Raw genomic sequence first — 144,179 nt, 5'->3', positions numbered from 1 at the left:
ACCAGGATTATTTGAAATTTTTACTTGCATCACAAACAGAGTTACTTCAGTAAGTTCACATCATAGGTAGAAGAGGGTTGTACTAGGGCTATGATAGTGACAAAATAAAAGACAACGCGACGTTACAATGGCTGTGTGTATTTATTACGATAAACGGGAGGGTTGAAATTACGTGCAGCCGCGGTGCCGGGAATTCGTGCCATAATCTAGAATCTGTGAGAATTGATATAGATTACAGACACCATTGAAGAAAAAAAAAAGAACATCTAAAAAAAGCTTATTTCAACAGAGCTTGAGGATATTATTATGTTCATAATCAATTACAGTTTAAGTTTTTATGTTGAAAGAAGAAGCTGAACCATTCAAGATCTTAACGTAATAAGTACGCGAGAAACCAACCAATCGTTCTCTGTAAAAAGAGCATTGTAAACTGAAAGGAAGTAGAATGACAAATGAAGTTGATTTCCTGCAGTATACACGTGTAAGTTGATATAATTCCGATGAAAATTTTCTGAAGCCATTGCCTAGTTTTGGTAAAGTTGGGCACAAAAAGGATAACGAAAGATTTTGCCCTTGATGATTTGCATATCAACAGACTCATGTCTAACGATTTGCAGAAGAGAAAAGAGGACAAAAAAAAATCTTGTTTCTTGAATCAGTCGTGTCGAATATCCTGTGGAAATTTTCAAAGATGTCATGAATTAGTTAAGTGAGCTGAATCAGCTATGATGTTTACCATGTGATTTTCCTCTTCTCTCTCTCTCTTCTATTCTCTTTCTCTCTTCGTTGGGCCGTGTCACACCTTTCCGGGCAAGCTACGCGTGCTTGTTGCGAGGAGGGATTTTCCAGCACGCAGGAAAATTTTCCGCGGGCGGACAAGAATGTTTGCGAGTTTCGCACTTGTTTCTTACCTGCTAGACGCGTGCTACTCACCTTCTACTTGCGTGTATTCCGTGTGACCTGCGTGAGAGCTTTGAAACCGATCCGTTTTCTGTTACGAGCGACTTACGGGTACTGAGAAGTACCTGCGTTGGAGTTGCCTGCAAGGTGCTGCCGGTAAGGGTCTCCTACTTTTTTTCTGCTTGTACCTTTGCGAGCAAACCCCCACGACTCACTCGGAGCAAGTTTTGAGCATGCTCAAGGCCTTGTCATACCGTGTCTGGGGAAGTTTTGTGGCTTGACTTGCGGGGAAACATATTTACTACTCGGAGCTCTCCGCAGTTGGTCCGCACCCGACAGTACCTAGCGCGTATCTCGCCTGTAGTTGCCCGGAGGTGCGCACGCAAGTCTGATTTAACCGCAGCCAAGTTTTGAGCATGACCAAAACTTTTTTCCGCGTGAGTCGCGGGGATGCCCGGAGAGGTTCACGTAGGATGCCGGTAGGAGGCCTTGAGCGGAAGCACCTCGCAGGTAACTCCCACGCAGGTATTTCGCAGTCCCTGTATGCAGCCAAGATAATGACATTCTGTGGGACTTCTGCCATTCCTTCAGAGGAACTCCTTCACTGAGTTGTCAGCCCCCACGCGCCTGGCATACAGGTCACACAGTATATCCGCAAGTAGAATTTAAGTAGAACGCGTCCAGCAAGAAGCCTCTCTTCGATCCAGTCGTGCGTGTTTAGAGATCGTGCGGACTCGCCTGTCAGGCGTGGAGTTGTCGCAGGGTGAAAATTAAATCGGAGGGGAAGTATGTAGTAAGCACTTAATGAGTTGGTGTGTCTTGCTCAAAAAGTGAGGCCCGCAAGTGGTCTGTACGCCTTTTTTGGAAATATGAAGAAGTAAGGAGCACGTAAGATCTCTACTTCTGTCTAACACAATGAGTGGGATAATTGTACGTGAATTGCAAGTGAAGCGTACGTTTTCAGAAATCGTACTTACGAAGTAAGAGAAACGTAAGAGAAACGTAAGGAGCACGGAAGTGTTAAGCAAGACAATCGTGCGTCAAATTGGAAGAACGCACGGATAATCACAATAATATAAAAGGGTGCACTGAGTCTCTTCATCATTCACTGTTTCAGCATCCAATATGGCACTACCAAGAAGGATGCGCCATCGTCTTTACAGCTGTTGTTGCAAGAGGAAGCGGAAGACCGTGATGCAGTGCTGGCAGAAGTTGCTGGTGTGTTGTTGGGGGTCCAGCGGCCGGCTGGAGAGGGGCACAAAGCGCAACAGAGTGGGCGGTGATGGTGGAGGTGGGTGTGGTGGTGGTGTACTTTCGGAGCATCTGGTTGGCCTCCTCTGAGAACCTGTCCCATTTCTCCTCGGACACGCGATGTAGTCTGGACCCAAACCATTGCAGAAATGCTTCCCTCTCAGCCGACAGCCCTAGCTCTCGCTCTTGCATCTGAAATCACACAATGTACAAAAATTCATGTTATGGGGAATAATTGATAATCAGTCTTATTTTTCATATCATCATTATTATTATTATTATTATTATTATTATTATTATTATTATTATTATTATTATATTCCACTGACAATATCTACTAAAAGTCAGAGAAATAGAGTGTTTAAAATAATACCTTTTGAGCCACGATTTCGGATTCCCTAGGTCTCTCCAGAAACTTTAGCAGTGCCTCGTCCATCCGTGTCTGTGTCCTTGGCCGCTTGCGCTTCTTCCCTTCTGACACACCGGACACGCTGCTGCTGGCTGAGGTCACATTGTCACCATCGTCCGCCCCATCTCCACTCTCTGGCTCTGCCGAGGTTGCCGGTATCTCTGGTGGCTGTAAAATGACACAGAAAATGACATTTCACAATACAGTCACAAATACACAATACACAAATACACTTTCATTCTGCAGTTGTATCATTTATACTGATGTTTTATACTGGTGTTATGATTTAATGCACATTGTGGTACTCCAAACTTTTGATATTCAAGTTTTGAGTTCAATAAAGGCTTTCTTTGATCATTTACCTCTGTGTCATGAGTGTAGGACCTCGGAACGATGTATGTGCAGAGGAACTTGAAACTGCTCAGCTGCCACTTCTTCCGGACTGTCAGAACCTCTTGCCCTGAGCCAGACTTCTTCTTGTGGGGGTTCATCATCTTTCCAACTTGTGTGCGCTGGTTCTTGAACCAACCTTGAATCTTAGATGCTGAAACATAACATGAAAACACCACTAAATAAAGGTCTGGGAATTACAAAGTATAATTAATGTTTTTACTACTGCAACATGGCTGAAACTATTTCTTATATTTCCTTCTTTTCCCAATATATGCTATTTTAGTAGAAATGTTGGGGAATATTTATACATATTTGTTAGCCAAAAATTTCACTCACCATGACAGTTCAGTTGGGCGGCCATTTGGTCCAGAACCTTCCTCTTGTACTGAGTGTTGCTGTACTCAGAGTTGCCCTTGTTGTAGAACTCGTCATGCTGCTCAAAAAACTCCACAAGTCTGGCCTCCTCCTCACTGTTGAAGTCATAGCGAGACAAGTTCTGCTTGCCTGTGGCACTTGTGGTGCTCTCTGCATTGGACTCCACACCTGAGACTTCTTCTTCTCCTTCAGCCCTTTCCCCTTCTCTCTCCTCGGCAGCTAATTTTCTTTCCCTCTCTTTCCTTCTCCTCCTTTCTTCTGATTCCTCTTCCCTGCTCTTCTTCCCCTTCCTGCCACCTGATTTTCCCTTGGGAGCCATTGTGCACAAAATGTGGACTCACTGCAGAAAATGTCGACGGGGAACTGAAAGCACGCTGTCCGTATCAGCTTTTATATAGGAGCAGGATGCACCTGAGCATGTCTCAACATGTACTTCTGACGCACTTTTTATCGTGCTGATCACGTTCGTCGTCTGAGTGTGACGTACTTCAAAAGTACGGTAGTAGTAGTACTCACCACGCATTTTGGAAGTAGGTAATACGCACGGAGGAAGTGCGCTCACCCCCCCCCCCCCCTTTTTTTTTTTTTTTTTTTTTTTTTTTTTTTGTTAACACGTACATTGAAAGCAAGTGGAAAGTAAGAGCCTCTTGCGTGGTAAGTACGCCTTCGTGGGAAAATACCCCGGAATTTATTGTTGCATGTTTTGCCTGCGTTACACGCACGCCTATCGAACTTACTCAGTACTTTTGTCTTGCGTACTCCGAGCGTGCCCCACGCGTGCTAATTGTTACAGCCAGTATAGCGAAAAAACTGGCCGGCCAGTTTTCAGGCTGCGTGCTATGCGTCGTGTTTGCGACCACCAAAAAAAAAGTACTTTCCACTTGCGTGCATCTCACTACTTGGCCCATTTTTGGCACGCAAACCACTCGTAGTACCACGCACGACCGGAAGTAAGAGAGCCTTAAACACATGCAATGACTCGTCCAAATTGTCCGGTATGCTGGAAAATCCCTACACGCAACAAGCCCGCGTAGCTTGCCCGGAAAGGTGTGACAGGGCCTAAACATGGTTGCGGGTAAAAAGATTTGAGTACGCACCCCCGGGCGACTACGGGTGAGATACATGCTAGGTACTGTCATGTGCGGGTCATCTGCGGGGACCTCCGGGTAGTAAAAATTCTTCTTCGCATGTCGCACGCAAGCCCGCTGAAGCAATGACAAGTTTAAACTTCCCAAGTAGCCATGCATTTCTCCTAGGAATTAATTTTTTCACGTAATGTGTAACTATCGTGTCCGATTTTCACCGGTGGAATTCGCTTGTGTGTATTTCACAATAAGTACAGAAGTATAGGGCGTGTTCTTTTTTCTTTTCTTTTTTTTTTGGGGGGGGGGGTCACAAGCTTTCAATGCGTGGCTGATAAGGCCTAGCAGATCCCGCAAATCAATGAAATCTAAGAAGAGGTAATATTTTGTTATCTTTGATTGCAGCATTCAAATGAACAGCCATATTTTTACGAATCCAATACACCCGATTATAAAATTCGGTCTCTGTTGCTTTGAAAAGAAAAAAAAAGTGGGAATGTTAAATCGGATCTCACTTATTTTTGAACCCTCTTCAGAGAGTGTTCAGGGCAACGTTTCATGAAAGTTGTCAGCCCTTTCTAAGTTGTCAGTCTCTGACAACTTCAGTAAAATCTTATTTTATTTATTTTTTATTGGCTGAGAAGCTCTGGTCACTGACTGTTACTATGGCAAATATTAGAGACTGACAACTTTCATGAAATGGTTTCTCGTTTTATAAGGTGATTGTGTTTATGAAATTTAATTTTCATTGTAGGCAAATGTTTATGAGCAGCCAACATGATTTGATACGATATATATGTCTTTAGGCATAGAAGGTATCCAGAACCACAAACTTCATCATGGGTGCGATTCATATCGGAGTTCGAGTAACGTAATTTTCGCTTATGTTGTCACAAAATAAATCATTTTAAAAGGACACTTACTGCTGTCAAACATTCTGAAAGGTTGGTTATTACTCTTGGATTGTTTATCAGCAGTGACAGAAATCAAGCGCTAGGCTTTATGCGAGTGTCATCTACAAGGTGAAAGGCAGCGCATTCAACTGACATGGATCAAACAGCGCTGATGTGGATGGCGACGTGTTGTTTATAAGCAGTGCTATACGGCTGGCAAGATTTTCGCACAAGCTTGATTACCGTCGTAGGCAAGGCATGGAGACCGTCTTTTGACGGCAAGGTGACGAGTATTCGAACAATGCTACTTGAGGTTTTTCCCTAGTAGCATCAAGCATTAATGCGATGTACGCTTTTACTCTCTACCTTGAGATTGACTGCGAGCCGGCCTTTGAGGTCTTCATCCCGCATGAATACATGAACACTTCAAACGACTATCGCTGCTCATTACCCGCTAATGGCAAGACCCCTTTTTGCAGGCGGTGGACTGCATACACCTTTCTTCCATTGCCGCGGGAAAACATAAGTGGCGCTTAATTCACGCAGGTGTGTGTGTGTGGGGGGGAGGTCGAATATATTACAATGCGCGCATTGCATGTCGAAGTCTGCAAGTACTTTTCCAGTATAGGTCTCCTTCAACTTGTTTGTGTTCTACGTCCCTAATTTTGATATCTTTCTTTCTCTGAAGAAGTGTAATGACCTGCTGTATGTGCCACGTCGCTCAAGTTTCACCACTGTGAACGTAAGCTACTTTACCATCAATCTTCTGAAACCCAGAAAAGACAGAACGGGAGTCTGAGACTAATTCTAGGAGGTTATAGTTAAAGTCATATATAGCGTTTGTCAGGTTGCCTGCAGATGTATAGTGACAGAAACGAAAACGATGCAAGAAAAAGCAAACTAAAATTAATCACATGGACCCCCCCCCTCCAAAAAAAGAAAAAAAAATCGGAGAGTTCTTGGAAAGTCTGACTCTGAAAATGCCATCAAGCTGTTTAAAGGTGTGGTCAGTTTTCACAACTTCAGTTCGCTGTGTACATATTTTGATCCACACGACTTGAAGTAATAGAAGTCTTTTGGAAAGTGTATTTCAAAAAGTGACAGTGAATCCTCAAATATTCTAATGGCCGATGCTTTCTTGCAGACTTTCTGCAGTGCAGCAGAAGTCACCTCTCCAAATTTCTTTCGTTCATTGTCAGTGAAATCATAATATTATATCTCTAATCGTAACTTTAAATGTAAAGTAGCTGGTAGATTTTCAACTGTTCCTTCTGTTGGATGTGGAGTCCCTCAAGGGTCTGTGTTATGGTCTGCATTGTTTTCCTGCTACTTCGACAAAGTGTCACATTTATTCGATTTCATTTGACTTGTAACTGACTCTGTATCCCTCCCTCCCCCTGAACAGTCAGTAAAGATTCCACATTCTACAGATGTATAATATTCATTTATCGTGTGATATTGGATGTGATATTGCGAAGATGTTATGTGTTAGTGGGTAGAAATTATGTTTGGCTTAGCGTGCAGATATTCCATGGGAGCAATCTTGTCGCAGGAGCAAAAATGTCGTGGAACCGTGATAATGAAATACATGGAAGAAAATTGAATAGAGCAATGCGAGTTGATGGGATGCAGGGGGGGGGGGGGGCGAGAGTCAGCGACGGTTGCTCGTCAAAACCGACATCGAACCATTCTCCCCGGTCGGTGTTCGCCGCTAGCGACCCTCATCGTCACCATACATTTCACTTTCATCAAGTGATATGGAAGGAAGTCCTCCGAAGGACTGGATGTGTCCTCGCCGGGTAGACTGCTATAATGAGAGACGGAGAGAAATTAGTCCTCGCCGACAGACGAGGGAAATCCCATCGATCATATGGTCATGTGACCCTATCATATACTATCCTCCTCTCCACCCTTCCACCCCCTCCCCCCCCCCCCGTCCTCCTATTATGTGTGAAAATCTCCCGCGCGTATAGCGCGCGACTGTTGTACACATAGGGGTTATCACTGAGCAGCGGATGCTCACGAACCTAATGATAGGTAACTTTTGGTTTCGTCAGGGTTTGTAAAAGGTTGCAAAAACAAAATTGGCAACAATTTTGAATATGTTCACAATTTTCTTTTTGCGAAACTTTCTATTTATTTCATTTTTTAAATATTTCAAACAGTAACTGTCATAAGCATTTACAAACAGTTGCCAGATGTGTCTTTACAGTACTTTTTGAATGATGGCTGTCAACGCTAGTGTCCACGTGACCATGGTTCCCCCATAAAATTGACTTATTGAAATCAATTGCCATGTCAAAGGGGAGGGCAAACATTAATGTTGCTTAAAAGCGTTAGTATATCATCTCTAAACGTCGCTGAATCCTGACACAGACAAACACCAATTTTCATTTCCTTCACATTCTTCAGAAAAGTTGGCGAATCCAAAAATCGCAACTTTAGGCAAGCATTTGCCGCTCCTGAACGGATGCTGTTTGAACAATATATTTATTGATTACGTAAGAAAATAATCACTTATACACGATATCAATGTCACTGAGTCTTCCTTGATCACCATAAAGTTTAGATTTTTAAAGTTCGATCCATCCGCTCCCTTAACCCTTTGTGTGCTTTGACTGACAATTGGCACAGAAAACCCCAGAGCAATGTACGCACTGTCCAAAGTCCTCGGCACAAAAAGGGTGGTTGATAGACGGCACTTCTCGGGAGAGCTGATAATATTATAACAGATACATGGAATTAATTTTGCAGCTGTTATGCTAAACTAAATCTGATAGATTTTTGTGGACATCCGTTGATGTATCAGTCTATTTCTTTTCCTTTTCAATAGTTACGTTCAGACGGTGATCCTTAACTTCGAGGATACGCTTGTAGTTAAGCATGGGGCGCCAAGTGTCGCATGGTCTCTTTTGTCACGAAATTGTCATTTCGTGACGAAATTATTATTATTTTTTTTGTTGTTGACAAGTGACAACGTCAATTTCGTCGACGAAATGACAATTTTGTGTCACTTGTTAACGAAAAAAAAAAACAACAACAAACAATTTCGTCACGAAATTATCATTTGGTGACGAATGAGACCATGATACACTTGGCGCCCCATACTTATATACGAGCCTATCCTCGAAGATAAGGACCACCGTCTAAACGAAACTATTCTAGCTTGTCATAGCTCCACGATTCAACGATCACATCAACACCTCGAACTCGTAATTGCTTTTAGATTTTTCCATCATGAGACATGTCGTTGAGAAAAAAACAAACAGTACCATATTCTAGCTAATGTTATTGCTTCTATGTTGTCATGTCCATTCTGCAGATGATTCATGTTTTGTATTTTACTGAATCATGAAATGTTTTTCAAATCGATATTGCGTAGAGAGAAAATGACAAGGGTGATGCAATCTTTCAAGAAAATGGCAGCCATTAAACAAGCTATTGCTGTGGGGGTCCAAAACATATCAAAAACATTCGCATCGGGTGTTACGTGAATGTCTTTGCACGGAGCATTTCATTACCCATTATCCATCTACCCAGATAGGGTGCAATTCGAAAACTTGACAATAATACCTCTTGGCAACACGACCACTACACTTTTAATGAGCCTGCGTGACAGTAGGGCAGCTCGAAAAAAAAAACAGTCACGTGGTCAAGGAATGACCAGTCATTCTACATCTACTGTAGCAATTCTGTGCGCGACTTTGCATATCGAGTGACTTGACATAATGTGATTTGTCTCCTTCTCTCCCCATCTCTCCCCCTCTGTCTGTCTGTCTTTTTCTCTCTCCACCCCCCCCCCCTCCCCACACACACACACCTCGCTCTCTCCCCCTCCCTTTGAGATAATGACATGGACATGTGAATGGTTATGCCCATGTTAAAGTCGGGCCATGCAGGAGGGGTTCCTGTTCTCGTATCTTGCCGGCCGGACGGACAGCCGCTCCACCGCGCGTAATGAAATTGCTGCGCTCCCCTCTAGTAATGAAGGCATGACGGTGATTGATAGCAGTGTACCGGTGTTCCGTTCAGCAAACTCCCCGGCAAACACGGTGAAGGAGAAAGGCACGCTGACAAACCTACACACATTCTCGCACTTTTGACGGAGACGAACAGACAAGTGCGAAACGCATGTCCTGTTTTCAATTATTGTTCTCGGTGTGTTTGATTTCTCAAGAAGGCATTCCTTCCACCCACTCCCGTGTAGAGGTCACTATCAATGTTTGACAGCATCTCTGTATAGCTATCTACTTCAAAGGCATTCAGTTTCTAACAGTATCATGATGCACATGAGCGTGTGTGTGTATGTGTGCATGTGTGTATGTATTGCTGTTGATGTTATTAGTGGCGGTGTGTATAAAGTACATCAGTCACTCTTCTTCTGCTTCTGTTTTTTCTCTCCCCCCTCCCCCCCCCCCCCCCCGAATGAGTTTGGCACAAGACGAGGGACACATCAAACAATAACTGATGTTCTCTCTCCTTATCGAGGCCACGCGCTTTTGGCCCTGTAGCTTTTATGGTAGGATTATTCGTGCAGGATGAAATGGTTGGAGTAGTTGTGTTGTTGTTGTTGGGTTGGTTTTTTTTTTTTTCAAGAAGCTGCACAGTACTGAAAAGATTAACAGATACATCTTAACGTAACAGAAACATCTAAACTTGACAAATATACCTTATACCTTAACAGATACATCTTAACTTCACAAATACATCTCAACTTGACAAATACATCTTAACTTAACAGATACATCTTAAGAGATAATCTTACGTAACAGATACACATAAACTAATTCATTATACATTAACCAATTCATTATACCAGATAAATCTTAACGTAAGAGATACATCATAACTTAACATATACAGCTTATCTTAACAGATATACCTTAACTTAACAAATACATCTCAACTTGACAGATACATCATCACTTATCAGATGCATTTTATTTTAACAGATGCATCTTAATAGATGTATCTTAACTTAACAGATACCTCATGGAATATCTATTTCACAAGAAACATCAAAAGCTGGCAAGGATGACTGGCGTATTTACACGATTTCGGTATTCATATTCCATTTCAGAAATTGAATGGAAAAAGTGAAATAAATCCTACTTGAACAAACTAAGTGAGCACCTCGAAATGAGTTTACAATTGATCAATAGATTTAACATCACCACACATGCTTTGTTCTATTAATATTTGGACGTTTTATGTTCGTTAATAATGTTCGATAATAACTTCAATATGAAACTGAATAAAAACGGTCGGACATGATACGAGTTCGAGACCTCAAAGCAGTGGTATCCTAGCCCCCCCCCCCCGAAAATAAAATAAACAAAGAGATAATGAGGTACAACAAGGACTTTCTAAGTGACAAAATATAAAAGTATTATGCATAGGTCATTTAGACGGTTTGAGATTTGTTTATTTTAGTTTGAGAAATTGCGATGAGCAGAACCAAACATGAAAAAGTGAAGGAGAAAAAAAAAGAGAAAATGCATGCATGATTAAAGTTGGTTCAAAATTGATTTCCTTGTTCTAGTTTGAATGAAAAAAAAAAACGAATATGTGGATTAGCAAACACGTACAAGTTATAAGCATACACATTAAAGCATATAGACATGATTACTCGTAAATGGTTAACTGACAAGGGGGCTATTTATACACAGGTCAGAAACGTTCGGCACCACATCCTCGTGTATACGAAATCTGCATATATCATTGGGCTTTTGTGTGTTGCTATATCACAGAAGTTCTGGAGGGTGGACAAACAGAATGGAATGGAAGCATTTTAGCATTATATTCATTGAAAGCCAGCATGAAAGAAAATTAATAGGACTATCATCGGTTATCAACATATGAGTGTTCAATAGGAGCACTGACGTGTAAATACAATAATGATGATATGGATGATGATGATGATAATAACAATAATAATAATAACGATAATAATAGGGGTCTTCGTTATCCATCAGGGTAGACTCTTAAGTGTTGCCAGAGAGCCTTGTCAATACCTTGTGTTGCCAGGTCAGGTACCCATCTATACAGCTTTATAGGTTGAGAGAAACATGGCGGGTAAAAACGGGAGATGCTCGTCATTTCGAAGATTGTTGATCAGAAAACGAAATGAGGTTCGTTATTTCGAAGCACACAAATTCTTCACGCCTACATGTTCGTTAATCCGAAAATGAAATAGAGTTCGTCAATCCGAACATTATGGCGTCGATCCAAAGGTTGGTTAGTCCGAAAGTTCGTTAATCCGAAAATTGAATTTTAAGATTCTTTGATCCGGAAATGAAAACAAGGTGCGTATCAACGAATCCGCGGAACATTGTTTCGTTTTCTCATCAACAAACCTTCGGAATGACAAACCTTCTGTCATTTCCGGATTATCGAATCTTGGGAATGACGAAGCTTTATTCAATTTCGGATTGACGAACCTTGAAAATAACAAACCTTCTGAATAATACACAGTAAAAACATATTGTCCGAGGACGCAGGCAAGTGAGGGGATACGCAATCGCGCTTCCGATTTCAGGAAAATGTCGTAATATCACTGAATATCGTGTTTGCTATACACAAAGTCGATTTTCTTTTCGTGACCCCAGAAAAGTGTGCAGATTCTACTTTGTCAAGATCTACATACCCGCACAGCACTCGATTGGCTCCAGTGACGATTTTGACCCAAAAAAAAAAAAAAAAAAAAAAGATTTCACGGCGATGTATGTAAGTTATTGTAGCAAATTACACTACCATCATGGAAAATGGTTCTTTAGGTTAAATATTGGACGTTGTTTCTCCGAAAGAGTGACCCCGAGATGTATATCATCTGTCGTTCTTTGTGAAGAAAAACGAAAAACAAAAAGGTACTCGTATTTTTGATGAGAACGGTTTTTGAAAAATGCGGAACGCATCTGCAACGCTAATGTAATGAAGTGGGAAAAGCATATATAGATCTGATGTGTCTGTGTGTGTGGGGGGGGGGGGTGGAGGGGAGGGGTGTGGTGGAGATCCTCGGTTTACACAATACAGAGCGCATGCACAGGAGGTAATTCAAGTAAACGTAATTGCAGCGTTCGATTGCCTGCCACGAAGAATCCTTAAAAGGGGGAGCCGGCGCTGATCGCCCCTGCCATTCAGTCCCCTCTCGCCTCCTTGGAGCATTGGTATAAAAGGCATATACTGTTTCGCTTCATCCTCCATCCTCCAAAGGAAATCTTACACCGTCGCCAAGAAGAAATGGTGAGTACGAATGTCATTCTTTCCGGGTGAAAAGGAGTATATCTATTCACAAAGGGCTTTTTCCAGCTTTTTTTCTTTCTTTCTCTCTCTCTCTCTCTCTCTCTCTTATGCTACAACGGAGAATGAAAGTGGTTCTATTGCGTATCAAGTTCTTCGCTTCGTAGGAATTAGGAGGGGAAAATCCGTCAAATCGTGAGATCTGACAATGAGCTCCAAGAAATGAAGGGAAATGCGTATCAAATATCAACTCGGTAGCAGCACCTCAGTGAATATAATCATAAGAAATATGAACACTGACAATTCATGAAATATATTACTTTTTATATGTTACTGCCTGTTCGTCTCGCCGCCATTACTCTTTTGAAATTGCGTAGTTTACAAGAGTCGCTGAATTATTGTTCTGCGGAAACTCGTGAGAAGTGGTGAGAAATAGTATTCTCAGCGTTAAGAAAAATATACCTGGGCATTTTCGGAGTGATGGCAATGGTATGTAATGTCGAGATTGTCCAATAAGAAGGATAACGAAATTCAATCGTATACATTGTGGGGATAGTCTTGTTTGTTTAGATGTTGCTTTCTCTTTCATGGTGTTCGTCGAAGATTGACAATTCACCTCACGCGGAGAACGTAAAGCAACATTTGATTCCTGTCGCTTATGTAGACTTGAATCAACAAACGAAACAAGATTCTTAGAGTGACATCGACAACTTAAACACAGAGATCAACTAAGGGGAATAAAGTGATTAAAAATCTAAATTCATAACCACTTTCGTTTCTTAATGGAAAAACTGCGGGTGATATTGACTCCCAGTTTGCCACATTCTACCATCATTATGAACATGATATTAACATCAAGCTAACGATACTTCAGGTATTTTGGCGGTTTGCTCATTTTCTTGAAGGTTTCAAAAAAATGATGCCACAATGCCTTACATAATATGTGAGACGCTAGGATGAAATACCACCTCTCTTCATTGCTCTTAAAGCATTGTACGTGCGTGACATTTATTACACGGTGGACGTATTGAAGGGAATGTGGTTAACATAAATTAAATTTGACAGTTGAGGACATCTCGGTCTTGATGTTGACGAATGTCGTCGTCGTGAGAATAGATTAGGCGAAACAAGATGCATGTACCTAGCAGGGGCGTCTGAAAGTCTGAACTTGATACCTCCGTTGTTCATATTGCTGTAAGATACCCCTACTGCTTAATATTGAATGAATGTCCCAGAACGTCGCACAAGAAACATCCACCTGCTGTCCGCAGTTCTATCAATTTTTCATTACCCTGTAGGATAGCCTTTGTAGAGATTTTACCATGTTAAATTCGAGCAGTTTGGAAAATGACGAACTGCCCTTGACTTTGATTTCCAGAGGTCGAAAAGTCCATGTGAGAATACTGAGAATGAACAGGATGACATTTGCTTGCTGTTTGAAGGAAATACTTAGTAAATGTTTTGAGGTCATGAAGAGGTTACACGTCACAAAGGAAGAAGGAGAACCCATCACGTTGCTTTGAAACATGGACGCAAACGATACTAGGGTCATAATAAACGTGCCGATATCGCTTCCGAACACTTCCGGGATAAATTAACTCTTCATTGAAAGCTGCAGGTTAATGATGGATGTAGGCTAGGGGCTAGAGTGAGAGCTGGAATTATATATATATATATATATATATATATATATATATATATATATATATATATATATATATATATATATATATATCCCGAGGTGGACTGCATCGATTTACCAACGTCAAACTTGGAAAATTCAAAACTTTGTGTCTATCGGCACGGACAAAGGGTATCTAAGACTTTGAAAATCATGTTGCCAACGCGATGAAGGGCTGTTTGGAGCTCTTGGGAGAGGACGCCCTCTGACAGTAGCACATTGGCCACCCACCCTTAGTTGGGATCTTGAAACAGGAATATTCTTGACCTCGGTGAAAGTACAGAATCCCTTGATATTGGCCTAAATCCCACTGGATCAGAGCTGAAGACTAGAGGACTTTCATAAAGTACTAGGATATGTACTAAGAAAAAGAAAATTGTTCAGATTTTGATCAGTTGTGATAGAGTGGTGATAAATTATCAATTACCACTCTACCATTGATTAAAGAAAAAATAAACATGACCACGTCTCAAATTAAAACAATCATTGTTCTAATTTTTGGATTAAAGACTTTTCTCGTTATGTTTCTGAAATATGCTAATTATCAATTTAGGAATAGTTGATGAGACAGAGAAAGGGGAGAAAGGAAGAGAAAAAGAAAGATGGATGGAAATAAAGAAGAGATACAGGAAGAATTATGCGAACAATTGAATTTTTAGACTGTGGCTACGGCTAACCGCAACAAAAAAGTGTTTGCTCCCCTATTCCTAAAAACATGAAATGTCCTGTCAGTGGACGATCAGAAAGAAAAAACCCTGAATCACGTGCTCAAGTTTATCCACTTGATTGTTGATTGTTATTTATCCAACCTATTGACCGATTCGGGTTCGTTGAGGGCAGCAGACATTTTACGGCACAGGGCGCAGCCATAGTGGGTGTATCAGCCGACCCCCCTGCTCTCCCCCACCCCGGGGCAACATGTTTACACGCACTTGTAACAAAGGTTCGCGCACAAAGCAAGCATTCGCGCACTCAGTACGAGACGCCTATTGGTTAAAGCAGTTTTTCATTCTGCGCGCGTGCTAATGTAGGGAGAGGGGTGGGGGAGTGCGGAGGGGGGGTCGGCTGATACACCCACTATGGCTGCGCCCATGCCAAAAATACACATAGCGCGTCACAGAATCGGTCAATTTGATCTAATGTTTAACAGTTTTATGTGCTGCATGCCATTGTAGTCACGCACTATCGCACCATTCTCCAATCGTCACCATACCCATACACTGTGCATTCATTCGTACGAATCTACGTTCGATCACAGCATTGGCTCTATACAAACAGCTGGTGCTCCTGGCCCAAACAATTGAACATTCGTCGACAGCAGTACTAAGCTGGCATTTTAGATCTCTGATTCACCTTGGAAACTACCATGGAAAACACAGCAATATCTGCTCTTCGTAGACGAAGAAGCGTGAATGCGAAGAACATCGATTGCGAGGCTATACTTTCACAGCTGCTGTTGAATTAAAAGTCTCACATTACGTATGCGAAGTCATGAAAAAAAAAAAAAAAAAAACGTCCAGAGGAAATGATTGGGGAAATAGAAATGTATGGAAAATCAAATATGATTATGAACAATAGTGATACTATCAGTCTGCGAGTGGAACCAGCTGCTTTCAAGATGTGACGTGTACTGTACGTGTACACGTGACGTGTTTTTCACAAAGACACTACTGAAATCCTCCTTCAAACAAAACAGTTTGATAATCATCGGTGAATTTTGCATTATTTGGATATGGTAAATAGATTAAATGAAATTCTTTTAGTATGTTGTGGGCAGTGTTTCCTTTTCCCACCATAGGTCAGCCTCTTTTTGCGGTGTTCAAGACTTGTTCTGTCTTTACACGTGATACATGGACCGAATGCGGCTAAGGGCTGCAGCGCCCCCCCCCCCCACACACACACACACATACACACACGCGCACACACACGTGCACGCTATTATACACACCTACTTCACAGGATAATGATGATGATGATTAACAAAAAAAGAAAGAAAAAAAACGCCTATCCACAACTCTACCCTTTTGAGCTGGCCGTCCACACATTAGAAAGGTTCTTCTGCAAAGGTTCATAGATGTCCCCTTGATGTCGTCACCTAATGTGTACGATTATTGGCATGGTCATAATGTGGCTAAGTGGATAAGTTTACTAACCCTCAATCACGAGATTCCTGATTCGAGTTCACTGACTGCAGAACTTGTGCCTCTTAGGCCCTGCCCTTTAGGCAAGGTACTGTATCATCCTCATTGCCAAGTCCATTGAAGGGAACTTCAGGCCGTCGGTCAGGTGGTTGCTTGGTTACAAGCATTGGATACTTCCTTAGCTGTCACGTAAAACAAATCAACTTAATTAATGGGATGGTTATAGTCCTGGTTGAGATGCATGAGGGCTTAGATTTTAACTTTTTGCGAAATGATTAAAAGCCACTTATGACATATTAAAGAGTATACATCGAAATGTATGTTATGTTGGTAATAACTACCTGGATAGGACTAAATCAATTATGTCCCTTACACTCAGATCTATGCTCGGTTTACCGAGCCCATCCCCTATCTGTCAACAAACAAAGAAGGGAAATGAACATCATTGCTTTACTGATTTTAAAATTAACTATGCGTTACCACAGAGATTGGATAACCAAACTGATTGAACATAAAGCAAAGGCTGCAGTGGAAAGACTGCAGTGGAAGACTGCTAAGTGGAAAGGTGGAACGCCGTGGATGGAATTACATGCACCATCGTCAACCATCGTAGAGTCGAAGCTTGAACGTATCTTGAAGCTTCACTGGATACATCAACACAGCACTGTGAAATAGAATACGCATGGTTGAACATTGCAAAGTTACACAAGGCAGCTCATTTATCTAAAATGACGCAAGAGATGATTTCTATCCCGTATACAATGATGACGTATCATTGCCGGACTGATGTTTTCCAATGTACGGATCGATCTACGGTTTGATCGTCTCTGCGCCGTTCCTTTCCCATAAATTGTTTGACACAATGCTGAAAAATATAAGCAATCTGACTTTTGTTCTAAATGCAGCCAATATTACTTCCAATAATACGAATAGCTCTCTCGGTTCCTCTTCGGGTGAGATCCATCATAATAATGCGAATTGCTCTCGGCATGAGAGGAAACAAAAGTCCGTGTCCTCACGTGGCTCGTGGGTTCCTGTCAACCTCTTTCCTCTGGCCGCCAAAATTTGCAAAATTTCGGAAAACAATGACTGCCTGCCTGCATATGTGTTCTTTTTTCCCCTTGGGTTTTGTTGTTGTTGCTGCTGCTGTTTTTGTTTTGTTTTGTGTTGTATTGTTTTGTTTTTATTTCGTTTGTTTGTTTGTTTTTGCTCTTAGGAGCTTTTTTTTTTTACGAGATCAGAAGGGGGAGAACATACGTGTTGCACATTCTGTGTTGTATTTTTCTGATAGTTTTATGTAGATCATGCCTGGACTAAATGAATAACAAAGCAAAAGGAATTCACTTGCGATGGCGCCTCTTGCAGGCGTATATTAAATGAACGAGGTTTAATATCAACAGTTCTCATCAAACACGCCATGCTCAAGTCTGTGTTTGATATTCTCACTTTGGCGATTTTAATTCAGTATTTGACATGAAGTCCATCAACATAGTCATCATGGAGAAATCTGAACCAGTAATGATGATGTCATAGATGGTCTTAGTTGAAAGCTGTGCTGAGGCGAGTTTATTTCAGCTTTGAAATTCTAGTAGTCCCTGATCGAGAATGTCAAGTGCAGTTACATTTGTTCATACAATAATTATGATGTGTTTGTCTACATCCTTCCATTATTTTATTTTGTGTATGTGTGTGTGTGTGTGTGTGTGTGTGTGTGTGTGTGTGTGTGTGTGTGTGTACGTGTACATGAATATGTGCGTGTGCGTTCTTATTTGTCATAGCTGATCAGCGAAGAAAGCTAAAGTTTCAAATAAGATGCAACCACTAATGATAACACACGCTGCGCTGTCACTGAGACATTTTGCAGCGGTAGGGTAATCTACGTCACTCAACTCTACTAATGAGCGAGGTTTGGAGAATGCTCGTCCATCACCACGTTTGTGCGTCGAAGCTCACTAAAAGTCCCAGTGTAATTAAATTATCAGCTGACATTCATTTCAAAGGCACGACGACTGTTCATGCTCACAACTATTGGGGAACATTATTATAATGATTGGTTGACGCCAAATATCAAATTTACTCGTAGATTTGAAGATTTATCAGAGATTCTTTGATAAAGATTTGATAGGAATGCATTAATCTATTCTTATTTCTTGGTGTCATTTTGTGTAGCTTGGGCACTCGTCGCTTATTTCATTTCCCTCCAATATCAGCATCATCTTCTCTATCCCAACCCTCATCATCATCATCATCCTTATCATCGACGTTGTCGTCATAATTGCCTTGATCATAATTTTCTTTGTCATTTGTGTGTGGGAGAGCTTTCTTTCTTTCCAACTCTAGAAATGATTCCATTTTCTGCACATGTGCTTTTTTCAGAATACTTTATGGTCACCGTACTAAATAAGGACTGAAAAAATGTAGCTGTGGAATTGTATGGACTTCTTCTTTTTTTGGGGGGGGGGGGGAATCTGTGACATGAAATGTGTATCTTTGTTATTGTATGGGGCACTTTTTTCAAGGAGTAACGACATACAGAATAATCATCTCCTTCTTTCTCCCTCTATTTTTCTCTTTTCTTAATTGTTCTCTCTTACTGATTTAAAGGGCAATTTCTGACCATTTAAAGTTAATATGAAAAGAAAGAGTAAAATGTTATAAGCACAACATTGAAAATTTGGTCAAAATCAGATAAAAATTAGGAAAGTTCTGAAATTGTAGAGTTTACCTAAGGGATTCGAGACTGGAGCATAAACATATCTTTAACAAAAAGTTGAAATTTTAAGTTTTTGTGTGTAATAATGAGTTTTGAATAGTCCTTTAACTGATTTTTCATTCATTTTCACGGGTAGACCTTTGTATCCTCATTGATAAACCATCATGAATACCTTTGATTGCCTCGGAAATATGGCAGTCACAAATTTCCTCCACTTTCTTGGAACTCTGAAAGCGTCACCTCGCCGCTTTCAGATTAATGTATTAACTATTCCATCGTAAATGGTGCAACATCCATGATGACGAACGGAAAGTTGTGGTATCTTGAAGGAAATTAGTCTTTTCCATACCCCCAAAAATAATGTAAGCCACTTTTCCTCCGAGATCGGCATCCAGTATCGATTGTCTGGCAAAATGAAGGCTGCCATCAGCTTTGGGAAGCTGTTCATCCAGCAATTATTGATAAATCGTTATGTTCCCTTCCGCTGCGTAGCAAAACCATGATGTGCAGCAGTCCGGCTAACCGTCGCATTTAAATCTGTGGATGTTGCTCGCCGAAATGCCTCCAGGCGGGCAATTTGCGTCATTTGAGAAGTAGAATGACGATAGTACATGGAACTTCTACGTATAGAGTGTGTAAAGGACCTTCTGCTCCTGAAATGATGTTCATTTGCATCTTTCCTTGTTGCTCTTTTCAGAGAGGGACTCTTTGTAATACGCAGCGGTTCTTTTTAGGTTACTGAATATTTACAAGTTTTATAATTAGCTTGGGGTATAAAAACATAGCAACCTCTGTGAGGAAAAGGATGTATACGAAATACACCTTCATCAATGAAAAAAAAAAAAACGTTCTCGACCAGTGCCTGTTTTTATATTTTGTTTTGTGTTGCTTTGTTATATTTGGTACACAATGTACACCTGTTTCCCTTAATTGCATCAAAATCATTGCGCAGGCAGTTAGTTGGGATGGTACACATATTTTTCTGCGGTTCTAATTGCCCCATTTAATTACATACATCCTTGAATTACCAATAAGGTAGTTGGGTTCGTCAAATAAAGCATTTATGACATTCTAGCCTTGTGCGCTGTATCACGTGGTTTGCGTTTTGACACGTGTTTAGTTGCTGCAGGTGATCGTGTTTGTATTTGGCTGTGGTAAGATATATATTTTCAATCCCATGTTGTCTCTTGTGCCTGTTAACCTTCGCTTTGTGCCTATGTATACACATGTGAACAACTGTGAAATTATCTTTGCTGAAGCACTGCCTAAGCACGGCTAACCACGTCCAGCCACGTGTATGTACGCGAAAAAATCAATTTGTCAGTGATAAGCCGCTAAACACACGCTATTTCCCGTGATACCAACGCGTAACACTCGTCCGGTGACGGTGCTCTGCCCGTGACAGACCGCTAAACTTTCGCGTCTTACCGCATCTCCCCAAGTATTAGTCACTGCCGGAACACGGATTATTACGTGTGTTTCACGTGTGTTGCACGTCTTTACCACGTGTGCCGCCCGTGGTTGTCCTAAAATTTTGAGCAGTTCAAAACTTTTTGCCGCGTCCGACGCCGTTCCGATTTTTCCCGAGTCCTGCCACGTCTATAAATCGACAGTAGCTCGTCTTAAACTCGACATCAACGCGAACAACATCGTCTGCTTCACGGGAGACCACTTTTTGACGGGTTTTGGCCGTGATTAACCCGTAAAGCGCTGTGTGACCGGGCTTTAAATGGATCGATATTTTGCAACGCCATAAGTATTAGATTTTGGCCTCTTATGGTCGTGGTAGTTATGGTTATGCACATTCTATTCCCCATCCAATAAATCTGTCTTGATTCATCATTTTACACCAATCTGCGAGAAGTCATGCAGTTTCACTCATGATTGTTTGCATAGTCGAGTGACAATGGCATTCAGTTTTGTATGAGACAACTAATGAATTTACGTTGATTGGAAGTGCACACGTAGTCGAAGGACGGAGAAGGAGAAATGAATGGCCTTGCGAATTTGAGAGTAATAGGCAAGTCAGCGGTCTCATCACGCTGCCTCGTGAAGAGCTCAAAATTGGGCGGTTATCGGCCACAGCTCGTTTGCAGTCACGTAGCGCGTCACCGACTTCGAGGAGACTCTCTCAATTTCCTCTACAGAAATCTCAGTCAGAAAGGGGGAAAAAATAGAGCCAAACCACAGAATTATTATTTGGGCTGCGAAGATTGAATATTCTGGATGCGACTTTCTTGTTTCCCACGCGCAAGAAACTGACATGATTTGGAAGAAATTAGTATTCTGTCGTGACTGTTTTCGGCGCTGTGGAATCTAATGGTGTTCTCCCTCGGTGGTGTTTCTGTAATGACTGTATTTAGGGAATCAACGCACCAAAATAGTATCGGCGCATTGGTTATGACGTAAAATGGGGCTTCTTACCAGCACGTGCTTCTAGAAGTAAACAAGAAATATGAATCTTTCTTGTTTTCATTTTGTTTATTCTTTAAGCCTATGAAATCCTGCTGCTTCTGTACAAAAAAAAATGCTTTTACATGAGAAACCAGTAACAGGACGTATCAAGACCACGCATGATTATTAAGATACCCTCGGATCATAGAAGTCAATGATACAGTGTGTTGCTCCCGGGAATGATCGTGAGCGTGAAATGGACGGGTGATGGACAAACTAAATTAGATTTAATCATGCATAATCCGTCCTTTCTGCTGTTGAATTCAGGAATTTCCTCATATATATATATATATATATATATATATATATATATATATATATATATGAAGAAAGCATTGGAGTCGTTGGATGTTTTACAAATTTCTATTGCAAACTTGGCAACATTGCGCAAGTGGTATCTCTAACGTCGATTCCCATCTTTACCATCTTCGGTTAAAAGAAAAATCTGATGAAAGTTGGAAGAGCCTGCGAACGAGGCTTAGAGATCTAGACCATATTTTGACGAGAGACCGAGAAAGGCGATCTCGACAAATGATTTGATGGAGGACGGGGGGGGGGGAGTCACATCGGAAAGGTATAGATGAGCGTAGCATTTGTTCACCTTGGCGTGTATATACAACCCGATTCTTTGTGTAACGCGGGGAGGAAGGAATTCGAGGAGCTAAGAGTGTTGTGTGACACCGACGTGATTTGATTTCGGCGCTGCGCGAGGTTCCGTCAACTCGAGATCAATGGATGATTATGTGGACGCAATTTAGTCATTTGCCCTGCCATCTTCGATCTCCGTTTCCATACCCAGGCACCGTTGCGTCATCGCCGACGCATACCCATATGTTCATGATATCGAAGCAAATTGGCAGCAGAGTAAACAACCGACAATCGTATTATGCGGGCAGGGAAGAGAAAGAAGGTCGCATGTTACTGTTCGTCCGATTTATTCCTTATGAATGAACCAGGATCGACGCTAGACAGAAATGATGTGAGAATGAAATGGTTTCAGATAATGAGAGAGAGAGAGAGAGAGAGAGAGAGATATACTAGAACAGAAGTCTTCATGTGTCGGTGACACGCAATAATGAATCTGCTGCTCACAGTTGAAAATAATGATATTGATTATAATGACAATATTAGTAGTAATAGTAGTACTAGAAGTAGTAGTAGTAGTAGTAGTAGTAGTAGTAGTAGTAGTAGTAGTAGTAGTAGTAGTAGCAGTAGTACTAGTAGTAGTAGTAGTAGTAGTAGTAGTAGTAGTAGTAGTAGTAGTAGTAAAAATAGTAGTAGTAGTAGTAGTAGTAGTAGCAGTAGTACTAGTAGTAGTAGTAGTAGTAGTAGTAGTAGTAGTAGTAGTAGTAAAAATAGTAGTAGTAGTATTAATAATAATAATAATGGTAATAATGATAATATTTATAATAATAATAACAATTATTATTATTGTTATTGTTATCATTAGTATTATTATTATCATTATTAATATTATTATTATTATTACACAGATGGATGAATAGATAAAGATTACTGTGTGCATTTATTATGTGTGTGTATCATGTTTATCTCTAAACTAAATGTCTTTGATTCACTGTTCTCTTGCTCCCAATTTGATACAGGCCGACCAGCTAACAGAAGAACAAATTGCAGGTATGTGGGAGAGGATTTGATTTTTTTTTCTTCATTATATGTTTCATATGATATAAAGTACATAAATATATATAAAGCATTTATTCTTCAGTCATGCACTTATGTTCATTTCAAGACATTTCAAAAAATAATTAGACACAACTAACAACAGGAACTGCAGGTATTTCACATTTTCCAAAAAAGGTATAAAATAACGAAAGACAGATCAGCTTATTACCATTAACCTCCAATCAGAGAAACAAAACGCTGAAGGATGTATATGACAGCAAGTGCGCACAAACAAAATAGACGATACATTTTTTTTTTGGAATATCGAGAATAAACGTCGAAAGATCTAGAAGGATGAGGTACATGTCCACCACGATATGCAGAAATCACTATAACGTAGCACGTCATTAGCAAACATTCTGAATTTTAGGGTCACAAATCCCAACACAAATCCCAACACTAAGCACAGCACGCCTCAGATTGCGTGCCTTGCTCACTGCGTTTTACTTCTAGCGAGCATCTAAAAGGTATAGATGACGAAAATAGAAGGTTGACACTAACCTTAATAAATGCCATCACACTGGGCTTTTTCAGCCACTCCTTCCATCAAAATGTTAATGACATGTCAAGCTGAATGTCAGCTAATGTCAGAGGTATACAGAGACAGAGAGGGGTGGGGTGGGGTGGTTGAAGGGAAGAGGTAGCCTTGTAGAAGTTGAACAAGAAGCACTCATTTGACGAAACCAAGCTTTAACATCGATTGAGTGACCCTATCACCTTTCCGCTCCGAAGGGAAACAACATGATGCTGTGTGCATCACTAAGCACGTCATTGGCAAGGGGCATAAACACACAACTTACACTAGAAGGTCTATATTTATCGCGTTTTCCCAGACCATGAATAATCCGAAAGAAAAGGAAAAGAAAAACAAATGTCATAAAAAATCATTCAAATGATTTGAATGAGTCCTAAACGTAATGACAATAATCAATACCCGTCATTGCATTCAGCGTATACTACAAAGACCTCATATGCATGTGTCAAGTAAAAGGGGAAAAAATGGAACAAGACCTCCATGTAAACATGGAAAGAACGATATTGGCCGTGTAAGCAATCACAAGCAAGGTTTTACGACGCTCTAAACAGTCGATCATCAATTTCCTATCGCGTAAGGGATGGAGAAAGAAAAAAAAGCATCATCTGCAATAACAACAAAATGATGCCTTGATTCATGAAGACGGAACGACGCTCGGCACAACAGAAAACATTTCGTCACACACGCACAGAGTTGATTTGAGATGGACAGGGAGCTAATAACCACAGGCTGTATATCTTTTACTTATAATACACTTGATTTTACTGGACACTATCACGAAATCTTATTAATGGTGATTGAAGCATATTATTATAATGCTTAGCAACAGGGACCAGTGAAAACAAGACAAAATCGACCAAAGAATGTCACTTTTTATGCAAATAGATCAGTTGAAATTTGGTGCTTTGACGTACGCAGACGTGGTTACGTAATGGCGAAAAACAGTGGTTTTCCACACAACCTGCGGGAGCTTTGCATGTTTTTTTTTTTTTTATAAAAGCTGCTTTTCATTACTTCGTATAGCCACAATTATGGAGAGCCTCTTCAATCCTATTATTTGATAAAATGATGTGAAATATGATAAAGCTTTGTGTGATAAAAAAACAACAACAAAATAACTCAATTTAATCGCAGGAGTCATGTTTCGTGCTTCATTTCGTGTTCGTTTTACCCAAATGACCCTAAACCGAATGTTGGGACTCCAGAGGTGCAATAGATTCATGACCATTTCCCCGAGCATGATGTCGAAAACAAGTTGATTATTTTGCGTGCCGAAATACATATGCCGAAATATGGAACGCCGGCGACAGCATTTTGACAGGTTGCGACAGAAACGGGTATTTTATGAACTGTTTTTCAAACGTCACTTTGAGCGACATCCACACGTCCTGTGAGATTGAATGAAAACAAACAGAAGAGAACAGAAGAAAGGCCTCCGCAACTCGTCTAATTCATTCATGCAGCACCAATTTCCGCTCGCTGTGATCGGGGAGGTGGGATGGGTCTGCAGCGCGCCATTTCAAGGCAGGCATGGGTTGTTTTAATGAACCTATATGAGCAAAAGTATATTGCAATACGAAAATTAAGTTTAGCATCTACCCGTTCCCTTTCTTGGTCGTCTTTGGCATGGATGAATACCCATTGCGTCATATTTGTAGAGGTTTATGATCACTCCTCATTTTGGTGGACTTTCGAACCAGTGCAACCATGCACAACTTCCGTTTTATCGTTGCTGATGATTCTCGACACGGAAGAGAAGTCTATAATTTCAAAGCTTTGTTCCAATAAAAACAGTGTCGCTATAAGCTCCCCATTAAACCAAAGTCATGTTTGCTTGAAATCTGTTATTCTCCCTAATGCTAAATAATGTTAACATTTGAAGCTACCTTTTTAAAATCAGAGGCATTGAGCGGTTTTTATTGTAATGCACATGCCAACAGGATCTTAAAATTCCTTTCCGTAGTGCACGAGAAGAAAATACTGATTTGTTGATGTACGTCATTCATCATACTGGCGGTTCGTTCTCGCCATGAACGCCCGTTTCTGGCAGACCCTGCGCACCAAATGTCAGAATTAAATGTGTGTGTGTGTGTGTGTGTGTGTGTGTGTGTGTGTGTGTGTGTGTGTGTGTGCATGTGTGTGTGTATTTTGTCACTGTATATCTGTCTATCTGCTTTTCTTTTCTTTTCTTTCAAATCTCCAGTGAAATTTCGATCAATCGCCATCGGAAGTTCATCTGGTATCCGTTATTACCTCGTGGCTAAGGGTTTATTCTAAACCACCTTATTAAGTTAGGGAGATACATATTTTCCTTCTCCTATTAATTTTTAACACACACACACACACACACACACACACACACACACACACACACACACACACACACACAGTCTCTCTCTCTCTCTCTCTCTCTCTCTCTCTCTCTTTCTCTCTCTCCATCTCTTTTTTCCCTTTTCTTCTTTCTCTCTGCCGCTTTCTCTCTATCGTTCGTGTCTCGGTTCAATGGTTTCCGTTATTGGTCGTTCTCCCGTCAGCCTCCCCAAACAGCGCCATGTTTCAAGAAAATCTGACAATTCATTGGTGCGTAACACGGTGTCTTCCAGTTCGATAGTTCGCGCATGTTTAACAAGAACCAAGGAGGTACCTCCATGCAAGAACACAGGGAACGTACGTAATGCATAGAAAAGCTTCCAAAAAAGCTGTAGTTGTTTTAACCTGGTGCATGCTGTGGCGTGACAACATCGCCGACGTCCAAAGCAAAATATAAATCAGTGGCGTTGTCTCATGGACAAACGCACCCAGCTTTCACGCTGTCAACAATCCTCGGTGAAAAGACAGCAACGAAACTTACAGGAATGGTAGTAACGATTAACGAATGAGTAAAGGTTCTCCTTATCTCCCTCTCTCCCTCTCCCTCCCCCCACCCTTTTTCCCTCTCTCTTGTCACTTAAATGGCAAACATACCAGGAACAAGATGTGATTAGATCTACCATTAACTTATTTAATTCATGATAGTGGAGATGGAAATAACAATTAAGTGACGTGCAATACTAACACTGACGGTAATAAATCTGATAAATCATTCTAATGAGATATTGTTATCTCTAAAGGTATCGATAATGGATTCGGTGATTGCGATGATTAAAGTACAATGTACAGATAACAGTGGTAAGTGTTTGAAAATCAATCAACACCAGCATGAATAAATGTCCACAAATTTCATCAGAAAACCACGGACGTTTGCTCTTGTTGTTGGTTTACTTTTTTCACACGCTGATATAGGAGCATTTAAACTCAAACGGTCTATACTTGCTCTGCTCATACTGGTATTGCCCCTGGCTCGCTCTGGGCCTTGACTAGGCCTAGACCCGGCTTATGCTCAGGCCAAGCTTTCCCGGCGCCATCAACATGAAAATGTGATTGCCTCATTCATGTTGCTACTCGGTTTGGGCTTATTCTATATGTTCTCTGTACACGGTTTCGCTCTGGGTTATGGCTCTGGGCTCATCAGGCTTTCCAACCAATATGAATGGCCCAATCTCCAGTTACTGCTACTCAATCTGGAGCTCGATCGGATCGGCGTGGGTTCCGACTAGGCCTTGTCACCAATACAATGGAGACCCCCGCCATACAGCGAGGGATCTATCTATAAATGAGATTATAGCACGATGATACAGGGATATCAAACCTGTCGATTGCCTGCTCACTTATGTGCGGCAAAGCAGAACTACTCAAACACAGTCCGATATCACCCTTTGGTAGCTAATTCCAACAGCATATTCTTATGCAGAGATAAAATAACAAACCGGTAGCGGTAATACACAATATACAAGACAAATGCACAGTGAATGCTCTTTCGGAAGAAACTGAGTACATGTATATCCAAAATGTCATTTACTTTTCTGTTCAAACAATTATCTCAGACACGTAGAGTAATACAGACAAAAACAAGGACAGTGTAATACGGAATCCGCATTGTATATGTCAGAAGTGAATACAAAACACAAATATTGAACAGAATGATATTGAGTCACATGCTGCTGTAAATAAAGAAAAGATTGATCATAGTTGTCAGTGTTGGGGTAAGGTGACATGTAATGAGACATTCCTCCTACCAGTCGGGTAGAACAACTTTCATCCAGCGAACTACCCCCTTTAAGAAAGTCTTACTATCCACACTGAGGCAACGCTAATCAACAATGTCTTCTGCATATTGGTTATCTTCCAACGCCATTTTGAAATCGTCTACAACACATTTGTTAATGCTAGTTTTGTTTGTGAGCTTTATTTGTTTGTTGTTGTTTCTTCCGTGTTTATGCCAACAAAGTAGGAAGAAAAGTTCCTTGAACCACAGTTTACCCATGATAAAGCATATCGAATGCATAGAATACCAAAGGGGAAAACTAACTGAGAGAAAAATATGAAAATATGTTGAAATATATGTGTTTCCCTTCGTTTCGGGTTTCGTTTTGTTGTTGTTTTTATATGACTCCCAAATTTTAACATTTTCATTTATTCGAATAAATCTAGACAAATTCACTGTGAAGTATTTTTTTAAAGCTGCCAATGTTTGACCAAAATTAATGATCGTCAGTCGGAATTTAGAAAGAATTAATGGAGCATGATATGTCAGAAGTTGTGTGACATTTTAATATTTAGACTCTGGCGCACCGATATTGCTCTTACATTTTCAGCGCTCAATTTTGACATTCGAGCAAAAAATCCCGGTGGGCCATATAATCTGATTGCCATTAAGATTATTGATTGCATATGGAGGATGATCCAGAAAACTTAGTATTCTGACTACCCTTTTCATTGTTTGGACACTTAAATCAGCACCCCTAACATGTCCCCCTCGCCCTCATTTTTTTAAAAAGAATTCAAGGAGGCTTTCTCCCTCTTCGACAAGGATGGTGACGGCACGATTACCACCAAGGAGCTGGGAACTGTGATGCGATCTCTGGGTCAGAACCCTACAGAAGCCGAGCTCCAGGACATGATCAACGAAGTAGATGCCGATGGTGAGAGAATGACAACCATAGATAACAGAACAAAACAGGGCCAAATAATCACTGCGAATAGTTCCAATTCCCTACAATTATTAAACCCACTATCAAACCGTTGGTAGGGATGGATAAGTATCTTCATATCTCTTGCAGTGCTGCCCATCCCTACCTATACTCCTTCCCCCTCTCCAAAAAGAAATAAATCCTGCTTTCTGCTTGCGTAGATTGTTATTACCCCTGCCTGAGCGTCAGACACTTTTGCTTATTAGTGCTCGGGGCGATTTAGCGTCATGATTCAAAACGTCACTTGCATTTTCATTTCCTTCACCTTAAACGGTCTACTTCCATCGTAATATCAACTTAAGGTAGCAGGTCGTCGTTAATCGTGACGTTACCGTTGCATAATCGAGAAATAATGTTTTCGAGGTTTCATTTGTCTCAAAAACAAAATAATCGTAATGTCATAGGAGCGGTCATTCTGCCGTATCTTTATTACTTTAGTGCATCTTCGCTCAGGTCTAAGTTATTGCTTCGATTTCGCGGGGTTTTTTTAATTTTTTTTTTTCTCCCGGGTATTTTTCTCAAGACATGTATTTTTCGTTAATCTTTGATTTGCCGTCCGTATCATAAAACTCCCGGCCAAGCAATATCTTTCAGTTTTCTGTTACCGGAAAGTTATATTAAAGTCATCAAGAGGCTTGCATCGCATCATTATACGCATGGAGTTAGCGTGTGCGAAAGGTGCAACACGGATGCAATTATGTATATCTTCTTCGAATATGCAAGATCAACTCCATCCCCTGAGCGACATAATCCTCTTATCGGTTTCTATGATGAAATTATTATGAACATAACCATGAACAGCTGCTTTTGTCCACCCCCGAAGCCGGCGAGCCATATCATTATATCTGCATCCGCCTCGTGGAACTGAATTTGTGGAATCAAGGTATTCTCGAGAATTCAGTCAATTTACTGACACTTGGTAACAGCGCTCTTTAATATATCAAGATAATGTTAGTTAGATTTTTTAGAGTAGTCCTGTAGCTCCATGATAATACTATAGACAAAACACAACATAGAGGGGCATATTATAACTTCTCGATCACCTTGAAGCGAAACACTTTCTTAAAATGTCCCTGTGGGGACAGGTATTCAACTCGATAAAGAACATCAAATAAGGGCAATATAGGCACACCTGATCATGGTACGTGGTTTTCCGTGATGATATACGTTCTATTCGGAGACTGACTACGTTGTTGTTGTTCTATATGATTATTTTAGGGCATCATTGCTTGTGGTTTTCAATTTCATGTATTTTTCTTGACGTTTTGATATTTTTCCTATCATCTCTGCCCTGTATGAAATAAGAATCGATTGAAAAAAAATGGCTGTGTCGCCATTCTATCCACTATGATATCGCATTCATCAGACCACAGAGTATAGTTTGTCTTCATGATACACAATTAATGGGCAGGTGGACAACTTGCACGAAGAAGCCTCCAGCGCTACAGAAATCGATAACCATGCTTCCACCCCTGAGCACTGTGACAATAACAAATTATCTAGGCATACAAATACAAATTTTGTTATCTGTTACCTTTCAGCACCCCCCCCCCCCCGTACTGGTTCATGTTATAAAAGTGCGTACATTGCTAAGGTCATTTATAGCATAAATAGGTGTGATCAGAATAATATGTTTATACTGCTTAGTAGCAGATACATGTACATGTATGTAATGAATGGTAGTGTCCAAATTAGCGCAACTGAAACGAGGAGGCGTTGTTTACTATCCTTTCGAAGTTTGAAAGAATAGGTCGCTAGATGATAATTACCGTGACACTTGCATGCGTGTTCAGCTCTTCTTTATGTTATTTTGTTTGCGTGATATACTTGTTGGTAGGTCTGGCAAGTGTGTAGCTTTGAGATTGTCGTTTCTCGTATAATCTTTGTGAAGGAAAATGTGTCCATGAAATATGAAAATATGTATCAGTGAATAGGTCTATTTGCAGTGTCTGCTTCAGCCTCCGATTGCATGCATTGGTTTATGGGTCCGGTGACATGGCATATTGTGAGCAATTTAAGGAGAGCGTTGCCGACCTTTAATAACTGGAAGAGTGCATCCCATTTGAATACATTAATAAGCCAGTCTAATGTAAGCAAATTAATGACCTGTGAAAACCAAGGTAACAGGTATATGATTATACAGGCTCGGTGCCGACCTATCCCTTGTAAACCCTGAGAGACAGCGAAGACGTGGTGGGGAAAAAAAAAATGACTGTTCATCTCTTATACAATATAACTTATTAACGCCCCCAGGCCAGGGGGATCTTCTCTCTGTTTGATTTCGCGGTGCCTGTAGGATTACAGCCCGTAGACAGGAGAAACCGAAGCGAGATTATAACATGTGACAGCATAATGAAATGTCAACATAGGCGCAGTGCCTCCAGTGAAAACAAGAAGAAAGTATGAAAAGGGGGAATGGATGCAGAGAGGATAATTATCAAGACAGAGGGCTTTACAATGGACTCTCCCTTTTTACAATGTTTTTTTTTTTTTTTATATGACGCAAACTTGGATCTTCTTCTGCGCAACATATCGCCGCCTCCCACTGATATTGTGGCCAAACTGATCTTCACATGTTTGGTTTTTTTTATAGTTACTATCTCTTCGCATTCCCCATCCCCGTTCTCTCTCTTTCACTCTGTGTTATCATTATTACTTATTACTTACGTTTAGAGTTCGCTGGGGTTGCAGGTCCTACACACACACACACACACACACACACACACACACACACACACACACACACACACACACACACACACACACACACACACACACACACACACACGCACACACACACACTCTTCACACATCACTTTTTCAGTACCTGTCTGCAGTAGATTGCAACAAAGCACTGACACGCAAAAGGGAACATAATGTAATGGCAGTATCACTATGGTCTTGAAGTAAAGCACAATAATATTCTAATGCGCCTGACTGAGGCAGTATATAAGAAACAGAGCATTTTCATTCGTGTTTAAACTCGTAGCCCTATGTATGTATGTATGTATGTATGTATGTATGTATATTTATGAATATATATATATTATATATGGCAGAGTTGTGAGGTGATTACATCATTGACTCACACATTGACACGTGTTACACGTGAAGTATTTAAAATCTAAAAAACTTTGTTGTTTTACATGTAACATTGGTGAAACTTCCTCCACTGTGTTGATCTAATTTTAACATTTTATGTTTGTCAGAGTCACCATATAGAAAGTGGTGCTAATTTGCGCTTTGACCTCACAAGGTTCCGTGGAGTATCTTTCTCTCGTGAACTGGAATACGCTCTCGGCAAGCTTAGGGTAAAAACAATGATAATTCATATCATGTCCATTGTATCAGGGTCCATGACCTATAACACAAGGAAGGCATTCGCAAGGAGAAAGAAAGTTTATTCGTTACAGTTGGCTTTTCCGAAAATTCGCCATTCCGAAAATGAAATAAGGTTCGTTATTCCGAAGGTTCGTTAGTTCGAAAGTACAATAAACTTTGCATTTGAAAAGGTTTGTTTAGTATGCACTTTCTTTACATTTTCGGATTACAGAACCTCATTTACTTTCGGATTAACCAACCCCTTTTTCATTTCCAGATTAACGAACATCTAGTTATAGAGAATCTGTGTTTGTTTGTTTGTTTGTTTGTTTGTTTGTTTTTTGGAATAATGAACCTTTGGAATAATGAACATCACTCATTTTGCCGGCGTAGAAGAGTGAAGTTAAAAGTACTAAGAGTGCATGAGTGATATGCCATATACGTACTGGAAGATGACAATGATTATTCCATGTACAAAATATCCATTTGTATGTATTCATGCATGTGTATGTATGCACTCTGTGAATAAATCACATCAAATCAAATCAAATCAAATCAAATCAAATCAAATCAAGTCATATCACATTAAGAAGGAATAGTAAAGGGATGGGGACTGCTTGTGTCTAACAGAGGAAGGTCAAATCAGTGTTAAAGTGCTGACTTTAGTGGGAGATTAAGATTTAACAATTGTATCTGTTAACAAGACATGATTGAATCTGTTCGACTGGACTTTATGGTGAAAATATCAGAGAGGGCATCAAGCAACTTAATAGCCTTAAGAGTGATACGGTCCACGAGCTGTACGCTAGGCAAGAAAGGCCCACGAACTCGATAATACCTCGTACGCTGAATTCATACGTAGTGTCGCGCTCGTGGACCCGTTCTTTGTTTTTGTTTTTTTTTCCTGGTATTGAGCTCGTAGACCCTGTTTGCCTAGTGACCAACTCGTGGGCCTGTTGTACTCAGGGTCCAGCTCGTGGATCTGTTTAACTTGATGTCTAGCTCATGAGCTGTATGACTCATGAGTGTATGATTCATGGGTCTTTTTTCTTCAATGTGCTACAGCTCGTGGGCCGTATGACTTGTGGTATGACCCCAGTAAACATCTTGTCCTACAGGATGTTCGCGCCGGATACAGGATTTGAGTCAAGGATCAGCCATTACAGAGTTCAAAGCGTCATCCAAAAGACCGCAAAGGTCCCACTTTATCGTAAATCCTGTATGGTTAAAATGTAGAGGGTACTGTCATGGCGAACTCACATTTTCTGTCTGAACCAAATTCCTATGCTTAACAAGATTATTCTCGGTAAGGTGTGTAATATTCGTGGTTCTCGCCGCACCATGCTGTCTCGAAAGATTTGGTATCGATTTTTCGTTTCCCATGTTGGATGCGCGTGTGTTTTCTTAACCTTCTCCGCGAGTCAAACGAGATGTCGTCCAAGTACATCTCAAATCTTCGGCAACCCTCCCCCTCCCCTCTCTCTCTTCCCTCCCCTGCCACCCCCTTCTCCCCCTCCCCCTCTCTCTCACATACTCTTTGTCTTAAATGTCTCCATCTTTTACTCATTTTCATCTCTTCCGCACTCTCTGATCGTACTTTCCTATTTGTTTTTTGTCTTACTGCCCCTATATTCACGTTTGCAAATGTTTTATGTGACGCTTTTTGTTATTGATTTTACCTGGATATTGTGCATGTATGTGTGCGTGCGTGTGCATGTATGTGTGCTTGTAAAAGTGTGTTTGTGTGTGTGTGTGTGTGTATGTGTGTGTTATTGATGTGTGTGTGTTAAAAACTCAGCTGTTTTGCTACGAAATACATTCATATCTACATAAGAAATTACCCCACCAGGTCTCCCCCCCCCCACCCGGTGTCCGTCCATACACGAAAGTCAAAACCCCAACGCACATCCCCCTCCCCACCCCCCACCCCATCCCGCGCTCCTCCGACCATCCACCATTCCTCTTCGCCCATCGGGTAAAGTTTGATTACCTGTCAACAGACTGTTTGGCCGCCATCCCGCCGGGGAAGTGTTTAAACAGCGGAACAGCATCACTGCGTCATTTCGCGTGAGAAGTCTTGCAAGATATGGGAAACATTTAACCCTCTGAGTGCTTGGAGTGCCGATCGGCACCGAAAACCCTCATAGTATTGTTTTAAAAAACCCTGGCACACACACAAAAAAAAAGTTTTAAAGCAGTCGACGGTCTAAGTGTGACAGAGTACACACAAAATAAAGGTACATAGTAAGGTTGACTTTCTTCTTCGTTTTCTTGAAACACAAATTCGAGATACAATTAATAGTTTGTAACACCTTAAAAAAATAGTTTACTTTACAACGTACATAATAAGAATTATATGATTGCGTGCGTGCGTGTGTGTGTGTGTGTGTGTGTGTGTGTTTGTGCGCGTATGTTATGTGATTCAGCAGCACAAGTGTTAGTGTTTATGAAGCAGATATTGATTACTTTGAACAGGTTGATGAAGATAGTTTTCAGAGATTTATTCAGAATTTTATATCACTTTTGTATTGTTTGAGTTGAAAAAAAATATTTGTGTTTATGTTAAAAAAAGAAGAATGTGATTCAGCAGCACAAGTGAGAAGGACAGCTGCTTGTTCTTGTTCAAGATGGGTATAATTTCATTGTGAAAAGGAGCCTGATAATGAATGAAATTCAAATAAAGAATATCATAACAAGAATGTGTGTGTGTTTAAAAAAGAAGGTGATTCTGCGACACAAGTTTTTGTGTAATGAGGCAGATATTGATTGGCTTGAGTTGATCAAGATAGCTTTTTCTGAGAGTCATGCACAATTTTACGTCATTTTTCTAACACATGGCATGATTTGCCAAAAAAAAAAACAACAACAACCCATAATGTACTCTATTTTTGAAAAAAAAAATGATTTAGAAGCACAGGAGAGATGAATACAGCTGCTTATTCATCGTTAACATGGACCTGATATCGAATGAAATTCAAATAAAGAATATCATAAAACAAAACGTGTGTGTGTGTGTGTGTGTGGAGAGAGAGAGAGAGAGAAAGAGAGAGAGAGAGAGAGAGAGGTATAGGTTTAGGTGCATGCCAATCTATACCTCTTTGAATGGTCGGTGAGGTGCACGTCATTATGCATGATGTTTTCTTTTCGACTGGAAAGTGATTGGTCACTTTTTGGTCAGCTTGAATGACCACCTCTCGTTCACACCTGATATGACCGCCTCCCTTGCCCCTGGCAGTCCCCGACAGCCAGAGTGACCAAGGAGGTACCCCTACTTGACGTGACATACCATTAACATAATAGTATTTGACAAGAGACAAAGTACACAGAAAGCTGTGTGATGTGATTCCAGCCTATCGACGCTTCGCCAAATCTTGCGCCTTCTTTCGTCATTTTATTTTTCTCCTGAATACGAGGAGCAGTGTTTTTTTTTGCGTGTGTATCTGTGTGTTCTGTTACAGCTCCATGGTATGTGTGTGTGTGTGCGGGCGTGTGTGTGTGTGTGTGTGTGTGTGTCTGTATTCGTTACTCGTATGTCTTTTTTTTTATTCCATTTCATTTGATTTCATTTATTTCCCATTTAAAAATCATAAACACAGCGTAATTGTATGAAAACAATGTTTTTTCAGATATTTGCATGAGCTCGTGAATCGTCATATTATAAGGTTACAAACTTGAAATAAAGTCATATACAATCAATTAACGTTGAACCAAACTATGTGTAATTTAGTAGGTAGTTGAAATGGAGCGGAGGGGACTGCTAAAAAGCTTGTATATTGCACTCCCCTCACAAGCGAATAAACAAAAGAACACAAAATATCATAGTCTGAGAGAAAGATTTAACTAAGGGCAAGTTTATACCCCCACTTTACTAATTCTAATTCATCCACTTTACTAATTCTAATTCATCAAATCTAGCGGGAATTTGCTACACAAAATCAATATTTTGTCATCATAATGTCATCTCGCCATCACCTTGTTGCTCTTTTGAATTTGTTTGCATTCTGTACATAATGTTCTGTACTTATTCCCTTCTCTATAGGGTTATCATTTCTTCATTTTCTACAGTGAATTTACTGTGTTATGTATACACCGTTATGTTGTATACACGGACTTGTAGAATCACATCCATGTACTGGCTGAGGAAGTTCCTTTTATCAAGAAATAAAACAAAAATTACATGAAACGCATTAGGTAAACCTCTGAGTGTCAATGCAAAACTTATATCGGAGAGAAGTTAGATGGAACTGATTATATTCAAGTCATCAAATATTTGCACAGATTCAGAAAGAAATTTACAGAAGTTTCCTATTTTCAGAGTGAAATAGAAACTTGAATTTTCCAAAATGTGTTGTAAATTTTAAGAATCAGTTGTAAACCAGCAACTGAGAGGCTTTGGAAGTTCTGCAAAAATCAATCAAACAAACAAACACGCAACCATGTAATTACCTAAATGTACAAGGGCCTAAATGACATAAGATTTTGATCTTTTGAATCTTTGTATCTTTTGTATCTTTTAAAACACAAATAGTTTATTGAATTAAATCATAATGAATACACACAGCACCATACCATAGAAGGGTATCTTTTTGGACTTGATTGGTTAAAGGCTGGTTGAGTTGCCATATTCCTCCAAAATCGCCATGTATTCAAAATGACTTGACAAACAAAGGTGTGAAAAACATCACCTCGGTGCATGATCTGAAGCGGTACCCTTTCTTTTCTACCGCGAGCTGGTTGCCATGGGAACAATGGGCGAGCGATGATGAAATTAAGGGTCTGTGTGGTATAATGGTCAGCAGGGGGCAACCACATTACGGCGTTATTACAACGCACACCGTGCATTGCGATGTGAGAGAACGAACGGTGACAGAAATGGGATGGCGATAACCCGGTGGCCTGGAGGTGCCAAGTGGAGTAGCGTTTTCTTTTAAGAAAGAGTGAAACAATGCTGCATTGGTTACATATCCACACCCTGTTTTCATATAAACTGTGTTTTTAATAGAATTCTATTTCTTTGATTGATACCATAAGTAGCTTTCCTATTTCTCCTTCCAGTCTTTCTTTCGAGTTTGCGCTTCCGTTTCTACCCGATATGCCTCTTTACTTTTCGTAAGATTTTTTTTTTTTTTAAACCAGGCTGGAATAGTTTGCAACTTTGATTTCAACATTAAATGTCTGTAATGTCATCTGAATTGAAATATAATGCAAGATAATTTGTACATTAAGTATGTAAAGTATATCTGGTGGTTTAGATAGAGATATCATGTGTTTGTTTGTGTGTGTGTTTGTGTGCGTTCAATTATTTGAACAAGAACAACAATTATATGGAAAACAATGTCTAATTGCTATGATTTGTGATTACATTGATTAGCACAGGTTATGTGTGATGAATGTATTATGGTATTTTGTGATGATCGATGGTAATCTATTGAAAAGTGGAGTTGGGATGTGTGAGCGGGTACCCCATACAGAACGGGGGAAGGGGTAGGCCAGGAGTTGGGTTTTTTTGTGTGTGTCTTTCTTTCTTTCTTTCTTTTCTGTGCGTACGAGTAAGTTTGCAGACTATATAAATCTAAAATGTATGTTATGATTCTCGGGTTATGTATTGATAGTTTGATCGTTTGATTATCATTGTTGATTGAATATTGTTACATACATTCAATAGGAGAGTTTTATTATGTAAAATTATAGAAATCAAATAAAGATTACTGAAGAACAAAAAAGTATATGTGTGTCTGGCATTTGTGTGGGAAAGAGAAAGATGTTAATATGCTATTATTCCATATCAATAGCTTGTAATTATAGATCTATAAAACTTTAATGTTCGCGATACTCATCAACTAATTCATCGCAGAAATTCTTATTGATTATAATTTATAATAATATCTCTTCTAGACACCACCGTCCATTCGAGCTTTTACAAGTAAAGCTCCAGTGAAAACCGTTATTTACTGTCTGGTCTGTCCTGCTTTTACGCATCTTGCCACATGCCATTTTTTTAACGATAGAAAGCGCCGGTATGGTATATGCTTCATGGTTGTTATCTATTATTTTTCCCCCACATTAATTCTCCACAACAGCCCTGGTGATCATCCCCTCTCCGTCATAATAGCATGTCATATTGACGCACATGAGATATGCATTATGCAGAGAGAACCTTTACGAGACCGCAAGAAAACCGACACAAGAGAGATCATAATCCCATCCCCTCCGCCCTTCCCACCCCCCCCCCAAAAAAAAACAACAACAACCAAGAGCTACCATATTCCAATCTATTCAAAATGTTCAGCATAAAATTGATGTTCATTTACTATAATTCTTGAGTCACTTGTTTCCAACTTCATAATACAAACGTGATATCATCCGCGCAAAATTTTATCACTTCCAGTTTTATTACTCGCATGATGCGTCTCTCTCGTTCTACCTTCTCTCCAACCCTCCCCCTTATTTTTTCTCTGTGGCTTTCCATAGGTAACGGAACAATCGACTTCCCAGAATTCCTCACGATGATGGCGAGAAAAATGAAGGAGACAGACAGCGAGGAGGAGATCAGGGAAGCCTTTAGGGTCTTTGACAAGGACGGCAACGGCTTCATAAGGTACAATGGGAACATCGGTGCTTTCTGGGGGGGGGGGGGGAGGGGAGGTTCTTTTCCGTTGCACGAATTGCGTTTGTTTCATTTAAAGAAAATAAGGGCATGAAAAAAAGAGACAGGAATTTGATCAAAGAGGAGATAGTAATTATGGAAGTCACACGAATGGCTGTCTATTTGACCTTTCACAATTATTCTCGACGACGAAGATTTGTCAAGGAAAGGTCCTATACGACCTTTCGCTAGAGGTTTTTAGCCTTCCTAGTTCAAAAAGTCTAGCGGAGTTCGGCAACCAGAGATGAGTATCAATTCTTTCATTAGTTTGAAGGTGAAATGCATATCACGTAGAAGTATCACGATGTCTTCGTAATTTGCTATCCATATTAAGGTATATCTGTCTACGCTAAAAAAAAAAAGAAAGAAAAAGAAAACAAAGAAAATGGGCGTTCGTTCTGGGGACAAATGAAATTGCAGTAATATGAAATAAGTGCATGTCATTGCCGACTAACGGTAATTCTCATGCGAATATTGAAGAAGAATTGCTGAGTAATTCCAGGTACTTCCTTACATGTCAGAATGTTTCCAAAAATTTCAGTGGTAGTAACTCTTTCGTTGATGCAATGTGCCAAACATGCCTTCATTGTAAGATGAGGGGAGTGGAAGGAGGAGGAGATTGGAAGATATGATATTAACAGGAAAAAGTCACTACATTTTTTTTTTTTTTTTTTACAGCGCCGCTGAACTACGTCACGTAATGACGAATCTTGGTGAGAAGTTGACGGACGAGGAGGTCGATGAAATGATCAGGGAAGCAGACATCGATGGTGACGGACAGGTCAATTACGAAGGTAATGTGAATATGTATATTATCATATATTAATAAAGGATTTAGGTGTTTTGTAATATATATAGTATTACCAATAAATAACGATTGCAATGATGATCCATACGCCTATTGGAGACCACTGTAGCATAATGGATAAGACTTTGGAATTTCATTCGGAGGTCCCGAGTTCGAATCTCGTCAAGTGCCTTCTTCTTTGAACAGGATCATTTTTGCCCACCATGTCTCTCTCGACCTAAGTGTATCCAGTGGGTACCTGGGAATGCTACGGTAATAGTAATGACAGGGCCCGGTCGGGTAGAGCAGTGACAACATTGAAGAGACTACCCTGGATAAAGAAGGCAAAAACAGTTTTGTCTTCATTATGGTATTATCCCACTAGATCGACACCCACGAGTCATACAACCCACGAGTTCGACATTGAAAACAGGTTTATGAGTCATACAGCTCACGAGTCATACAGCCCATGACTTCGACACTAGGCAAATAAAGCCCATGAGTTCGACACTAGGTAAAAACAGCCCACGAGTTCGACAGATACAACACGAGGCTTAATGTGTCGGTCTCGTGGGCCTTGTTAGCTTAGTGTCGAAATACTGGGCTGTATGACTCGTGAGCTGTATAACTCATGGGCTGTATGACTTGTGAGCTGTATGACTCGTGGGCTGTATGACTCGTGGGTGTCGGTCTCGTGACGTGCACCCTTCGTTATTAGTGCTTTTAAAGACTTTGTAACAGTTTCCAAATCATCAGGTATCCCCTTTGTCCTTCGATATATTTTGTAATTTTCTCCAGTTCATGGGCTAGTATAGGAGATGGTTTCCATAATTATGCAATAATAGTTGATGATGATCTTAAATTAAGCTGAAATCATGATGATTACAAGCGTAACTCACTCTTTAAGTCGTTTTTTTTTCTTCATTTTTGTTCTTAAACTAAAAGTCCTAATGATGCTAATTGTATTATTGCTCTCTTTTGCGCCACACAGAATTTGTCACCATGATGACGTCACGGTAAAGGCTACATACTTTCGTCAGCTGACAAGAACAAGGGCAACGATTGTGGCATTATTTGTTATTGTAATTATGATGTCTGTTTATGTTGTTTTGACTATCTGAAATGATTAGTTTGTTGTTATTGAAGTGTAGCAGTAGTCAAAGGTAGTGCAACGGAGTCTGAGCAGCAAAGATTCCATAAAATCCATGTGCTCATGATGCTTCCCTTTTAACTTTTAGATTTATTGTCTCAATAAGAAATCATTCTACCTTTGTTTAGTGCACGTCGACATTTCGACATCTTGCAAGTTTCAAATTAAGAGTCAAATATCGCCTCCCTTTCTTTGCACTCTTCCTCACTTTTCACCTTTTAAGGCTGGCCGCCTGCTTGTTTCCTTCTCTTTTTACTTTTTATTCTTATCTTTTACTTTTATCTTTATAGATAAACTAGACTCTTCTAGAGGCTAGGACACGATAGTTCTTCCCCGACTGTGTTAAATAGAAAAAAAAAAATACTGCACAGCACGCCACAAATCTTTATAGGCATCTTCAGACAGGGCACTGCGGTGCAATTCTTTGGGAAGGACGAAGATGGCGCTAAAGCCATTCACGATCTGTATCTCGCTTGCTGAGCCGTGAATAACATTAGCCCGTTTCCCTCACGTAGAATCGGCTTTTGCGCTACGCGTGTATTTCTGTACATATCGTAGGAATTTTATGTATATGTAGTAGGGTTTCTCTTCGTAGAAATATTGAATCACATGGAATGCAGCAATTAGGAGATGATGAATGATTGAGGTGTTGAAGTCTTTGTACGTGTGGCTATTTTCTTCTGTCGGGTTTGATGATACATTCATGGATAGAAAAATAATCATAATCTTTTCAGACTCTGTATCTAATCAGGGGTAAGTTTTCCATAAAAGCAAGGTCAATCGTGTATAATGTAATCACATTAACCCATTCCGTGCGAGAACCTGGTGGCCTGCGTATTGAATCTATGGGCATTTCAGAGTTCAGTATGGAACCGGTTAATGACATGCGCTCAACAATGATATTTCTGGTACACCCTATTGAGTTAAAGAATGATGATATAGTATTGTGACATTGTCTTTATATTGTTCTACCCATTCCCAGTAGCGCAGGTCTCAAGCCTGCATGTATGTATTATTTGATTTGATTTGAATTTGAATTTATTTCTGCTTAATTCCGTTACATCAGATATGATTATGTACATGTCATTTATGACAAACAGTATATCGACACATTACATTACATTACATTACATTACATTACAATTATACAAGACAAATACAAACAGCTTATGGAACAGCTTATGGAACTTAAACAGAGCGGTCTCCAAAATAAGCCGAGGCTTGACGGTATGGAGACTATATATGCTTACCTACTCTGGATAGAATAGGGAATATTTCTCTTCCAGACATTTCTAAATTATGATTATTTAATGTTAAACGACTTGTAAAATACCCAATATAGTTGAGATATTATTATCATGCCTGGCATCCAGGTTTGATTGAAGTGAATGAAGTTGTTTCACTTAATTTCTAATCTTTGTGAATGGAATTAATGGAACAAAATGCTGTGCAGGATTAAATGAAATTCAACCAGCGATGAGTACAAGTTGTGCACGAATCGAAACAACAGCAGTCTCTGGCAAATAAATAGAAATCATTATTATATATACTTAAATCTGAAGGCCGGATTAATTTTGCAGAATCACGTTTCATCGAGTAGATGGTTGTTAGGTATCAATCTTGAAACTGTCATGTTGTTTTTGTTTCGTTTTTTTTTTTATTTCAAAGTTTTTTACCCTATCTGCGGCGAGCAATTTATTTACGGTATTATTTATAGCTAATGTCTAATGACAAAAAAAGAAAAAAAAGGACATGCTTTTCATTTACTGCCGCTAGAGGGCGCTAGTCGGAAAAACTTGTCCTCATCGATACCATTCATGAGTTCTCAGAAATAAAGGCCTCACGCTCCTTTTCCGAGCTCCCATATAAACCTGTGTTAAATGCAGCATATTCCATGAATCATAAAAAATCAATCGAATCGTAGATTTTTTTTAAATTGAAGTAGATGAAGGGAAATTTTCTCTGCTTTCAAGCAAACAACATATTTTGGGATGTTGTCCAGCTCTAAAAAAAGTTAAGAGCCTCCATACGAGACTAGTCATCCAGTCACTCTCAAAAATGATAAAAATAGCAAAGTACCTCATACATCAATAAAAAATCATTAAAAATACAAAAACCCTTATTCATTCAACTTCTTTATAACCTGCAGAAGCTCCTGTCCTCAAGCAATGTCAAACACTACCAAAAGTGGCAATTTTCCACTTGACTGATTTTACATGATTTTTTTGGTAAAAAATAACATTACCTCATCTTTGTACTGCCTTCCCGGTAGGCAATGCGCGAGTTGAATTAGGAGCGTGAGGCCTAAAAGTGATCGAGCTTATCGGTACCAACTTTTGTATACACAAAGTATGAGTCACTCTCTTTCCAGGTGTGGAAAAGTAATGTTTGCCCTTGAAATCTCAGTACCGTATGTTGCAAGTCCAAAAAATGATATACATATTTCACGAACGATTGAACGAGATTTCCTTGAATGCCATCAGTAGACCATTAAACTCGTTTGAGGTGATATGAGCAGTGCATCTAAAAGATTTCTGAGTCGAAACTCAATACCTCAATAAACCATGCTGCTGTACACAATATTGTCCAGTTTGTTATAATACTTGAGTTCTGATCTGCAAGCAATGTTTGTGGTAGGGTCCATGGTGTGAGTTAGTGGTGGGTGCGAACAGGAGAGTTGTGTGGTTTTTTTTTCTTGTCATTCTTTTTGTATCTTGTCATTGTTTTTTGTATAATCGTATTATCTATTGCCTACGCCTATAAAGTTTATATATAACGTCCAGACACAGCCTGATTCACACATTTGCAGAGTTAGTGTTGTTCGAGAATTTGCGTAGCGCAATCTCGTGCATGTCTGCTGTTTGATGATGAATTGGTAATTCCACACTTGTTCAGTTTGCTTGTATACTTGGTTACAATGTGGAATACTGTTATGATTATACACGGACAACAACGTTGACAACACTAAACAGTCTTGAAATGTCACAAAGGGTGACGACCCACCGTCAATGCACTTTTATGCAAAATGATAACCAATCAAAAAAAAAAAAGTGTCAAAACAGAGAAGAAACCATTCAAACTGTTTTCTTTCTGTTATTTGGACCTTTATTTTGTACACAGGTCTCAGACATTTACATTCGTTTTTCTCACAGTAAATATAATTCCACAAAGCATTGCCTTACTTGTCATCTGTAAGAAAACAGGCAAATATCATACCTTTTATATACTCAAAGTAATTTTAAGACTCACTCATCGAATAGTTTAGGGTATCAATCCCCAAGTGCATGGTCACATGAATATAAGACCAATGTTAAAAGTTTTGTAAAGGCGCCTCCCCTTTACGAAATTCCTGGATCCGCCCCTGTAAGACTTAAGATAACTGGTAAGCTTAAGTTCGTTGCATGAGTGGTGTAGAACGTTATTCTACACAGAGATCGATGAACACCACTAACTAAATCGTTTGGGTTATCGCCAAGAGTGAGGGCGTCATCATAAATGTGGCATGCAAGTTATCATTTCGCTCTTTTATGTGTAAATAGTTTCGATAGTGAGTCATTCTTTCCTTTATGTCGACCACAACAACAACAACAACAACAACAACAACAACAAATGGCTTCTGAGTATCATTTTAGTTTTAAATCTTGTGAACCAATATATTCCTAGAAAGACATATCTGTGGTGTAATGCTGTATTGTTTTTATTAGAAGTTATATTTTGATAATTGTTAGAGAATATGAATATAACAGAGTAAACGATTCGCTCTCATTCGAAACCTTCGTAAATTCATATGACAATCGCATCTGTAGCTTGCGCAGTTTTCAAAAATCCTCGATCTTGATTGCTGATTTGTAGTTATCATCATTATAATTATTTTTTATTTTGCAGAAGACATACAGTACAAAATCACCATCATTACAATAACATAAAAATACTGAAACATTGGATGCGCCTGACAGGGCTGCCAGACATTGGACAAAAACTAGATAAAGTCCGCGGACCACCCTAACCTATATCACTGCCTGGTGCATTGCAGAGTTGCATTTCATAACCGATTTTCATTACATAATCTTTTAATCCCTCTCAGAATCGTTTATGTTATATGCTTTTTGATATCTAATGTGAGTGGTTTTAAATTATCTCTCAAAAACTTAAAACGTGCATCCCCATCTCAACCAAAACCATAGGCCTACCATTCTTACTTAAGTCAATTCGGGGGAGGGGTAGAACTAATGCGGTTGAAACACAATCATGATACAATTCTTAACTGCGAGAGCAGGTTGTCAAGACAAGAAAAACAATTTCCTTTGGTGGTAAAATGACGACTTAGGTACGACGACCTTCGTAAGTGTTCAGTAGGAGTGAAACTAATTCTATTCTTCATTGATTGGTCTTCTTGTGATCGTGACGAAACCACGTGAATTGCGATTTAGTTGTTTTTTTGTTGTTGTTTTTTTTTTATTGCTGTCGATCAAAGAACCTTGCAACATAATATTGCTACTGTCACTCATCGGGCATTGCATACAAAGCTTTTATTCCCCCAAGGATAACAGTCATTCTCCTTCACAAGAGTGTCAAGAGATCAATAATTATATATATGTATATATATATATATATATATATATATATATATATATATAGTGAAAGAAATTAGACTTGAGGCAAACGTTGCTCTCGATCTTGTTCTCCTTTTAATCAATGGAGCTTTCGGCCTGTCATCAGGCCTTCATCAGGATCTACCAGCAGAATAATAATATTATCTAAATGGCATAATGTGCCGTGATATATAATTAATGTCATATAATGCCAATCTTCTGAAGTATTACCTTTATATACACAAATCAATCATTCAATTCAATACAAAAATACAATCTAACATCATCTCATCAACAGAAATATATCATGTATCAAAAATAAAAAATATATAAGTTCTTATATCAAACTTCTGAAATGTAATAATACTTTACCATCATTTTAAGCGTAATAATTATATATATATATATATATATATATATATATATATATATATAGAGAGAGAGAGAGAGAGAGAGAGAGAGAGAGAGAGAGAGAGAGCACACTCAGATAGGACTTAATATAATTTCAAATCAATGATAAAGCAATCATAAAACAGGAGAGAAGGGAGAAGGAGAGGCTATAGCAAGCATACTATATAATAGCGACAGGAAGCGGAGAGAGGGGGAGGGGGTAGGATTGTGGTGGGATGATTATATTGATCATAGACTTTAATAGCGAGCCAGTAAGTCATAGTGTATGGTCAAATTAATGGAACACATTGCTGTCTTCTGGCTTTAGCTTAAAAACTGTTGTAACTTGAAATCCAAATTACACGCTTTGTAAGGATGCATGTATGATCACAAAATGGATGATCAGGATGAATAGCTCATTTAAGAACAAATTGCGCTAAATGACGCAATTTTTTTTCAGTTTTGACTATTCGTTTTTGGAAATGAAGAAAAAAGATCGAGTGTTTAAAGGGTGTGTACAGTTCTGGCCGAGGTGAGGATTTAGCTTTTAACGTTTTGCGAGAGTATTCAGAAACCACTCTATGAGATGTCAAAGAGCATGCAGTTCTAAGGGGTATCAAAAGTATTTTGATGAAAATCGGTTTTGAGATGGCCGAGATATCCAAAAACAAGGTGAAACTAAGAGATCCTAATAAAGTTGTGGCATCTCGCCTTTTATTGTTAGCACTTTTTGGGATATCTCAGCCTTTTGAAAAACCAATTTTCATCAAATAAACGTTGAATCCTTCTTAAAATTACATGCTCTTTCATATTTCATAAGAGGTTATTCATTATCTCACTTAGGAATGTTCAAAACATGAATCCCCACTTCAACCAGTACTGTACAGTCCCTTTAAACCATGTTTGTTCTTTATATTTTGGTTGATTTTGTGTTTGTTACTTGTTTTGTTTACCTATAAGCATACATGTATTGTGCATGTTTAATATGTATTATAAACTATGGTAAACACAATACTTGAAGCTAACACTCCTTACTTATCAGTTAGAAATGCTAATGGGTTGATGTTCAAATTCATCGTTTCAAATGAATTAGCAAAGGCACGTAATTATTCTATGAAACGAAAAGAAGCGGTGCTGGGAGTGCAATAGGGATAGAGGTTACAGGTGTACAATAACTATTACAAAACGGTCGCTGTATAGCCTGTTGGTAAGGTGCTGCTGCTAAACTCGGTCGTCCCACAGTGAACGATTATGGTATTGACACACCATGCTGATAGCGGCTTTGTCCGTAACCATGGGAGCAAGCAGTCAACGTGTTGTGCGTACGCTCGCCGTACGGGACAATAGCCGCCGAGTCACCCCGATGTGATGTGTGTGTCATGCAGCGATAACAAAACAATCCGACTGGTTTCTCCGCCGGCTGTGTATTTGGATTGATAGAAACATAAAATCTCACGGTAGGGTCTATATAGCAACATCAGCGTGGGTTTCATGCACCACGGTAGCACTGGGACATTTTAATTTTCGGGAATAAACCAGCATGACCATGAATTCGAAGACAGGTGAAGGGAATAATGGTACAGATTTGACGCTGCAAAAAGCCGACAGATCGAGGGAGAAATCGCCACCAGCTGCGGGTCGACTCGGACGGAACAGATCCCGGAGTGCGTCCACCGCAGAGAAGCGCAGCATTTACACCCGTCCCACTCCGTTCAAGGTATGTCGGCATGATCGCAGGATTGTGACATATGTACAAGTGACCACTTGAATACTGCTCGTGTCATAGCAATTTTGTCGCAGTTTAAGATAATTATGAAGTTCATCATTGAATCGACTGTATAGTATATGCACATGGAGATTCAGCATAATGGTACCTATTCGGCATAATGATTTTTTTACATTGAAAATGCGTTGTATTGATATCTTTTAGTCTTTGAATTGTACTTGTCGAGTGTAATACATATTTGCATTTTTATGCATATACTTGCTGTAAAATGATAAGTATTCGAGTGGGCAAGAATGCTGAAGACTTCATTTCTAAAGCGAGATATCTTGAAAGAAAAAAGAAACCAATCATATACGGTCAAACTGGGATGTGACGTGAGAGAAATAGATGTTAGCAGTTCCGTAAAGTCCTATTAGAGTTGACTGAACTGGACAAAGTAAAACTGAATTCAGATTCAAATTCAATTTTTGATTCCTTCGAAAACAGATCATGTAAATCGTCAAATATCGTCATATATTGACAAAAAATCGGCAAATTGTAAACTCAAGGAAGTAATGCATGTGGTTGCACTTCGTCATTCCCTAAAATGCAATGTTATCTATGATGTATATCCACAAAAGGACCACACTCCCCGTCGCTTCGTTCCCTCTCTTTATCTCACTCTTACTAGTCTTCTCACTATGTTGATAGGTTGATAATCCTGACTAATGTACACATCTGGCTTTCACAATGCATTTGATAGCAGTGTGTACAGATCGATGGCATGACAGTATATTGCCACATATTCTTTCCACATGTATACATATGCATTTGACTTGTGGCTGCGCAACAATACAAGTGGGATAGATAGTACGGCAGTCATATTGTGGTAGAAAATCCCAGTGATGGTATAGCTGGAGTGGTATGAGTTGGAGTTGTGATAATTGCAGTAAAGATAACAATTTTGGAATTATAATAATATCAAATGCACTTATGTAGCGATTAATTTCTAGCACATTGCTACAAAACATAAAGATTTAACTAAAATACATAATATTAGTGATACACGTATATCATTAGAGCAGAAGTACTGTAACAGTAGTAAATAGCAGTAGTAGTAGTAGAGTAGTAGTACTAGTAGTACAGTATTAATGATAATAATAACAGCAATAGTAGTGGTGGTGGTAGTGGAAGTAGCAGTAGTACTATGATAGCAGTACAGGTCGAAGTAGTATAGTTACTGCACGTAACAGCTATTTCTTGTATTATAATGTAAGGCGCATAAAATTATTGCTTTGAAATCATCATGCTGCATGGGCTATATACACTGTAAGTAAATTGCAAGTAATGATATAAAAATTTGAAAAGTTGTTGAAGTGGCAGTGATTGTCACAGTAATAATAGGCTACATATAGTACATTAGAAATATCATTAGCAGACCGATTAGTACACGATAAACCTGAGTTGTGTAGTAGCAATGGCGTAAAGAATTGAGGTTTACTTATTTACCTTATTAAACCCATATTCATCACACCGCCAATTCAAAAAAATTTTGTGTATCAATGTAGGGAAGGACCAGCTTGTCGGAGGGCTACGACAAGCCAGTCAGTGGTAGAGAAAGCTGGTGGCGAAAGGACATTCGGGAGACACCCGTACCTGGATCGTACGAGTCGCAATCGTTTCTCCTGGATTTCGAAACGCGTCCAGCTACCTACAGTTTCAAGGGGGAAGGAAGGCAGAAACCCGCAGCCAACCAGGGAAAAGGGGCCGTCCTTCTACCGGGGGCCTACGAAGCCAAGGACAACATGTACTTCTTGGATAGGACCAGGCACACGTACAGTTTCAGGAACACGTCACGATCGAAAGATCTTCCCGTTGTCAAGGACAAGGTAAGAATACGTTCAGACGTCAGCCCCAATCACCAACGTTACTTATGCAGCTTTAACGCAATTTTCTTTCTGTAGGGTTCCCATGGCAACACTAAAGCTTGACCAAAGTGTATCTCGTCTATTAACCAATATGTCAGTCGATTTTTGTCTTTTTTTTTTCAAGCTTACGACATGGTAGACAGAGCATTTCCAGTAACCTCACCACCTTAACCTCTGACCTCATTGTAACTATGTATAGCACGAAGAGGGGATTTTCATAATTATTTGTGTCTTTCTGTCATGCTGTTCACTCTGATGCTATGGGTGACAAAACTGTCGTGAATACCTGACAATAAAGCAACTCCAACAGTTACTCTTTTTGCAGTCCAAAAGTCTACCAAACCATGTCAGATCTCCAAACTCAAAACTTACTTGCTTCAAACCTGCTAATACTGTGGTGTAAGCAGTGCCGCAAGTCGCCAGTTCTGAACGAGATCGATGAGGCATATCTAATAGTGCATGCAAGATAACAAGCCTCTATGTTACTTGAGCACATCATGAATGACTTCAACTGTTTCATTTTGCCTGTTGATATGGATGGAGTATAAATCTTAGGAGTTGTTTCTTTGTAGCAAAATCTTAAAACTCTAAATGGAAGCACTCAAACAGCATTCCTTTCGTCACCTTATTAAAAAAAAAAAATGTTCTCTCCTAATACTGATTTGCTGGTATATATCCGAAGTGCAAACGCTGGAAAACTATCTGTAGTCAACAGAAAGCAAAAACAAACATAGCTCATGATTTATAGACATAGGTTATGAGGTCACGAAGGGAAGACACTGGCTTAGGGATGCACGATCAGAATGTGTTTCTAACACGTACAAAACTCAAGTTGACTGCAAAACAATCGTACAAGATCCTGTCTAGCAATATTCAAGATGCTCAATAGATTTCCTGAAAGCAATAGTTTACGTGTGCAAAGATTCTACTTTATAATCATGACACTGTATTACAATCATGTACCACTATAACTCTCACTTTACTCGAAAACCGCTCTGTCAAGTTTTTGGAAGCGATTATATGAGAATGTGTGTGAACCGATGCGATCTCTCATCAGGCTACAAGACAATCTCCCCTTTCCTGTCAACCGATTGTATCGCGCTCAGCGATTCACTCTGCTGCATTTATTTTTCAGCGTTCTGGCTTTTGTCAAACATGAATCGCAGTGACTTCTATTCAATGCGGCGCAGTGTCCGTATCGATCACAATCGATCCGCATGATTGTTCACACGAGCGTTGAATTATTTTTTTTTCCTCTCTCTCTCTTTTTCAGCACATCAATGTGTGTCCAACGTCGTACAAAATGGAGGAGGTTCTTTCTATGGCAGTGGAGAAAACACCTTCAAAGTAAGGACATGTGCATTATTTTGTGTGTAACAACATCCTTGATTATTGTACATGTATACCAGTATTGTGGTAAATGGAGCAGCCTACCTCTTCTTGTGCCATAACAAACAAAAAAAGCTCATATGTGACGTTAAGATACCACACAAAAATAATTACTCTTATTTTTTTTTGACATTTCAATCAGACAATGATATTCTGAATGGTAATTAGTAGTCCAGAAATATGTTGTCATAATGGTATATTCTACCTCGTATTTGACCGCTACAAATAACGTTCTCGATATTTGCCGCTGATAGGAATATGCAAAATTCCGAAAAACTTGTTATCTTTTTATCGTTATCTTAAAAGTAGGTATATTTAGATGTAGTCTATAAAACATAAAAAATTGGCAATTACTCAAATTAAAATCGAGATGGAGAATGGATCCATGATGGATGGATCTATATCTATGGAACTTAGCTCCTTGAATTAGTATAATTATGAAATAGATGAAAGTACATTGTAATAGGAAAATGTGTATGCAAACTGATTCCTGCTGCGTTGAGTTTAGTAATTTAATAGCATGTCCAGATGAGCATTTCTGTCCCTAATTATTTGATATTATACTCTAATACAGAAATCATCAAATCTGATGCTATTATATGTGAGTCGGGTAATTTGGTCCTTCTCTCATTTTGCAATCACAGGCACCATCATCTTCCGATCGTTTTCACTCTAACGCTATTATGTGGGTTCATTAATTTCGCCCTTCTCTCATTTTGCATTCACAGGCACATGGTCTTCAAATCGAATTCACAAAGGTTTCCAACGATATACTTCAAAGGGGTAAGTCTTATATTATGAAGTTTGCCAGTTTATAAATGCCACCATGAACTCTCTCTGGTCAATCCGGTCTGTATGATTACGTAATTTGTTAGATGTTCCGATATACTGATGCAAAATCCAAAGTAATCACCATCATCTTCACTAATCTCACTTTAATACATTGATTGTTGTTTGGCTTTCTAGTACATAGATACTGTATCTTGTCATAAAACACGACTGGTGTTTGGATGGCGAAGTATGCCATACGGCGTTCCTGTTAGTCAGGTCCTTATTGATTATGAATGACTTAAAGGAAGGAAGTGATTATGTATCCACGAAATCCCAAATGGAACATCTAACTAAACTGCTCAGAAGTAATGAAATCGATTGTGACAATTTGTATTTTGTATTCTGTAGATGCAATGACTTATCTAATACCACGAAAAACGGGATTCGTAAAACTGAAGACGGCCTCCTGTTCTGTGGAGAAATGAATTCAAACAATTCTGTATCTAATTCGACTTCTATCCATTTTACTTGAAATCAACTTATTTTCTCTTTTTGTTTTGGGGTTGTTTTTTTGTTTTTTTGTTTTTTTACGAAATCGTATATCAACTTGTTGTTGTTGCTGCTGCTGCTGCTGTTGTTGTTAATTGTGTGGTACGCAGTTGGGCAAAAGTTAACAAATCATTCTTTGGTTTTGCCTTCCAGACCAAAAATCCAGCGCCATGCCACTACGAATACCGTGAACCGGAAGCACTTCATAAAATCTCGTCAAGTTTCAAGTCGAGAACGCCACGTTTTTCTACATCGCACACGGTAAGTCCTATAATTCTTTCACGCTTAAGATCACTCTGCTTCGGGTCCATTTTACGCATTGAGGGGTCAGGGAGAACATGGAGAAAGTACAGAGATGATAGTTCCACACATAATACTTCTAGCAGGCCCATTCCCGAAGAAGAATTCATACATAACTTGGTGAAAAGATGCATTTTACGAGCAGCCGGGCATGCATAAGAACTTAAATATTGCCGATGTGCATTGTATTTGCGACCATTCCATTTTGTTGATATCGTTTTTACAAGTAAAGCACAAACAATTTAAGAATACCACTGACAAACAAACAAACACTTCGTATTACAATAAGAGAAAAGCTTGACATTACAGTTCAAGCTTAGAGATTGGTACGTCGCAAATATAGCCACAAAATCAATTCAAGAATGGTAGGTATTCATTGTGATCCCTATCATTACCATTGTAAGTTGTTTCAAATTTCGTTGTGGTCCTTGGATAAGCATACAGCCAGTTACTTGTTTCACTTGTATTGATTATGTTATCACCCTCCCACCTCCTTCCCTTTTTCTATTTTGTCATTCACACTTGCAGAAAGTGCCTGGTCCGGGAACGTACGAGAAGACCTACCAGTCGCCAATGCCTGCCACTATCTCGAAGATGGGCCGAAACCATGGTCTTTTCTTCACCAGCGCCTTCAGTGTTTAACCCTCCTCACACCTCCTCAAGGGGGTGGTGGAAGCAGAGTAATTATGCAATATGACGCGATAGACTCTTTCCTTGATGCATTCTAATTTCGTGCACTTGTCGACACTGATGTTCCAGCTGCAATTGTTATTCTCTTCTGAGGATATTTTCCCAAGGCTTCCAGTTGGTCAAAGCAACTGCTGATTAATGAGACATGCATTCTCAATTGTGACTGGATCATCGATTTTGTTGCGTCAACTGTCGCCTGGTGATTTGGAAGATGATCTGTGACTCTGATGTGTTTATAAGTTTGAATGCATCACGAAACCAACATTCTCTCAAAGGAAAGGCGATATAAAGTCTCTCTTTACGTGAATATAAAACGCCAAGACTCTTTGTGTGTGACTTGATTTGATGAATTGCAATATCTTTCGCTTACGTCGCTATTATTTTGTGCTTGACTGGTGTCAATATAACGCCAGCATCACCTGGCACATTGCCAGTGTCACGTGATGCTCACGTAACGGCTGCTATACGAGGGAGAAAGACGCCATGGCCTTGCAGCTGCACGGGTGATGAACATGACGTCACACTAGAGGAAAAAAAAACAGTTTTTCTTTCATATCAATCACGTGTTGCCTTTAATCGTTTAAGTATTCGTTTTGTATTGTAGTCTTGGCGACAGTTATCCCAGCGGTTTTCTGCTGAGGAATGAAGAGCACTAGTAACCGATTTGACGCCTTTAATGATTTATAATATCATATACTTTGATGGAAACTTATGCGATCTTCTCGCTCTTATTGGTATCTTTGCGAGTTAAAAAAAAAAAATGGATGACCGTCTTCAGTAACAGTTTGTGATTTGTATAGATTTGGGTCAAAAGATCAAAACGGGAACAAAGTTTTGGCGAATTCAAATCTGAAATTAATCAAAAGAACCCCGGCCGAGCGTATAAAGGTCTCGAGACATTTCAGTCTTATTCGTACAAATTATGCATAATGTATTTTTTTTTTGTGTGTGTGTAGAAAATCACTTGCCGGCAGTTGTATGACTCAATAAGGCGTTTGGTTTTGTATTTGAGTACTTGACAAATATATTATGGTTCAGGAAGATGACCAGGGCAAGCTGGTCATCTTCTGTTTCTGTGAAACTGACCAAAACCCAAATGTGCTGAAACTACTACGTGACAATTACACATCAATTCAATCCTGTATAAGGAATACGAAAGGAGACTTTCACATTTTCTTCATCTGCACTATTACGTACCATGATATTTCGGAAGTAAATAGCAACGGATGAAATAAATGATGAAGACTCTAGATTTTTTTTTCCACACCATGGTGACATGGTGTCATCAAGGTCACTGCTAATTGCCTAACTCAAACTTCTTATTATTTGATGTCTCACTTTTCATTTTAAATTTGAAACACGGATTTTTTTTTTTTTCGATGATCATTACCAGTCCCGTTCGGTCGACAGACTCATTGCCGAAATCATAATCATTGTAGCGCCTATTTATTTCTCCTCATCATGCTATTATCATTCAACATTATATCTTATTATTATATATTTATACAAAATAATTTACGGTCTACCAGAAGAAGTCATACTGCCTTCAAACAGATCGTCACTTCCGTTTCCTGTTCTAACTTCACAGCAGGAATTAGAATTCCTGATGGCGAGTTTGAATGAAAGTCGAATATTTCGCAGGTCATGACATATCAAATCAGTGTTTATCATAATTCTACATCAGTAACTCACGAATCTATCATATGTGCCATATTAATTGTTTTGAAAGCTGCACAATCCATTCAGGTGACCAAAATAATAATAATAATAATAATAATAATAATAATAATAATAATAATAATAATAATAATGATTCGCGGATTATTGCGCGGAATGGCCGTACTTTCCACTTTGTTACTTTTTATGTTACTGATTAATGTCATCGTTATGAGTCTTAGTGTTGTTTGGTTTTGAGTTTTGGAGCTAAAGAAATCGCATCGTATCTGCGAAAATTTGTGGTGCTGGCGCTGCATGCAATGTATAGAAAGTGCATTTTATTTTGTGTGTGCTTGATATTACTTCCTTGTACACTGTACGAAGCCATGCAATTTCAAAGCATTAATGGAATATCGGTGATCCACGTGACACACATGATATATCACGATGTGCTTAAAGCAGGAATACAAACACATGCCGTGTGATTACGTAAGATTTTATCAGTACGTATGTACAATCGTGAATAGAAGTTGAGGCAAGCACAAACTGATTGAAAATGGCTGAAAATGAAGGCGAGTTGGAACGAAAAGTCCCGGACTTTCCACATCTAAATACTGACACACTTTTTCCCCCAGACAGAATGCTTATTGTTTGGAGGCACATTTCAATTAGACGTATTTTATAATTATTTGAAACGTGTTTAATTTCAGTTCAGAGTTTGAGATTTATACATTTTGCATTGTCCCTTCGATCAGATACTTTCTTCTTTTTTTTTCTGCTTTTTTTTTGGGGGGGGTGGGGGTGGGGGAGGTCTCTTTCTTTCATATTATTCTTATTGATACTCACGGTAAATTCTTATGTTAATAGTTTCAGTGCACCAAAACCTATCAGAACCTTTGGCTTTGTACGTTTATAGGCTTCTCTTTAGGAACCAATCATGAGTCATGTACAACTTCCAGAACTAAATGTGCTTGGACTTAAGGATGACTGCTGATACACTTGTATTTACTTCTTCATCTAAAAACACATATGGTCACTCCAACGTGTTTGACTTAGGCTTGACACGGCGACTGGTGATGTATCAGTCATGTGGCGACCTACTGTAGTTGTCCAGTTTCAAAGTCCTTACGCTAGATGTCACTTTAGCCTTTTCCACCTTAATGACGTTAATTAAGCGCTGCATCTTGTCCAGCGCGTTGCAACAAAATTGGGTTCCTATTATGTTTCCTCAGAATCCCTATAACTTTTAAAAAGTTAGTGCAAAGCAATGACACTGAATTTCTGGTAGATGAAGAATGAAAACAAAATTATAATGTGACATGCACGGGTGATATGAAGGTCCCTTCGCACAGCACACTCAGAGGAGAGCAAAGAGAATGAGGGCCAATAAGATGTCTCTGTGTAGACATGCATTCATATGTTGCGTGAAAAATCCACAGTAATATTCTCGTATACAGATTGTAATATACTCCATCGTATTTATGCAATAAATATTACGTCTAACACTTTTTTTTTTCAGTACTGCGATGTGAAACAAAGAACGTTTCCTTTATGGAGAGTGAAGTTTAGAATTAGCAGCAATTCGTGTATGTAGAGATTAATCGCGACTCCTACATGCCAGTTCTTACAGACCTCATCTTCCTGCTCGTTTGTGTTGTTAGCAGTATCTAATCAGCGCATAATTGCTATAAAATGCAAATACCAATGTGTGTCATATCTAATAGCAAAAGCACATAAGTGCCTTGGAGTCCATTGGCCTTGACCTCTGAAATGCGTTTGCTAGACTTGAATCGAACCCAAGTTACAATCATAGATTGCGAATCCTTGCTCTCGATTCGCAGTGCCAAGATCGTGTAGTTTCTAAATTTCTGTCATTCATTCCATATAATCATTCAAACGTCCAAAGATATCGGGCATAAGTGTATCTCTGCATTGTTATATTATAATACCCTTGTACGTAACAGCAAGTGTAGATACATTACAAGTTAATTGCATTCTAGTAAATAAATAATCTTCTTCGTTGTATGACAGTCCAGTTGCAAGAATATCGTCCATTCAAAGAATTGGACTTTGCAATATGACAAACAGCTGAATATTTATGTATATATCAGGATGATGAGAGAATTGTTTTTCACTTTGAGAATACTTGTCTAAATAAAAATGTCTAATAAAGGTGGAAATAATGGTATAATTATTTTGTCTTTCTTTATGATTTCTCATTAAAATAATGAGTATGTTTATAAATGTGTATATATATATATATATGTTATATATATATATATATATATATATATATATATATATATATATATATATATATATATATATATATATATATATATATATATATATATATATATATATATATATATTATACAGGTGTATATCGATTATATACATGTATATGAAACATATGAAATGGTAAATCCAACATTTTGAGTGTTAAATTTGACATTTACAGAATGTTTGAAGGGTGACATTTAAAATGTTGATTTACCTTTTCATTTTCACAGTTATATACATCAAGTATAATATAGATATTTAAACATATACACCATATGCGTGTGTGTGCGTGTGCATGGGCTGAATACGCTTTGCAATGTACATAAGACCCATGAAGTCAGTTTGAGAAGCCTGTTCGATGAAACGACATTCACACCATAGCACTGCTTTGCTTTGGTGGCGAAGATTCGACTGTGAGGGCGCAGTTGAAGGAGATGTAGAGATATCAACGCATTCTGTAGTATACATGCATATTACAATGTATCTCTATGAAGGAGACCTACCAATTTCTTGACAATTTATTGTCCTAGAGTAGACTTCACGAGCTCCCGTCATTTCCCCTGCCACGACTCAACATACCGCCGCCCGTCAAAGAAGATTGGACCCTTTCGATATCTTAATTCCGTAGAAACATGGATGAGATTTGAACATTACAAAAAGAAAAAGAAAGAAAGAAAGATACAAGTAATGTCCTAATATTCATCTTCTTATGCTGGTAAACTAGACTTCTGCACAAAGCAAACACAGTGAATACACCTGTTGTGACTCACCATTCCTTTCACATTGCGATTATTTATTTCATCCATGGATATCGTACCCCGTGTTCTAACTTGCACAATTAATCATACATCGATAGGTCATTCCTAGGATGGGCACGGTCAACTTTGGATATCAACTGAACTCTTGAATCTATGAAAATAACATTCATATCTACAGTTAAACACGACACCAATTGACATATAGCTATATAAATTTGGCTGCCAATTACGCTTTCAGGGTGGAAGAGAACCATTATACATGTACACACGTACACACCTGTCAAACATGACTGGTCAAATACAGGATCTGTATAGACATACATGTACATCCCTGCCATCAAATTAATTGGTGCATAGCATTCTTATTTATAGGCAACTGTGGGGAAAAATCTTAACCACTAATTGACCAAATAGCAGTGGAACTTCCAATTGTTCTAAATGTTCCCTTTCCAATAATTTACATTAAAAAAAAGTAATGTATTATGAGTTCTTTATTTTGCATTCAAACATTCAATACAGAGCCCATACTATACCAAGGGGGTATACCTCCATGACCATACTACACTGTATAGAGTACTAGTACACAATATACCAGTATGTACTTCAATACAGGTGTACATACATGATTTCTGGCAGTGTCTGTAGCATTGAAGCCAACATGGTCTCGTACAATCAATGCACTTTGAATATGGTACCTGTACATGCAATTTCTTGATCAAAATTGAAATTTAATGAACAACATTAAAAGCCACACAAACAAGTTTCATTGGGGTAACAAGATTTGTCTCACTTATGCGCATGAATACGAACAAGTCTGATGTAACTGAAAGGTAAGTAAGTCTCCTACTGAGCAAGCCAGTCGAAAAAAAAAATCTCCATTGAGTTGCCTGCTGACTTTGGCTGAACTGTAGCAACCACTACACATTGTCTTACCCCATAGCATTCCATGTTTCCAGTATGGGGTAAGCATCCAAGTGGCATAACCATGATGAAACCTCTAACTCTCATCCGTGCAACTCCATCTGGAGACCATGCACACCGGATATTGTGCATGTTCTTGTCATTTAGTCAGGAGACTTTGGTTAAAGGGGCACTTCAGATGATTTAAAGTGTATATAATTTAATATGGTGCATTACATAGATCGATAGTGCCATGTTCAGATTTGCAGAATTCATTGTAGTCCTGCAGCAGATAAACCAACACTCTGAAAAACCTAAAACACAATATGCTAAACAAGGATGACGATATATGCGGGGTTCACATACTGCAGCAATGTGGTAATGTAATTCAATTACAGTACCACTAACCACTAGCTTAACAGGTTCACCTGTGTAGAATCTATGCATGCTTCTTCTTTCGTTTTGCTTCCTTTGGCACCCAGTCATACAGTCTTATGTGAAGCTGCTGAGTCATCATCCTTGTTCACTCTTATTTGTTTAATTTTGAAAACATTCTTTCGCCTCACCCTACTCACTATAAGTTCTGAAACTCTGTATCCCGTATAACCAATTTTAAGATGTCCAGATGCAAAAGTAAAAAAGTTTTTTAAAAAAAATCTGAGGGCCTCTTTAAAATGAGAGCCCTTGTACAGCAGATAAATAGGATCAACTCTGCAGACAAAGGTGAAGTATTTCGGTTGGGGAATGGATAGACACAAATTCCTGCTACACACTAGTCACTGCTCTTTGTCTAAATTTACCCATCTATGCAGATCCTACAGAGCTTTCTCTGCTTACTTGGTGATGACAGCAACCAAGAAATTCGTTGTGAAAAGACACCTAGTCTAATCCTTACATCATGTTCATCATCACATAACTTATGCCATTTTCAAGCTTCAATTGTGTTTTTGATGGTAAAAAGATTTTCAAGAACATGTAAACTGATGTCCCATCGAGCCAAAATAATTGTTTTTAAACATTATGAAAATGGAAGGTACACAATGACGAAGAAAAAAAGAGTCAAAGTTAAAATCTAAATGGCGTTGCATTCAATAGTTCAATAGTTGCAACATACTGCCTAAATTAAGGAAGGGGTAATCAGTGTTCCAACTTGATATTACACTGTAGCAAGCACTAAATAGTGATACATGCAAAGAAATATAACAGGTGAAAATCATCACCATTACACTGGTATTCAGCAACAGCTGGTTGTTCCTTTTTTTACTGATATCAAATCAAAATATCAGATTGAGAAAAAAAAAATCCTGGCATCATGATCATTTAAATCAAAAAGTGTGTGAACCAAGCTTTATCATAATAGGCAGGGTTTTACACAATCTGCTTTGCACAGTAAGTGACTACTTTGGCAGCTTCTATGTCAGCAATGAATCATTCGCTTCACAGAGGATTTTATCGTGAAAGTTTGTGTGACTGAAATCTCATGAGCAAAACTGTCTTAGATCAACTCCAGTAGATAAAAATTGAGGTGCCTGGAATGTAACTTTGTCTCGCATATTGTATCTGATGAGGTATTTTGACACTAGGATCTATGAATCAAAGGTTCATGATATATCATTCCAAAAATAAGAACCAAAGAATGCTAATCATCAGCTTCCTGATGGTTCCTTCCCTTTGTCCCCTTCTGCCTCCTTCCTGCAGTTCTCTGACTCTGCCGTCTCCTCGGCAGCTACTTCTGTTACTGACTGCAAAAAGTCCCTTTTCACCAGCTCCTGGAGTTCTTCGGCAGACAGGGCTTGTTCGGGGAACATTTTCCTCTTCAAAGCACTCACTTGGGTGTCACTTCTGGAATCAAAGTCGCCATCCTCGTAGTCGTACGCAGCGTTGGAGGAGACGAGATGCCTGGCAGAGTCATGGCGGGCCTCATCTAGGGTACGCAGCATATCTCTGGAAGTGAGTCTTTGGTTTGAGCCCTGACCAGGGCTGGGCTTCCCTTTTAGCCTCTTGAGTTTGGCCTCTGTGAGAGTGAGGGTGGAATTAAGAGAGAAAAGCAGGATTGGGGGGAGGGGGAGGGGGAGGGGAGGGGAGGGGAGGGGAGGGGGAGTGTTTGGAGAAACAGGAAACAAGTAATGGCATTAATGTCAGTACAACTTGTACTGGTACCCAGGTATGTCATTTTCTTTTTAATATTTTTTGCTTTTGCATTTCACACCTTTCAAAGAATACATGATAGTAGCTTTGGTTCAGAAAAGGAACGGAGTCTTATTTTTTATTTTTTTGCCATTAATCTGCAATCTGGTAGTAAAGATACAACTGTATATTAAATTTGGACACACATACATTGTAGTGTATTTGCACTATTTTATAGCAAGCTAGCTTTATCATTTACTGAGAGATAATTGTATATACATGAAGTCAATGGACACTCATCAACTTACAATGTGTATGTACAAAAATTGTACAGTAGATCTTTCCTATGGCTTTAGTAGCAGCTGAAGTACTATTTCCTCCCATGAAGAGGATAAATTTTTTCAGGAGCCAAAAGATGATTCTGCACACTCTTTGGTTTTATGAGGACTTGTTATATGAACATTTACTTGTGTCAAAGCCACACATCTATTTTATCATTTGACACTATCATCTTGATCATAACGGAGGCACGAGTCCTAATCCTGTTGCAACACACTTAAATCATTCATATCAAGTACAGTTTTCATGGGTGGGGGCGGCAGAAATATTACAAACTGTAGTGTTGAACTATGCCTCCGTACAGAACAGTAAAATGACATTATTGCTTGAATCCAGGCTCCCAGTTCACTGTAAAAAGGAAAATACAGGGTTTTATCACTTCTTGATACATTTATACAAGCACCTTTTATACTAACGGCGCCTACCGGTCTACCTAGTATGGTTGAGGGGTCTAGATATCGCGCACGAAAATTTGAAATGCTCTTATAATAAAAGTTATTCCATAATCGTACCTAAATTTCTCAATGAATATCACGAAACTGCAGAAAAATCACCTCCCAGAATCTCCTGATGATACGATGACGGAGTAGTGCGCTATCGCCGTTTGTATGTCGGACTTTTTTTTATGCGTTCAATTTCTCGGGGTATGTAAAGATCGCGCAGCTGCCCTCTGTAGTTTCATGCGTGAAAGTGTCTGCCCCTCTGCGGCTGTAACGTGCTCCGGCTTTCGTAGAATATTTTTTCACTTGATATTAAATTTGTCCCTGTTAAGCAACAGCAGTTTTACCTAACTTGTGTATATTATTGTCATTATTATTATATGTGTTATTATTATTATTATTGTCATTATTATTATTGTTTTTATTATTATTATCATTATTACTATTATCACCACCACCATCATCGATCATCATAATCATCATGATCATTATCATTTTCATTATTATTATCGCTTCCACCACCATCATTTTATCATTCTGATTATCTTATTATTATTTTTATCATTGATATTTTCATAATCGTTAATGATTTTCATTTATAAAGTTTATTTTCATAATCATTAATGATTTTCATTTATAAAGTTTTCTTACAATATTTCTAATCACTTTAACCAATAATATACACGTAATATAGAATGGAAAAAAGTAAAATATGAACAGGGAGGTCTTACACCTCCCTGATATGAACATATATTTTGTGTGTGTGTGTGTGTGTGTGTGTGTGTGCTTACCCATTCGTCACCCTCTCATTTTCGTCACCCATTTGTCAGTGCACTCTCATCTAATTTGTTTTCTTCAGTATCATTATGGCCCTCCCCTGTCACAAATATATCACAAGTTAGCGCAAGAAATCACAAGCAAATTCAAATTGAAATCACACTTCAACTTCGATAGACTGAAATATTCATTCCTTTGTAATATTATAATCGTTGTGTTAGAATTTGACTTAAAACAACATTTATTAACAGTATTTCAGCGTAGCTGGCAGCATACATTGTTCTTGTGTATGATGACGTCACGTGGTAAACGATCGATCGAACAAATTACGAATTCTATCGACTACGAACGAGACAAGCGAGACGACACGTCTAGGCTACAACATCCTTAGAACAGATTTTAAGGGAAGGTAGGTTTGTACAAGGTAAAAAATTGGAAATTTAGTGGAAAATTTGTTGGAAATCAAAATTTCTTACCTGCTTCCTTCTCATGTTGAGCGGTAAGTCAGGTATGTTTATTCCATGGGCGTATCGGCAAATTTTGCGCTTAGTCCTACGCGTAATATCGCTTGCTATACGCAGTTACGCTATGCGCGATCATTAGGTCCCTGCGCGAGACCTAGTACCCTTACTATACAAGTAGACAATTTTGGTTTGATGACATATGACAGAGCGAGACTCCAGAGCCTAACCATAGTTAGAGGTGATACTCATGCCATGACGCCATGCCCATGAAGACTATACGATACAAGCTGTTAAAGTCTGACATTTATTAACTCTTTATGTGCCACGTTCGCACATCCGACTCAGTCGACGGCGTGCCAACTTCGCATATTCTGCTCAACAAACAAAGCCGCTTAAACCGATCGATAAATCGCTAATCCCGCGGTACAATCAAAGCGTTTCTTGCGCTTTTGTTCTTCTCACATACTGCTTGCATTCTATGTGGTGATTGACTATCAAGCAGTGTTCCCAACTAGATTTGCGTGGACATTTTAAGTTTCTGTCACGATTTTATGTGCAAAAGTCATGCCTTTACAGTAATGTAGCAACTGGTCATTAAAAAGAAAAATTAAAAATAGATTTGTCATACAATTTATATCAAAGCAAAATTTGGCATTACTCTTTAACTTTGCTCACTATTGTGTCCACCGTAACAGGAATTTGTAGAAGTTATACAAACTGGAAACACCACATTCTTTCTCGAAGCATGACTACCTTCGTGTCTCAGAATAACGTGGCACACAGAGTTAAGTTCCATTCAAGAAACATTAAAGACAGCGATCTAAACTGGTATCATTGCATTGTACAAAGACGTCAGTTGTCATCTCGTACAACTTGAGTTAACAAATTCGGGCAAGACCCAACTTGTTAGTAAGCTAAAAACACACAAAACTCTACACATGGGACTGAGTTTTAAACCCGGAACAAGTCTTGAGCTTATCGAACACTTGCCAAGGGAAGCCAAGTAGCCATCAGCGCGCCAAGACTCATTCTCTTGATTGGTAGTATTTGGTGTTTGTCTGTTTCCATTCAAAGGGTCGAGTAACTCAGGAGTGAAATTATCTTCGAAAAAAAGGCTATCACTCTCCGATAATTTCTCACTAACGTTTCCGAACGCAGCATTGTTTTGATCCTCCATCTTAAACAGCGCACTCTGTAGTTGTAAGTACAGAGAACTTACGGAACTTTCCTACCTTGGCGATGGGGGCTATAGTATACAAGATGGACAGGAGCACACGCAGTATCGTGTACTTCTACAATGTAGCCGTGTCCTTAATTGGCTTATTTTGATGTAAAGTTATCTATTTTAGATGCTTAAACTAATCAAACATATGAATGATTCAGTGATTACTAATTTTCTGCAATCCAAGAAAGAAACAGCAGTTGAGTAAAAGAAATTTTTGAATGATATTTAAAGGTGGCAAGACTGCCATTAGGCCTACTCAAGTTTCACAAGAGAGGTGTCTCTCTCATGATCTCATCCCCCTGGTTTCACGTGAAATGTAAACATTGTTCAAAAAAAAGTTAAGCATTGAATTGATTAAATGTCGGTAGATCATCATCAATTATTGCTGAGTGAATGTCGTACCTTCGGAGCCCAAATTTCGGCGGAGGACATGCCAGCGGAGCAGTACAATAGCAGAGCAAATGCCGCAACTTGTCACATCGGAGCAATGCAACACTTGGCGGGGGAGGGAACATACCGAATGTTCCACCCGAAGGGTTTGAAATGCTGTTGAGGGAGGTTAAAGGACAAGTTCATCTTCATAAACATAAGGATTGAGAGAATGCAGTAATATTAGTAGAACACATCAGTGAAAGTTTGAGGAAAATTGGACAATCGATGCAAAAGTTATGAATCTTTAAAATTTTTGTGTTGGAACCGCCGGATGAGGAGACTACTAAAGCTCGTGATGTCACATACGAGTACAACAATATAAGGAAAATATAAAGAGAATTTCACAAAATTTCATTTTCTTTTAAAAGTACACATTCCCTTGACTCGTTACTGACATATGTTATGGGTAATATTATTCCCCCTGCCTTTGGAAAGAGGCAAGTCAAGTGTTCTTTTATTATGCGAAAAAAGTGAAAATATGTTAAATTTTCTTTACATTTTCTTTATACTGTTGTACGCATATGACATCACAAGCTGCAGTAGTCTCCTCATCCAGCAGTTCCAACACAAAAATGTTAAAAATTCATAACTTTTGCATCGATTGTCTAATTTTCCTCAAACTTTCACTGATGTGTTCTACTAATATTGCTGCATTCTCTCAATCCTCAGGTGAACTTGTCCTTTAAACAGACGAAGTCGAGGGACTTAAAGCCTCCCGAAATACTGCATTTCAAACCCTGAGGGTGGCACGTTTGGTACATGTTCCCGACAACAAAAGTCTGTTTTATTATATGGGTTAGTCAAATACCATCATCATCTCTCCAATTTATCCTGTCGATTGCGTGAAAAATATGATCGTTCAATCGTTTGGTATCGTTTGTCATTTGTTACGATGTTTTCCCGTGGGAGAACATTACAAAGATGTTCTGCCCATGGCCCATGGGCGAACATAGTGTGCCTCCATCACGTGACTGTGTTTAGCCAACCACTAACCGGTACTTGACTAACCCATTTAATATTAAGCAATAATGTCGGGGATGAAAAGGGTTATCAAAAGTTTATTTGATGAAAATCGGTTTTGAAATGGCTGAGATATCCAAAAACAAGGTCAAACAAAGAGATCCTAATAAAAGGCGTGGCCTGTAGTCTTTTATTATTATCACTCTTTTGGACATCTCAGCCATTTGAAAACCAATTTTCACCAAATAAACGTTGAATCCTTCTTAAAATTACATGCTCTTTCATATTTCAGAAGAGGTTTCTCATTATCTCACTTATAGGAGTGTACGTGAAAAACATAAATCCCCACCTCAACCATACTGTACAACCCCTTTAAGGAAGATAATTGACATTTTGAAATTTCACTTTTTTTTTCAGAAAACATTTGTTGGCCAGTCCTTATAAATATCTAAATGAGCTATATAGGGTAATATGTCTTAATTATGTTAATTACTTTATTGTACCATCCCTAAAAAGATGAGCGGTCGATCACGGTGAAGACAAGGGGATTCGCGGATAAAAATTGCACAAATATTGCTGAAATTTGGAATCATAATGACAAGTGTCACTCAATTGTGACATGTCTGGAGACCCACGTTATAATGGATCAACAATACTTGAAGATTGTTTGATTAATTAATCGGAAAAGGGAACAATTTCATACACATTCACCACACTCTGCTCCAACTTATTTTCGTTTATAGACCTACGTACTCTGAACGGGATTGCCGTTTGTTTCACCGGCGTAAAAAGGGAGCAAAGCGAGGTGGGGGGGGGGGGGAGGGGGGAGGGGGGGACAGTTAGAACTTTTTGCATTTTGATGTTGTAAATGGTGTAATGTGATGCATGTTTTTGCGTGTTTTATCGATTTGAAACAGTCCCATTGGTTTAAGTAAAGTGGCAATATTTTGATGTAAATTATATTGAACAATTTGCCTATTGATATAACAATATGTTATCATTTCAAAATTTCTTGTATAAATTTTTTCAATGAATATCATGATCCCTGTCTGTTAAGTTACCAAACAGAATAAGCATGAAAATGAGATTGTAGGAGGGGAGTATTTCTCCTCCCACACGAGGATGATTTTGTATTTTCAGACCTGAAATTCAGCGATGTGGAGCCAACGTTTGGTGGAATACTTAGAATGGTTTTTTTTTCACCAATAAATAGACAAATAATGAAGATAATTAGGGAAGTGTTTGATTTTCATGGAAGTGTTGATAGCTAAATCACATAATTTAGCTTTTATTCCGCGTGTGCATCACCACTGTGCATGTATAGGATAAATGGACAAGATCTAATGAGGTATAGAGGGGGACGGTGTGGGAGAGGATAACCCCTCTCGCTCGACGGAGCTTTCGCGTTTTTAGAATTGAAATAAAGCGATCTGAAGCACACTTCATGTGGAAAATTCAGAAATTGTCATTCCCCAAAGTGTACTATACAGAGGGGACCAAGCGGTGGGAGGGTGGCAAGATACCTCTCTCATATTCAAGGGAGCTTTTTCATTTTTAAAACGGAGATTCAACGATCTGGCGCACACTTTTGTTGGAATATCTAGAAATGAGACAAAGCAGCTTAGGAGTGTGGGACGGGATATGAAAGCCCTGCCTCCCTTCATTCATGAGGGAGATTTTGTATTTTATGACTGCAGTTAAACGTTCTGGTGCACAAATTTTGTGGCACATTATTTTGGAACTGTCTACAGAGTATGTTCAAAGTCTAGCCATAGTCTACTAGTATGCATGGGGGGGGGGGGGGGCAGGGAGAAGGAGTGGGAGAGTGCTATTCCGACCCTTCGAGGGAGCTTTTGCCTTTGTTAAGTTGAAATTGAGATACACTATGTATCTCGTATACGCATATTTTGATGGAAATATTTGGGGACATTGTCAATTGTCCCTGATTAGAGGGAACTGAGCGAGGAAAGGGTTGATTATAAGGAGATATTTCCCTCGTACATGAGGGAACTTTTGAGTTGTTTTTTTTTTTTATTGAAGTGATTTAAGTCTTGTGCACTATTCAGATTTTTTGTCAATCTGAAAAGTGTAGGCCTACTAAGGCTATTGAAAGGGGCACAGAGGGGAAGGGTTTTGGAATGGAGTATCCCCCTCCCAAACAAGAGAGATTTTGCTATTTGAATTGAAATTCAACGATCTGGTGAACACTTTGGGTGAAATTTAAAAATTATAATCTTATACTTGATAACAGGTTGAACGGGAGCAGCTTCATGCGCATGCCAGTATATACACGCAATTTTTCATTTTTTTTTACCTTCTTCCAAATCCCCCGTCCAAATATTGGAGAGGAGGTGGCGCCCCCCCCCCCCCCCGGGTACGCCGGTGATTTGTTTTATATGCTTTATCATTAGATAAAGTTTCCCTTTACAGGTTTTCCCTCTCAGTTTCATCAGATTTGCATTATACAATGCGATCATTCAAGTTCGAGTGAATTTGAATGATCACCGCGAGAATATTCAAATATTAGTAGGTAATTAGTTCATTCAATAACTATCAGCCTGCGATTTCATGAGTTTCTAAAATAAACGTGTAAAAGGGCGTTCAAATTAAAAATGCGCGTGCAACGCATTCAAATTCCAGTCAGCTCGGCCTTGAAGAATTCAAATTCACGATAAGGCAAACATTTTATCACACAAATCATATGGGCAGTGTTTTTCATCGCTGCGTATTATTCTTTGTAGTTACTCATAATATAATGTTTGAATTTCAAACTCGATGTACCTTGAAATGGAACTTTTGCCCGATGAAAGCTAATAACTAGAATAACTTCATTTTTAAACATATACATGTGTATTATGGAGAGCAGAGTATACATGAATATCTCGAATAAGGACAGAATTAAGTGAGTGAAGCATTGTTTGTTTGTTTGTTTGTTTGTTTGCCAACCAGAAAGACAACATCATTGGGTGAAACAGGTCTACGCAGCTGCTGAGCCGATTGTGGTAACTTATGATATAGACACGGGGAAGACAGAATGGAATCCAAACTTTGAATATGAATGTGCAATGAACATTAAAGAGATTCTTAGATAATATATGACCATTCCGTGCACAATAATGTTAAATCCATACTGATAGGGGATAGATTGAAAGTGGGGAAAAAAAGGTCGACATGAAAGAAATTATACACACAATATAATCAGAATTAATAAAGGAAACTTTGAAATGAAAATGAAATTTATATCACAGGGGGAAAAAAGGACACGTGAAAATGCGTTTATGAATACTTGTCTATCGTTGAAATTGAGCGCTCAACGTGCGAAGTTGTGTACCTATGAAACTGAAATTCGTACTTGAGACGGAATGAACGTCTATCCAGCTGCTGTGAAATTGGCAACTTTGAGTTGTTAAATTGAATAACTTAGTTTTTCCCTCTAAATTAAATGAAATAGAACCTAAAAGGAATGACATGAAACGAATCAAATTTGAATGCTCACAGAATGAAAATGAACCATAGTATTTAGTATCACATCAGTGACCAAAATCGCTTGAATTTGAACGCTTTTTAATTCGATTGCAAGTCTGATGACATTGGGCGGGAAAACCAATATCAAATAAGCAGAATATAGCCGATATTTGTCTTCTGATTGCTAAGAAAGACGTCGGTATCGATCCCCAATAATGGAAAGCACAACCTGTGGAATTCTTGGGTGCATCCAACGAAAACTTAGAGAAATCGACAGGGTATCGCTTGAGCGTCGCTGGGGTTTATACAGACCGCTCGACTTCAAAAATCGTTGGGCGCGGCGATGCCTGAAGGCCGCCTCACACTACGCGTGTACACTTGTACCAGTATGAGATTTTTCAAGCGATAGCTTGCGATGCGACACTGAGCGATATCGCGCCCTGTTGTCTTCTGTTGCAGGTGCTGCGATGCGACATCGTACAGTTTTTACAGCATGCACACCACACAACAAGCAATGTTTTGCTTCCTGCATACCATTCGCTTCCGGGTATATAGGGCCCGGTAATGGATGGTACATGGTACGTGTAGCAAAGCGAGTTTGCGTCGAGTTGGTATTGAAACGTCAACGAGTGTTTCGGCACGCCAAGATTTCATCAAGATTTGAGAAACGAAAGGCATGTCATCTTGACTCTGGTGTCATCAGTCCATTTTATCAGCTAAAAACTTTCGGCAGCGATAGATGTTCACTACTGATCACTGCGCTGCACTACACAAGTAGGCTCCGATCCTTCACGGCCGACTCGACATAGCTGGACAGGTAAGCACCGTGTACCACCACACACCCCCAAGCCTAACCGCACCGGCGACCGCAATAGCTAGGTTGTTACTGGTTTTATAGCACAGCTCTTACGTCAAAACTTGACACGACTGGTTGGTTAGATTGAACGCAAGATCGAATGAGTTTACAGGCCCAGTTCCTTGTACCAGTATTCGATTGAATAGACGATACGGCATTATCGTGAAATTTGTCACCAGTGACAAATTTCCACGGCCGGACACTTCGCCTTTGGCAGCTAGTATAGAGCTCGCGACTCACACAATCACAGTTGATCGGTATGGTGGGGGTCGCGTCGCGGATCGCGCGCGATCCACGATTGGCAACCTTTCAAATCACTCGTTCGTTGCGCGATCTCAAGCATGATTATGCGTGTATTCAAGTCGTCGACTGTTGTGCGATCTCATTCCAAGTCAACTGTTACGTGATTTCTGTCACCACTTTTCGTACTGAATTAATCGTAATTAACCAGTTATTCCATCAACCCTACTTTTCCCTTCTCATTCTTCAAGATCACTCTGCGGCTTTTAGAATGTTGCTATCCCATGTGCACATAGGCGAATCACAATATACAACACGACTCATAGATCACAATCAGCCCATATGCTCCTAGCTTGCATCAAAATATCATTTCAGGAATAATATTATTTACTGCTTGATATTTTGTAGCATATTACATATATTCAAGATGTTACTAACCAGGAAGAAGATGGCACAATAATAAGTGTGTATAGGACAATCATAGATAAGCCACACTCTTTTGAAGACAGAATAAGGCTCCCTGTACAATGTACTACGGTAAACCACAGGGGAAACCGAAAGTATCACATATTTATGGGGGAAAAAATGCCAAGCCCAGTGTCGTGCCTGTACCATGATTCCTCAAAAAACGTTCCTCATTTTCTGAACTCCAGATTCATCCATGCAACTCTTTTGTGTACTTGTGGCATCATTTTAACTTGAGAAATTATATTCCTGAACATTATTGCAGAGTACTGACGTTGTTGTGCATTTTTGACATGCTGCTATCGAGAAAGTATCTTTTGAGTTGCAGTTGGCTGGATAGAAGTGATTGGAACTTCATTAATTAAAACATCCTCACCATAGACTAAAATCGTAAATCGACTTTGAGAAGTAAATCTAATTTCTGCTCTACATCAGGATTATGACAACATACTCTATGTGTTGATGTTATTCCTGTTGCAGAAAAGTTCCTTCAACCTCACTTAAAACTAATCCCATCAGTTGCAAGATTCTCAGTGAATACTAACATGCAATGGGCCAATTGGATATAACAGTTCTCTCTGCCTTAACTAACAAATTTGTTCCAATCTTTGTAACTTATATTGTAGGTTTTGCATCATGGCCCTTTCCAAACAGCCACCAACCAGGCATGCAGAGCAGCTAGCTGTTGCAAACAACACTTTTGGGATGCAACTTTTCCAAGCCCTGAAGGGGGAAAAACAGAACAAGAACCTGTTTTTCTCTCCCTTCAGCATCTCAGTTGCTTTGGCCATGACCTACATTGGAGCTCGAGAAGATACAGCATTACAAATGTCCAGTGTGCTTCAGTTCAGCAAATTTAGCGACAACAAAGTTCATCAAGCCTTCAAGGAACTAACAACACATCTCTTCACTCAGAATCCTGGTTACACGCTCAAAACTGCCAACAAGCTGTATGGAAAAGCAGCGTATCCATTCACTGAAGAGTTCCTGCAAATTGCGGCAGAGTTTTATGATTCCATGGTAGAAGCTGTGCCAGATTTTGGATCTCCTGCAGCAAGGAAGAGCATTAATGATTGGGTCTCTGAACAGACCAATGGAAAGATTAAAGACCTCATTGCACCTGGAGTGCTTGGACCACTGACAAGACTTGTCCTAGTGAATGCCATCTACTTCAAGGGGAACTGGGCATCTCAGTTTAATGCTAACAAAACTAAAGCAGATGTTTTCAAAGTTCTTGATGACCGTCAGAAAGTACCTGTCAATCTCATGTTTCAGTCTGGTAAATTTCCGGTTGCTGTAGATGACGCTAATGAATGCATTGTCTTAGAAATGCCATACCAGGGTCAAGATTTGAATATGCTGGTCATTTTGCCAAACAAGGATGATGGCCTTCCAAAGCTCGAAGAGAAACTGTCTGCTGAAGTACTTCAAGGCTGGAATAAGAAATTACGAAAGAAGCTTGCCAAAGTCTGGATGCCAAAGTTTAAACTGGAAGATGTGTTCAGTCTAAATCAAGTCCTTGTCAAGATGGGAATGAAGGATGCCTTTGATGAAAACAGAGCTAATTTTTCAGGCATTTCAGGAAAACAAGACCTCTTTATCTCTGAAGTTGTCCACAAGGCTTTTGTGGATGTGAATGAAAAGGGAAGTGAAGCAGCAGCAGCAACAGCTGTTGTTATGAATTTGCGTTGTGCCATGCCACGTGAACCAGAGAAGCCAATTATCTTTCGGGCTGACCATCCATTCCTGTTCATGATTTGTCACCGTGAGAGCCAAACGATCTTATTCCTTGGGCGAGTCATGGACACTGCTTAAACAGTCTGAGGTCTTGTTTCTCTAAAACAATCAACCTGTTTGGAGTTCTACTTCTACAAGCAGAAAAAAAAAATGTTGTTTATACCAACAGGCATGTTGGTTTTTAAGTTCACTGGGATGAGAATCTGTGATGTAATGATAATTCACGTAATCCTTATAAATGCTGCTTGGCAGCACATCGACCTGACAGCAAAAGTGGTATTTGTCAATATCAATAGAAGGACATTGTTAATACATTCAGTGCAAAATAATAAAATGGATGCTTCCCCAAATGTTAGTAGACAGATCATTATGGTCATCTGGTTTACACAAGTTCATTCCTTGTTTGAACAAGATTAATGAATTCCATTATTGTAACATAGAACTTATGCATTATTTCGCTCTGAAAACAAGAAGTCCCCCTATCTGAGATAAAAGAAAAGTCATTCAGACCAATGTGTTCATGAGCTATCTCCAAATTGGCTTATTGTCCCTTGTGCTACAGGGATATGTGCATGTTGTTGTACATGTGAAGAATGAAGTTTTCCACATAGGGTTCTGCAATACATGTAATACAAAATTATGAGGCAGATGGTGTTGTTGCCACAGTCACTTAAGTAGCAAAAATATGTCTCTTCACTATTTTATTACAAACACATGTATTGAGTCTTTGGTTAAAAAGACCTGACTTATTTTCATATTATGTTATATCAGTCATGGTGCCTTTGAAAACAGAAATATATTAATTCATGGGAATGAGTCACACAACTATAGAAGGTTCTTTAAGACCTGTACCTGCACAGGATATGATACATTCCTGTATCAGGGTATAAGGGCTTTTGTTTCACTGCTAGAAAGACAAGTTGGAGAAAGGAAAGTGGTTAATACATGTAGATGAATACCAGTAGCTTTTATAGTTGATTGTCTGAATTATTGTTTCACTTTTTAATTTTTTACGTTTTAATTTTGTGGTAAGTTGATGGAATACGTTTTATAAAGAAAAAATGTTTATTAATGGTAGGTTACAGTTTCTATTTCATTTTTCACATTAAAATAGCATATATTGTGTGTATATTATGCATATTGTACTTACAATGTATTCAGAAATACATGTACTTACATGTCATACTTACAGTGTACTGGTATACATATACTTACAAAATTTACTTACAAAAATTTCATTTTTCACATTAAAATAGCATATAAATATATTGTGTGTATATTATGCATACTGTACTTACAATGTATTCAGAAATACATGTACTTACATGTCATGCTTACAGTGTACTGGTATACATATACTTACAAAATTGTTTAATTGTCATATATCTTCAAGAAGAGTGATGACATGTAATAGATATTCACTTTGAATTTGTAGCATACAATAGTTCACTAAGTACAATGTATATCAATTTAATATGAAAGTGTAGGAATGCTATGTTTGGGCAAATGTGTGCTGCAGTATCCATTATTCCCTCGTGTTATCTTAAAATCTTGCAGCTTTTATCATATCTGAGTTTACAAACTGATGACAGTTAAGTGATAACAGTCGTTATAAGAGACTTATTATATACATATTTGTACACTGTATCAACTTCATTTAAGGAAAACAAGCAGACTTACACTGTGTGGTGTGTTTAGTTGTTGAAATGTTAGTGTTTCGTGCATACATTTATTTTCAATGCTTTTTTTCTTCTGTGGCTAATGTAGTCCTAAATTGTATTGAGACTAAGATATAGATTATGAAAATTGAAGGCGTTAGTAACCGGTCATGAAATTAGTGATATATGCGTATACTAGCCGTCATCTGAAATGTTTTCTTCTGGTGTTTAATAAGGTATTCATACATTAACGTACATAGAAAAGTTTCAACCTCATTAGAAACATCAACTATTGATAAGTAGCGTACATACATGCATATCACATCAGCAGATCAAAATACAACGTCATTCATGCATAAATGCTGATTAAACGGGAAGATTTGAAATGGTAAAGTTTGTTTTTTGTTTTTTTACATTCATTGTGGTCATTTTATAGTCTTTACTTATGACTGATTTTCAAGTACAATGTATTATGTATACCAAAAACACGCGAAAATTATCATTATATAGCAAGGGAATAGCCGACAATGGCATTGATTGAGATACATTACCGTGTACCAACTTGAAGTTTTGAGCTTCCCTCTTACTTCCTTTATCAGGCTATTGTCATCGCTGTTACCGTTGATCACACTGATACTTCAGCTTAATTTATTTACGCGAACGTCATAATTACTGTTTTGTAGAAAAATGCACCTGCTGTTTGGCATTATTGTCTTGCCTTGTGCTTCTCTGTCTCTCCATATTGTTACACCATTCCTCAAACAGAGCTACAGCGTATACTATAGCTGTTTAGTTTCGTTTAGTGCTCATGAAATTATCTCAGAGGGTTTTCTTGTACTTTGTTTATATTTGCAGTATATGAGGATGGGAGAAATTCAGATATTTAATTACATACACACCGTACGCCTTAAAGTATTGAATTTGCCATGATATATGAAGAGATTGCCTACTTTTCAGTACTATGACTTACGCAGTAGGCATACTTGAGTACTGCACGTCATCAAACTTATTGGGATGTTGATGCACGTCTGAGGGAATAGTCCATTCAATCATGGTGAAAATCACGGGAGGTCATTGGTCAAGGTCAAAAATGATTTTTTTTTTCTTACGATATGTGCAACAATTGCACCGTATAGGACATTCTTGGAACATGTCTTCAAACTTTGTACAATATAGCCATTCCGTGGTGACTGATTTTACTTCGTCTGCGCATATACATTGTATCTTTTATAAACCTTCAGCGTATAGTGGAATGAGTTTGGTTATACTGTATTGTAGAAGCATACCGGAAGTCGTAAATAGCGCACAATGTGCGCAGTTGGTTCGTGATCATTTCTAAGTGGCTTGGGTTTTGGGCTTTCGTTGTGTTTGTTGACCTGTGTCGTACATGTATAGGCCTACTGACGATGTTCTGCACTGCTTAGTAGATATCTCCTGCTTCCTTGAAGGAACTATGCGACGCAATTGTATGTTAACTTGTGTTGATTCATCAGGCTGCGTTCACATAGAAGTATTCGGTATTCGCTATTCGCTATTCGGTATTCGCTATTCGGGCCCCGAATACACCATCACCCGCACCGTCAACTCACCATCCCATGCAGTGAGGATTTCTTCCTCATACATCCTAGCAAATCTTATTAACAATTTCTAAACTGCATCAGAATGTCAGTATACATGCTTATTTTTGCTAAAGGGCAAATCCAGACCAAAATTGTCATTATTTCATAAACGAGAGACGGTATACGCTGCAAGAAAATCGAACAAGTTCGATTCCCACTTTGCTATACTTTTCACAGCTATTCGGTACTTTCGAATAGTGCCCTCCTATGTGAACCGGTGTGAGGAAATCCTATCGTTCGATTCAAGCTATTCGCGTGCCCTCGAAAAACGAGCCCGAATACCCGAATAGTATACTTCTATGTGAACGCAGCCTGATACACTCAACATTACGTATGTGGCAAAATGAACAACTAAATACGTGTATGTTATATGATACAATTTGTGTCCTATATTTCCTCAGATTTCTTGGATATGCCCATACCAAAAACATAACACAACAAGACAAAACAAACACACAAACTCTAAACTAAGATGCTATCGATGACACCTGTCAATCATTACTACGTAAGTGTTGTCATTGCAGGGAAACGTGCCACTTAATATGCTCAAAGTATGTACATGATACACAAGTTATACTCATTCTGGGAGAAGGTGCGTTCCATTGTCTGTTGTACATCATAATTACGATTGTATTGCTTTACCAGTGATTGACAAATGATGTCATTGACAGAATCTTGCATGGTTCAGAATGTTTCTTCTTTTTTTGTCTTCTTTTTCTTTCTTTTTATGGTCGTATGAATACGATATCCAAGTACTATACATGTACACAAACTGAATAAAATTAGAAAAGTTATTATGAAATACGTGGTATATCAGATTTTCTTTTGGCCACATAATATAAGTGATGATCAGGGTATTATGAATCGAACAATACAAGCCAACATGCGTATGTGATGCATTGCTCCGGTAAGATCCTAGTCCACTTCCTGGACTGTATTCGTAGTGTGCGTGTGTACGGACGTACGTTGATGGTGTCTGTATGTACACTGCATCACACATGATTACCCCTCATTTTCGGGAGTACCATTTGGCGGAGTGTCGCAATCAGCGGTTGGGCGCATTGGGTGGGTGCCGAGTGTGTGGGGAATGCGGATGATAAAAATCGTCCAGTATCTGGACTAGTAAGATCCACTCATTTGTATAGCCACTGCCCCCATGCAGTAATATTTGACCTGTTAAACTTGTTCTTATGGTTTCAGCGCGCGTTGATGCTCCCGTGGGTTTGTGGTTGTCCAATAATTATTGTCGAAGTTTTGTTGTTCGTCTTTCTCATCATGCAATGTTTGACATGTTACACCAATGCATCATACAAATCAAAATATCGAAAATAGTAAGATATTTTGGTGTGGAAAAGAATAAGAACAAAGAATATTTGACCTTTCACATAATTTTCAGAAGTCAAAAAGCAGTGAATATGAATATTTACGTGGTACATGATGCATGTATGTGTGCATACATATATCGATTTATTTATCTATCCATATTATGAATATGAATATATATGTATGTATAGGATAGGTACATCATGTATATTATATGAGCATGTATATGTATGTGTACGATGTGCCTTACCATTACTGCGTACATGAAATAAGCACGATATATTTCATTCCATATCAGATAACAATATGTATAGGATACTTTGTATTCACACATTATTATTTTCATAGTGCATATTCGGTCATTACTCCGGCAAAGGCAACTGAACGTGTAAACTTTAATATCATTATCATATTGTATTTATCATCTATCGTAAAGTAGTTGGAGTGGTACACATACACTCTGTAACTTTCCCTCTTCCCCCTACCCTTCCCTATTTCTCTCTTTCTCTATTCCCTATTCTATCCAGAGTAGGTAAGCATATAGTCTCCATACCGTCAAGCCTCGGCTTATTTTGGAGACCCTTCTGTTTAAGTTTCATAAGCTGTTTGTATTTGTCTTGTATAATTGTACTAAAAACTGTGTGTCGATATACTGTTTGTCATAAATGACATGTACATAATCATATCTGATGTAACGGAATTAAGCAGAAATAAAGCAAATCAAATCAAAAGCTCTATAGAATAGAGTTATGTTTATTTGTTTTTTTCATTGAAGACGTCCTTTAGTACGTAGGCCCTTTACACTTGTACTAAATTATGTTTGGATCGTATTCTCGAGACATTAAAAGTTGACTGGTATGCCCCAGGCCTGGATAAACTAGCATGTAAATGCAGTTTTCTCTTCAGGATTTCACTCCATTGTCATGAAGACTTTTTCATGTTCTTACGATAACGATAGATTGGATTATGTACGTATAGAACGATCAATAAAAAAAACATAATAAAAAAAATACTTGGCAATACGTTTGAGAACCTGTCCTAAGTGCCAACAATATCGTGTACCACTGAGGAAAATACATTTCCATGTTTAAGTTGGTTTGAAGGAATAACGCACATTCAGTTCAGTTGTTGTTTAACTTTATTTTGGTATGTTGTGGAGTTGCAGTTTACAGCTCCGATGTTTCCAAGGAATCAAGTCATATTCGAGAATTTTTGTAACAGGACAATGAAGAACAATGAACTGATGTGATTACAATCACATGATTTATTTCGTTGCAGTTATGACACGTTACATCAAATAAGTTGTACAAAACACATGAAAATTACACTGAAATTTCTTCACCCCAAGTACATACTAAACGTTCTTCTGCCCATAACATTATTATCGCGCGTCCATTTATGATAATCCGAAGTCACGGGACAAAACTACACTGTATGTAAAAAAGAAACAACAACAACACATACACACTAGTATAGGGAACTTTAAGAAATACACTTGAAAATGCAATGAGAATGATGTATTGTATAACCTTTCCAATGAACAACAATGCATTTAGGTATACACATACATCTATGTACATTTACTTAACAACAGAAACAACGGAACAACCCATGATAGTCCGCAGCAGGCCGAATTGAGCTATTTTGCAATACAATATAAATACTACATACATTTTTTATCAGAATAGGTGACACGATAACTTACTTTTACATACATTTTATTTCGTCGCACTTAAAAATACTTCGCGATCAATACAGGAGCATATATCTATAATTTCCTTTATATAGAGCCTACATACACCACGATGCCACTTTTATAGGTCTAGTTTTGTTCTGTTTTCGTGTTGTCGCAAGGGATCATTTTCACCCCTGTGCTCGAAGACATTCATCACTATCCTATATGCTTTGTTTTAACATAATTATGAACAACAAAAAAAAGAGGGAAGAATACGACACGAATGACGTAAGGACCAAATGAGCGCGATCGAAGACTATTTCTGAATCATAAACATACGTTTCTACTCGTCAAAAGTTCCTGAGACTATTGTGAACGCATATTCGCTCAAATTGTATCTCTGTAAGTGATGTAAACTACATTTTGTATCCTTCCCTTTTCTAACTGCAGATTTTTACCTTGTCATTTGCCATGGCATCATCGACGCGCCCAACAAGACCTACAGCCCAGCTGGCCAAAGCCAACAATGGATTCGCGCTAGACATGTACCAACAAGTATCAGGTGGACGGAAGGGACAAAATCTCTTCTTTTCCCCTTTGAGTATCTCAACCGCCTTGGCAATGACTTACGCCGGAGCTGGCGATGAAACAGCGATACAAATGTCAAACGTGCTGCAATTTAGGGATGTTAACGGTGACCAACTTCACGAGGCATTTAAACAACTCCATTCCTATATGCACGACCCAATCGCGCGTTGCAAGCTCAGATCTGCAAACAAATTGTACGGAAAGGCTGGATACCCTTTCTCTAAAGAGTTCTTAAACACTGCCGCAGCATTTTATAAGTCCACCATAGAAGCGGTTGCCGACTTCGGCTTACCTGAGGTAGCCCATACTATCAACTACTGGGTCTCTGAACAGACAGAAGGAAAGATAACGAACTTCATCTCACCCGGAGTACTGAATTCTCTCACACGTATGGTGCTGGTGAATGCAATATACTTTAAAGGACCATGGGCATCGCCATTCAAATCATACCAAACAAATCAGTCGATCTTCAGGGTCCTGGACGAAAGGAAAACGGTACCAGTGCAACTCATGCACCAGTCCGATGATTTTAAACTAGCAGAGGACAACGCCCTGGACTGCATGGTGTTGGAGTTGCCTTACGAAGGCAATAATTTCAGCATGTTGATTGCTCTGCCGAACAAGGATGATGGTCTCGCGCTCCTTGAAGCCAACCTTTCTGTTGACACGCTCAAACGATGGAATGATAATCTCAAAGAGAGATTGGTCAATATATGGCTGCCGAAAGTCCGAGTGGAAGATGAATTCAATCTGAACGGGGTCCTGAGTGACATGGGAATGACAGACGCGTTTGACGAAAACAAGGCCAACTTTGAGGGCATCTCGGGTAATCGTGATCTGTACATCTCTGATGTGGTCCACAAGGCCTTTGTCGAGATTAATGAAGAGGGTAGTGAGGCTGCCGCTGCAACGGCAGTTATGATGGCATTTGGCGGTTGTGTCTTTCTCGACGCCCCGAAGCCCGTTAACTTCCGGGCTGATCATCCTTTCCTTTTTATGATTTGTCATCGCCCTACACAGAGCACTTTGTTCATTGGTAGGGTCATGGACACCTCAGGAAACTGAACATCCTGTAAGCGAACTTGTCGATGCACTCCGTCCGTGACCGTGTTATCAAAGACGAGTAAATTTGTACTAAATCGTGTTAGGCCTTTCGAATGCTTATCAAAAATAGCGCTTTGTTATTGTAGGTAATACTCAAAGATATGCAAAGGCTCATACTAGTAATTTAGTTGTTTGTTTGTTTTTAACGCTCGCTTTGATTAAGTACATGTAGCTTATAATCATACCAGAGAAGTGAAAACCACATTCCTTATCATACAATGCATTTTATATATGATTACATGATTACAATTATGGTCACATCCATAGTGTATAGTGTTTAGGGAATATCTATACAGCATATAGGCCTGCAGGTCAGGGAATCTTCTGTTATTACGCTTGTATTGTCATCATATCTCTCTTCAAACTCCCTGCTAATTCTAAGTAGTGGTCGATCTTGTTGGTGGGCTGATTTTAGTTCTCAAAGATGTGTCGGTTATACATGTACGTATTACTTTTGTAATGTGCTTTCTGTGATCATAATTAGGAAGCTCCCAAAGAGACAAGATATTATGTATGTGCATTTCTTTTAGCTTCGTAGTAGTAGCACACCATAATAATCATGACTATGTTGTATGGTATATAAGTGATTCGGTCATCACCAGCTAGAAGACACGTGTCTTATAAGTACAAAAAAAAGGAGGTTCGGCTTCCCGAAGTGTTTATAGGATATATGTAGATTGATAATAGCTATGTCAATATCACTGTGTGTTTATGTATGGTAGGTGTTTGTAGTTATTGATTATTGATCACGAACATTGTATGTGTGTGTGTGTGTATGTTGTGTGCACGCGTGTTTGTGAGTCTGAGTTTGCATGGTATGTATATTCAAAATAACAGGCCCGTTACTTTGTTGTTAGTTACAATATTTTGTCCAAAATTTTAGCAAAAAGATGCAAGAAGTTATAGACCAGAAGTCATTCATCATGATTAGGTTGGTTACTGTATATGAAATATGTGTCGGTTACGGATATCGATATTGCATTACATATTAATATTGTAATGTGCTTTCTATGATCATGATTAGAAAGCTAGGTACAGAGGCGAGATACATGTATCATGTACATCTCTTTTAGCGTGGTAAAAGGACACCATAATCATTAATAATGACTCTGTGTTGTAGCTCCTAATTGATTAGGATACCAATCACCAGCTGGAAGACACAACCGTGTCTTATAACCACCAAAAATGTTCGGCTTGCCCAAGTGGTGTTTGGGATTTGTAGCTTAATGGTATTTATAGGTCAATATCATTGTCTGTTTATGTATGATAGATGTTTGTAGTCGTTGTGCGGACATTGTGTGTGTGGTGTGTGTGTTGCGTGTGTGTGAGTGTGCATGGTGTGTAAATTCAAAATTACATTTTACTTTGTTAAATGTTGACTACAAGATTTTGTCAAAGTTTTAGAAAGACGGATGAAAGAAGTGCTACCTGAAATTCTCATTATGATTAGGTTGATTATATGAATAACAAATACAGCTGTACAATGTATTTGGGAAGCTGTAAGAATAAAAGGCCTACATGACATTTTCGATGGGTTTCTTGTTGCCGTAGATTTTGGAAAAAAAAAAACCACAACAACTTTTGGTACCATTGTGCATTTACTGTTTAATACTGTACATTACATATACATGTCTTTGCATGGTGTGGTAGTGCATTTCGATGCTGGGTTAAAGCTTTGTAAGCAGGTGTTGCCAGCTGTGCCCACGGATGTAGGAACCCAACGGAATATCGGGTGTGAGGCAGGGATGATCTCAATATTTATGACTATGCATGTGCAGATAAGGAAGTGATAGATTTCTTATTAAACCCCATAAGAAAACATAGAAAAAAAAATCATTTTATGCTGTTGCATGGTGTAATTTATACCAAGGAACGTCTCATTATTGGACATGTCCAGCTTCATATACATGTGGATTAAGTGAATGCAGCAATATAAGTAGAACACGTCAGTGAGAATTTGAGGAAATTGGACAATCCGTTCAAAAGTTATGAATTTTTTAAGTTTTTGTTTAGTCACTGCTTGGATGAGAAGATGGCAATTCGGTGTCAAAGGGCCTTGTCATCTCGGTGTAAACTACCCTTATTTTCAAGCATGTAAAGATGCAGCCATAACGCTTATCTTGACTGCGTCCTTGCTTAACATGGAGAGGTTCAAAGAAATCTACCACTTCGTAGGTAAATAGAGCTTTAACCAGGTTTACTCTTTCATCGGGCAAGTCCGTCATTGATTCTGATGGCTTAGCTTTTCGCCTTTTATATAGCGTAGGCATTTTCCAATCATGTCGAATTGCAGCACCGTCCTCAATTATGCAGTAATGTTCTCGAAGGGAAGACCATGTCATCCCAGCACCGGAGTGCCCTACTTGGCTGTGATGGTGTACGATGATCAAGAGTGTGACATGATGGTCATGTAGTAGGATGATTGGATGTCTAGAGCTGAAGTTGATCGTAGTCTACCGATACGGGTGCCGACACGTAGTGCTCCATTTACTACTCGTGGAGCCAGCTTTGCCAGCGACTTTCTAGAAGACTTGCCTTGCAACTTGTCAGGAAATTCTTGTCTCTGTCCATTCCATCAATAATTGTTATCTGGGCAGCACGTAGCTCCTTAGGAGTTAAATTTCAACGAGTGCTCCGTTTATCTCTGATCACCTTCATGCGCAAGAATTCTATGTACCCCGCAAAAGCCATGCTACGCTCCTTATGTTTGTCCCACGTGGATTAGCGTTGGAGAAGATCTCTTGATTTCTATTTAAGATCGTAGTGGACATCTGCAGCTTTCTTGACTTCCACATCACCTTCCTGCAAGTCTAGTAGTAACACCAGGTGGCTTTTCAAGGTGTCATCTTCTCCTTGACAAAATTTCGGACCAGTCAGCCATCTAGGATTTTCAACGAAATCCTTGGCCTTCATTGCTGTTGACCCATCGTCAGCCGGATTCATTGTGGTGCCCACATGTCGCCACTGGGACAGGGTCGTCACCGCGTGAATGTTTGCTATTGTGTTTGGCGACGAATGTTTGAAACCTCCGGCTTTCGTTTCTGATGTATTGTAGCAGCGAGGTGGAGTCAGTCTAACTATTCCTGCTGTACAGAGTGTTCAGATCCGCTGTAAGTACACCTGCTGTTAGCTGAAGACGTGGGATTAAGATATTCTTTGGAAAACAGAGACGAGAATTGCCTATGACGAAGGAACAGTGTATATCCCCTATTACGTCTACTAGGCTCAAGTACGACATCGCTGCATACCCATGCTGAGATGCGTCACAGAAGTGCAGCTGGCATGACGTTACTGTCCCAAATCCTGTTTGCTTGAGACACTATGGAATCTTGATATCAATACGTAGTGGCAGTTCATCTGGCCATTGCTTCCATCTTAGAGCTCATAATCCGTGACTGTTTCATCCCAGTTCACACCTCTGCGGCAAAGGGACTATAGCAGGAACTTGGCTCGTTGGATGAAGGATGCAAGAAATCCCAAAGGATCATAGAGTGAGCTGATCATGGATAAGATGCCTCTTCATTTTGCCGCGGCTTTCTTTTCAAATGCACCTTAAATCCGCAGTCTCGACATTCCATAGCACGCTTAGTGTGCGTTCGATCGGTCGTGGTCCAGGTCGAGATGACAACTGACTGTGCTCTATCTGCTTGTATTGAAGCGAGGACCTCCATGTCGTCACTGTACTTAGCCATTTCGTTAAGCGGAAACCACCTTTCTTAAGCAGCTTGCAGAGTCTATGAATCAGGTTCTATGTTTCTTCTTTAGTTGCAATCGACTTGAGGCAATCATCAACATAGAAGTTCGCAGGTACCTTTACTTGGTGATTCATGGCCTCGATGTCCCCCACCATCGCCACAAGTTTCTTGCAAAATCTGGTGAGAAATCCAACAAGACTGTTTGTATAATCTGGCCCATGTAGGAGTTGATAATTGAGGACGGTCCCTTGGTAGCGTGCAGTACAGTCGAACGCTACCGATATCTTCTCTGGCTTGTGTGGATGTAGATCAGGGTGATGGGGTAGATACCACACGTGGTCTGTGTTATAATAAACAATGGGACTTTTACATAGCCCTTGTCGATGTAGTCTTGCACCGTAGATATGTATTTCTTGCAGAAGTGATGGTCTTTCAATTACCTTCTTGAGATACCCTTTTTTCGACAACTTTGAGATATTAACTTCAACCTCATGTCTGTCATTTGCCAATTATCTGCCAAGATGGGGATTGTGCTTGCATGGCAGACCTACGTCTTAGTGACCTTCTGAGAAGTTTACAGTTGCATCCATTGTGACCTTGGCTCGCTGATCTTAAATTGACTTCGTGAGATCTTGGAGCTCTGCAACATCGTGGTCAGGCTGCCAGAGCTTTCTCTGTTGGTTTTCAAGTGCGTCATCTGCTTTGAGGAAATTTGCTTCTTTGGGAGTTTGACCAGCAGAGGACCTTGTTGGCCCTAATATGGTCCACCCGAGGATTGTTTTCACGGCTTTTGGTTCCTTCCTATTGCCGCGCCTTTGCTCCAACCCCAGAAGGCCTCTGGTGCCCCCTCCTATCAGAAGGTTGAACTTTCCTGCCTGTGATGTTAGGGGGAACTACTCCTTCCGGGTGTTGCCAGCCTTTTAGGTCTTGCGGTGTTGGTATGCTGGTGGAAGATATATTCAGGTCGCTTACCGTCCAATCCTTTGGTAGTCGGATGCCTTCCCCGTTATTGATTTTCTCCGCTGTCAATTTCATCTCGAACACTTTCTTTACTGCTCCAGTCTTACCAACAGTAGACAATTGGTAGTATTTTTTTTTTCGTTCATTCCCCGTATGCCAAGCTGCCTTACCAGGTTTTCATCGCAGAGAGAGACACCTCCTGACTATATCCAGTAACCCTCACCGGTACTGCGCGTAGACATACCTTCCTACTATATAGTGGTACTGTGGCATGTTCTTGTGGTGGTTAAGTGCCGGCCCCCTAGTCGTTTTACTTGCCTCTGTTGAAGTCATTGTACCAGCCGTGGTTGAACTCTCGTAGTGTCCTTTGGTGGGTTTCTCTGTGTGACTATGTAATAACGTGTGGTGCTTGTATTTACAGTTGTCCTCCTTGCAGTTGCTCTTCTGCCTGCAATTCTATCAAAGTGAAACGACTTGAAGCAGTTGTAACACAGTTTGGCTTCCCTCACCTTTTGGAGTCGATCGTCACGTGCCCTTTGCTTAAACTCTTTACATGCCTCCAAGTGGTGTGTTTGAGAACAGCAAGGCAATTTTGTTTGCGATCGTTGACTTTGAGGCTGGGCTTGCGTAGACATTGTTGTGCGTTTGACCGTACCTGATTTGTGGTCCTTTGCATGGTGACCCTGTTTTGGCCGATATATTGCCCAAGCATGTTATTAGCAAGCTCAGCACATTTTTCCACGTGATCGGTCAGCATGTCGAAGTTTTGTGTTATATCCCTCGCTTCATCATATTGTGAGCATTTTTTGCCCACTCCGTCTGCAGGTAAAGTTGTAGGAGTTGTATGTGGAGCAAGTTGCCTGAACTATCCATGTCGGCACGTTAACCCAGGACAGGAACAGGCCATCTCACACCTCATATCACGTGCTAGGTCCAAGTGTGCTGTTCCATCATTTAGACGGATTTACTGACCATTCAACACCCTTTTCATGAGGGCAGTGGTCGCTTGGAAGGATTGCCCGAAGTGGTCATATAGACTTTGTCTAGCCTTTCGATAGCCTTCTGACCCAAGAAACGTACAATTTTCAATGCTGTCACGTGCTTTGCCAACACAAAATTGAAACAAGTACATCAATTTCACCTTATCGTCTACTGGCTTGTATTCGATGGTAGCTTCAAATTTGTTCATGAAACCACAATACTCAAGTGTCATTTCTGGTTTGGGCGTGCCCATAGCCAAATCTACAAACAGAAAAAAAAAATCAGTGACTTTCGGCTCTGTACTAATTTTAGGCGCAGCCTTGTTAGAGCTTATATCTGCTTGGCTCCTTACGTGCATAGGCACAGTTTCATTCATTTTTTTTTCTCTTAACACTTGCCTACAAATGGACATGCACTCACTTGCGGGTGACTCATTTTCAACCTCTTCTTGGAGGACATGTACCTGTACCTCTACTTCAGCTTGCTGCATTTCATTTGCAGGATCTATTGTAGCAAGTTCTTGCTGTAATTGCATTTGTTTCATCTTAAGTTCTTGTGTCTTCCTTACATCTTCAACTTCAAACATTTTTTCATGCACGGCCTTGATGCGGGCATCTCTCAGCATCGCACTAGATGTCGTGTAAGTTGAATGCCGTGATGACCTGCTACTCCGGGATGCTGAAGACCTTAGCGACACGTTGTCATCATCTCCACGTGAAACCGGTTGCACCATCATTTCCTGTGCGCTCGCCCTTGCGTCCTTTCTGTTTTACTTTAAAGTCGTCCATGACAGAGTCGGCTTTCTGACCAGTCAGTCTCTTTTGAATTTCATAGAATCGTTTCTCGTATGATTTGAGTATCTTGTCCAACTGCCAAGCCTTTTCAACAATATTGTATATCATAGTTATCCACGCTTACCATGCAGCTCTCCAGTTCCCCAAACTTCCTTGTGAGTCTGCCAGCATAAGCGCGACCAGACTGTGTCAGAGTCACCACTTACCACTGTCACCACTTTCATTCGTAACTTCGATTTGCGGAATGTTATCCATAATTGCATTTCCAAATCACAAGATCTAAACAACTCCTGAACTCATGAAGAGGCTACATTAAGTTCATGATTGTTTGGCTTCTAGAATTTTTCAATTTTGCTGAACATTCCAAGGCAGTGGTGGGATAAAATTCTGCAGTTGAACTTCCTTCTGCTTGGTGATGCCTTGCAAGGTGATGGTTGACATTTTCCTTCCGCTTGTGTGCCCAAGGTGTTAGCCAATGGGTAAACTGTTGCTATGCCTCTTTGATCTTGCTGTGATGAAACTGACAAGCCACGAGTCTAATTATTATCAGCATGACTTCTCACTGAGAGAAAATGGGTTTCTTTGTCTAACCATTGTCTTCATATGAATACATTTACATATTAATTCAAACTGTCATACTGATAGTCTTAATTCACTGACATTCCAGCTTTAGTGGCGCTATAATTCCAGACTACAGGGTTTTATAGGAGGGGTAGCAGTGAAGATGTGGGGGGAGTGAGTTTCTTAGGTCAATATACAATATTATTACATTTTGTTTCGCTTTACAATTGTTGGTTTTTTCTGTCTTGATTAAGCAATTTGATGACTATAATAATGCCAGGTGTCAGATATCAAGTTTTTAGTTAAATTTGCGTGAAAATAAGTATTACACATACAGGAAAAGTATAAGTACTTTTGTTATGTATATCAAAATGCTTATATTTGTATTGTTTAGATGATAAGCAATAAAGATCGTTGAAAACAGACTGGTCGCCTTGGAGATTCCATGCATCATCTGTACAGACTTTACGCTTTCATTTTTTTTAAAACATCTTACTATCATTTCAACCAAACTTGGTAGAAAATATTTATTGTTGTACGGGATGCATTTTAGTCTAAATGAATTAAGTGACCCCAGTAGGGTCTTTTGTGTGTGTGTGTGTTTGTGTGTGTGTGTATGTGTAGGGGGTCAAAATGTCCCGATCCGACATTCTCAAAGACATAAAGATCCGAAAGTAATGAACGATGTCCAACCAAGCCGTTTTACGTCGAGAATTCTCTGAGAGGCTTTGGTTTGGATGTACCGTAATGATCGATAATGGTGAACATCTTCAGTTGCTGCTTCGATTGTATCATATTTTTACCCAGCAGATTGACAGATGTCGATCTTTAAGGAATTAAAAAAAACTGGTTTAATGACACAAATGACAGTAATTAGACGATGGAGTATAGGACCCCAGGGTCATGATGACCTGCGAATTTGAAATGAGACGTTTCAAGTACTGTAAATCGAAATTTGATCTAGGTAACTGCATGCATGGGCCGAGATCGGTGATAAGCATGATCAGGGCGGTAGACAATGCATTAACCACTAAGAGAAAGATTTTTCAAATTTGACCCTAATTTATACAGCCAAGATGACGTCAGATCAAAAAGTCGTTTTTCAGTGAAACAATTCATACATACAATATAACAAAGTCTATAACTTGTACGAGTCCAAAATATAAGGCATTAGGTTTGTATCAACCAAGATACAACATGCAGTATACGTTTGACCTTCTAACCTAAGTCGCACAGCCAATAAGTTAGCTCCTGGTTAAAGAGTTGTTCATTTATCAAATGATCCGTTTACCCTATGTAATTGTGCATATAATTATGGGGTCCAATGTAGTGTATTAACCAATATATAGAAAATAAGCTCTTTTAGACCTTTGACCCAAGTTTATACAGCCAAGATGGCGTCTGATCAAGAAGTCATTAGATGTATTAATGAAACAGTCCTTGTAACATGGTCCATAATGTGTGCAAAATATAAACGGTGGTAGGGTTTGGATTAACCATAGTAGAGAATACAGTGGAAACTCAGTACATGTATAACAAGGTCCTTGGGACGAAGACAACTTGTTCTTTGTATCAAATACATACCTGTATTTTGTTATATCAGTAGTAAGTAAACAATATAAAACAAAGGATATTGATTTATTGGGACTGGAGAAATTAGTTTTATCAGGTATTTTGTTATATCAGATTTCTTCATAATTGAGTTTCTACTGTAATGTATTTTTGACCTTTGACCTTCATTTGCACAGCCAAGATAGCGTCTGCTCAAAACGTTTCTGTTTTGTAAAAATGATTCATGTAATGTGGTCTGCGTGTGTCAAAAACATGAAGGAGATAAAGCACGGGTGTCAACAGACACACAGAAATAAAAATCGTTCACCTTTGACCCCAATTTACATAGTCAAGATTGACATCAGTTCACGAAGTAGTTATTTTATAACAACCAACATGGTCTATATGCATTTTACATGGAGATGTGTGCGAAAAAAAGGGGGCATCGGGCACACTCATTCCAAGATACAGATCAGTATCTTTTTTGTTGTTGTTGCTATAAGCCTTACATACATATTATCCAAGATGGCGTTTGTTCAAGAAGCTGTTTCACTTTAATATGATGCACATTACATGGTCTACAAGTATTGAAAATATGGGGGCGACACAAGGCATATTGTTTTTAAGCTATACGAGCTACACGTTACGTATTGCACACAAGCCCTGAATTTCAGCAAAATTTTTAGACGTGATACAGACATCCAATCAAAAAAAAAAAAAAATGCTTTGGGAAATCGGGCCCAAAATGTCAGCTATACTATATCAAAAATCTGGGGAAAAAATATTCAAAAATGATTGAGCTGCTGCGAGTGAAGTCAAGTTCGTTTGTTTGTTTGTTTGTTTGTTTGTTTTTTAATGGGGCATACTTTTTTAAGCTGCACATAATATATTTGAGGTTTTTACTGGCAGGTTTCATTTCCTCGGCAAGGACAAGTAGCCTATAGTAATACGCAATCTGTACGGCCTTCCCTGTTGGAAGAAGAGTTTTGAATAGAACAGGATAATTTACATGGCGACGATTTTGTGCGTCACCTAAGATTGCAGAAAACACCCTTTGGATAATTTATGAGGCCTTTCTGTATGTTATTCTAGAGATGATCATTTCTAAATTTAGAAATATATCCTAGAAAAAATAGCCGGTTACAACTTTTTTTTTTTCTCAGGTATAGAAGTTCATTTTGTCCCCTTTCTTTTGGCCTACTAATAGCCATATTCTATGATTACGCGTGGCTATTACCCTATAGCGGCGAAGTTTTGCTGGTATAGCAATTAAAGGGGAAATCCGGACAAACAAAAAGTCATCCTGAAGAGAAAGAGTAAAATTTCACAACCACAACAGTGTCAGTTCGATCAAATCGGATGAAAAGTAAGGGTGTTGTTAAATTGTTAAATTTTGCTAATTCTTGAACAGTCGGTATGTGTATACAACTTGATGAAATTGATAATATCATCATCTAACAATTTACCTTTATGCAGTGTGTAAATACAATCATAAAATTTCATTTCTTTTATAAAAACATGCGATATTGACCCGGCCTCACATCCTGATACAGGATCTGACTGATCATTATTTTGAAGTTCATTCAACCAGGAACAATGTTTCTTTTTTTATACCTTTAGAGAAGAAAATTTTAATTTTTATCATTTCTTTTTTGGTTCACGATCAAAGGAAAATTCTGTTGTGATGACATCATCAACTCAATTCAATTCACTTCAGTTCAATTCAATTCATTTTAATCGTGCAATAATTAAAAACATTACAGGAAATTCAATGCGGGATTATTACATATAAATGACGATGCATAACAAATACAATATATATATATATATATATATATATATATATATATATATATATATATATATATATATAGCGAGAGAGAGAGAGACAGAGAGAGAGAGACAGAGAGACAGAATACGAAATAGTTAATGATATATAGATAAATAACTGAACATGCATGCAAAGTCAAACTGAAAAGAACAATCGTATAAAAAACGTGGCATAAAACCGACTCAATTCGCATGATGTTAAAAACTCCAGAAACCTTCCCTGTTGCTTCGTTCCCAGTCTCACCCCTCACCCCTCCCCACCATGTCAGCCCGCAATAAACTGAAACAACTCAAACCAACTCGCCCTAAATTACAACACAAAAAGCAAATTAACACATACCAAAATAATATTAGTGATTATATAATCATATAATTTTCTTCCTAAATTTCACCAGTAGGCCTATTGCTCATAAGCACTTATAAGTTCCGAGGTATATAAAAACAAATACACTTATAATTATTATACATCAACTTTCCAGAAAAAAAAAATCTTCGTATCATGCTAACGGTGATTGGCAGTATCATCCAACAGCGCCTTACCCACCGGGACTATGCGCCTTTGCCTTTAATTCAATCATGCTCGATTAAGTTGTTACGTAATTGGCTGGAGAAAAGTACATCCTCGAAAGAGTAGTACAGTATAGTATTCTGCATACCCGTATCATGAGCAGGAGGGGGGGGGGGGAGCATACTTCATGTCAACAAACTAATCCCATTAGGACGACATCACCCAGTCAGTTTACCCAAGGAGTTCGCAGTCCCTTATCCACCTCCCAGGCGCCTCAGAACTTGGATCACGGACACAATCCGAGGCTGTGCGCTTAATAGCTTTGAGAGGACCCTAGGTACCACTGAACGGTTTATTGGTGGAAGTGTCGTTGGATCCACTCATTACAACGCGAATATTATTGTTTAATATCTCTCCGTAAGTATATTTTCTTGTTGAGAGCACTATGACATCAATCAAGGCCTCTTAGCGTTCACTCTGGGAATCTGTTCTCTTGTTGAAATTAAAACTAGCGGTAAAGAGGTATATCTATAGGCCTAGAATGTGCAGAATCTTTAGAAGCAATGGCCTGCTGCAATAAGCGGCATATTGTGTAGCTGTTCTGCTTGTGTATTGTCCACAAAGTCACTGACCGATGACCAGGCTAGGCAAGGATATGTCAGGGAGGTGAAAGAGAGACCACCTCCCTGGATATGTCAACTCGTCAGTGGCCGCTGTATATGACGTGTGCATGCAATGACGTTAACGAAAGTCTCGTACTGAGATATATAGATTGACAGGTAATGCTTGTCGAACCACGTACTCTGATGGCAGAATCTTTTACTGTCAAATGTGGCTTGCTGTTTCCACCGTCTATCGTCAATTAAAATGCCACATTTTTTTTTGTGTGCCAATGGACATGGGAAAATAGATCTACGGATAATTATTCTCAGCTGGTACTACACGGCCTGATCCGATCCTAGATATGCAGATATTGACAACTTCATATAACATTGTCATTTCATTGCACCCACTTGAAAGTTTGTCACCAATGCCAGCAACATTTACTCGATCCATAAACGCCAGGAACAGATCAACTTAATTACAAACGGTTTGAAAACTAGCTATATAGAGAGTCTATCAAGTCTTCGGCAAAGAATCAGCATTCCAAAGCAGACTAAATGAGCCATAAGCGTTAAATTGGTAATTTGTTAATGACAGACATCTGTCATTAAATTACACTGGTATAGCCATGATCATGCAGCCCACTCCCTATCTCGCTTAATTCTTTCTTGCCTATTCTTCTGTCTATATCACGAACCGAAGTTTACCAACTTGGCATGCAGTACAACCTTTGGACCACCTCCTATGATAGCTCAAGCATGCATTGTATGGAAAAGGCTAACTTCACGTACAGCATTAGATTATACATTATACATAGTCCTCGTTCATAAGTGGTGGACTAGTCTTACAGTAGTTGAGAACATTACTGATAACTCCCTAGGGAGTTTTCTGTAACAAATTCTTTTTTAAATTATGCAAATATCTTGGAGAAAATGGAGTTGAGTATACTATTAATGGTGATTGTGGGAAAACACCTGATCAGATCGAGACTGTTAGCAAGTGGGGGTAGAATCAAGGTTTCGTAGGCCACTGTAGTATTCTATTACTATAATCTATAGTCTCTAACACCATAATTGTAATGCAACGCAATATAATGTCAACCCTAAATGTAGAATCATATAAGACAAAGAAAAAGAAAGAGCAATACATTATTAAAGAGTTGTCTCTTTTATAACATTTTAAGTTAAACGTTATTAAATGTAGCGTCTAAGGTTAACAGTGTAATTGCACTTCTCTTAGGGTTAAAAGCTATTACATTTGCGGTCGATATTACATGCAGCGTTATTATAATTGGGATTGATATTACATGAGTTATTACATTAGGGGAGAATAATACATAGACTTGGTTTGACCCACTGTTTTTTTAACAACAAATGCAGAAGCTCAATCAAAAATACACTGTACTTAGAATGAAGGAGTATGCAGAGGTCATTGTGAGTGTTTGATAGTGTTTGTGGAGTCTAACAGGCTAAGCCATCAGTGGTGTCACAAGTTGTTTTTTTTTTTCTCTCTCTCTCTCTTCAGACAGGACTACAGAAGAGTCAGTCATCGATAGTTATTATTTCATCACCGATATCGTATCATACGTTTCATCAGAGGGGAAAATTGCCAAGTACATTTTTTTTAAAATCTATATGGTGAAAGAACGTTCAAATAATTGGACCTACATGCAAATATTCGAATAGGAATTCTCACTTCTTTTGATTAGAGACCAACGCTTGTATTTTTTTCTGTCTGAATGAAAATGGACTAATGACGGAATGATTTCATTGTAGAACTGGGTAATGATAATTGTAAGTGTTGTGTTACATGTGATCGTCTAATAATAATTGAAGATTTACTCGCACATCTGTTGTGTGGTCAAAATTTTTCGCAGAAGGAATTATAGGTGTGTAAAAAATTACTGACTATAGTGAGAAGGGCATAACTATCCTCGATCTGTGATGTCATATTGACACTTGACTTCTCTTTTATTCAATGTTCCAAACAATCATAAATATACAGAAGATGTCCAGTATGAAAGACATACTAGGAACGGTTTCCAGTGTACGTCAGATTAATAGTCTGACCATCACAGCAGCTCTTGGACTGGTCACCTTAACTCTGGCTTATTGGTCAGTGAAGAGACCACGCCGCTTTCCTCCGGGACCGAGGGGACTCCCGATCGTGGGGAGTATTTTTGGTAAGTAGGACCAGACAATTAATGGACCGTTTGCTATTTGTAGTTATTTCCAGCAAGGATGGCACTAACAAGGCGTTACACATCTCTGAATATATTGCTTGGTGCATTGGTGTCTGCAGTTTTGGCGCCTTGCAATTAAACATCAGGCTAGACCACTGAAATGAGCCCGATGTCGTGCACCAGAAACAAATGACCAAACTGGGCATTAGTATATTATGCATAAAATTGCACAATGTCCATTATGATTGTATATAAGTTGACATCTCAGTTCAAAAAAGTCAAAGAGATATGCTTGTATGCTTCATTTCCCCATGAATTTGAGAGCATTTGTGTGTTTTGGCATTTGTCACCTATATTTTGAGTTTTGTCCCGAGCTTTTCCAAAATAATACAGTACATGCATCGTAAAAAAAAAGAAAAAAAAAACTGGGCAAACTTATTTAGTTAATATCTAAAGCAAAAATAACTATGATTTTTGTAGTGTTTAAAATCAGAGCCTATTGGTGCCATCACTTTAGTTAGGTAGTGAAGATGAAAAGTTGCTCTGTAAACATCACTGATCACATCTTTCCATACATCTTTAGGGGTATAGAGGTATAGAGTTTAGCTTTCTACTGTAGTTGAAAAATTGAAGAAGTACAAAGCTATCACAAACAAAATGAATTTACCGTACACTTTGGAGGAACGTCTGCCAGAGGAAAATTTCATAGCTTTTATGTCCTATAGGTATCTACAATGTTGATTAAGATTATGAGCTTTGAACGGTTTTGCTGTAACTTCAACAATAATGATTCTATTCGTATATTAGAAAATGTGTTGAAACAAAAGCTGTAAGGCAATATAATCATTTTAGGAGTTTGCGAATCTGACTGAGGATTCTGTTGTTTATACTGTTTTTTGCTGAATGATTTATTTCTATTTGAAAGTCATTGTCATCTACCATCATTTGGAATATTGTTTATCTTTGACTATGTGTGTGATAAGGTTGTACTTTAACTTGTTTGCTCTCCTCTTGATTCACAATGGTTGTATCTAGCCATGAATAACAGCCCAGAGATTGTATTTGGACAGTGGGCCAAGGTTTATGGCAACATCTTTGGTTTCAAGGTTGGAGAACGATGGATGGTAGTTCTAAATGGTCAAAAGGCCATCAAAGATGCTGTCATCAAACAAGGAGTGGATTTTGCTGGACGGCCAGAATTTTACTCCCGTAAGTTCCCTAGAACAAAACATGAGTCAAAGAATGGTTATATTTTGGCGATTTTGCATTGCCTTACATAATCTAATGTTAATTTCATACACATTACGCAGACAATGACTGTTGTAATTGTAATATGGACATAATATTTTATGAGGTGAAAGATGAAATGATCCATTCAATGAGGCGCAGCCGATTAAATTGAATCTGTAGATTGTAACGTATATAGGAAGCAGAGAATACGGTTCATCGGATGTATACATAATATAAGGTACAGTACGATGGTCTTGTGGGAGCCGGCCAGTTATTACTTTGGCTCATCTGATTTAACAGAAGGAAAAAAATGTTAGTCACGGTTCAAACTCTATACTGTTATGATGGATACAATTTATTTGTTTTTCCCTCGTGATGTTTGATTGCGAGTTCAAACATTGATGTCTATAGGTCATAGTCTAAACCTCTCTCTTCACTCAAAGGGAAGTGAAACCCAAATATATGTGTGGAGTGAGTATAAGCAAAAAAATGAGTGGAATACATCAATCAAGTGTGATGAAAAACGGACTATCTCTTCAAAAGTTATGAATTCTTAAGTTTCAGTATCACCGTGGCTGGATGAGAAGACAAGACTTTGTGACGTCGTGTTTGAACGACTATGTACAAAGAATATAAAGAAAATTAAGATAAATTTTCATTTTCTAGCATATATTTAGTAATGAAAGAGCTGTTGGCTTACCTGTTTCGGAAGGCAGGCTTAATAATACCTGCAAAATGTGTCAGTTACAAGTGGGAAGATGTATGGGAGCCTATACTCTTCATAAAAAAAAAAAACATATTGTGTGAAATTCTCTTTATATTTTCTGTATATATTTGTCCAACAGTAGCAACAACACAAATAGTAGCTCCGAAGCCAATGTCACACAAATCCATGTCCAAAGTTACACATCTCTCATCCACCACTGTCGGTTCATAATGTAAACGCATATTACTGTCGCTAACAGGCACAATATTGTCATTCCCCATCATGCAACACTAATTGGTATACTTTTAAGAGCCCAAAGCCAGTGGACTTACGTGTGGTACTAATTTTTGACAAGCTTTGTACAAGGCCAAGAAATATTTGTTAAGGGAGCTTTATAGCATACGTGGTCTTTAGATTTGAAGGCATATTAGTATGTTCTGTTTGACAAGCCATTTTGATGTTGGTACATGTACTTTTTCAATCGATTGAGTGACAGAATTATGCCAAAGTTGAAAAGCAATACACTGTGCTTGTTATTTATATAACTGTTAACTGATAAAGATATACATGTAGAAATGAGAATCAGCAAGTATTGAATATAAATGTGTCGGGAAGCCAGGAAAGCTGAAACTCAGTTGAGAACTGTTCCCGTCCCATGATTACCTCATAAACTCACTAAGCTGGAATTGATAGTACAAGTTGATTTAAAAGTTTTTCGACATGTAGAAAAATGAAGCAGGAATTCTTGTTACCTCTCTATGAGGGAGTTGTTTTTTGCTTTTTATGGGGGGGGGGGTATATTTAGCCTTGATATTAAATGTTTGATTCTGTATTTCATAACTACTTTCCTTCATTGCCAGTTGAGATATTCACTGAAGGCTATAAAGACATTGTGTTTGGACCCTTCTCTGAAACCTGGAAACTTCATCGCAAGCTGGCTCACACAGCCCTGCGGTAAGTTGGAAATAACTCTTATCTTTCTTTGAAACAAACATATTATCCTGCCCCGAGTTTTGCGCAACATGTTCATTTTATATGACATACCTGTGCTACTAACCCATTAGTGCATATCTTGTTTGGTTTGTTTGGTTGTTTGTTTGGTTAACGAAGGAGTCACATGACTTACAAATGTGCTTGTAAATGTGAGCCATAAATTTTATTTTTCAATTCAAATCTTTGCCTGGACATAACGAGAGCAAACAGAACATTCTTAGATGGGTGGGTAAATCTGTGTATCTCCTCGCTCCACAAGCATTACAAAAGAGATGCATCACACAGTTAGCCAGTCTGTCATCTTACTGGACATTGACCTGACAGTGACTGGACACTCACGACACCATCAAAATAATGATTACTTGCCCTTTGGCTCACGATTATTGAATGCTACTTTCTCTTCTTCATGTCACAGACATTTTGCTACCGGGGAGCCTCTGCAGAACCTGATCTCCAGCATGTATCCCAAGCTGGAGAAGGCACTGAGTGAGAACGGCAGCAAACCAATCAACCCAAAGATCCTCCTCAATCTTCTCCTCTACAACATCCTCTCACAGATGTGTTTCGGAAAAAGGCAAGCTTTGATTTTCACGATTTTCTCAATTTACAGCTGAATTATAGTTTCTTCAATCTACTTCACATAATGTCAGAACACGTTGTGTTATAACTGAGTTTCACAGTGGTACGAATAGAATGTAGATGGTGTGCCATTGGTCTGAGAAGAAAATCAACATATTACCTATTACTGTTGTTCTCCAAGTACAACCTCAAGTAAAACCTCAATTCATGTCAGTGTACTACAAATGGTGCAAACTAATGCACCCGATGTTACAGTCTTGTAGGTAAAGGAGGGACAGATTAACACTTTAACCAGTGTTCTTCACTGTGCAAAATAGGGCCTATACCAGGTGTGTGTAAGAGTGCTAGTGTATGTAGTGGCTCACACATGACATGCAAGGTGTTTCAAAGGGAATTATATCCAAAGCGTGTATGATTTCTCATTTGAAATTATTGTATTTATTGATGGAGTTCCCGTTACCATGAATAATTCATCTGGACAACCGATCTCCGATTTAAAGATGTGTCATTTACAGTACCTGGACTTGTTGTCATTATCTCTGGCGCATAAGATATTTGGAGGGGAAAAAATGGTGGAAAATTAACAATGAATTCAAGATAATCTACTTTGAGAGAAAAGTGCCAATGCAGACAGGTCATCCGTCCAAAACTTGGAATGGAGCCGACTTCAAACAGCTATAGTTCTTGGTTTTAAAACTTATTCTTTCATTTTTTTTTCTTTCAAATGGTCATTACATCTGCAAATACCAGGTATGACCTTGATGACCCCAGAGTCGCAGGTTGGATGAAGATTAATGACGACCTGAATGAGGGTATCGGTCTTGGCCTTGCTGCAGACTTCTTCTCTTGGGCTAAGCATCTTCCTACCAGTGGACCCAAGATGCTTCGCGACACAGTTGACACATTCTTTGGGTTTTTGAGGGAACAACTGAGTGGGACGGAGAAGACTTATGATCCAGGTTTTGTATTAGCTTTTCTGGTGCCATTTCACTTTTGTTTTTATTAAGTTAAGTGTTTTACATGTTCACATTTGATTCATATTTTTTATTTTTATTATTTTTGTGCATTGTTGTGTGAGAATGAGCTATTTCAAGTATAGTATTGAGAAATGAGTGACACTACAACTGGGACGTTTCTTACTCAGTGTGATGAGAGCCCTAAAAAGGGGCATTCGAGTTAATAGCTGACAAAAAGGTCGTTGGGATTATAACCCTGAACAAGATTCTTTGGTGTGTGTTTTTTTTTTTTCTCATAAGATATTCTTACTTGAAAAAAAAAATAAAAGTTTAGCCTGTCTAGCTGACTGAAGCTCCTTGAAGGATTGAGCAGTAATTGTACATTACAGTAAGGTCGTCCAGCAAAAAAAAAAAAAAAAAAAAAAGCATATGTGATCGCTGGTCGCATCATTCAGATGATCCCCTATATTTGGGCTATTTACCCTTTTTCTATGCGAGGGATTTCCGTGCAATCGCTATGGACAGGGAGTCCCTAGAGCATATTTGAGTGTAAATGATAAAAACTGAGATACATGGCAGGAATCATTACGGGAGCTTAGAGATTGAAAGTCATTCTGTTGCCCATTGAAGCTTTTGTTGGGCCTGGATTTTTTTCTCTCGCTCTTTCTCTTGTAGAAAACATTGATAACTTCTACCACCTCATGCTGAAGGCCCAGGACGATGCGAGAAAGGAGGGTGAGAATGTGGAGAAACTGACCGACACTCATGTCTTCCAGACCGTTGCTGACATCTTTGGAGGCGAGTTTTTTGTTTTGTTTTGTTTTTGCTCTTTTTTTTTTCATAGAGCGATTCAGTCTTTGGTTCCCAGATGAGTTTCTGTGTTGCGTTACCAATTTCTCAAGTATCATTCTCATCTTCTTACCCCCTTGATCGTCTTATATATTTCCAGCTGGGACCCAAACTTCTGTGGAAACACTGTACTGGGCCATTGCTCTTCTCGCGGAATTTCCGGATATCCAAAAGAAGATCCAGAACGAAATTGATGCAGTTATCGGCCAGACGCGTGTACCAACCATTGAGGATCGTGGCACACTTCCTTACACGGAGGCAACTCTCTATGAAATCTTGCGCTACAGCAGCATTGCTCCCATAGCTGTCCCACATGCCACTACCAAGGACACCGAACTACGTGAGTATAATCAGCTTTGAAGGGCGACTATCCTTTTCATGTTCTTTGGCTGTATGAACAGGATGTACTACGCAATCACTGTGTTCAGAATTACCACATCCTTGTGACATTGCGGTCACATGAAACTCAGCTCGGCTGTTCGCGATTGGAATTCTGTGTTTATTCATATTACCGATTGTTTTCCACTTTAAAACAGAACAACTGTCGTGTCTGTCAAAAATTAAAGTATACAGACAGCTATGCTAAGTGTGTTTTTAACTAACACTAGCATAAACATTATTTATCATGTACCTTACCAGTGAGCCTCTTTAACATCTAATGATTTTTTTCTTTAGTGGCAGATTAATGATTGATTAAAGTAGAATTCTGAGAGTGTTGCAGAATTAATTAAGGAAAAGCTGTGTTTTCCTCGTTTTTCCTGTCGATGGTTCCATCATGTCGTCCTTTCATCTTGACAAAATATGCAGCTACTCAAGTCCAAAATTAATGAATGGTTGTATTATGAATATATCACTAAAGTGATATGCAATGACAAAGAGATTGGCAGACATGACAGATCATTCGTGGGTAGCTAGGAGACCACTGGTATAATTCTGCTAGGACTGTTTGAAAACTCGAGGAATGACTGTAGGGGTCATATTTCCGTATATCCTTGATAAATCGACATGTTTCACTGCTTTTACTCTTGTGATAAAATATGAAAAAGCTTCCTGTTCTGTCCCCACATTCAGATGGCTACATCATTCCCAAAGGAGCCATTGTCATGATCAACACTTACTCAATGCACTTTGACCCCAAGGAATGGGATGACCCAGACTCCTTCAAACCAGGTTTGTTGTCCTAGAGGCTTTCACATGCTTAGTGTTGCGTAGTGTTGCGTTAGGCCGGCGTAGCCACAGCGAAAGGTACAACGTGAGTTGGTACTCAACACTACTCAACTCCACGCAAGTCCGACGTGAAAGTATTTTAAGCAAAAACAGTTATCACACCGGGGCTAGCGTGGAGTCGCCTAGTGCGGCGTACCGACCGTGCCAAGTTCACGCTGATCTTCCTTGACAATATTCGCTGAGAGATGCAAAGGGGTCTGAGAGACGATCGCAGACAGATGAGACACGGACACAGACACACAAACAGATAAATGTAAACATGTTGAATTTTTTCTGCAGAATAATACTTTCTGCGCAGATTTAAGAAGCAATGCATTTTTTTTTGGGGGGGGGGGGGTGGGGGGGGGTGGGGGTGGGGGGGGGTGGGGGTGGGGTGGGGGACTTACCTTCCAACAGTTCAAACATTGAATAGTTAACATATTATCACAAATAGCCCTTCGAAAATGATTTTGCTTCCATAACACATTCCACTATGCTAACCTAAGGATATCATTTGTAACATATACTGTGATCTCCTGCACAGAACATTTCTTGGATGACAGTGGCACGGTCCGCCAGCACCCTCCCAGCTTCATGCCGTTCGGGGCAGGTCGCCGCAGCTGTCTCGGAGAGGCGGTAGCCAAGGCCGACCTCTTTCTCATCTTCACCTGGTTTTGTCAGAATTACACCTTCGCCAAGGTACCGGGCAAGGAGAATGAGAGCCTTCTGAACATGATCCCAAAAACGGCTGCGGGCCGTCTCCTGACCCCCTACGAGGTCATCATCACACCAAGGCAGGGCAAAGAGTGATCCCTTGTAGCACTCCTTTTGAGTTCTTTTCAGGATTTCTATTACATGATTAGTGATAATCTTGATACTGTATTAGAAATATAAATATCATTGTGTTGGGGAAAAGGTAGATGCATGTAGACAGAAGGTCTTAATGAGCTATAGTTGCCTAGCACAGATTTTTAAAAATAATTTTGGTGTATAGAAAGGTATCTATATAGATCGCTGTATAATGATCATGATTTTTATGCTGCAAATTTGTGGAACATATGTGACTCAATTTTATGTCAAATTTGTGAAATGACTTTGTATCATTTAAATCAAACTGGGATAGATATAGGATGGATATACAATGTATGACAAAAAAGATGCCCTGGTGAACACGATTTCTCGTTTCATCCATTTGGTGCATAACGGATTATTTCGTGATTGGGCTTATATTCACGTGAGAGAAGAATAAAATAGTGCACCTATATGAATGTAATGCATCCGTAAGATATTCTCTGTAGGTTGAGACATTTAATGTTCAAATGATTAAAATGTATGTTTTATGTCTTTGTTAATTATCGTAGTGTTTCAACTGATTGTCAAATTGCCGTATATATCGACAAATATAAGCGCTCTCTAAAATGGTCAGTGTTTATCATGGCTTTACTAAAACAGTGATTAAGTCAGTGCTTGTTAAGGTCGACGTTGAGCATTTGTTAAAGAGTTATACGAAAGAGTAATACGCAAGAATTTCATAAATGTGTAACGTATTCTTCTTTCCGAAAAATCTCACATTATTATGACGAAATTTTCATGTCCTCACTTGTGAGGACTGTGTGACATGGGGATAAACGATGACATTGTTCGAGAACTTGTCCAAAAGGCAAACTATCTTAAGTTATAGCTTTAGGCCTCTATGTGCAGTTCCGTGGTCAAGTTGGCTTCAAGAAATAACCAGTAAAATCGGGCACACAAACTATATCTAATTCATATCCTTTCCGCTGAATTGTTGATCGTCGGTGGAGTTTTGTACAGAATATAAATTTCATAGAAATAATTGTGAAAGCAAAACATAGCCAAAAAAGGAGAAAAAGACAGATTTCCTCACTTCCAAATACGCAAATGTTTACATCGCTATAAACTAATATTTGTTGAATAATACCGCAGCGATGATCTATAATATGTTGAAGGACACAGGATGATTGTATTGTATACTTCTCCTCTTGCTTTACAATACACCACAGGGTGGTTTAACTATGGCGCATTACGAAAACGTTGTATTTATACCACAAAGTATTTTGATTCGTTGACTGAGAAACATAAAACAAAATGGAAAATTGAACTGTGTTGTTGTGTGTATATTATTGCATCAACTGTACCTACATACCTATAATTCATACTTTGCGTAAATCACTTCCTGAAAAATCTCAATGAACTGGATAATGGTTCCGATGTGAAGTAATCAAGGAGAAAAACCCGAGAAAGAAAAGTGATATTGTGCAGTTGTGGACACTCATTTCATTACCTCCGTAGTAGTTCACCATAGCCCCACATGATGCAATCACCTTTAGAAGACAATACGTTTAGAGATCGAAGTATTAATTCAACTGTATCCTAATTTATTAGTCTACTTGAACATTAAGATTATCTTGTATCGCAAATAATATCAAGTAAGAGATTGTATTCATCATAGCTTTCAATTCAATTGTGTCGTTCCTTTCTTTCTCTCTTTCTTTGCTTGCTTGTTTCTTTCTTTTCCTCAGTTGTAGTGCACTTTTCGATATTTACAGTATGTTTTTCTCCCTAACGGATGATGATATCATTTTTTGGTGTGTGTGTGTGTGTGTTGGGGGTGGTCCCACAATGCCTACGCATTCAGTGGCGGATCCAGAGGGGGGCGCAAGAGGCGCACGCCTCCCCCTTTATTGTGATCGTTAAAAACAAAAGAAATAAAAAGAAAAAATGAAATGAAACCTGGAAGTGGCACCAAAAATAATAGTTACGCCCCCCCCCCCCCTTACAGAATTCCTGGATCCGCCCCTGGCCTTGTCTCTCGGTCTGTTTCGAGGTTTGTGGATTATCGATAAACACACCACCGGTGTTAGAGGGTACACATCCGTGACACACCACACCCCGTCAATCAACTGTATTATGTATTGAATCGTAAAGGCTGCTGCATGTAAAAAATCCCGGTTCACGTCTGCAGTCCTCCACACCCCACAGTTGATATCAGAGACTTCGGCGTGTTCGTGTTTCATGCTTTTGAGTAGCAAAAGGCACTTCATGTGCACTCTGAAGTTACCTGTGCATTTTGACAGCTAAAAACTTTTGGCAGCGATACACATTTACTGCTGATCACCACGCTGCATGCACCATTGTGCTACAAACCTACAAGGTAAACGTTGTACAACGTAGCTGTACGGTAAGTACCATTAGAGTGATGCGGAACCCATCCATGCAAGTAACAGGGATGTATTGGGTTACAGTTTATAAGGCCAAGTTCTTTTACTGAACCAGGTGTTACAAAAAAACATTTGCCACTTTTGATCCTAATAGTTAATATATATATATATATATATATATATATATATATATATATATATATATATATGTATATATATATATATATATATATATCAGAAAACACTAACAATGATATGAGCAATAGCTGAATAGCGTACAATTTTGTTGGAGGAATTCAACAATGAAAGCATAAATCATATTCATTTAATTCAAGATCAAGTTTTAAGTTAGGGTACAGATTTTGTTCTATATTCAAACCTACAAATTTGAACTTTGCGCAGGTGTCAGTTGATGTGTATGGGAGTGTGTGGTTAACACCCAGAAAATGGCCAGGGTTTGAATGCTTCATCATTTATTCATGAGTAATTCCACTATCACACATCTTTGTTCACCTCAAAATGTAGTGTATGCAAGCACATGGAAACACGTGCTAATGTGCTCACTTTCTTTTCTGTGCATGCATTTTAACCTGTACCATGAATTCAGACTACCAGTGCCCAGTGAATCCGTAATGACCTATTAATACAGTAAACATTCATGTGCCTTGCTGCAAGAGACCAGAAGCCTAGTGAGCAGAGCTCTGAAAAGGTGGTACGTGTATTCATGTCCATTGTTCAGGGTCATTGTAAGCACACACTCACACACAATAATTCATTGGTTCCTACGTAAAGTTGAAGTTTTATACAGAGGATTAAAATTTGACCAAAATCTGGAACCTAACTTTGAAATTAATCATGGATTTAATGAAACTGATTTAGGCTTTCATATTCAAATCACTTCAAACTAAACTGTACACTACTCAGCATTGTTCATATCAATGACAGTATTATGTGATATACAGTTTTCGAACTATTAAGGATAAAAAGTGGGAAATGTTTTTTGTAACACCTATACACACTATATACATTGTATATCCATCTGAGCTATTGTTTTCAATGTGTTCTATATGTTCTTCATTGTTACCATGGATAAAATCTCTGGAAGCGACCCTGATCCTGGAGCATCCATTCCCATATCTTGCAGGAGTTTAAGCTGAAGAACGAAGCTTTCTCTTTCTTTCTTAACAGTTGAAGACTTATTTTTAAACCCTTATGAGATCTAATAAAAAGTTCACGAGTTGAAACTGAAGTAATGTAACAATCTAAGACTCAAGTTAAAGCTGCGTTTTCACCATGTTCCCGGCGGCCACATTTTGCCAGAAACGCAGTGCGCCGTGGGTAGATGAGGCATTTTCCTACCCCCCCCCCCCCCACATTCTAGTCTTGTTCGTTCCAGTCCTTGCCCCGGTGAGTTATTATAGCTATCATCCAGACGCTGTTCTTACGGCGTCTGGTCAGGCTAGACTATCAATAGTTTCCGTTGCGTCCCGCTACGGACCGCCTCCAAATTTTGTTACGGCCCATTACGTGCCGTCGATTCCTCAGTAGCACCGTGACTGCCGTGGCATTTTTTTTTTTTTTTGACAGTTTAAAATCTGACACGGGATCAACGGCAATCGCGGCCTGTCACGTTTGCCTATCCCGTCTCGCCGTTTTACGTCAGTCCCGTTTTCTAGGTTGACCTGAAACGAGGCTGTCGTGCACGATGGTTGCCAAGAACATTGTGTATTAACGCGGCATTAATTAAGAATGCTAGTTTGCTGAAGGAACTGGCAAATATCCTTATACACATGCAGTCATGAATCGTCCACAAGATGGTTCTCTTCTAAACCGATAATCAGTTTTCCTCTAAACAAACGAAATACCATCAACCTAGGCGGAAGTGTAAGCTATTGAAATCTGAAAAGCGATAAACATCATGTGATTATTGATTGGTTTACTTCCACTTGCTGCAAAATGAATAAGCTACCACATACTGAAATCTAGCCAATAGTTAGTCTGGAATGGATGAGATATACTACAAAAAAAGGTTTAACTTTTGATGATGTCAACAAGTAAAATGATCGTATTCAAATAACAATCATAAGACTACTAATGAATGCTTTAATAACCTCATCACATAACTGTTGATTTGATGAGGTATTCATACATCAACAGAAAAAGTACAGCGTCATGTGCATATATGAATCCATGCTCAAAGTGATATCGAGCTGAAATGATAAGGGTTTTGAACGATGCTTTCATTTTGTCAGTTTATATACTTTACATATGATTTTTGTATTTATGTTTTGAAACAGCCAAACACCATCATAATATAGTAAGTTAACTATCAGGTCAGTGTCATCCATGTCGTGCGATCGATCCGATGCGGCAAGATCGCCCGATGTGGATCACGCTTGACGTGAACACTGACCTGATAGTCGACTAACGCAAGTAGCATTTATCAGACTGTAATCAGATATACTGCGGTGGTTGGGTGAAGAAAAAACAAAGCAAAACAAAGCAAAAACAGAACGATTCTTCCATCCGACGAGTGACCGAAGAGAGAGTAAAAAAAATTATGTGGAATGGGGTATAAGTCAATGATTTTTCAAGTGCGACGAAATGAACATTCCTTTGTACGTACCCTGTACATTCTATTCCAATCTCATAGGTTTAGTATATACACTTCTTTCCTTTTTGTCTTTTGTAAAGAATAATTTTTGCTACTTTGCTCAAAGACATCTTCCAACATAAAGTAAGTTCGTTGACATAAATCACTACACGGTATATATGCAATACATTGATTTTTCGTGTCCATCTATGAACAGAACTAACGAACGAAATACGACACGAATGGCGTTAAAGGTCAAATGGGCGCGACGACTATACAGCACATATTGTATATCGTTACTACAAGTTTTCAATGATTATTTTCTCTGTACAAATTAAAATGCATTATTTCTGTCACTGAAGAAAGTAGGCTTTACGTTTATATATTATTTTATTGTGGAAAAGCGACATAAATTTGAACTTGAACTTGCACTTGAACTGTAACATAAGAATTACTCATGTCATTTTTCATTCATTCATTCATAATTACTCATCCAATCGTCCAATCGTCCTTATGCAAGTTTGCTAAAATTCATATCTCTGTGACTAAAATTCTCTAACATATCATATCTGCCCTTATTCTACCTGCAGGATTTTACCTCTTCTGTACGCTATGGCATCATCGACCCACCCGACGATACCTACATCCCAGCTTGCCGAAGCCAACAATGCATTCGCGCTAGACATGTACCAACAAATAGCAGATACACGGAGGGGACAAAATATCTTCTTTTCCCCCTTAAGCATATCAACTGCCTTGGCTATGACATACGCTGGAGCTTGCGGTAAAACAGCGACACAAATATCAAACGTGCTGCGATTTAGCGATCTGGACGGTGACCATCTTCACGAGGCATTCAAACAGCTCCATTCCTTTATGCACGATCCAATCGCGCATTGTGAAATCAGATCTGCACACAAATTGTACGGAAAGGCTGGATATCCGTTCTCTAAAGAGTTCCTTAACACTGCCGCAGCATCTTATGATTCCACCATAGAAGCGGTTGCCGACTTCGCATTACCAGAGGTAGCCCATACTATCAACTACTGGGTCTCTGAACAGACAGAAGGGAAGATAAAGAACTTGATCTCACCCTCAGCTCTGGATTCTCTTACACGCATGGTACTAGTGAATGCAATATATTTCAAAGGACCATGGGCATCACCATTTATATCACGCCAAACTAATCAGTCGGTCTTCAGGGTCCTGGATGAAAGGAAAACGGTACCAGTGCAACTCATGCACCAGTCCGATGATTTTAAACTAGCCGAGGACAACGCCCTGGACTGCATGGTGTTGGAGTTGCCTTATGAAGGCAATAATTTCAGCATGTTGATTGCTTTGCCCAACAAAGATGATGGTCTCGCGCACCTTGAAGCCAACCTGTCTGTCGACACGCTCAAACGATGGAATGATAATCTCAAAGAGAGATTGGTCAATATCTGGCTGCCGAAAGTCCGAGTGGAAGATGAATTCAATCTGAACGGGGTCCTGAGTGACATGGGAATGACAGACGCGTTTGACGAAAACAAGGCCAACTTTGAGGGCATCTCGGGTAATCGTGATCTGTACATCTCTGATGTGGTCCACAAGGCCTTTGTCGAGATTAATGAAGAGGGCAGTGAGGCTGCCGCTGCAACTGCAGTTAGGTATGTATTTAATTGCTGCGATTCCGTTCGTCGCGACCCCCCGAAGCCCGTTAACTTCCGAGTTGATCATCCTTTCCTTTTCGTGATTTGGCATCGCCCTACACAGAGCACTTTGTTCATTGGTAGGGTCATCGACACTTCGGGAAAATGAATATCTCGCAATTTTGTTGACGCGCTCCGTCCGTGATAGTGTCATCAAAATAAAGTAAATTGATATTAAATTGTATCAGACATTTTATGCTTATCAATGCTGACACTTTTTCTACTGCAAGTAAGACCTGGTACTCAAGGACATGTAAATAAAGGCACATATTCTATTTTGTACTTTCTCCTTAATCAAGTAGCATAAGTATTATACAATGCATTGTGTATATACATGCACCTTCCTTCCAACGTTTTAATGGGATTGATTCTCTTTTTATTTTAACGGAATACTATCCCGTAGTAGGATCACATCTGGTCTGTGTGGGTGAGGGTCGGAGGATACAACAGCATGTATGTATACAGAGTCATGCAGCTAGGGAATCACATATGTTATTACGCCTGTCTTGTCAGCTTAACCAAGCATGCAGTGGTTGGCCTTCTTGGTGTGAAGATTTTCGTTGTCAAAGATGTGTCGGTTACCGATATCGATATTGCTATTCAATAGATTTTATATAATGTACGTGCCTATTATGACGAAGTACGTGATTGTAAAGTCACATGTACATTGCAGAGACGAAATGTAATTAAATGTATGTACATTTTTTGTAGCTTCGTAAAAGCACACCATAACAACTGTGTTGAATGGCTCCATTGTAAGTAACTGGTCAAGACACCAATCACCGGCTGGAAGGCACCTGTCTATAATCATATCTAGCAAAATTTTCGGCTATATAGCCGTTTTTAAAGGATATTTAGATTAAGAGTTATTCATTATGTTGTAAGTGAGAAATCAGCTGACGGGAGTTTCCTATTGCAACGCAGAATAGAGTACGATAACAGCTGCTGCACTATGAGTAGTTATGTGAGATTATGTTCATGTTCAGTGTTTATAAAGGTATTGTGGTTTTTTTTTATCGCAATCATTGTGTGCCTCTGTGTCTGTGTGTGTGTGTGTGTGTGTGTGTGTGTGTGAGCAATGTTTTGAGACATTATTATTTTCGGGAAAGATTAATGCGTATTTCTTAACTAATTACAGTAACCATCGATTCAGAAGGACGAGATGGATAAAGTTATTTTATTAATTTCAGCAAAAGTAAACCGAGATATTTTTCTTTGGTCAAGGTTTTCAAATCTTATACCCCATTCAGGGTCAAAGCTTGGGAAATTCAGGTTTAAACTTCTTCCTGGGGCATTTTACATAAAAGTTATTTTGTTGAAATGTTCGTTTGTTTAGATAATATTTGTTCTTTATGTGACCAGAGTATTGAGATATATGCTCTTTAATTTTAGGATAGTGTAAAAGTGCAGGAACTGTGGCAGAAACCTATCCAACAACTGAATTTAATAGAATTGGAAAATGCGTGTTGGGAAGGTGTTTATAAACAGGTATATGAGGGAATTCTTTAAAAAACAAAGGGTGTGACACATAGATATATCTTATGTTTAGCAAGATCAGAAGGGTAGATAGCAGCTTTTTGTGATGTATATAGGTCTGATGGAATATTTCAGGGATTACATAAAGCAGAATAAGATCATCTGAATACATTTTGTAAGAGTATAGTAACGTGAGAGAAAAATCACCTTTTACCATTTTGTTCAAACTGCATTTGAAAGGAATTATCAAGGGTACAGGTTGTCAATGGGACAAATATGCCACCCAACCGCGTCAAAACACCTCAGAAATGGACCCTTACACTGCACATCAGTCTGCACCTATACATAAATGGAGTCAAGCAAGTAAAGCACATAATAACTCTGTTGTGTACATCACCAAAAGCGTTTACAAAATATACCAAAATGGGGGCATTTCGTTTGGTATCAAGTTGCAATACTCTCAATGGCGTTTGGAGTAAAAGCTTTTTAAGGTAGTTGAAAATGATAAGGAAGTAGCATTGTCCCGAGATGAGGAATTCATACAGTTAGACAAATAGAAACAGATTTGATTCTATGTAATCCGCAACACTTTCAAGTAGTAGTCAATGTTGAAAATAATACTAGCGACAGAAACAAAAAACAAAACAAAACAAAATGCACACAGCTCGGCAAATCTTGCTCTGCATGTAAAAACCTATTGTGTTTAATGATGCATTGCATGAGCCGTAAATGCTTAGTGAAATATGGGTATTTTGTTCGTCAAAAATTCAGGAACATACCTTGCATGTCTGAGACCGCAACAGATACCGTATGACATGATTGTGCGAAAGGACATTTGTATCCATGTGCTCGTGACCCGACTCCGAACTGGCTTATACGTGTATATATGACACAAAATTCACTTTTACTTCCGAAATCTATAGTTAAACTGCATAATAATGATTCAACGCCCCATTCTGGTTAACGGAAGTAGCTTTATCATGTACCAATGTAAAGGATTTGAATACTACAGTAGTCATTAAATATATTTAAACAAGCCTGTACATGTCTGTGTTTGTTTGTTTGTTTGTTTGCTTGCTTGCTTGCTTGCTTGCCTGCTTGACTGACTGACTGACTGACAGAAACCCATGAGGAATGTTTTTCTCAGAGGGTTGTCCCGGCGTTGCCCATTATACTGTTAGCATAGGGCCTGTTACTGCCTTTTTACATTAAAGGCATTAAGAATAATGGGATGTGATTGCCGAGTATATTCTTAATGTCTATACCACAAGATGATTGATGCAGTTGTTAATTTCATGAGCAAACCAATTGGAGAGTTCACTTGTGACAAGACGACAACACCATTTCTTCAAGCTTACTTGTGCTTGTGATTTACACTATACCGTGTGTCTCCAAAAAAACAAACAACAACAACTATACACTTTTGAAATGGCTGCCGAATAAGAAATATATGATTCTAAAGGGAAAGATCTATATATACAATGGATAGCTTATGGACTCAACTTTCATATGACACCAAAAAGTCTAAAAATAAATCATGCTTGAATGAGCACTGCTCACTTTTGTAAAGGGTATGAAAATTAGGCTGCGCAGGAATTAGACTTTTAAATTTGCGACAGGTGAGTCCGTTGGAGCTGACAAAACTGAAGTTGATATGATAAATTTATGATCAATTGCGATCAGTTTGGGTTTGCTGAGTGAATTTTATGGTTTATTAAACCAAACTTTTATGAATGAGTAAACCGCAGTTGCATTTATTTTATTGTAGCATTGCAAATTTCCGTGGTAGACTCAGTGGTGTGTTCATGTGAGTCAGGATGAGGTGAAGGTGCATGTTGCAATTTCCATGTTACACCACTACATCTGTGACTTCAATGAAAACATTGCAGTTATTTTCAGATTAGTAGTCTAGCTCATTGATTTACTTAATAACCAGATGGGGATTATGTAAATTCATTATTCAAATACATTATGTGGAAAAAGGAATGTCACAGCTACTGCCAGCTACTTTATTTTTTTAGGTTACCCATTGACCTGAAGAATAAATAGCTGACATCTTTGACATTCTTTTTTTTTTTTTTTGACATTCCATTATTGAATATTCAATGTTACATAATCCCAACCTATCATAATTTTATTATCAACTTCAGTTTTGTAAGCTCCAACGGACTCACCTCTCGCAAAATTGGAAGGCTAATTCCTGCGCAGCCTAATTTTCATACCCTTTGCAAAAGTGAGCAGTGCTCATCTAAGCATGAAATATTTTCAGACTTTTTGGTGTCATATTATTATGAAAGTGTAGTCCATAAGCTATCCATACATATAAACCTTTCCGCCAGAATTGTATACTAGTATCTTTTTATTCGGCGGGCAGTTCAAAAGTGTATAATCTTTTTAGACACACGGTATATCACGTTATTCGATGATTATATGCAAAACGTATCATTGTCTCCTTATCATTCTAAGTATGTCTGTCCTTTGAAGGTTTATTTTAATTATATTCGTCTGACTTTTCCATATGTTGCCTTATTGATTGCAGGTGTCACATAGTTTGGAATGGCTCTGTAAAGCTGTCTGTTACATGCTTGTTAATATAATAGATCTAGATATCATCCACGTACTTATTAAGATTGATCTATATATTCAAGTATGCTTTAAAAATGAAATGGTAAATTTACATTTTAAATCTTAAAGGAGACCTCCGGATGATTTTCAAATTTTTACATTTGAACATATATAAATTAGTTATACAGGGTACAGAGTTTCAGGATTTATAATGACTGGGATGAAAAATAAGAATGTTTTCGAAGTTTATAACAAATTGCAATGAACAAGGATGATGACATGGCAGCCTCACCATAAGAATGCATGAGATGTGGCTCAAGGAAGCAGCACAAAAGAAGAAGGCATGCATAGATTACACACAGGTGAGCTTGCAAGCATGCGGTATTGTAATGGAATGACACTGCTACATTTCTGAGATATGTGAGGCTCCTATGTCATCATCTTTGTTCAGTGTAATTTGTTTAAGGTTTTTGAAAGTATTGTTTCTCTGCTCAAGTACCACAATAAATTCTACAAATCTATACATGAAGCTGTTGATTTATGTACTACATGATGTGAAATTATGAAAATCGTCCGGAATGCCCCTTTAACACCTTCAAACGTCAAATTTGATCATCAAAATGTTGGATTTACCATTTCTTAACTGGTAGGCTTAGTTCAACATTTTAAGTGCTAAATTTAAAGGCATAATATACCATTTGCATATGAAAGCATTAGTGCTTTAAAATAGTTCTAAAATGTGAGTTAGGGATAGAAACAACCACTGTCAAAATTTCAATCCGTATAATCGATGTTAAGTGTTGTTAAATACACAAAATGTGAACAATAGTTATAATAAAAATGTTTCCAGACTAAACCGTATACAGTTACGGTTTACTGAGAAAAACCCTGACATCTCCTTATATTTTAGGTTTTATTGCAAATATTTCATATGGTAGGATGTTTTATGATACAACAGACCTACACATGTGCATCAAATGTGATATCTTGAACATTTTTGAAATCACTGCTCCCAAAGGTAAACTGGACCTTTAACATTTTGAGTGTTAAATTTAACATTCAACAAAAGGCTGGAGGAGTGACAGCATCTAAACTTTTGATTCACCATTTTAATCTTTAGAGTGTATATAATCATAGGGTGCATTACGAAATCAGTAATGACTGCTTTCGTCACGAGAGTGAACAAATCACCGTAGTAATATGAATACAACCCTCTTGAGTACAAGGATTAAGGTTTTCATTTTAGTGATAAATAATTGATTCTGCAAAAGACCAAGAAGAAATATGATGACATATTTGTGCTCCGTTTTCCCTCTTTGTTATCTTCTTCATTCTCTTCTTCTTCTTCTTCTTCTTCTTCTTCTTCTTTTTACTCTTCCTCCTTCTCTGGTCCTCCCATCTCTTCTTCATCTTCTTCACCGAGCTGGCTGCAATATTAGACTCCACACCTGCATAAATTGGCCCAAGCACTGATACATTGCATTCGAACTCAGTACACGTATAACATGGCCTGCGGAACCGGTGGGGGGGGGGGGGCCTCCCACTTTTTGTGCACCATACAAAGGAATACATAAGGCGTCATCACTTTGCCCCCCCCCCCCCCACTCTTTTTTTTTAACCCGGAAACATGTAAGTGACACTAATAGAAATAGATAGAGATCTTGAAGTGTGAGCGCGGTAAGGTTATGTTTTTCCGCTGAAGACTTTTTTTTTTTTTTTGCTTGTCAGTTGAAGAAAACCCGGAAGTGCCCCCCACTTTTTTGAAAACACTCCGCCGGCCCTGTATAATATCCCTATAGCACGGGGGGGGGGGGGGGGGGGGTTGATGGCTTCTACACTGATCCTTGGCACTTTCTGGTACAAATTATGAAAAGCGCTTTGAATCATTCCTTGACACAAATAATGACACAGAATTGTGCAAACGCCGCTCAAAGAAATACGTAGGGGCCTATATAGGGCCTCGTACGCGATCTGTCATATCCAAAGAGAGCCTATTGAAAACGAAAAAGGAATAAAGCTTTGAATGGATATTCGGCTTTGCCATGATTTAAAATGTAGGACCTTACATCGCATGTTTTGTTTGTTTGGTTGTTTTTTTTTTATCAGATGTTATGCCTTGCATACTGCCTTGTAAGTGCTTTGTATCCCAGACGGTAGGATGAAATAAGGATGACACTATACTGTGACTATCATGAATCCAGGCTGTTATTACTTTTATTCATTTTATTTTTAATCAAAGTGAAACGTATCTTTTCCTTTTGTATCATTATCACAAACATTTATTATTGTTATTACTATCGTTATTGTTGTTATTATTATTACTATCATTATTATTGTTATTACTACTACTACTACTACTATCATTATCATCATCATCATTATTATAGGGTTTCCTGGTCAATTATTTTCATACTTATATCATTCAAATTCATGAATGTGCGTTCAAATTCACACAGCCCACAAACGCGAAAATATTCGGCCATTCAAATTCAGAATCCGCGTGCGATAAATTTTCCTTTATTGTTTCGTTTCCGTCAAATCAAATTCACGTATGGGCGTTCAATTTCCAAATGCGAGCATTGCATTTTCTACTACAAAAGCACTTTCAGTGATGGGTCATGCAATGAGCCAGGTGCGTTGCTATGTCAGTGCATGAATTATCTTTTGTTAGGCATTATTCAAGCCCCCCCCCCCCCCATTTAGAAATTACCATAAAAATACAGTACCCAAAGCAAATTAGTCTATACGCAGGTATAGAACCATACAGACTTGCATAAATTATACTTATTATTGTTTAAATGTTCTATAAGGTTTTATATTCAATTTAATTCAATTCAAAGGTTTTATTTTCACTTCCTTCAACAGAATGTACAAAAAGTATAAATTCGACATGCATTTGAAGGAATGTTTTGTCAGTAGTCATTACAAAGTGAGGCATATTCCATACAAACATTCATACATTCTGCGAAAAAAAGTGGAGGTACCCACTCAAAGACTGTGTCATGCACCAACAGAACACCCGTCAGCACCGACATAACATTTGTCATACACCGACAAAACATTCTTGGATTAGCACCGAATGACTGCAACTGTTGACGCCATGTTTGCCAACTCCGACTCTCATGTCCCGAATGGACACTTTTATTCCACCCCACCCTGGTTTCACCAAGGCACATCACGGTTCTCCGTCACACCTCCCCCCAACAAGAGGAAAGTTATGAATGTAACTTTTCGACTATAAACACCTTCGTTGTACGGCTTACTTCACTATTCTTGCGTACTATTCAGCTTACACGATTACAAACTCAAATAGTTTTTTTTGTTTTTTGGTGTTTTCTTACAACCTCACCTGGCATACTTCACTTATAATTACTGATTTTGAGCCTTATCAGAATCAGTTCACTCCGGCATCATATTGTCCACCTTTAGAACAATATATGAAAACTTGACAAGCCCCCTACAAAACATGTAAATACACAAATCAACAGTCTACAGTAATACACATGTGAAACTGTTTTCAACGGGTGCACATACGGGTGCACATAATATGGAAAGATTACACCAAATGTAATCAATCATTTCTCCAGTAGTATCAATATTTTGACTGAGACTGTGCTTTCTGGTAGTCTCGACTGTAATTATATGCTCGCATGCTTGACCAATAAACTTACATAACTTCAGGCATGAATAGTATTTTGTTTTTGGTAACACATACACTTCATCTTTAAATGTGAAAACCAAAAATACACTTTCTCCACGAAATTGTTGTGACTATTGCAAAGATATGTCTGTTTCTCCAACACAAACTTTCATTGGAGTTTCACTGAATGTGGTAACAGCACGCATCTCTTGATTATAACAACATCGTATTTAAACACGTCAACACACGTGTACATCTACTCAATGTACTTGCTAATACATCTTATACTTATAAATGTCAACTCTGCGTCATACGTTAGCCAAAACAACAACAAAATTTTGAACATCGGACATTTCTTTTTGTCCCTTCACACATATGTACTGTCACGCGATAAGATGTTGTAATATATGTGCAAACTCTGGAAAATATCGAGATCATACTCGACACACAAATGTGACGCTGTCACTCTGTAACGAAATACATTGTACATATACAGGTTATTAATTTACAAAAGTGACATTATAACATCTTGGCTTCTTTATGCCTCACTGTCACTCAACACTTTTTCATTTATACAAAACAACACAAATTCTTGTGTTTTAACACAAATCGGTTGATATAACACTCAAAATTTGATCAACAGTTTTCCTGTGACTGGCCGGTTGTGTTTTGCTATACTGTTTTTGCATTTGCTAGCATTAACTCGGTAACGTATCGGTATACATACAAATCTGAATCCTTTGACTCTTTGGTACATTGAATAAAATCACAATACATGTAGAAGTGTGCAACTGAAGCACAACTTTCACCGTAATCTTACACACCACAGATATTGTATCCTGGCGCTTCCTGTAATGTTGGGTTTTCAAAATACAACTGTATCATACAATGCTTGGCGTGTAACACATCATTAAATTTTTCAAGCGATGTCTCCTTATAAAGACAGAATATCGATGTGTGTACTAGTACTTTCTCATACTTCCTAGCATCACTCACATACTGTATACTGTTTTCGCTTAAAACAAACATGATTAACATAAATACAATTTCTTCCTTCACAGATCCTTGGGAAAGGAAGAAAACTGAACGAAAATACATAAACACCTGTATACTTTGTCATATACAAAAAAATATCAACATCAGTTTCTTGTCTGTTTTGAGTCTTGTTTGAAATGTTCAGCTTGATGTAGGTTTCACTGTAGATTTGATATAATTATCGTTCGGCAACATTATCAGCGCGCGCACAGTTTCAAACTCGCGACAAAGCGTCTGCTAATTTGTTGTCCTTTCCTGCTATGTGCACAATTCTCAGTGGGTACGGTTGGAGAATCAAACTCCAACGGAAGAGACGCTGATTCTTGTGCTTGAAGCGTTCTAAAAATGTCAATGGGTTATGGTCAGTGTACACCACGATGTCTCTTCCACCGTCCAAATACGCTTCGAAATGTTGCACGGCTAGAACGACACTGAGGCATTCCTTCTCCACAGTTGAATACTTTTGGGGATGGCGATTCAGTGTTTTGGAGAAGAAACACACGGGTTTGCTGTGTCCGTTGTCGTCATCCTGAAGTAGCACGGCTCCTACTCCTCGGTCACTAGCATCGGTAGCTAGCTGGAAGCTCCTCTCGAAGTTCGGTGCGATGAGCAGGGGATCGTTCATGAGGACGGCCTTCAGCTTCTGGAACGCATCCTGGCAGCTCGCCGACCACTGGAACGTTGTACCCTTTTCCAACAGGTCCGTCAAGGGCACCACCAGGTGACTGAAGTTGGGGACGAATCTCCGGTAGAATCCGCACATTCCCAAAAAGCGCTGAAGCTCCCGTTTCGATGACGGCACTGGGAAGTCCACGATGGCTCGGACCTTAGCATCTCGTGGTGCGCCGCTACCTCGGCCTACCTTGTGACCTAGGTAAGTCACACAAGCTTTCCCAAACTCGCATTTGGCCAAATTCTTAGCAGGATGAATCCGATATGGATGCTGCTTTATGGGCGCATTTTTACCAACATCAACTGTATGAACAGTGTCTTTCGCACAGCCTAATTTATCACTGCAAACATCCGGAAATTCATGGAAGATGTCGACAACATCTTGCCTCTCCGAATCAGACAGATGACTGAGCAGTAACTCTGGATTTTCTAGTGCCTTTGAGTTCTCTACTCGCGGAATCATTCCTGACTTGAAACTCACACTCTGAGAATCTGGAGCATCAGGCTCAAACTCTTCTGCACTTTTCCCAGCACTGTGTAGGACACTCTCACTCACAACTGCACCTCCTTCTTCTACCATCACACGGCTAAATAGCTCCTCAAAAGCCGGAATAGGAATCAACGGCGCAGGTCTAATGGCATGTTGTGGTTTTCCTACCACTTGACATTCATAACACGTTCGACAAAATTCAGACACATCCCTTCTCATCTTGGGCCAGAAGAAGTGATTTCTGATTCTACACAAAGTCTTCTTGACACCCATGTGTCCGGCCATTGGAATTTCATGTGCAAGACGTAGAATTTCCTTTCGATACGGCGGAGGAACAACTATCTGGTTGACAACCGTCCAGTCCTCATCTGCGGGACGATCTGGAGGACGCCATTTCCTCATCAAAACACCAGACTTTACATAAAAACATTCTGGCACTCCCTTCGCCTCATCTACAGTCAATGCACCCTCTCTCAACTTCAACAACTCCTCATCTTCCATCTGTGCTTTGATTAAAGCTGGCTGACAGAACACACCTTCCTCCCAACTTTGTTCTCTTTCACCTTCACTAGTCACCTTTCCAAAGAATGTGTCACCAAGAAAAATTTCACTTTCAGACTCCTTTCTCTCACGCTCTGCTTCACTTGCTCGAAACCTGGTGATAGCACATGTTGGAAATACTTCTGGAAATTCATCGACAAGTTTTTCGCTTCCTTGCTCGTACACTGGGACTTCAGAAACAACCGGAAGGACACTCACTCGACCTCCTGCAAGGTCATTACCAAGCAAAAAGGAAACTACATCCATAGGGAGAAATGGAACAATTCCCACAATCACTTCCCCTGAAATCAGTCCACTATCCAAATTCACTCGAAAAAGAGGGACCGCCTGAGTTCCTCCGTTGACATCATGTATCAGTACTTTTCTACCCGTGTTACAGTCTATGGGCATACTCTTCACATCTCCTACCATGAGGGACTGTGTAGCTCCAGTATCACGAAGGATGACAACCGGTACTCTAAATTCAGCAATGGTAACTGTACCCTTGGAAATGAAGTCCTTGTACTTTTCATCCACACCACTCGAACACGTATCTGTCATTTTTGAGACACTGCTTTTCACAACATTTGGATGACGCTGTTCATCACTTACACTTGACTTAACAAAACCATTGTTGGCTGCTTGGTTCTGTTTCTCTTTTGTTTCAGCATCTGAACTGTTCTGTGTACGTGTGTCTGCATGGACTAAACCATGTGTTGCTCTTTGCTTTTGTTTTTCTTTTGCTTTATTTTGTTCTAGCAATCGCCTACATTCAGACTTAATGTGACCTGTTTTCCCACAGAAAAAGCATCTCACTTCTTTGTATTGAGGCCGTGGCGATTTTGGTCGCTCTTTCTGTGATTCAGTCTTTACTTTATCCCTGCGTTCACTATGACTACTGTGCCACTTTTGAGTGTCAGGATTTCTCAACTGATCAAATTTCCTCTTTCCCTCAGGACTTTTTGTTTTCACCTTATGTGTCAATTCATACTGGTCAGCGGTGACTGCTGCACTCTTTACATCATGTACTCTTCGATCTTCCAAATATGTTCTCAAATCTGGAGGTGTCGATTTCTTGAACTCCTCCATCAACACTATCTCTCTCAAATTGTCATAAGTGAGATCTACTTTCATTGATCGAACCCATCGATCAAACAGAATTTCTTTTTCTCTCTGAAACTCTACGTAGGTCTGTCCCGAACCTCTCCTATATCCTCGAAACTTTTGCCTGTAAGCTTCTGGGACTAACTGATAGGCAAGAAGGACTGCTTCCTTAACTGTGTCATAGTTATTTGCCTCTTCATCAGAGAGAGCAGACACTACTGAATGTGCCTTGCCTGTGAGCTTTTGTTGTACTATCATGGACCAACATTTCTTCTCCCACTCCAAATTCCTGGCTATTCTCTCAAAGGAGAAAAAGAAAGAGTCTACATCCTCTTCATCAAAGCGGGGGACTGTGTTTGCCATTTTTGCAATATCGGGCGTCTTTGGTCTCGACATAGTAACATTATCATTAGGCCTATCCCCTGGGATGCTACTGGCCTGCGCCTGGGTCAACTCAATTTGACGTTGCATTAACTCTTGTTCGAGTCTCAGATTTTCTGCCTTTATTTTTTCTTTTTCTAACTCCAATCTAGCCAGTTCTAGTTGTGTGGAATCTACCCTCATCTCACTAGGTCTAGTAATACATGTAGTAGTAGTACTTGGAGCAGTTTTTCTACCAGCACTCTCAATCTCATCTGTACTCTCACTCTGGTCTGTGTGTTCATTTTCTACACCACCCAGTTCAAGCTTCTTCACCAGAACTGCAAAGATTTCTTTCTTTCGACTACACTCTCTGATATCAGCATCTACATGAGTTGCAACCTCAATCAATTGGGCTTTCACTAACCCTCTCAATCTACCAAGAGTAACGTCTTTCACAAACTCTGCAGCATCGAACTTGAGCTTGGCTGCCATGATTTATTCACATCTAGCTTTCCGACTAGATTTCAAGACTACGTCGCTAACGCAACTTCCTACAGTACACTCCACTGCGTACCAAACTACGAGAATAGTCTAAGCAATTCAGACCGAACAAACACTCGTATATCTCGAGGCCAATTTCCTCGTAAAGCCACATCTAACGATGCTAATCCAAATAACCAGAAAGTGACACACTAATCTGATAGAATGACATAACGGAAATGGTAATACGTACCCTTCCTTTCCAGCAATCAATGCTGCAACCCTGGTATTCAGCTAGCGAGAAGACCAGTACAAGTGCGCAAAACATACTCATCGCATCGCTTCGCGAATCGCACTTCCATTGTAATTCACAACCACTGCTAACGCAGCCCCATTACACATATACCGTGCAATGTCACGCAGTAATACAATACCGCTACGAACGAACGACACTGTTATATGGAAGCAGGAGCCCATCAAAAACACGGATATACGTCGTGTAGTAATTCGAATTGCTACGCGACGTAAATAATTACGTCGTGTCGCAATTCGAATTACTACGCGACGTAATTATTTGCGTCGCGTAACAATTCGAATTACTACACGACGTAATTCCGAATTACTGCTCAACGAATTAACGTCACGACATTAAATGAATTAGTGTCGTGTTGCAATTCCCAATGCTACACAACGTAAATAATTACGTTGCGTAGTAATTCCAATTACGACGCGACGCAAATAATTACGTTGTGTTGTAAATATTTACAACACGACGTAATTCCGAATTACTGCTCAACGACTAACGCAGCGAATTAAGGTAGCGACGTTAATTCAACCAATGGGATCGTTCGTAATAGCGGGTGAAAAACCCAGGAGGAGTACGAAGCGCATGCAATCCGGTGAAAACCGAAGCTGGCTATACAGCAGGGAGGTGGAAGTTCCATTCCACCTCCCTGCTTAGTCTGGCTTCCAGACCCTCTGCCCATACTATTTCGCTATCCATGATATTAACGCCCTCAACGTCGAAAACTAGTATAGTTTAAGTTGATTTTAAGGCGGCGACTTCGTCGCCGCGGAGTCCAGTTGGAAAAGGGTCTGGAAACCAGATTACTCCCTGCTATACGGCGAGCCATACGCATTTCGTTTACAGTACAATCCTATGAAATGTGTAAAACCTAAATTATAGGGCCTACATTGTATCAGAAAATATGTATTCAAGCCATATCCACAAACCAAATACTGACAAACATGCTGTAGGAAATGAGTGTCTAGCCCTTTGGCACGTGCACCGTGATGCATCACTGAGCAAATAACGAACGATCCCATTGGTTGATTTAACGTCGCTACGTTAATTCGCTGCGTTAGTCGTTGAGTAGTAATTCGGAATTACGTCGCGTTGTAATTATTTACAATACAACGTAATTATTTGCGTCGCGTCGTAAGTGGAATTACTACGCGACGTAATTATTTACGTTGTGTAGCATTAGGAATTGCAACACGACACTAATTCATTTAATGTCGTGACGTTAAGTCGTTGAGCAGTAATTCGGAATTACGTCGCGTAGCAATTCGATTTACTACGCGACGTAAATAATTACGTCGCGTAGTAATTCGAATTACGACGCGTAGTAATTCGAATACGACACGACGTAATTATTTACGTCGCGTAGCAATTCGAATTACTACGCGACGTATATCCGTGTTTTTGACGGGCTCCTGCTTCCATACTGTTACGTTCGCTACCCTGTGTACACATCTCACATGAGTGCGAACACCACACATACCTCCAACGGGCATCAATCATTACAACGATGTACAAAACACCGAAATACTACCAAAACACGGCCTGTTTGTATGTTCATTTCCCGGACATGTTCCCCACATGTCATGCACCAACAGAACACCCGTCAGCACCGACATAACAACTGTCATACACCGACAAAACATTCTTGGATCAGCACCGAATGACTGCGACTGTTCACGCCATGTTTGCCAACTCCAACTCTCATGTCCCGAATGGACACTTTTATTCCACCCCACCCTGGTTTCACCAAGGCACATCACGGTTCTCCGTCACAACTGTGCTTGTACTATGTGGACACCTCACAGGGAAAAAATAGGTGAATAGCTTAACTGCAAGTGTGTGGGAAATGAGAAAAGAATGGGAAAAACAGGGAGAAAGAAGAAACAGGAGTTATAAAGACACGAGACTACTAAAATTAAAAAGCCTTGATCAATCGATATACATTAAATATATGTTCATGTATTCTTGGCTTTTCATTTCAAGAAATTTTAGATTGTATAGGGTCAATCAGCAGTGCATCCAAACAACACAACCGCAATCGAAACAGCCTGTACTCCTTAATGACACCGCATGCACTAAAAAGAAGAACGCCCCAACACTAATTACACAATGCATCAAATTAAAGACAAACTGATATAGTGCGTAAGCGGATCCTGAGGGGTGCGTGCCCCCCTCCCCCTATTTTTTTTTTTTTGTTAAAGCAAAAGAAATATAAAGAAAAAAATGAAAGGGGTCGCGCCAGCGCCCCTCCCCCCTTTAATTTTTTGAAGATAGCATCTTAGTGGGAGCAGAAAATTGCGTTGAAGCACTTTTTTTCTTTTGTTGCTCGTCAGCCGGTGAAACCCGGAAGTGGCATGAGAAATGGAAAAATTTCGCGCTGAAGCGTCAGCGGATGAAACCCGGAAGTGGCACCAGAAATATTTTGGCGCCCCCCCCCCCCCCCCCCTCTTTTCGGACCCACCCCTGTAGTGATCTCAAATAGTCCCGCAAGAGTAAACCAATAAGATAGCAATACATGACAAACAAGACGTATATCTATCTATCTATCTATCTATCTATCTATCTATCTATCTATAAAGACGTATAATTATATATATATATATATTTATATATGTATGTATATATATATATTTATATATGTATGTATATATATATATATATATATATATATATATATATATAATGGTATTATTATCCGCGTGTTGGAATAAGAGCATGAAGACGATGAAGACAAACAAGTTGACATAATGCATCAGAATCCAACTTCATTTATTTGTAAACCAAATTTTCGACCCTTGCACGGATCTTCCTCAGGGTAACTGTTACCCTGAGGAAGATCCGTGCAAGGGTCGAAAATTTGGTTTACAAATAAATGAAGTTGGATTCTAATGCATTATGTCAACTTGTTTGTCTTCATCGTCTTTATATATATATATATATATATATATATATATATATATATATATAATGGTATTATTATCCGCGTGTTGGAATAAGAGCATGAAGACGATGAAGACAAACAAGTTGACATAATGCATTAGAATCCAACTTCATTTATTTGTAAACCAAATTTTCGACCCTTGCACGGATCTTCCTCAGGATAACACCTGAGGGTGTGGTCCTTTACCTTAACCTTTGAGGGTGTGGTCCTTAACCTTTCCTCAGGGTACTGTTACCCTGAGGAAGATCCGTGCAAGGGTCGAAAATTTGGTTTACAAATAAATGAAGTTGGATTCTAATGCATTATGTCAACTTGTTTGTCTTCATCGTCTATATATATATATATATATATATATACATATATATATATATATATATATATATATAATAATAATAATAATAATAATAATAATAGCTGCTTATATAGCGCATAATATTCCTGGAATCTCTATGCGCTTTACACAAATGGGTAGAGTACACGTACCATAAACTACAACTTACATAATTTTAACAAAACAATATAATTAAACATACAAAATACAACTTATCATAATCATTCAATAACAAAACAAATATGTTTTTAAGGACTTGAGGAAAGTGTGAGTACATGTGATGGCCCTAAGTTGACTTGGTAATTTGTTCCAGAGTACAGGTGCTGCTGACTGAAAAGCCCGATCCCCATATGAACATGTCTTAGTTGCTGGTATATATATATATATATATATATATATATATATATATATATATATATATATATATATATCATTATGTATATATATATATATATATATATATATATATCATTATGTATATATATATATATATATATATATAGAGAGAGAGAGAGAGAGATACACAATGTTTATATTATCGGCTTCAATGTAGTCGAAATTGTTTTTCTCGAAGGTGCCAATCAACCTTTCCTCAGTGCTTGTTTATATACGCGGTGGCTAATGTGCCTGTGTATGTCTGCCATTTTCCCCTCAATGCTCCTAATGAATTCAAATTTTAAGTAGGCCTGCCGTAAGATAAACAGGTGGACCTATCATACGGCAAAATAAATCTTCATCATAAACCGGGCGAAAGCCCAATCTATAAAGCTAAGTGAAAAAGGCACACATACACGGCTTATACAAGCTAACTAAATTCAAGACTTCTACTTCAAAATGAACGCACTTATTTGGAATGGCAAGCGCTAGAAATTGGCATCCCCATGGGGTGTCCAGTCTCGCCGCTGCTGTTTGTCCTTGGGATGGAAGTGTTAACCCGGTGTGTGGCCCCGAGAATTGAGGGGTTGATGCTGGCTGCAGATGTGGTTGTGCCATCGATTAGGGCTTTCATGGATGATCTCACAATCGTGTCTGGCAACGAGACCCAGGTCAAAGATGGCCTCCATAGGTTAGAGGAGTTGGTGGCCTGGACACGGATGAAGTTCAAGGCCAAGAAGAGCCGCTCAGTGTCAGTGCGGAAGGGGAAGGTGGTCGCAAGGAGTTTTCAGATTGGGGGAGAAGATATCCCTCAGGTCACTGAGCAGGGGGTAAAGAGCCTTGGGCGGTGGTATGAGGGCAAGTTGAATGACAGGCACCGAGGAGTTCAGATCTATGAGAAAGTGGTGGAGTGGTTGAAGAGGGTGGACAGGACACTCATCCCTGGGAATGCGAAGGTGTGGTGCTGCCAGTTTGGCTTGCTACCACGGATCATGTGGCAACTGCAGGTGTACGAGGTGGCAGTGTCCAGGGTTGAGAGGATGCAGCAGAAGATGAACTCGTACTACCGGAAGTGGTTAGGCGTTCCAAGAATGCTTACAGATCTGGCATTCTTTTGCAGATCAGGCAGGTTGCAATTGCCTATGACGTCAGTGGTGGAGGAGTTTAAAGCTGGCAAGGTTAGGCTAGTGATGATGATGAGGGAGTCAAAGGACCAGGTAATAGCAGGAGTTAGGCCACCGATCCGCACAGGGAGGAAGTGGAGGGCGGAGGAGGCTGCGGACGAGGCAGTGGCAATGGCAAAGTGGAAGGAGATGCAGGGTGCGGTTCAGGTGGGTCGGAAAGGGGTCGGGTTCCATCAGGGTGTTAGATGGTACAGCAAGCAAGGCAGGAAGGGTAGGAGGGAGTTGGTGGTGGAGGCGGTTAAGGAGAAGGAGGAGGAGTACCGCTTTGCCAAGGCTGTACAGCAGGGAGTGCAGGGAGCATGGACCCGATGGGAAGGGGTGGAGCAGAGGAAGGTGTCATGGAATGACCTTTGGTCAATGTCCTCTGGAGCTGTGCGCTTCATGATCAGTTCCACCTTTGATGTTTTGCCGTCTCCAGTAAATCTTCAGAGATGGGGCATTGTGGAGGATGGTGGATGCAGGGTCTGCAACAGGGCGAAGGGCTCACTAGAGCACATTTTGTCAGCATGTGGAGGTCTATTACAGGCCTATACATGGAGGCATAACCAAGTGTTGAAGGAGATGGCGGAGGTGGCGAGGGTGGCAGTGGAGGCAAGGAAGAAGAATGGGCCTCCTAGGGTGAGGGGAATCCGGTTTGTGAAGGAGGGTGTGAGATGCAGTGTGAGAAAGAAGGGTCAGAGGGATGATGGTGGGGGAATCTTAGCAGCGGGGGATGATTGGGAGGTGCGGGTGGATGAGGGAAACCGTACAGTGCCAGAGGAGGTGGTAGTAACTGCCCTTCGGCCGGACATGGTGCTGGTAGCTAGGTCTGTGCACAGGTTAGCAATGGTGGAGCTGACTGTGCCATGGGAGACAAGGATGGATGAGGCAAGGGAAAGAAAGTTGGATAGGTATGCTGAGTTGAGGGAGGAGTGTGAGAAAAGGGGGTGGAGAGCGGAGGTGCATACTGTAGAGGTGGGGTGCAGGGGATATGCTGGTCGATCGGTAAGGAGGTGGGTCAGAGGGATGGGAATAGGTGGTAGGGACGGGGAAAGGTGGATCAGGAGAATTTGTGGGGCGGCAGAGACAGGATCTGCGTGGATAGTAGGGAAGGCTTGGGGGGGGGGGTGGTGGGAATAGGGGGTGTAGAGAGAGTGTTTGAGAGTGAGGAGAGGTGATTGATGCCAATCCCTTTTTTTTCTTTTCTTTTCTTTTCTTTGAAATGCCATGGGGGTGCTGTCAAGGGGATCCCAACGCAGCACCGGCCAGCCAGGGGGAGGTGTACAGCACTTAAATGGCCGAAACACTGGTGATCCCTGGTGTGCTGCTGACGACCCGTGGCATTTGCGGAATTAACATCTTTCCGTTTATTATCTTATTATCTTATATATATATATATATATATCATTATGTATATATATATATATATATATATATATATATATATATATATATATCATTATGTATATATATATATATATATATATAGAGAGAGAGAGAGAGAGAGAGATACACAATGTTTATATTATCGGCTTCAATGTAGTCGAAATTGTTTTTCTCGAAGGTGCCAATCAACCTTTCCTCAGTGCTTGTTTATATACGCGGTGGCTAATGTGCCTGTGTATGTCTGCCATTTTCCCCTCAATGCTCCTAATGAATTCAAATTTTAAGTAGGCCTGCCGTAAGATAAACAGGTGGACCTATCATACGGCAAAATAAATCTTCATCATAAACCGGGCGAAAGCCCAATCTATAAAGCTAAGTGAAAAAGGCACACATACACGGCTTATACAAGCTAACTAAATTCAAGACTTCTACTTCAAAATGAACGCACTTATTTGGAACATGGTTGCCTTTTCACGAATATGAATGACCTTTTAGTGAGAGAGAAGCAGAGAAAAGTTGAGCTGCTACGGTTGTACAACCTAAACGACGAGATTCCGTCTCCCAAGCTTGAAATGAATTTGAATGTTCATTGCTGAAATGCGCGTGCTCCTATCTAACCATTGATTGCTCCGATAGTGAATATGAAAGACGGGATTTTGAATCTGGTTACTGATTCGGTGCTGTGACAGAGGAATGCTTGAAACTGAATGCCGGAATAAGAACATGAAGGAAAAAAATTACCGGGTATGAAATTGACCGGGAAAACCTATACAGGGCCTCTCCATTATCATTATCATTGTTACATGACTGGTCGGAACTGGAGGGCCTTCCGGCGAGTTTCGACAAAGTATTAAAGTGTTATCTACGATGTTACCCGAAATAAACGACAAAGCCTACTCGCGTAATTTCTGCATGTCAGTAGGCCTACGTAGAAAATAACAAGAGACTGAAGAAAAAATTTGAACTAAATGTCAAAGCAATTTCAACAGAAGAGAGTAAAACAACAAACTAGTGAATCGCGTTCGGGTATTTTCGCAAGAGTGCATGTGTAATGGGGGGGGGGGGGCTGAGTGAGATGGTAAAAGTCATAACAGACAATCAGAATGTGCATGCTACTCAGTAGGCCTACTCTTATACTAGTAAGGTAATGTTCAACGGATGTTTCAATTTCCTACGCTGAACTCTAATCATGTTTGACCAAGATTACTGTAATACATGTACACGTGTTGTTACTTGCGGAAGTAAACCCCAAACCGCCGTGTTAGACGTTTGCTCAATTCGTTTTGAATAGATCGTAGAAGCCATCGGCTCTCCAAGCGCCAAGGACCCTGCTAGTGACTTGCAACGAATTGAATTCACAGTCACAGCACAAGACTAATGTTCCAAGCGAATTCTGTTGTAGAACTCGAACTACTCTAGGCGGTGAATTATGGAGCTGAAAACTGTCGTTCTGGGCCTATTGCTGTTTTTCAGTATTTGCTGTCGTGGAGAAACGGGAAAAGCAGATGTTGTGAAGATTACAGACGGCAACTGGAGGCAGACACTGGATGGAGAATGGCTCATAAAATTGTACGTATGGTTCGTAGGGAAGAGTCATCAATCAGTCCCACATATTGAAGAATGAGGCATGGCGCGCTTGCGGCCGCGGAGGCCAAATGAATCGTGTGATTCAGCCGTGCAAGCAATATGTTTTAACAGGTAGTAATGTAAATGAAGCTAAATGTAAGCTACCTCAGTAAACTATATGGTTTACAAGTCCTACCAAGGTAAATTCAGATAGTGACGCCAAGCCAAGAAGGGGACGACTACACAGGTTTTACAGAGATGTAAATTGTATTCTGTAGACATGGTACTAGGTAGAGGCTATCCGCATGTCGTAACTAACACTGCGGGAACACTAATAAATATACCTAATCCCTAATGAATATTTATCTGTCTTCAATGGTCTTCTACTAGAGGTCTAGTTCTAGTTAACCGTTAGCCCCTGGCGGCTACCTCGCAGCTGAGCGGGAGCAAATATCACCAATATTTGCAATAACTCCCTATTGCCACATTCACGGCGACTTCACAAATAAAGGATGGCTAAATTTCTATCATAAACACCAGAACACAGTGACAATAAAAATGAAATATACCCGATCGACTTGGTTCTTCTCACCAATTTATCTGGAAACTGCAAAATTTCCACATTTTTTAGGAGTAATAAGCGGCCTGCCCTTGTGGAGTTCCTTGCTGCCATTTTGAATGTTTATCCATTAGTACGCATCTACGCATGCGTATTATTATTATTATTTTTTTTTTTGTACGCGATTTCTTCGGCGCATTAACGCATACGGTACAATAAAAAATTGCAACATCATGTAGCGAGCAATACAGCTGTCAATGCACTGCACTGCATGCATGCTGTGCGCATGTGCAGGTGATTGTGAGTTTTAGTGAGCATCGGTGAGCTGAAGGTATTCGCCTTAAGACAACATTTTCTGCATCATGAGCAATGAAATGCATCAAACAGTCACTGATTGGAATCATTTAGGTTTAATCGACCCATGTAAGTATTCCTAGTAGATTTTGTTGAAAAATTAAGGAAATATAGCACTGCAACGGCTCCCGTTTTGTACAACTCTTAGATCTTAATGCGAAAACGGCGCAGCCGCCACACTTCGTGCGGCGGCTCTCGCAGTTACAACCTGTCTTCATAATCATATTATGTGATGGCAGATTACATTGTCATTGACATTGCATTGCTCTACATGTATAAAGGCACCTACTTGTAGCTAACCCCAGGCCAGGGCACTGTGGTGACCAGTGTGAGCAACACAAACGTGTTGGGGTCGTCGGTGCGGTTTACCTAGGTACCTACTAGTAACTTGTAAACTACCTTTTACGATCCTACAGTAATTACATGGTAATAAAATTACACAAATCACTGACTGTCATTCACTGGGTGTAGTCCGTAGTCTAATTTGTACATGAAATGTTCCAGACTATGAATAGCATTTATCATATGAAAATCAGATGTACACCAAGCCATGAAATGAGATCAATTATCCATAGATTGATATGTAATATAGACACGAACAGTGTTTAAATCAGTCAATTCTTTAGTTTTCTTGAAAAAATCTCGCATTTTAATAACTTTTCGCATTCACGATTTTTTCCATCGCAGTGGCGGCTTCGATTCGCCCATCATCGTAAGTAGAGAGCTCGCTAGCGCTGAGCCAGCATGCGGCGTCCGCGGGCAGTTGTAAATCATACAACACTCATAGTGACTCCTACGGCAGCAACCGCGAAGCTCTTCACGGGCTCCGATCTGGCAGCCAATTTCACTGAAACAGGCATGCAAGGTCCATTTCGTGTACCGCTCTTACCACGTGCGATCGATAAATCTTCAAAAAATCAGAAAACATTTCAGTTTTGAAAAAAAGTGAAGTTTCGATATTGCCATATTTTGCGCAATGTGGATTAAAGGGTGTGTACAGTTCTGGTCAAGGTGAGGATTTAGCTTTTAACGTTTTGCGAGATATTCAGAAACCACTCTATGAGATGTCAAAGAGCATGCAGTTCTAAGGGGTATCAAAAGTTTATTCAATGAAAATCGGTTTTGAAATGGCTGAGATATCCAAAAACAAGTTGAAACAAAGAGATCCTAATAAGGTTGTGGCATGTCGCCTTTTAACATATCTCAGCCATTTGAAAACCAATTTTCATCAAATAAACGTTGAATCCTTCTTAAAATTACATGCTTTTTCATATTTAATAAGAGGCTTTTCATTATTTCACTTAGGAATGTTCAAAACATGAATCCCCACCTCAACCAGTACTGTACAGTCCCTTTAAGTACAAAATACACCAAAGGTCACGACAAATAAGTGTGAAATTTCGACTTAGCGTGCTGAACAGATCGTCCTCCTTGGGCTACTAGCGGTAGCTAGCAGACACAAACCCACGTACAGGAAGGCAAAAGTAGTTCAGGTTTGTGATTGAACATGTTGTTTGCCATACCGTCTACGGCTGTATTACTTTTGAAAAGAATGATATCAATGCACCCCTGTCATAACTGCTACAGCTAGCGATCGTCGCGAATGGGCTAAAAAGTTGAACACTGCGTGTGTAGAAAACGATGTACATTGTATGTACATGAGCGAGAGCGCCATCTAGTGCTGAATGACGAACGCTACTATGAATAATCTAGACGAGTTTTATACCCCTTTCCCGCTGCCCCTCTTGGTGAACCACCGTCGGATTCCCCGGTGAAATTTTCAGTGCCGTCGTTTCACATCTACGACAATGCTCTCGGTGAATTTTGTTTGCAACTTTACCCTAGATGTGTTTTCTGCTCGCACCGTACCGCAGCCGATCCCAGCGGATGTGTGTAATAATGGCGCAATATTTCGCGCACTAATTTGAACGTGGTCTGGTACACTCAGTATACTGTACTACAGCGCGTAGTGACTCGTACTCGTAACTTCTCTACCTCTATCGATCGTAATTCGCATTTTCGGAGGGCCTTCATCTTGTTGCTCAAAGTGTTGAAATTCGCGATATTTGCAGCTCATTATTGTGTACAAAAAAAAAAAAGAATGGAATTTGCTATCATTGTGTCACTGATGCTTCTGAATCAACTCGGACTGTTCGGAAACTGAGTGATGTTGCAATCGCAGCAGTATAGTCGAGTCGAGTGGAAGAGGAAGAAGAAGAAGACATGGTAACTCGAGTACACTCAAACTAATCAGCTCAGTTTATTTGTATACGGCATGCATACAATTAAACAATACAACACGATGCAATACCACAATGCCGTCGCGGCTGTGAACGTCACACGTACGACATACTACTGTAGTTGTGTGTATGTTTACATGGGTATACACGAATTACGTGTGGATTAATTTGGGAGCGCACGCTAGCTAGCGAAAAACATGTGCATGACCAGAAACAAAACGTGACCTTTGACATAATCTGCATATTTCACCCGTTGTTTCACCGAGACAACCTTTCACGCTGGGCGTTCCTCGGTGAACCACCGGTGGTTTCCCATTGAACTATCGGTGTTTACCCAGGACGCTTCTAGGGTAAAAATTACCCAAAATTTAATCGGTGTTTCACTTAGGCTTCCCGTAGGTTTCAACCGAGTTTCCTTTCACACTGCGGGGTTATCCAGGTGCCCCCGGGTGCACCCGGGGACGATTTCCTTCAGCGGGAAAGGGGTATTAGATAGAAGCCCCTAGTCATGGGTTATCATGTAGAACATGCTATATCTATACTATAGGTAAATTTTAAATGAATTGACAATGCACCAACAGACATTTTAATATCGACACCGGCACCTTGGTCCAAGGTTCGACCATGCACAAAAGCATATGGGTTTCTATGTGTAGCAGGCAGCTGAATTTTGGATGGCATTGTGGTCAAATTATAGGCAGCGTGCATGTTTCTGTGAATTTCTGTAATGGTGATGTGGTCAAATTATAGACAGCGTGTGTGTTACTATTGAGTTTACAAATTGTGCACTTCCATGCTTCTCCAACTCTGGAAGCTCTCAGTACTGTAGAGGCTCTAGTAGAGCCTCTTCATTTTAATGACATAAGACTGGTATTCCCATGGTAAAGTGTAATTTCACTCTTGTACATGCAGCCTTACTGTGTACCTCTCAAGCCCTGCCAAGTGACTGTGACCAAATTTGATCTGAATCTTTGATTGTGTAGATTGTCAGATACACTACAATGGTCTTGTTGACCAGCTGAGATATGATATAGTAAATTTCTGTCATTCACAAGCAAATTGACGATAAACAGTATAGATTTCCACTATACAATATGTGACCCGCTACAACAAAATGATCCTAGAGTCGGGCGAGGTCGATTATTTGAAAATTGCACGATATAATCCCCTAAATCTTTCTGCTTTAGATTGATACATAACACATTTTATAAAAATAATCGGCTGGGGAGATATCGATGTTTAAAAGAGAGGATGTTGAGACGTCTGGAAAATCACTGTTTCGAGAAAAGCGCCCTAAAAGTCTTCCTTTCGACGCAATCACGATCAACGGACACGCAAGTCAAGTTTTCACCTATGGACAATAGAAGGTAAGCCCTAGCAACCCCCGAAGAGTTCATTCAAGCACATCAGCGTCGGCGGTCTCCTCACCAACCAATCAGTGACCAGGATGTGAGAAGCGGCTGAGCATAGCGCACCCCGCCCGCACGCACCAGTCGACTGGGCAGTGTGCGAGCTTCACGCTTCGGTTAGCAGCAAGCAGCAAACTGACCAATGAGATCACTCTGGTTGTTGTTAGGGGCGGAACCTATCTGTGGCGCTCAATCCGAATTTTCGAACCAGTTTCTGCTTCGTTGAAACGCCAAAAAACATGGCTCAGAAAAACGCTATTTTTTGGTCTTTTCTTTGATCATTTTGCTTCAAAATTTTGACAGATGATAGAAAACATGTTAGACTCCAATAATATATCAAAATTAGAAAATCGTAAGTTTTGACCAATTTTAATGCTCTGACTTCAAACTCGATTTTCACAGCTTCCACTGTGCGCGACTTTAGGACCTTTTTGTTGTAGCGGGTCACATATGTGTATTTCAGTGTGGACTGTGTTACTGTAACGCTTCACAAACAATAATCTAAACCCAAGCGTAACTTCTCTGATATGACCACCATTATATTGATGCAGGGTAAAATGAAATTCTGAATGGTTGAAGTTAAATGCACACTGATGTTTACAGCTTATAATCTTGTGTGTCTCACCATCAAACCATCTCAGCTATGCACCATGGTGCCCTGCGTGCAAGGCCGTTGCTCCAGCGTGGATAGAGCTTTCAGAATGGAGCCAAGAACTGGACACCAAAATCGCTGAAGTTGATGTCACCGAGGAGCCAGGACTCAGTGGTCGCTTTGCTGTAACAAGTTTACCAACCATCTTTCAGTAAGATATTTTGAGATTTTTTAGCTGCTCAAGTGAAACTACAATCTATGTGAAATAAATGCTTCCCACATTCTGCCAGTTACACCTGTCCAAAAATAAAGGCAAGCTGTTTCAAAGCAAACGATCCCATAATGTCAATGGTGTAGACAAACAGGTAAATTTGTGAAGAATTGTTACAAGTACATGTACATCTTTATCATAGTTTACGTCACAAAATGTACCTTTTTCGTCATTTAATTTGACATTTGTACTTTGATTCACTGAAGTGAACCGTATTTAAGCTCCTTTGATATACAATGTACTCTTTTCAGATAAAGTGGCTGTTTTCACCTGCTTTTTTTTTTCTTAATTAATCTGTATTTGTTTGAAAAAATTAAAAAATTAAGTTGAATATTTTTTAAAAAGTACCATGTTGCAAAGATAATGCACATGTGGCTTGTACATTTATCACATAGTTTCTCTACTGCTTGTGTAAAAGTATATCTTGCATCAAAACTTGCAGTTGTTGGCTGTTAATTTGGAGCTGTAATCATGAAATTAGATGGGTTTTTTTTTTTCTCTCTCTCTCTGTCTATTTAGCTGCTCACTTACCTTTCAGGGGTTCGTGATTTGCTTTCCTCGTTAATATGTATGCTTTTTGTTTTTGTTTTTGTTTTAACTGTGTCTCCTTCTGTGAAGTGCTAAGGATGGTGTCTTCAGAAGGTACCTAGGACCGAGAACCAAGGATGAGCTCATCACTCTGGTAGAAGACAAGAAGTATGCTGAGATTGAGCCAGTAGCAGGCTGGCAATCGCCTAACTCAATAGCGTAAGTTCTCATACTTCAAGCAATTCTTTTGGTATAAAAAACTTCACAGCCCCTTGATGGCTGATTTATTTTTTATGCCTCCGCCACGAAGTGGTGCTGGAGGCATTATGTTTTCGGGTTGTCCGTCCGTCCGTCCGTCCGTACGTACGTCCGTACGTACGTCCGTCCGCTTTCGTTTACGCGATAACTTGAGTAATGTTTACTGGAATTTTACCAAACTTGGTCCAAGTATGAAGTATGATGGGGCAATGATTTGATAAGATTTTGGGTGAAATCGGCTAAAGGTCAAAGGTCAAAGGTCAAGGTCAAATCATGAAATTGTATCCGTTTACGCGATAACTCAAGACTGGATGGAGAAAATTTCACCAAACTTTGTTGGAGGATGATGTATGATGGGACAATTACTTGATTAGTTTTTCAGTGAAATCGGACAGAGGTCAAAGGTCAAAGATCAAGGTCAAATCCTAAAATTTATCTGTTTACGTGATAACTCAAAACTGGATGAAGCAGGTTTCACCAAACTCGGTCCAAGGATGATGTATGATGGGACAATTAGTTGAGTAGATTTTAGTGACATTGGCAAGAGGTCAAAGGTCAAAAGGTCAAGGTCAAATGCTAAAAATGTTGCTATTTCCCCCATATCTATGCAATGCCAGTAGTTATTTTCTTGAAACTTAGTGTAGACATGTACTACTGCGTAAAGATTCTCCAGAGAGAGTTTCATGTCATAAGGTCAAAGGTTAGGTGAAAATGTTGCAATATTACTTTTCTTGCAAATGGTTCAATGTATCTTCATGGAACTTGGTACATATGCATGTACTGACTGGCAGGGATTATCTAGGGAATTCAGGGGTCATGGGTCAATAGTCAGGGGTCAAAGGTCAAGATCAACTCCTAAAAATGTTACTATTTCCCTCATATACTAGTATATGCAATGATTCCATTATTAGTTTTAAAATTTAATATATGTACATGTATTGGAGATTCTCTTGGAAATTTCTAGCCAGAAGGTCAAAGGTCAAAGGTTAAGGGTCAAAGGTCGGGTTTGAATGAAAAAAAATATATATATGTACTGTAATTACACTCTTTCTTCATACCTTGAAAATTATACTCAATGCATAAACTTATAATAAGGTCGGTCAGAAGTCAAGTAAAAATTTTCAATTCCCCAAATATGTGTACCTGCACTCCTTAATAGACGATTATAGCAAACCCAGTTCATGGAAAGTGAGCATTCAAGATATTTCTGACAAACCTGTCCGATATTTTGCCAGTTATGTGAAACTGTCATCACACATTGTGAAGACATTGTACTATATACCTATTGGGAGAGTCATGCATTATGGCGGAGGCATCAGTCGCCATAGCGACATTTCTAGTTTTTTTTTCATTGTTTTTGAAAAAGTTTTTATTATCTTCTTTCACACCATACCTTCAATGCAGTACATAGTGTGCTATATTTGAAGCATTTGACATACTTTATAGGTACTACTTGGAATGAACCGTGAGCAGTTGGTATTTTTCCCCATTGCTGTGTGAGCAGTATGTTGACCTTTTCATAGGGTTGTCTTCCTGCTATGTGCAAGTACACGAGTGTAGTGAGATGTACACTTTGACATGTCATGACAGTTACCTCATTTAGAGGTACTTGTCCTTCAACTGACTCTGACTGATAATTGCAGAACCATGTATTTTAGTGTTCAAGCCTGTCACATTTGTTGATGTATGTCATGTGAGATTGTGCTACCGGTCTCAAATGACTGCATCTTAGATTTTTGGAGTATGTATACTTGATGTTGTTAAAACAGTGGAGCCTTGTTTGTCAGTTTTTGCTGACATTATGTTGCATTGGATCACCAAAGTTTTTGGATCTTGCACCTGTACAGTGTACATCAGGGTCTACTCTTTTTTGATTCTGCATGACAACATACATATGTAGGTCATGTGTCATCATACATGCAGCTGATCAAAAATGCCTGTGTTATTGCACTTTATTTCATCTGTTTTTACTCTCTTCCTGCAATTTATCTTTCTCATTTTGTGCAGAATGACCATCCTGTCTTGGGTTTTTAAGATGTCAATGCTTGTCAGAGTGAGTTTACAAATTAAGCAGAAAATCTTGTCTTCCTGCTTTTACAGTGCACTCACATTGTAATGAAGACGGTTATAAGAGAATGTTGGTTTAAAAACAAAGTAAAGTTCAGGGTCAAACATTCCTGTGAAACGAGGAATGTTCGCGTGCATTTTAATTTTACGAATTTTGCGAGCGCCAAGATTCGCAAAATTAAAATGCACGCAAAATTTCTTGTCAACACTATATGCATTGAGCGCCAGTGGCAATTCGTGAAAATTTCATGCCATGAAAAAGGGCCTATCAGCTCCAATTCATGAAAATCTTGTGCCGCGAATATATCATGTTTTACGGTGTCAGATATCTTTATACACTTATGTGGTTCAGACATAACGAAATTTTGATATAATGAAAAAAGAAAAAAAATACTTGGTCCTGAAGACTTTGTTATAACAGGAGCTGCCTGTATTGTACAAGTAGCAAAATTTTTTTATTATTATGATTATTCAGTATATTCAGTGAAGTTGTTGTGGCTGAGTGGATAAGACCACAGACTTAATTGTGAGGTCACTGGTTCACAACCACCGGCAGCAGTGGTTGTGCCGGTAGGCAAGACATTCCATCCTCATTGTTTAAACCTTTGGAGGGGACCTTGAAAGCAGTCCCACGAGTGTAGCCTTGCTCATGAGAATTGAAGTGCTTCCTTAGTGAACACATAAATCAAACAAACTCAAATAGGTAATAATGTTAATATTCCTGTCTTATGTAGTGGAAATAACAATGTGCCCATTAACTGGATTATGTTACATTTGATCATGGAGCTGTATTTATGCATGGTTGTTCCATCATCTCCTTCCTAAAATTGAAAGAACAGTTTGTGCTTGTTCAATGACATACATGTAGCAGCAAATTCATGATGGATACATGTACAATTTTGTTTACATGCCTACTGGTTTGCATCTCACATGCTTCATTTGTTTCATCTGATATTTCTGATAGCCTGTGTGATTTTATTGCTTTTAATCCAGTACCTCACTTGTCCCCTTGCTAGATTGGAATGAAGTTGTGATGATGCCTGTTTTACTGTGATAGATAGCACATTGTTTTGCGAGTACTTAGATACTGATAAGATGTGTGCTAGATGCCATTGAAGCAGGTACTAAAGTTGTACTAGAGTAGTCTACCAGATACAGTTGCCTGTAATGTGTCTCTCCAATAGGAATGCACAAGCAGGTGATGTGATCATGTTGCTTTGTACATGAACTACATTGTTTCATTAGTCATGTTTATAGTGACTAAGTGTGTATTTGTTAAAATCCTAGGTTACTCACTCAATTCTAACGGAAGACTATGGATTCCCAGCCTGGAGTTCATATGGATTCTTTGCTGTTGTCACCATCATGTTGGGACTTTTTCTAGGCATGGTAAGTAAACTACAGTTGAACCTCTTGTGTCCGGACAAGTCGGGACCGGGGCTCATCCGGATAAGGGATTTGGCCGGATACGGGAGACTCACTGCTTTATTCATGTACATATACATACACATGTACTGATGTAGCCCATTGTAGTACCACATGTAGTAATGTGTATACTGCAACCTTTTCATTGTTACATTTGGGGATGTTTGGGTATGTTGAAATGTCTGGAGGTAAGCAATTTGGAAGGAAATTTGATGTAATGTATGTTAATCATGTTGGAAGTAATATGTAATTCATAATCATGTGTGTTTGGGTAGGAGTTGTCAAGGAATTGGGAATCCCCCTTTCCTCCCGTAATTATTTTAAAAAAATCACGGCGAGATTGCGTCCGTATAATAGAGAGATCCGGATAAAGGGAGGCCGGATAAGAGAGGTTCAACTGTAATGGATGCTCAATATGAGTTCTGCTATGGATGTTTCAGGTGTATTTGTAAGCATGATATTAGTTGTGTATTCATGTATAGGTGCTTTATTACCTCCGCAAAGGGAGGAGGTTATGTTTTCGTTACCGTTGGTTTGTTTGTTTGTTTGTTTGTTAGTGAGTTAGTTTGTCCGTGTGCAAAATAGCTCAAAAAGTAGTTAAGGGATTTGAATGAAACTTGCAAGAAAGGTTTAAAATGATACAAATAACAAATGATTAAATTTGGGTAGTGATCCGAGAATTTGGGGGGGAATTTATGAAGGATTTTTTATATTTAGGCAGGTAGGGTCAATGAACTTGGGAGTTCAGGCTGCGCGTATTTGAGGTTTGCATGCGCGCACTAAAGTGCGTGCTCTAGTTTCTACTAGGGTGAGGCGCGCCGTGCAGCTGAGGGTTTATGATGTAACAAAGGCTTCTATATTGGGAAATCAGGTAACTTCCAGCACACAATGCTATAATTATGTATGGGTGGAAATCACTGAATATCTCTATGGAAGAACAAGATCAGTGGTGGAAATGAGCGGCATGCTTGGCGGAGGTCTGCGCTCTCAGAGTGCTTTTCTAGTTTGTTTGTGTATTCATTTAATACTTTCCTTTAAGAGAAATGGAAATTGTATTTTGTAGATTATAGAAGGTCGAAATTATCAATGAGAAGGAGGAAATAATCAGCAAAGAAAGAAAGCAGCCACTTGCCACAGAACCACCTGTTCTCTCTCCTTTGCTTTTTTCTGTTTCCATACATGTGTCTGTGATGCTCAGACAATTTATGTGTTGTACCCAAAAAGGCTTGTAATCGCATACCATTGTGTCTATGAACTAACCCTTCAAATTATTGAAATGAGGCAATTCATGGACAGAATTATAGTCTGTATCCTGTTGCTTGAGGGAATATGTCCATGAGAAAATACAACCAAACTTTCAAGGAATGCACAATTTATCGAGAATCCTTACTTTTGACTGGGACATTTGCACATACTGTATTTACACATACTGTATAAGCTGTTATTTTCGCGAGGGTTTAGTTTTCACGAATTTCGCAAATCACAGTTGGATCGCGAAATTTCACCACACGCAAAAATTTCTATGATCTCATCATTTGCAAAAATATCTGTATGCAAAAATAACTGCATATACTGTATTAAAACCATATCTATTTTGTGCAGCAGGAATTAGGAAATAAGCAAAGGCTTGTTTAGAAAAGACACCAAGAGATGTCAAATAACACTACAGCTTGTATGATAAAAAAGGGGAGTAGAGTTCCTTCATTTGTTATAGCACAAGTAATTGCTAACATCAATATCGCTGCTATTGCTCATTTTTCACGCAGATCCTTGTTTTCATCGCTGATTGCTTCTGGCCCGTCAAGCCCAGAGAGAATTACCAAAGGCCACCGCCTGTCCCAGTTGGACCGACGGGAGGGAAGAAAGATGAAGAAGAGGAGGCGGAGGAGGAGGTTGCAGGAGAGAAGGATGAGATAGATGCAGGACAAGCTGAAGGGAGGGGAGATGGGACTGTCAGGAAACGGAAGATAGAATCAGAGCCAACTTCGTCAGAAAAAGCATCCTAGTTCTCAATTCGTCTCGTTGTTTGTTTGTTTGTTTTTTGGTGACTAGGTGTGCATCATGACTTTTTAAAAACTCTTTTTTTTTACACTTACTGTCTCAGCGTTACACAGAGTATCCATGTGGCTAGGATTTTTCACAGGAAAGGAAACACGATGAAAATTGATTATACACATTTGTGTCTGTAATCAGTTTTGTGGATTGTTGCAATTCCTTTAACTTGTCGCCATTCTATTGATTTGTGTGTGTGTATGTCTGTGAGCATGTGTGTGCATGTGTGTGTGTGTGTGTGTGCATGTGTGTGTGTGTATGTATGTATGGGTTTGTGTCTGCCCACTTCTCAATAAGGATGTTTGACAGAGTATTTCATGGAGAAGCACCAGTGTCTGGAGTATACAGAAAGGTTTGTGAATTTTTGAATCATGTAATTTCACAATTTCAATATTCAACTGGAGGACTTGTGTATGCAATCATGTCTGCAAGGAGTTGCAAGTTATAGTTTTTTGAGTTTTTTTTTTCATGGTCTGTAGAACTACATTTACATTGCAACCACATCTTCATATTTTCAGTAAGTCGGAGTGCACCAACCACTAGTGTGACACAGTTGCGTGGGATTGATGAAAACGCCTTGAAGCGCAACTCATTATAATTGCCTTGACCAGAAAATATGTGAACTTGCCCATGTTTATTTGTAGTGCATAAAATTAATATTCTAGCAACAAAAAGATTACAGATGTTAAGTTGAGAAGGGACCGCCTAGCGATATGGATAGTCTTGTTAGTAAATTTTGTGCTGTCCCAGAACTGTAATAGAAAAACTCGTGTTGCAGCTGCCCCTTCCTCCATTATAACAGATCAATTTTGGCTCTTCCTCTTGGTCCAGCCACACTTTTGTGGCTTCTGTAAGACCAGAGGAGTCCAACATGGCTTTTGGTCTTCCTTAGGTGAAGAACAGGCCGATCTAAATGGCGTGAACTCACATGTTTGATTTTTTTTTTTTTTTTTTTTTACTTCTGCCATTCTCTTCTCTGTCCACCTTGTTAAGTTGCATCTGCTGGTTAAAAAAAAAAAGAACCAAGAAAGAAAAAAGATTGAAGAAAAAGTCATGACTTAATTTTGAATGGTGGGGAGGAGGAGGGCCTTGGTGACTGCATTTACTCAGTGTTGTGATTTTTTTTATATGTTGCAGCCTTTAAAACATGTACACAGATTTACTTGTGAAACCTTTTTGGTTATTGCCACAGTTCAGTTTGCTCCACTTTGTAACTTTTCATTTTGCAGTTCAGCAATTATTTGAAGGTTGTATGGTTATTGTTATGTTCTCATTAACATTTGTTGTTACTTTCTGTACAAGTTTTGTCCAAAAATCATTTCTGCTTATTCAAGAGATCTATGTGTTAGTCACATCAAAGGGACTAGAACGGCAAAATTTGTGTACGCATCAGCTGATTATTTTCAGTCGAGTACCATATGGTGCCGACTTTAACATTGACTGTAGAGGTCTCGTCAGTATATTCTGGTGTGCATTTTTGTTGTCGATTTTGTTCAAGTGCCTTTAACATTTTGCCATTTTTTGGTTTGTATCATTGTTGTCACTTCAGCTTTAGTATCATGCCGTGACATTCGTTGCAATGAGCTCATATGAAAAAAAAATATATATATATAATTGTATCTCAAAACAGAAATGATTAGGTTGTAAATACAAATGTGTTCTGTCAACTCAAAAACTGAAAATGATGCATCTTTGTTAATAACATGTAATTTGACGCTTATTCTCAAAGGCTGCAGCCACTTATGAGAGGAATAAAAAGATCATGGTAGACCAGTCCATTTTGCATTCATATTCTATGAAGACTCCCTCCAATCACTGTAGTCAGTCATGGAAGTAAAATCTCCTGACAATACAACATATTAACATGACAAAAAACAATAAAAATACAGCTGAAGAATTAGATTATAAGTGGCAGTTGATATGAATACTGTGTCCCTAAAAGCAGATGGAAAACCCCCACAACTTTGAGTTTGTTAACTGGTTCAATACATTTGTTGTTGTTATTTTTTTCAGGGGGGATGTCTAATTTTTCTCTGAAGCATTCCCATGTTACATAAGTACTGAGTAATTACTATCTGTTCACCTTCAAGGGAAATTAATGCATTTTGTATTCTGCACAGTTTGACAACTCATATACTGCTTACGGTAGATACGTGTACATGTATTTCGAAACAAAATATCACAGTTTTGAGGATGTAGCTATACACTTGTATACTCGCGGTTACTCCTTTTTTTTTTCTTCTTTTCTTTTCTTTTTCTGGTCAATAAATGCACTGACGATTATGACACTGTATGTGGCTTATCTTAGCACTTGAAATATCTACTGCATGAAAGTCGGTGATTTGTTGTTACAGATAAAATATAGTTTTTCCTGTACTTAGGTGTGTTTTTCATGTGTTATCTGTTTCAAAGTAGAGACTTTACATAAAGTGATATTTACTGTGAAAATGTATCTTTGGATCTGTATGAAAGCAGTACATTGGATCTCTGTGATGTCAAAGAGCTTGGTTTGGCTTTTTAAACTTGTGGGCCACTATTTTTGCCTATTAAAGCTAAATGCATGCTTACATGAATACATAGATTTGTTAGCCAGCATGCCCATACTTCACGCAGGTGAATGGCTGGCTACTAGAAAGAAAGTAACAGAGCCTGAAGAATGGCTGTGCTATTGCTGATAAGGCAACCCTAGGTACATATCACCCATATTGTGACATTTTGAAACATCTCTTTTTATTACGAGTTAATACATTCAGATATTTGTTGTTGTTTTTTATGGGCAATTGTAAGTATTTGTAATATTTCAAATTTATGAATTTAGAAATATTTGATGTTTTTTAATGATTTTTGTTTGTTTTGGATAGATATTATCTTAAAGAAATCAGGCAGACAGGAGTCTCCCATCGCACCACAGGAGAGAATATGTGTATGTATAACATCTGTGGCTGCTGTGCTGTGGAAATGTACCCTATTATTATCATTATTATTTTTGCTCATTCATGCGGCCAGGAGGGTCAGTGCAGAGATGGTAAATATTGTGGTTTATTTTATTCATGTCTTTTGGTCAATGCGTTATGTGAATACTGTCAGAGTGTAAGGTGTGTTTCTATCAGAGTGCAATTTGACAGTGAATGAAATCCTGGTCTTCCACTAATCAACTAAGGGTTGAAATTATGTCGTATATGAGTAAACAACTGATGGCTAGTGTTACATTTATGTGTTCCAAAATGAGAATCATCATCTAAATGAATGTAGGTCACATGAGGTTGTCATCTTTATTGTAAAGCAAATCATTCCTCGTGGTAGGGATGTGTAGATTAATGAATGGTGCTAGTGAAAACTAGCAAAGGTAGGAGCCTGTGAATGTTGTAACTTGTGATATCGCAAGATTCAAGATCATTCAAAAGTGTTTAACATGGCACTATAGCACCTTTAGGTAATGACACTTGAACTCCTGCATATATAGATATCGTATGTCAAATAACCTTGTATCTGTTAAGTTTGGTGTGACAGTAAAGCATTATAATTGGTCCCACTGCATGAAGCACAGATTGTGAAGTGAATGAAATTACCCTGTATCTCTCACTGTTAATCTTCAGTTGACTCGCAATGTATGAAAGGACTTTTGATTAGCCTCGACATTTCTGCAAAACGTATCGGTTTGTCATTTGTTTCGAATTTTGAAGCATAAAAATTATCCCTGCATACGCACTGACACCAAATAATTGTACTGAATCTCTCTTTTATATATGAGAGGTTGAATAATGTATTATGGGAATTCTTATGTGGAAACAGCATATTCTCTCATTTTCATCATTCACATATCAGAATTAGTTCCAAAGAACTGCAAAGATAGTTCTTATAAATGTGAACATTTTTGTCAACAACACATCTTCCCGTAAGGCATTTCCAGTGACAACAGAACATGATCTCTGCAGCACAAGCTAACTACCATGTACATAAGGTGTATGCAAACCTGTATGTGATCAGCAAGGTCACCATCTAAAGGTAAAATGTAGTTGTCAGAAGGGCTCAAAAATCATCTTTCACCATTGGAATTTGCTCACAATATACCAAAAAGAGTCTACCGAAGAAACTGGTCTGGCTGACATGATTTGCCAGGATAATGAGTTGTTTTTTTGAGTATTATGAGATCAAAAGTGCAAATACAGTGGACTCCCATTATAATGAAGCCCTCGGGACTGGCAGTTTTCTTTCGTTA

At 39.2% G+C, this 144,179-nt stretch overlaps 7 protein-coding genes and 1 pseudogene across 8 annotated transcripts; 7 read left to right on the top strand and 1 right to left on the bottom strand.

Moving 5' to 3' along the window:
* Window positions 1–23,093: 23,093 nt before the first annotated feature.
* On the top strand, window positions 23,094–40,592 carry LOC140229671 (calmodulin-like). The gene is made up of 5 exons (XM_072309946.1): window positions 23,094–23,166; window positions 28,627–28,770; window positions 38,611–38,737; window positions 39,464–39,579; window positions 40,564–40,592. Exons 1-5 carry the CDS (start codon window positions 23,094–23,096, stop codon window positions 40,590–40,592), a joined length of 489 nt encoding a protein of 162 aa, XP_072166047.1.
* Window positions 40,593–47,244: 6,652 nt separating this feature from the next.
* Window positions 47,245–52,988, top strand: LOC140229578 (protein STPG4-like). Its single transcript, XM_072309856.1, has 6 exons — window positions 47,245–47,421; window positions 48,978–49,298; window positions 50,611–50,684; window positions 51,455–51,509; window positions 52,200–52,307; window positions 52,875–52,988. Exons 1-6 carry the CDS (start codon window positions 47,245–47,247, stop codon window positions 52,986–52,988), a joined length of 849 nt encoding a protein of 282 aa, XP_072165957.1.
* A 4,753-nt stretch (window positions 52,989–57,741) lies between these two features.
* On the bottom strand, window positions 57,742–63,888 carry LOC140229336 (uncharacterized). Its single transcript, XM_072309621.1, has 2 exons — window positions 63,771–63,888; window positions 57,742–60,647 (listed from the first exon to the last, which is right to left on the bottom strand). The coding sequence occupies exon 2, from the start codon at window positions 60,571–60,573 to the stop codon at window positions 60,280–60,282; it is 294 nt and encodes a 97-aa protein (XP_072165722.1). The 5' UTR covers window positions 60,574–60,647; window positions 63,771–63,888; the 3' UTR covers window positions 57,742–60,279.
* Window positions 63,889–69,434: 5,546 nt separating this feature from the next.
* Window positions 69,435–80,099, top strand: LOC140229323 (leukocyte elastase inhibitor-like). 2 transcript variants are annotated; one of them, XM_072309609.1, is made up of 2 exons: window positions 69,435–69,679; window positions 71,050–72,238. In XM_072309609.1, the coding sequence occupies exon 2, from the start codon at window positions 71,060–71,062 to the stop codon at window positions 72,236–72,238; it is 1,179 nt and encodes a 392-aa protein (XP_072165710.1). In that variant the 5' UTR covers window positions 69,435–69,679; window positions 71,050–71,059. The 2 variants fall into 2 exon arrangements, with proteins under 2 accessions (XP_072165710.1, XP_072165702.1); XM_072309601.1 differs by lacking the exon at window positions 71,050–72,238 and adding an exon at window positions 78,886–80,099 and having other exon boundaries at window positions 69,602–69,679.
* Window positions 80,100–93,626: 13,527 nt separating this feature from the next.
* LOC140229312 (steroid 17-alpha-hydroxylase/17,20 lyase-like) lies at window positions 93,627–101,164 on the top strand. Its single transcript, XM_072309590.1, has 9 exons — window positions 93,627–93,792; window positions 94,828–95,001; window positions 96,589–96,682; window positions 97,137–97,295; window positions 98,051–98,259; window positions 98,932–99,054; window positions 99,206–99,445; window positions 100,177–100,275; window positions 100,856–101,164. The coding sequence occupies exons 1-9, from the start codon at window positions 93,627–93,629 to the stop codon at window positions 101,119–101,121; spliced, it is 1,530 nt and encodes a 509-aa protein (XP_072165691.1). The 3' UTR covers window positions 101,122–101,164.
* Window positions 101,165–106,695: 5,531 nt separating this feature from the next.
* LOC140229480 (leukocyte elastase inhibitor A pseudogene) lies at window positions 106,696–107,883 on the top strand (annotated as a pseudogene).
* A 16,713-nt stretch (window positions 107,884–124,596) lies between these two features.
* On the top strand, window positions 124,597–128,017 carry LOC140229366 (uncharacterized). The gene is made up of 2 exons (XM_072309662.1): window positions 124,597–126,258; window positions 127,931–128,017. Exons 1-2 carry the CDS (start codon window positions 124,597–124,599, stop codon window positions 128,015–128,017), a joined length of 1,749 nt encoding a protein of 582 aa, XP_072165763.1.
* A 13-nt stretch (window positions 128,018–128,030) lies between these two features.
* On the top strand, window positions 128,031–140,055 carry LOC140229301 (thioredoxin-related transmembrane protein 1-like). The gene is made up of 6 exons (XM_072309579.1): window positions 128,031–128,208; window positions 133,409–133,570; window positions 134,249–134,377; window positions 136,424–136,469; window positions 137,771–137,872; window positions 139,675–140,055. The coding sequence occupies exons 1-6, from the start codon at window positions 128,069–128,071 to the stop codon at window positions 139,912–139,914; spliced, it is 819 nt and encodes a 272-aa protein (XP_072165680.1). The 5' UTR covers window positions 128,031–128,068; the 3' UTR covers window positions 139,915–140,055.
* The last annotated feature ends 4,124 nt before the right edge of the window (window positions 140,056–144,179 follow it).

Source organism: Diadema setosum, chromosome 1, assembly GCF_964275005.1.
Source record: "Diadema setosum chromosome 1, eeDiaSeto1, whole genome shotgun sequence".
NCBI classification, from domain to species: Eukaryota; Metazoa; Echinodermata; class Echinoidea; order Diadematoida; family Diadematidae; genus Diadema; species Diadema setosum.
This window is presented reverse-complemented; position numbering and strand designations above follow the sequence as displayed.

Excerpts from the sequence above, each read along its gene's own strand:
- LOC140229671 (XM_072309946.1), top strand. The coding sequence starts at position 23,094 with ATGTCTTTGATTCACTGTTCTCTTGCTCCCAATTTGATACAGGCCGAC. Across the intron at positions 28,771-38,610 it reads CAACGAAGTAGATGCCGATG|GTAACGGAACAATCGACTTC; the intron begins GTGAGAGAATGA and ends GGCTTTCCATAG. Across the intron at positions 38,738-39,463 it reads GACGGCAACGGCTTCATAAG|CGCCGCTGAACTACGTCACG; the intron begins GTACAATGGGAA and ends TTTTTTTTACAG.
- LOC140229578 (XM_072309856.1), top strand. The coding sequence starts at position 47,245 with ATGACCATGAATTCGAAGACAGGTGAAGGGAATAATGGTACAGATTTG. Across the intron at positions 50,685-51,454 it reads GTGGAGAAAACACCTTCAAA|GCACATGGTCTTCAAATCGA; the intron begins GTAAGGACATGT and ends TTGCATTCACAG. Across the intron at positions 52,308-52,874 it reads GTTTTTCTACATCGCACACG|AAAGTGCCTGGTCCGGGAAC; the intron begins GTAAGTCCTATA and ends TCACACTTGCAG.
- LOC140229336 (XM_072309621.1), bottom strand. The coding sequence starts at position 60,573 with ATGCTGCGTACCCTAGATGAGGCCCGCCATGACTCTGCCAGGCATCTC.
- LOC140229323 (XM_072309601.1), top strand. The coding sequence starts at position 78,907 with ATGGCATCATCGACGCGCCCAACAAGACCTACAGCCCAGCTGGCCAAA.
- LOC140229312 (XM_072309590.1), top strand. The coding sequence starts at position 93,627 with ATGAAAGACATACTAGGAACGGTTTCCAGTGTACGTCAGATTAATAGT. Across the intron at positions 93,793-94,827 it reads GATCGTGGGGAGTATTTTTG|CCATGAATAACAGCCCAGAG; the intron begins GTAAGTAGGACC and ends GGTTGTATCTAG. Across the intron at positions 99,446-100,176 it reads TACCAAGGACACCGAACTAC|ATGGCTACATCATTCCCAAA; the intron begins GTGAGTATAATC and ends CCCCACATTCAG.
- LOC140229366 (XM_072309662.1), top strand. The coding sequence starts at position 124,597 with ATGGGGTGTCCAGTCTCGCCGCTGCTGTTTGTCCTTGGGATGGAAGTG. Across the intron at positions 126,259-127,930 it reads GGGGATATGCTGGTCGATCG|ATCGTAGAAGCCATCGGCTC; the intron begins GTAAGGAGGTGG and ends CGTTTTGAATAG.
- LOC140229301 (XM_072309579.1), top strand. The coding sequence starts at position 128,069 with ATGGAGCTGAAAACTGTCGTTCTGGGCCTATTGCTGTTTTTCAGTATT. Across the intron at positions 128,209-133,408 it reads GGAGAATGGCTCATAAAATT|CTATGCACCATGGTGCCCTG; the intron begins GTACGTATGGTT and ends AAACCATCTCAG. Across the intron at positions 136,470-137,770 it reads AGATGTCAATGCTTGTCAGA|GTTACTCACTCAATTCTAAC; the intron begins GTGAGTTTACAA and ends TTAAAATCCTAG.